At 40.5% G+C, this 101,813-nt stretch overlaps 5 protein-coding genes, 1 long non-coding RNA gene and 1 pseudogene across 7 annotated transcripts; 3 read left to right on the top strand and 4 right to left on the bottom strand.

Annotated features, from left to right (window-relative positions):
* The first annotated feature begins 2,952 nt into the window (after nt 1-2,952).
* LOC131998081 (protein HID1-like) lies at nt 2,953-6,560 on the top strand (annotated as a pseudogene).
* Nucleotides 6,561-10,863: 4,303 nt separating this feature from the next.
* On the top strand, nt 10,864-12,066 carry LOC131998190 (translation initiation factor IF-3). The gene is made up of 2 exons (XM_059370624.1): nt 10,864-11,233; nt 11,300-12,066. Exons 1-2 carry the CDS (start codon nt 10,923-10,925, stop codon nt 11,694-11,696), a joined length of 708 nt encoding a protein of 235 aa, XP_059226607.1. The 5' UTR covers nt 10,864-10,922; the 3' UTR covers nt 11,697-12,066.
* On the bottom strand, nt 12,009-42,644 carry LOC131997880 (uncharacterized). The gene is made up of 12 exons (XM_059369738.1): nt 42,488-42,644; nt 38,895-39,152; nt 38,160-38,325; nt 37,712-38,097; nt 36,683-37,651; nt 31,271-31,511; nt 16,670-17,055; nt 16,399-16,611; nt 16,077-16,331; nt 13,442-13,613; nt 12,979-13,385; nt 12,009-12,915 (listed from the first exon to the last, which is right to left on the bottom strand). The coding sequence occupies exons 1-12, from the start codon at nt 42,617-42,619 to the stop codon at nt 12,145-12,147; spliced, it is 4,356 nt and encodes a 1,451-aa protein (XP_059225721.1). The 5' UTR covers nt 42,620-42,644; the 3' UTR covers nt 12,009-12,144.
* LOC131998191 (uncharacterized) lies at nt 18,293-28,598 on the bottom strand. 2 transcript variants are annotated; one of them, XM_059370626.1, is made up of 4 exons: nt 28,222-28,598; nt 28,012-28,162; nt 18,735-18,811; nt 18,293-18,664 (listed from the first exon to the last, which is right to left on the bottom strand). In XM_059370626.1, the coding sequence occupies exons 1-3, from the start codon at nt 28,387-28,389 to the stop codon at nt 18,783-18,785; spliced, it is 348 nt and encodes a 115-aa protein (XP_059226609.1). In that variant the 5' UTR covers nt 28,390-28,598; the 3' UTR covers nt 18,293-18,664; nt 18,735-18,782. The 2 variants fall into 2 exon arrangements, with proteins under 2 accessions (XP_059226609.1, XP_059226608.1); XM_059370625.1 differs by lacking the exons at nt 18,293-18,664; nt 18,735-18,811 and having other exon boundaries at nt 27,890-28,162; nt 28,222-28,596.
* LOC131998193 (uncharacterized) lies at nt 29,451-30,384 on the bottom strand. The gene is made up of 2 exons (XR_009398644.1): nt 29,893-30,384; nt 29,451-29,822 (listed from the first exon to the last, which is right to left on the bottom strand). It is a non-coding gene; the product is annotated as an uncharacterized LOC131998193 (long non-coding RNA).
* An 8,546-nt stretch (nt 42,645-51,190) lies between the features above and the next one.
* LOC106081070 (spondin-1) lies at nt 51,191-63,064 on the bottom strand. Its single transcript, XM_013242782.2, is given in 7 exon segments — nt 51,191-52,416; nt 54,904-55,253; nt 55,320-55,491; nt 55,574-55,828; nt 55,890-56,482; nt 56,550-56,773; nt 62,938-63,064. Coding segments are annotated over 6 exon segments (2,640 nt in total). The 5' UTR covers nt 56,719-56,773; nt 62,938-63,064; the 3' UTR covers nt 51,191-51,315.
* A 7,502-nt stretch (nt 63,065-70,566) lies between these two features.
* Nucleotides 70,567-90,770, top strand: LOC131997879 (girdin-like). Its single transcript, XM_059369737.1, has 17 exons — nt 70,567-70,572; nt 70,930-70,977; nt 71,044-71,296; nt 75,374-75,664; nt 75,722-75,849; nt 75,921-76,031; nt 80,619-80,762; nt 80,829-80,956; nt 81,024-81,270; nt 81,399-81,542; nt 83,182-83,285; nt 83,353-83,620; nt 87,248-87,306; nt 87,380-87,443; nt 89,573-89,812; nt 89,922-90,094; nt 90,421-90,770. Exons 1-17 carry the CDS (start codon nt 70,567-70,569, stop codon nt 90,605-90,607), a joined length of 2,595 nt encoding a protein of 864 aa, XP_059225720.1. The 3' UTR covers nt 90,608-90,770.
* The last annotated feature ends 11,043 nt before the right edge of the window (nt 90,771-101,813 follow it).

Below are 101,813 nucleotides of genomic sequence, written 5' to 3'. Positions count from 1 at the left end.
AATGAAAACTTAGGTATAGTTTGCCTTAAGGTATCGACAAGCGCCTTAATGTTGACGTTGAAAATAAAAATTGGTGGGCACCATCTTGATGTTGTTTCACCGCTATCGTTGTTGTTGTTTTTAATGCCACTGCCACCCTGGGTGACTTGAGTTGATGAACTAGATGTCGAAGTAAAATCTACTTGAGAAAGGACACTTAAAATGCCGAATGGGTTGTCGTCCGTCTGTTTATGTTTCTTTAATCTTTCTCGAAGTTCATTGGCTTCCAAATCATTTGGACTCACTCCAATTTCTCCATGCTGCCTCTTGTTAGCGCTTGTTTGCGCGCTCATGTTGTTGGTATTTCCAGCTTTCGAATGATTTTGAGATGTTGAAATCTCCACCTCAGCGACACCACAATCCATGTCGTGGGGTATCGAGCCAGGCATCATATATGCAAAAACTGCAATTTAGATGCCTGTTAGTTATGTGTCTTCGTAAAATTTATGATTTATTAAATTTTTTCTGAGATAAACAAAAAATATACGTCTGTCTGATTTCAGGGTTGCCGTGTTTTTTTCCAAAATTAAAATTTTCTGATGACGTTTTCAGGCTGTCAGAATCTTTGAATGAGTGGCAACTCTCATACCATATGGTCAATGTTGCCGTTTCACTGAAAATGCAAGGGAAGTCGGTTTTGACTACTTTTATAACACGGAGTTAAAATATTTTTCTCAAAACCTAATACGGGTTTAAAATAGGTTTATTCCAATGATTTGATAGAACACAAAGATTTAATACGATACATATCCTGCACGTTGGCATCAATCCTTGCTCTGAAGGAAATGGGGCGGCTGCATATGCCGGATAGTAATTGAGACAGAACAACTCTGGTGGCGATCGTTCTCATTCACCCGGTAGCTATTCACCGCATCTGCTACCGCTTGATCTAGAGGTTCTCTCTTACAGTACTGAACCTCTCGCTCTAGATCATGGAGATCCCCAATGAGGGTTCTAAACGGTGGATGATGATTTGGATGGTCCCTGCGATAACAGCCCAGAAGATAATGCTTAGATAGCACGGGTAGGATTTTGTCTCCTGATGACGGTGATCCACATGAGGAGACGGCCAATCACAGTTCGAAGAGCGGCATTCTGGCAGATCTTAATATTATTACACTGCGTGTAATAATATAAGATCTGCCACACTGGCACTTGTTAACTTACCACTAACCGGCCAATTGCTTTGTATGTGGTCAACAAGGTTTTTTTTTGTCAGCATCCCGAGTGCTGCCGGCAAATGACTTGAGGACCTTGTTTATATTTCGGACTTCATCGCAGATTGCAGTAGCATGCAAGGAGAATTTGTAGGAGCTGTCAAATGTTATCCCAAGTATCTTGGGACACTTGATGGTCGGAATTGCTGCTCTATCTACCCTGAAATTAAACTCCCTTCCCACCCCATGCTTGTTTGTAGGGAACAATGTGGCTTGTAGCGAAACAAGCTGCAAGTTCATTGAGGTAAATGTTTAACCTATCGCCACAGTTACGTTGTGACTCAGGTCCTGTCATCCCTTCTTCCGGGGTTCGAGAGTGACTTAACAGTAGACCACAGCTTGCCTAAACGGTTTCAGCCATCAGAACACTGAAGTGACAGTTGGTGTACTCCCTGAAGCCGACCCAATCAGCCTTCTTCTGATTGATAAACGTACGGCGCTCGGAGGTTATGAAGTCGATGGTGAGTATTATAGGGTGGTCTGATCCCAAAGAAATTACTGTTTGCTTACGCAACTCAGGACATCAAGGACTGCAATGGAAACTTCTGGCGAGCTGCTGCATCTCCTCGTAATGCAAGTGGGGCATCCTCATTCACTGTTCAAGACGGGGATCCTACAATCTGCTTGGTTAGTTTTTCACACTTGAAAACTCATATTTTTCACGATTACGCGGAAACACTACAAAAATCGCAATGATAACATAATACTTTTATTAAAGTTGTTTCATAAGTTTTGGGGAATGTCCTGCTGAATGAAATCAACAAGATTTTTAGCTTAAAAATCTATTATCTAAAAAGGTGTTCACGAAAAAATTTCGCGAGAAGCGAACCTAGTACCAACCTTTAGAGGAATCTCCTAGAACCAGGCTATTACGGCCAGACAGTAGTCCACTAATGTCGGGCATTAACGTATTCTTTGAGCATGGCATCGTTTGGGTGACAAGCCATAGCGTAGTAGGAGAAATGAAAGTGCAGGGCAGGGTGGGGATGATGATGAAACGTTAGAGGGTTTCGTATGTCATTGCCTGGCTTTCGCGGGTAACAGACACCGGTACTAAGTTGAGTACACAATAACCTAACCTAATCTTTAAAAATTTTAGGTAAAATTTGTTTTCTTTGACAAAATGCAACATCGCACATTCACGCATTATTTTACCCCACACCATAGGAGCGGGTGTAGTAATTGCATCATTCCGTTTAAAACTCATCAATATATCGGCCCATGTGAAACAATCTTCCGATTTGACTTATTGAGCCTGTAGAGGGTTTGGAATTGCATATATTGGGTTGCCCAAAAAGTAATTGCGGATTTTTCATATAGTCGGCGTTGACAAATTTTTTCACAGCTTGTGACTCTGTAATTGCATTCTTTCTTCTGTCAGTTATCAGCTGTTACTTTTAGCTTGCTTTAGAAAAAAGTTTAAAAAAAGTATATTTGATTAAAGTTCATTCTAAGTTTTATTAAAAATGCATTTATTTTCTTTTAAAAAATCCGCAATTACTTTTTGGACAACCCAATAGAATGAACGGGATGAATAATTTTTGGTATTTAAATTTTTGATAAGGAAATTAAAACGTCCTCTTTGCCTTAATGCTCTTTCTTGCTCACTGTTGCCATACCAAACAATTTGCACTGTTGTCAAAATTTGCAATGACATATTGCAGCAATGTGGCAGCTTTGCTCAAAGCCCATTTGTCAGAGAGGAAAATTGACGTGAATTTTCAGTTCGTGGTCGTGTTGTGGTTTTCTTTTGCAAAAACTGTGAAAATATTGAAATTGGTGAATTCAATTGTGAAAAAATTTAAACATTTACTCGGTATACCGGTGGTGTTTGTGGTCTGGACCATTATCATTTAAAACAAGTGCTACGAACATCATCTAAATCTATGCAATATGGGCAACAGCGATTCTAAACTAAACTTTCGCAAGTCGATTGTGCAGCTGACGCAGAAAAATCAAAAGATCGATGCTGACGACCCATTTTGGGAGCAATTCTGGTGTGGCCATCAGACCTCTTTGGAAGATGTATTTGCTTTGGTGACTGCCTCGGAGATACGCAATATTCGCAACGATAATCCAGCTAATTTGGCCACTTTGTGTTATAAGGCTGTGGAAAAACTTGCGGAGGCGGTCGACAGCAGTTGTCGCACACAGGCCGAGCAGTCTTGTGTTTTGAATTGTGTGCGTTTGCTGATACGTGTTATGCCCTATATATTCGAGGATGATAAGTGGCGTCATTTCTTTTGGAGTAGTTTGCCTGCCCAGGAGCAGCGACATCAAAGGGACGAAGGACATGCTGAGCATGGACAGGTCATGGGTGAGAGTGAGCAGATAACAAATCAAAATCAGACTGTTCCATTGGCCCAGAGCCTGTGGCGGCCGTCACTTTACTGTGACGGCCGCCACAAGGCGACCGGGACCAGAGAAGGCAGAAGAATTGGCAAATATCGATAGTTGTGAATACATCTGGGAGGCCGGTGTGGGTTTTGCTCATTCCCCGCCCAAGAACACCAATATGGAGCGAAGACGTACGGAATTATTGAAACTATTGCTGACGTGTTTCTCAGAGCCCATGTATAGGGCACCCCAACCTGCAGACGAACCCAATAAATGGATTGCTTACTTTACCTCAGCCGATAATCGTCATGCACTGCCCCTTTTCACCTCCTTCTTGAATACAGTATGTGCTTATGATCCTGTGGGTTTCGGTGTACCCTATAACCATTTACTATTTACGGACACCACTGAGGCCTTGGTGGAAGCCTGTCTGCAAATCTTGATTGTTACGCTGGACCATGACATGATTGTGCAGCAGCAACACCAACTGGAGCTACAACGACATGGTAAAGCCGGCATGGGACCAGGTCCCTACGATGATGTGTGTGGTGATAATCTCTTCATCAACTACTTGTCGAGGGTACATCGCGATGAAGATTTCAATTTCATATTGAAGGGCATTACACGTTTGCTAAACAATCCCTTGGTGCAAAATTACTTGCCCAACTCAACCAAAGGTCTGCATTGTCATCAGGAATTGTTGATTTTATTTTGGAAGATTTGTGACTATAACAAAAAGTTTTTGTATTTCGTTTTAAAGAGCTCCGACGTTTTGGATATTCTCATACCCATACTCTATCATTTGAATTATTCGCGTGCCGATCAATCGAAGGTGGGCCTGATGCATATAGGTGTCTTCATATTGCTTTTGTTGTCAGGTTAGTAAACGCAGGCGGACATAACTATCCAATGTTGCTAATGTGGCTATTGTTTTGTCTTTTTCTTTCTAAGGCGAGCGTAATTTCGGTGTGCGCTTGAACAAACCCTACACAGCAACTGTGCCGATGGATATACCCGTGTTTACGGGCACCCACGCTGACCTCTTGATAACCGTATTCCATAAGATCATCGCTACCGGTCATCAACGTTTGCAGCCCTTATTCGACTGTTTGCTCACCATCTTGGTGAATGTTTCGCCCTACCTTAAGACTTTGTCCATGGTGGCTAGTGTGAAACTTTTGCATTTATTAGAGGCTTTTAGCACACCATGGTTCTTACTCTCAGCTCCGAGTAATCATCATTTGGTGTTTTTCTTGTTGGAGATTTTCAACAACATCATACAGTACCAATTTGATGGGAATTCCAATTTGGTGTACACCATAATACGCAAGCGACATGTATTTCATGCCATGGCAAATTTGCCCTCCGACATGGCGGGCATTGCCAAGTGCTTAAGTGGACGCAAGGTGGGAAAATTTAATTTACCCCCGGTACGACAAAAAAGGATAACAACAGAGGTGCAAAACTTCCAGAACAATCAATTGCCAGATTGTGAGGAGGAGGACGACGATGAAGATGATGTGGAGGAAGAGGGTAATGCTGTCAAGAATGGCCCAAACAGCCATAGCAGTGTGGAATCAGAAACGGAATCCCAACAACAAACGGGTGAGGAGCAAATGGAGGTTGCTTTTCCAGCGATGCCTGCAGAGCCGGGTACATTGAAAGCATCGCTGCCTGATACACCAGCTTTACATCAAATGACTGAAAGAGAGCAAGCCCATCCAGGCAATAACTCCGCTGACCAAACGCCGACAATTGATGGCACTTCGGATATTGTGGGTTTTGAAAAGGCCAGTGAAAAATCTCCCACAAAGTCTCCGACCAACAGTCCCAATGGCAATGTAGAACGAGATGAGAAATCAGTTAGCCGTCTTTCCGTAGCCCATCGCAGCAGTATTCGCATGGTCCACCAGCCATCGATGGAGGTGTGGACTCCCACCCCCGAATGGATTGTGTCTTGGCGTTCCAAACTACCTTTGCAAACAATTATGCGTCTGCTGCAGGTCTTAGTCCCCCAGGTGGAGAAAATATGCATTGACAAAGGGCTAACCGATGAGTCGGAAATATTAAAGTTCTTGCAACATGGTACACTGGTGGGTCTGCTGCCAGTGCCCCATCCCATTCTTATACGAAAGTACCAGGCCAATGCTGGCACAACGGCTTGGTTCCGCACATACATTTGGGGTGTCATCTATCTGCGAAATGTTGAACCAGCCATTTGGTACGACACCGAAGTAAAGCTATTCGAAATCCAAAGAGTCTAATAGGTGTAGGAAAACCACAAATCTCACTATAACTATTAAGGGCTTTAATTTAACTCCACTTTTCCCAGTCTTAGTAATACATACTATACACAACATGACAAAAACGCTCAAAAATCGACGTCTGCTTTTGTTTGGTTAATTTGATTACATATGACGACGTACATATTTACAACAGAAAGCAAAACACACAACACGCCCCAAACACAAAGAAAAATCAATAGCCCCTTATCGCTTATTTATTTTTTATCAAATGGCACTTGAAATAGAGGTAACCATTATGGGTCGTCTAATTGTTTTATGTGCCTCCCCAACATTGCTATCTTAACAATGAATTTACCTCGATGTATATATACTAGATACTCTTTAACAACAATCCTTTACCACAAATACCCAAAAACACACCACCAATCCATATACTAGATGATATGTGATGCTTATTTATGTTAGTGTATACTCCCATAACTTTAGCTTGTCGTTTTTTGTTTGTCCTAAATGTAAGTGCAATTTTTTGTTAGTTTCAATTTTTAAGAAAAAGAAAAAAACCAATCGCTAGAATTCCGTTAAAATCTACACAACAAGTATTTATAAAAAGAAACGAAAAGGAAATTATGATATACTATATACAGAGAAATACTTATATTCCATATTATTATTGTATCGTGTTACAAATAAATCAAAATACATATGTATCTCTTACACCAGATATTTATGATTTACAATTTTTTCTTATTTCAACTAGTGGCAGATTTATTTGAATTTAACAGCTTGTTTTTCTGGCCACTTCATCATGGCCAGCTGATGATGTGTCAACACAGGGTTGCCACTTGTCGCCATTACTTTAGGCACGAACAGTGTTGGGCAAAAGTGTGTTAACACTTGAAGTAAAATATGCAAATAGCAATAATAAAAAGAAATGCGATCAGAATATGCATTTTCAACAATAAATATTGGAAAGTAGATTATGTGATTAAGGACAATGAGAGCTCTAGCTTCACGGATGACTTCATGATGGAAACGGGAACGAAATTGCGGTTCTACTACGATACAATTGATATCGAGATGTGGAGAATGCTGAACTGTATTTTACGGGGTAAGCAGGCCAACCTAGGCAATATGGGTCACAAATGAAATTGATTAGCAGATTACGAATATGTAAACAAAGGTTCAAAATGTTGACCCTTCGGGGTCTTCAGAATATGGAACCCTCTTAAACCTATATAAAGGGTGATTTTTTTGAGGTTAGGATTTTCATGCATTAGTATTTGACAGATCACGTGGGATTTCAGACATGGTGTCAAAGAGAAAGATGCTCAGTATGCTTTGACATTTCATCATGAATAGACTTACTAACGAGCAACGCTTGCAAATCATTGAATTTTATTACCAAAATCAGTGTTCGGTTCGAAATGTGTTCATTCACCGTAACGTTGCGTCCAACAGCATCTTTGAAAAAATACGGTCCAATGATTCCACCAGCGTACAAACCACACCAAACAGTGCATTTTTCGGGATGCATGGGCAGTTCTTGAACGGCTTCTGGTTGCTCTTCACTCCAAATGCGGCAATTTTGCTTATTTACGTAGCCATTCAACCAGAAATGAGCCTCATCGCTGAACAAAATTTGTCAAAATTTGAACACATTTCGAACCGAACACTGATTTTGGTAATAAAATTCAATGATTTGCAAGCGTTGCTCGTTAGTAAGTCTATTCATGATGAAATGTCAAAGCATACTGAGCATCTTTCTCTTTGACACCATGTCTGAAATCCCACGTGATCTGTCAAATACTAATGCATGAAAATCCTAACCTCAAAAAAATCACCCTTTATATGGGTATCAAATTAAAGTTATGAACGACTAGATTAAGAATATGCAAGAAATTAAGCTCTAGAAGGGCTCTTAATTAAAACAAATAAAGGGTGATTTTTGCCGCATTTGGAGTGAAGAGCAACCAGAAGCCGTTCAAGAACTGCCCATGCATCCCGAAAAATGCACTGTTTGGTGTGGTTTGTACGCTGGTGGAATCATTGGACCGTATTTTTTCAAAGATGCTGTTGGACGCAACGTTACGGTGAATGAACACATTTCGAACCGAACACTGATTTTGGTAATAAAATTCAATGATTTGCAAGCGTTGCTCGTTAGTAAGTCTATTCATGATGAAATGTCAAAGCATACTGAGCATCTTTCTCTTTGACACCATGTCTGAAATCCCACGTGATCTGTCAAATACTAATGCATGAAAATCCTAACCTCAAAAAAATTACCCTTTATATATTTATAAAAAAAATTTAAAAAAAATCGCCTGATTTTTTTTAATTTTCGCCTACGGCACTTTCTTTCCACCAAAATTTTTTTTTTTACCAAATCTCGCTTTTTTAACAAAAAAAAAGAAAAATTAAAAAAAATCGAGCGATTGGTCCATACCCCCGTGGATTGGTACGGCCTTTGCAGAGAAGTCTGCTTGTATGACTTGGTCATGTTTAATGAACCTCTTGGTGGTCCCAAGACGAAAGTAAATTCGGCAAACGAAAATACCACAAAGGGAAGCGGGTATTTGGGTTTTTTGAAGTTTCGAGAGAGAAACCGGAAAATGTTTCATGTTCCCCATCGATAAATGGGATGCAGACACTCTCATCACAATTATCAAAAAATGTATCCTTCCAGTAACCACTATTATTAGTGATTGCTGGATACAAACATTTAATTTAAATCACTCGTTAACCTTCAAAGACCCAGAGACTGTAGCCCATAAAAAAATTCCATAGAGGGATCTTGGGCTCACGCCAAAAAATCTATCCCTGATGGAGGAAGGCGTACTGAATTTATGGGTGGTTATTTCCCAAAATTCGATTTTATGAAAAAGTGCAATGCCCAGAAATTGGATCCTTTTATAGAATTTTGGCGAAGTAGAGGAAGAAGAAGAAGAATCCGATGCAAGTGCGGATTCTAATGATTTGGAGGCCTCAAATTTGGAAAATATTAATCCCCAAAGTAATATTACGTAATATTAAGAATTGACAACTCAGCACAAAATATACAGTTCCGTGAGATAGAAGGGTACTCACTATAATAAAACTCCTGAAGGGGATTCAAATTTGACTATTACCTCCATGCGGTAGTTCCTGGGTAACGCCAACGATAACAATAAAAATTTCATAAATTTTACAAGGGTCAAAATTTTCAAGACCCCATAGGTCTTTCCCGGAAATTTTTTTTTCTTTTGGAAATTTTATTGCATATTCGTAATCTACTAATCAATATCTTTTATTTGATCCTTAGGTTGGACTAGTATTGGACGCCTATATTAGAAACTTTTTTAATCGATCTCTGGAATAGCTATCGACATCCTTACACAAAGGATCAATCGGCTTACAGTGTCCTTCATGATGTCCTTCATGGTTGGATACATATTAGGGAATTTTGGGAAAAATTACATTGTTTTGACACCCTTGTTGGACATAGAAAATGCTATTAATAAAGTGAGGTTGAATTTGATTCTTGACAGAAACAAAATTGGATATCGAATGCTCAGGAAACGGTCAAAACGGAACTGCACGCGTTCTACCCATGTCAAAAGATACATTTAGGGCATTAGGATAGAGACGGTGCAATGTATGTTTACATGTTTGGTTTGGCGAATTTATACCTATGAATGCTTGATCTGGAATCATGCTCTTGGTATCTGTGCCCTACAAAGAATGATCGAGGAGCAGAGCAAGGATTGATGCCAACATTCAGAAAGTTTAACTGCCCAGCCAGACCCACTCGTCTCAGATCCAGATCACTCTGGAGTCACCTCATCTTATTCGCAGAGTTCCTGGATCTGGTTATTCAACAGTATCCAGCAAGCGAAAAAATAGAACACAACACACTGCTAGAACAACAACAACAACCCTGGCATGGGATAACTGTGAGCACCACACAGGCTGGAACTTTAAGGTCCGATCTGTGTGGTGTTCATTGATGTTACGAGAAGCTTAGCTGCAAGCTGTCAAGCTGCAGAGAGCTTGACAATATGGCAAGTCGAGATATTGACGCCTTTAAATAACCAATGGCCATCATGTTCCTGCGGCGATCGGTCCTTTGGGCCGGAACGAGCTTGCTCATCTATGGGAGCTAGACGAGAACACCGTTTACACTGTTCATTATATCCGGATTTAAAACTCTTATCAGCTGATTTTATAAAGGGAAAATATATGATCGAACCATTAAATCCGAATTTAAAGAGCAGAGCAAACGAGGTTGAGGTTCGCCACCTGTACATATCGACATCTGGCCACAACAGAAGTTCTCTTGTTTGCGGGAGGTCTTCTCTCATGTTCGCTATTTACTTTGCCAGCAACATAGTTGTTTTCGCTTTCATCGTCATCAAAGCTTTGATATCAAACCTCATATACATTGACCATTAAAACCTGTTTTAATGGTTCAATCATCTGTTTTCCCTTAATAAATGTTGCTTACAGCATTGCCGTTTACACTGGATTTAAGGCTCTCGTTAGCTGATTTCTTAAAGGCAAAAGAGATGATCGAGCCATTAAATCCGGATTTAAAGAGAAGTGTTAACGAGGTTCTACTATCCAGCGCAAGTCAGATATTCCGGATAAATATCACTGCAAAGTTGTACTGGTACGTTATCGATAACATGTAATAACAGATAATAAGGATCGATTAATCGAGATTCATCCTAGATAGTATTGTACTAAACTAAAACCCGGCAAAGACAAGAAAACGAGAGCCTTAAATCCGTTTTTAATGGGCATTTTACCGGAGTTTTAAAAGATTCATTGCCTCAATAGATTTATTGCTAGGCTTTTTATTAAAAAATATAAATAGGCAGCGAAAATTATATATCGAATTTAATATTGAACTTTTAACAATATATTTTCTGTTTTGTCATTGGATTAACCGTTATCACATCCGTTGTCAGCGGCATGCCACTTTTTTATTAGGTTGCCCCATTTGGCCCATTGACATAATCAGCTGATTTTAAGAATTATGAACAAAAACACATACAAAACGTAGTTATAACATTTTAATTTCAACAAGTAAATATCATTGGCCATGGCCTTTTTACTAAAAAATTCTCTAAGATTCGCTGTAGCGAGTCATTTGCTAAGGTCACGAACAACAAATATTCAAAACTTGTCTTCAGCCTCTGCAGTGGTGTGGCAAAAGGCAAATGTGGGAGATAGCGAAACCGGCGGAAGCAATACTCAAAAGAAATCAAAGGCTTCAGTGAAAATTACCCTCATACAAAATCAAAATGTAACCGTTACTGCCTTGGAAGAGGCTCGTAATTTGGCCAAACGCCGTTCCATGCATTTGGTGCAAGTACAAAAGATGGACACTAAAACCCAAAGGCCAGTATATAAGTAAGTGATATATATATGTGTGTGAATGACCTTGGTAATTGACTAATCGACCTCATTTCCCTATAGATTGGTTTCCGCAGCCGAACATTTGCAAGAGGAATTATCCGATTTGAAAGCACACGATAAAGATGGCACATCACCTGATAAACCGGCTCAGAAAAAATCCGAAAAGACGCTTAATATTGGATCACGTATATCTGAGCATGATTTGGCCTCACGTCTTAAGAATATCTCAAAATGGCTAGACAAACGTCATGAGGTACGCATTCTAATACAGGGGACCGAGGGCGATATGGCAGGTTGTGAAAAAATTTATAAAGCCATCGAGGAATCTATTAAAACTCCAGAAACTATAGGAAAGATAGTACAAAAACGGGCCAAAGGTTCTGTTATAAAGTTCAACATTCTTCCAGTTAATAACAATGCCAGTGAGAAATCAGCAACGAATAACCCCAATCAATGACTTGCAGTGGTGGGCCATTGTGATACAGCTCTTATGAATAAGTTTATAGCTCGCAGCTACTCCTCGTCCTCCCGCTCCTACACTGGTGGTTGTCAACGTAGCTCAGATCAAAGTTTGCCTGTCCACAATAGCAGTAGTAAAAATAACCTAAAATTGGCCTTATTTACAGTGGCTATCATAACTCTCAAATATTATTTTTGGTGGTCTTATATGAAGACTCCTAGTTCATCAACACCCAATGCAAGCAATGAAAAAAAGGCTTCAAGCCAAGAAACTTAAATTATAAGGAAAAAGTCAAGCTTACTCCCCATGTATGTTAAAAATGTTTTGTATTTTTATTAAATAATAATCTTAAGTAATTAGCAAATAATTGATTGGAAAATCTTTTGCAGTGCCTGAGGATATATAAGTTTCTATAGGTTTGTTGAAAACAAAGAAAATCCTTTAACTAAACATAATAATCCCTAAATCCGCGATTGCGAAATATGGCCTGGCAATGCGGCGAGTTTTGTTGTTTGCGTCTCAAGAAGTGGGGGAAATTCCTCATAGGTCTGGCACATTGTTGTTCACACTTCTCCATAGAGGGATACTTGTTAGTATTGGGATCACATATATCGGAGGCATAGAGCATACATTCATCCGTGCAAAAGTTGTAGAACCAAAAATTGCCCACAGTGCGTTTATCGGAGCACTGGACCATCGACAAGGGCTGGTAACAATGTGTGGGTATATTTGTAGTAGCAGCATGGTTATCAAAGTCGATATAGCGTTGATACATTTTGGGATTGGCATTCTTGGGCTGTCGTTGTAGAACCTCTTGAGTGCCACGTCCCCTTGGGCTGTGGAAATTTCTGGCATTGTAGCGATTTTGATAGGGAGCAAAATAATCATCATAAGGCTGTTCTTGTCTTAGATTTTCGGCTTGAATGTCACCCACGCCGTTAAAGTTGAATTCATCTTCGTAGGGATTGTTAGGTCGCCCATATGGATTGCGGCCATATTGAGGTTCGCGTTCATTTACATCTGAATCTTCAAAAGTGGGAAAGTTGGCAAATTCACCATTGCCTTGGGCATTATCCTCTTCGCCTTCGTTGTCTTCGGCATTTTCATCATTGTCCTCGTCATTGTTTCCAAAATCACTAATCAGTTGAGGTCCATTTGATCTGCGGCATGAAATGTTGGATACAAAACATTTCTTGTATTCATACATATCCTCATCCTTGAAGGTAATTTCATTGATTAATACCCAAATCTACATTCATATAGCCCAGTAGATTCTTACCTGACAACCCCTTTGTACCCTTTCATCCAATATGAGTTTTCTGGTGCGAAATCCAGCTCCACATGTGGCATTACATGACGACCAAGCTGACCATTGACCCGTGCAATCGCCCATTGCTCTGCCACGTTTCATCATGGGCCTCAAAGATTTCAACAAACTATCCTGCTCTTCCCCCTCTTCTTCATCTGCTGTGTAGGGTGCATTTTCGGATCTGGAACATGGTCCTGTGCAGGTCTCCACCTGCCGCCTTTCAACAACATCATCGCAATTGTATATTTCAGCTACTTCGGGTTGCTTGAAGACTCTAAAACGCGACCTCACCCCTGCTCCACATTCGGCTGAACATTCAGTCCAAGCTGACCATGGGTGAGTATGACATTCGCGGGGAACCTCATCTCCATTGTTGGCTGAAAAATTGGCAAAATTATTGAACATTTTGGGAATCATGAACAGGGTGTCTTACAATCTTCATCAGTGCATTTCCTTTCGTATAAACGTTGACGTTTTATAGTGAGTATGGCCATGGGCTTCATAGGTGCTCCCGTAGGGTCATAGAATGGAGATCTGGGATCCGATGGATAATCCGAACGCATGCGGCGTATGACGTCGGGAGGCAATTGCGGTTGATCTGGAGACTGTGGAAAATAAAGAATTTCTGGAGTTAGATTAAATTGAATGAAAGAAAGTTCGAGGGCATGCAATAAGGGCTCTGCGAGAGGTGCGACGGCACTATACCGGATGGACTCCCAAGGCTTACAACTTGCGATACAGAAGACGAAGAAAAAACATCCCAGTGGAAGTAGATATGCGCATAGACAACATACTGGTGAAGAATAATCCCATGGAAGCCGGTTGTACATACCGGATTGACCAGATGGAGTTCTTCATCGACAATGGCTACCGCCTCAGTGTATAACACACTGCTACAACAACAACAAAAACTAGTGAAGACCAAGAGATTGGTCAAATATCTATGGTTCCGGACTGTATACAAAGCTGACTGAATCGGTCCGTAGCCTGATATAGATCCCATATAAACGAAACTCCCGTTTTTACTTCTTGAGCCCCCATAGGGCACAATTCTTATCCGATTCAGCTGAAATGCACAATGACTTCTACTAATGTCTCCAACATCCAAACCATGTATGGTCCGATTGGGTCCATAATTCGATATAGCTCCAATAGCATAGCAATTTACAATATAGCCATTGTCCTTTGTTTGCCGATAGAGAGATACCAGGCAAAGAACTTGACAAATGCAATCCATGGTGGAGGGTATAAAATATTCGGCCCGGTCGAACTTAGCACGCGTTTACTTGTTTTTTTTTTATCTATTTTAACTTAGGCTAGGTTAGGTTTAAGTGGCAGTCTGCCATTAGACTCACTTAGAATCTATTTTAACTTATTTTATTTTAAATTATTTTTTTATATTTTATTTAATTTTTAAAATTTATTTTATATATTTTTTTTTATTTTATTTTATACAAAACTAGCTTCGTTTTTTAATTTCAAATACCTTTCATTTGAGCCACATATTGGCATGGCCGAACAATTTTCACCCTTTAATATATGCCTTAAATATATGGTCCTACATTTGGATATCAAATTCGTATTCTACTCCTAGTCAGTAAAAAATTGCTGTTTGTGGGGTGTTTTGGGAAGGGGGTAGACCCCCAAAAAATTGGTCCCGAAAGTGGGCACAATTCATTCACTTAAACCCCTTATTAAAAAGGCCAAGAAATATGTCCAGTTTGGGGTATGGGCCCTACAAACAATGAGTATCGGGCTCCATTTTTCCATAGTAGGCAAACGGTTTGGGGGGTGTTTTGGGGGATGGGACGACCACTCAATGACTTGGCTTTGAAAATTTATATCAGATTCGTGTTCTATTTTAAAATACCTCTTATTTGAGCCTTATATTGCAAGGATCAGCAAATACTTCCTATTTGGGTGGTGTTATGGGGGTGGGGTGGCCCCATAGATACTTTTCCCAAACATTGATATCAGATTCGTGCTTTACTTCCAAAGACCTTTCATTTGAGCCCCATATTGTTATGGTCGCAAATTTGTCTTCTTTGGGAGATGATCTCGGGGATGGGCGGCCACTAGGTCCCATATCTGGACTTCAGATTCGTATTCTACACTTAAATACCTTTTATTCAAGCCCCATATTGCCATGGTCAGTTAATAAGTGAGGGGTGTTTTTGGAAAGGGGTGGACCCCCTGAAATTTTGTTCCAAATTTGGATATCAGATTCGTATTCTACTCGCAAATACCTTTCATTTCAGTCCCATATTGCCATGGTCGGTAAATATGTCCGATTTAGGGGTGTTTTGGTGGTTGGGGTGGTCCACCAAGCACTTGGTCCGACAATTGAATATCAGATACGTTTTCTAATCTTAAATACTTTTCATTTGAGTCCCATATTGTCATGATTGGTGGGGCGCCCCCCACTAGGTACCCCATCTGAAATTGGGATACCAAATTTTTGTTTGTAGTTTACTTAAATGGCACCACCCATCTCCGAGATCTAGCGTTTCTGAAAATTAGGGTAAGGGGGAGGGTCCGCTCCCCCTTCAGATATCAACAAATGTAGTACCCTATTTTCACCACAGGATCATTATGCACCATCAGTGAATATTTCCAGAAAATCTGTTTAGCCGTTTCAGAGTCTATAAGGAACACACAAACAAACAAACAAACACAAATTGAATTTTATACAACGTGCAACAGCGAATTGGGCTACCGAAAGTGGTCTAGATATAAATATACAAGTTGCCTACCGTGGATCCTGGCTCTTTGGGAGGAGAGAATGTTCCATTTACAGAAAGCGCAAAAAATCTGGGTGTTTGACAGGTAACTGAACTTCAAATCCAACATTTTGGATAGGGTAAGAAGGGAAACTTTTATCTAATACACCTGTAAGAGAGTCATTGGCAAAAGTTGGGGGTTTAGACCACTTGTCATGTATTGGGTATATACTGTAGTTGTCAGACCTATAATGCTATATGGTGTTGTGGATTGGTGGCGGGAATCGAACCCCTGCACTACCAACTCAACTACCGGGGCGCCCTATAAATTCCAAATTCTCAGCTTACCGTGTATGAAGGTCCCGCATCAGTGCCTATATCCCAGGGATACAGTTTGATTTCCTTCTCTTCTAGCCATGTACAATTTGATAGACACAATTCCAAGCCGGCCACTCCTACTATCCAATCTGGCGAAGGCATTATCTTAGAGGCCAGTGACAATTGATGACGCAGAGGATCCACCCGTATCCAAGCCAATGTGGGATTATTGAGATAGGGAAATGAAGGTCCTCTGGCTTTTAATATGGTGCGAACTTTTTTCTCCTACAAATTTAACAAAAATGTCAAATTTTTTCCAATTATTTTATGTTTGCTATGTGGGAAGACTTACCCTGAAATTTGTATTAAATTCGTGTTCGAGAGCTCGCGATGAACCATGCTGAGCAAATTCCTGCATAGCCGTAGAGGCCAATTCACCAGCATCCCAAAATCGATAATCCGAGGTGTGTGCAGCACCCAAAATGTCACTGAATCTGGTAAGCCATCCCTTGGCGGGAAAATCTTTGGGATGCAGATTGCGTGACCAGACTCCCTCAAAAGTAATCTGTGTTTAAGATTTAGCATTAGACTCTTATTTTTACTTCTTATGGGCCATGCCATACCTCATAGCGTGCCTCATCACAGGCACAACATTCCTTGCTCTCCTCATCTCTTTTCTGGCTCTCCAAATCGTCCACTGACTCTTTGCAAATACGCTTCGTTAGCGATCCATCGTCCATAAACCAAACATCACGATGTTGCACGACAGTGGCCCGTATGAGAACGCAGCCGAATTCCATATCGGTTGGTGCAGTCCAGGCCATATCTAAGCGAGTCTTGGGATTTGTGTTTGTTGTCTCGATCATGTTGCTGCAGTCGGTGCTGAAACGACTCTCCACGGGGTCGCTAACCTCTAGATGGCCCAAATCGCCAACGAAGTCGCCGTTATCGTTCTCCAGTGCCAATTTGGCACTTATGAAACGCCGGCCATTGTAAGCTTGCAAAGAAACTAAAGGAAAGTTCTATTTGCGTTAATTTCCAAGCACACAGAGTATGAATGAGCGAACGAGCCCATTCCTAGAAAATCAACAAACAAACAAAATGTTGTTTACGCTACGTACAGCGAGAATCAAAGAATCAAGAAACGTTTGTTGCAGGCCACAGTAGGGCGAACGGCAACAGCATGAAGGCAGAAGAAGGGGAGTCATGCCGATAAGGGGGGTGGGTGGCCTAATACCAAAGAGTGGGGTTTCTATGATACCGCCTTTGGTCTCCACTACACACGCCACCACCTTGTTGCCTTGGTGGAACAGACGATGATTGGCACCTTTTGTTTTTTTTTATATATTCATCCAATGGGATGGAAATTTTCGTCAGCGGTATGGGGTTTGTCGTGGTGGTGGCGTGTGAGGTTTTGCGGAAATGGCTTAGGTTGGCTGCACATGTCCAATGAATGGTTGACAGGGTTGGCCATAGTTAGTGTTCAACGTATGGTACGGCACATGCGTGTACTCAGGCGTAAGTCAGGGTTGGTACTAGGGTCATGGAAGCAGCGACATGTCGCTTCGGCATGTTACACGTTGTTCTGAATCAGGCCTTTAGAACCGAAATTTTCCAATGATAATCATCCGCATACCATTGGACGATACAACACGTATCGAAATCATGCGCTGACGAGTTCTTCTACACCGGGACAAATTACATTGCATTTGTATGTCATTTATATTCGCAGCGACATGTTTGCTCATGGAACCCAGGACTAATGATTTGATAGGTATTTTCCTACAACGCGTAGCGCATTTGGCGTTATTAATTTTCCATTACGTTTAATGGAAGTGGGTGTTTGACTTTAGATATGTATGGAATCCGTCAGAGATGACAATCTGTCCGATAAGTCGTTGGTCCGTTTATTTAAATGGGGAGGCATCAGAGTTGATTCCGAATGGGCATTCACAATAGTTAATACCGGCCCTGTCTTTGAGAAGAGGGCCGCAAAGGAAATTTGTTTATTTTGGAGAAAGAATGAAAATGCGGCATAAAGAAAGTTAGAGGAAAATGGTCGATCTTGGAAAATTGGCATTTGGCGGGAGGAAAATGGGCCTATATAAGCTGGCCAGGGTGAGAGAGAGAAGCCATTAACCAAGGAGACGTAATAGTGCGAACTTAGTTCTGTGAATTTAAGAAAAAAGTCGGTGTATTTAATTGAAATATATCTGTGTTGTCAGTGTCAGTAAAGGCAAATAGAATATTGAACATCATTAACAACTTTATTTTGATCGTGTTTTGCTGTAAATACATTTAAATGTGAGTGGCGATGTCATGTAAAATCTGAAGTAGACTGGTGATTTTTGTTATTTCTTCTGTGTAATAGAAATTGATTCCTGTAGTGGCGATAAGCACTGGCCAACCTACGCATAAGGGGGCCAGTGCGAAATTTTTATTGGTGGAAAAGTTCTCCAGTGAGCCCCAATTTTCCGAGCTCACTGTGCCTGATTGCTGGCGGCTGCGAAATTTCTCAGCTTGAGAGGGTTGTGCTGTGTAAGCTTCGAGCTGAAGAGGCCTGACCCAGGTGCTGCAGCCGTGTGATTTTGTCTGCGATCATCCATATATAAACAGCCCTGAAACAAGAAATAAAAGGCAATCTGTAATCAATGTGTTAACGGAATCAAGGTAAAAGCTGTGTCTTACCAATTTATGTCTGTGTCCTATATCTGTGAAGTCCCCATAAGCGAGATTTTAATATTGTCTGGCAGCCGTCCAAAAACCTAAAAGAGAGGTAACAAAAAAAAAAAAAAATAAAAAAATTCGATTAGTTTTCATCATAAAACAAACAAATAATTGATATCTAGTGTTAAATATGTATGGGAAATAGCGTAACGATAAAAAAAAAAGAAGTGTGAAGAGAATAATACTTGGATTTGCGTATAATAAGGCTTAAGGTAGCCAGGAGGATTACCAAATTCCCGGTCTTTTGGTTGTAATTTGATTCTGCAGCAAACTAAGGGCAGAAAAGGTCTTTTAAGAGAGCTCTTTTAGGAGATAGGTCAAGTTGTTAATTCGCGCCAATTGGGCAGCGTCTTAGGCCAAGGGATAAAGGTTATCGTTTTTGTCTCGCCTTATAATGAGTGAGCCGAAAAGTTTCTAATTAACCAGTATTGTTCTTTATTTTTTTTTGTGTTGAGTATTTAGTATTGTAAGTGAAAGTTAAACAAAAAAAAAAAAAAAAAAAAAGGAATATTAAATTTAAAATCTTTAATTTTCAAACCCATAAAAATCTTAATAAATTTTGATATGTCTTAGTTTATAGTAGAAAAAGTTATGTGTTGGTAAATTTATAAATTCGGGGGGGGCGGAGTAATGTGGTAAGTGTGTGATTTCGTAGGTGTGGTGTACGGGGTCCAACATAATCTAATGTGCCGGACTTTTTGGACCATGGTTGGGTGGGCTAGCGTGAGATCCTTCCACCAAGATCTCTGTGTTGATGTTTTCCCTTGTGTGTAATTATGAGTCAGTAAAGTTTGTGAATAAAACAGTGCCCCCTCATTTTCGATGTTTGTGTGCAGGGTTTGATTTGGCGGGTTGAGGCCCCTAGCCCTGATTGTCTCTCCACAGCTAACCGGCAGCCATTTCGAACGCCGACTAAGCGCACACATAACAGAGATGGCGCCCAAACTGAAAGTAAGAATGTACCTGATGCGCATTGTAAAATGGCGATTATTCTGACGCCTTTGAACACTGTGATAGCGGGTTAAGGGAATCTGTGCAATGAGATCGACGCACATAGCAATAGAATACTAAATAGATAAGAAATAGACCAAAAGGAAATAGTTTAGAATCTTTAACAGTCTGTGATTTTGTATTGCATCCAACCTTGCCTAAGGCAAGTGATTTTGAAGTGCAATATTTTGTTTCAATAGGTTAAAGAGAATATTTTCTCCAATTTTCAACTACGGGACGTGCAATAGCTCGTTGATTAGATACTTGACAACGATTGTATTGTACGCGTCCAGTTTTTTTTTGATGTATAGTTTTAGAGTCAATAGATTATTTATCAATATAGACAAAAGATAACTTCAAGTTAGGGAAAGTGCAATAACCGTTTCGTGGGACTTACACGAAAGTCAGTTGTATTGCGAGTACCGTAAGCCAGGAGCTTTTGTTTTGTTTCCCGTAGGAAAAAATAAATGTCATGGACAGTGAAGTTATGTTTGTGTTGGTTTTATGTCATCGTTAGCTTGTTATACAAATGTCTAGGAAAACATCGATGCACCTCAATAGAGGGCGCTGTAATTTATAACCGAATTCAGAAAATTAAACCACATAAGAAATCCACACTGCTTCTGAAAATACAATGCCCCCATATTTTAATGTTTTGATTGTCAAATAAAATTAAAATTGCTGTATCTTTTATTAACAAATGGTAGTTTATGTCTTATGTATTAGTAATTTAATTCATGTTCGTGATTAATTAATATTTGTTCTGTAAAACATTTTTGTGAATATTTATTAACTTTTAAGTAATAACAAATATTGGGAAAAAATTAACTCGTCAGTCTACGAGTTTCATTATTGATCGGTAATTGGAGTCATGAGCTATAACACACGCTCTAAGAAGAAATATAAGAGAGTGAGAAACGAATCATTCGACTTTAATAGGTCCATTTATAACACCAGAACAAGAAAGCAAAGGCGATTAGCCTTCGAAGACGAAATGGCAGAAGACAATACTAATATGAATGGGTTTCAGTTCATCAACCTAGCCAATTCCATAATAAGAAGGGAACCAGATAACGCGAATGTGGCGGGCCCGTCCACGAACAATAATGGAGCTCCATCCACAAGTAATAATGGAGGGTCTAATAATGACGCGGACGAAGGTTTTCCGCCAGGTGTTCGGGATTTGGTTCTAGATGAGACTGGGCGAATTCAGAGATCACTTGAGGAAAACGTCAAAGACGTGGTAAGAAATGAAATGGCAGATGTTCGCAAGATGATAGATTCTCTGACGAAAGGGCTGAACGAATTGTCCCAGGTTGTCCGCAAACAAGTATCGGCACCCTCGATACAGAATATACCCGTGTCCAATAACCAGACAACTCAGCAGGTTGGCATGGGAGTTCCAAATAATTCTAGGCGTTCTTCGTCGAATATCGATCCTTACCCGATTATACAGTTTGGGAACTCAAATCAAACATCCTCTTCAGACAATTGCCAAGCTTCGTATTCTATGATTAGAAATGAGCCACTCAGAATAAGAGTTGATAAATTGGGTCTCAATTTCAGCGGTGATCCCAGAGATCTTAGGGTGAATGATTTTATTTACAGATTGGAGCAGATGAGAACCCAGTATGACATACCATGGGCTGAAGTATTGAGAGATTTCTCATTTTTAGTTTCTGGGCAAGCCAGAGAATGGTATTGGCTCCATAGGCAGAATAACATGAATACCGATTGGGACGGTTTGAAACACGCGTTGCTTAGCCAATATCAAACACCCCAGTCGAAGTTCGACATATTAAGGGACTTGCTTGAGAGGAAACAGAGGCACAATGAGGCAGTAAATGTTTACTTTCACGAAATGGGACTATTGCGCTCGCGCTTAATGCAACCCATATACGAGTACGAGATGATTAAGATCTTGAAAAGTAACATCAGGGAGGATATCAAGCGTCATGTGTATCAAATGACGATATCCTCCGTGGAACAATTACGTATCGAATGCATTGAGGCCGAGCGAAATTTTCCACGACGAGAAAATAGACCCATGCCGGTGCCACAACGACCCTTAAGGCAGGTTAATGAGATTTGTGACCAGGGATTTGATCGGCCCGAAGGAGACACTCCCATTGAGTTAGAAGAGAATGTGTCGGCTCTTTGTTTCCCACAGCAGAAGACCCGTGTCACATGCTGGAACTGTCGGGAGGCAGGCCATTTATTCATGGATTGCCCAGCGGACTTTAGAAAATTATTTTGCTATAAGTGTGGAAAACCCGACACTGTGACTCCCAGATGCCCCGTTTGCCAACTGGGAAACCAGAGGAAGGGCGTGGGGAGTACAGGGGAACCACGTCCGCACGAGAACCCCAGAGAACAAAAGAATTAGATAATAAAGTCGTAGAGATTGTAAACAATAATGAAGATCGTAGAGTTAAGGATAGTATTAAGGTTAATTTACAAAATTTTACACCCGAAGAGAGGCATTATGTCCCACTGGAGCAGCGTACACAGAACTATGAGCGAGTAAGAGAAAGAATATTTAATTCTGAGACTCGAGCAGTACCCGAGAAGATTGCCAAATTACGGGAAAAGTCCAAAGAGTGGCGGCAACAAAGGAGATTCCTAATAGATTCAATAACTAAAGCTATGAAAGCCCCAAGTGATCCTAGAGTTTTCGCGGAAGTTTGTATTGAGGGAAAAATGGTTAAAGGTCTATTAGATACTGGTGCCACGGTTAGCATTTTGGGTAAAAACTGCAGGGAAATCGTCGAGGAACTAGATATTCCAATTATACCTCTCTCGAGCAGGGTTACCGCGGCTGGTGGAAAACACTACCGAGTTTTGGGGAAAATAAAAGTCTCAGTTAGATACCAAGAGAATACAAAAGAGATGCATTTGTGTCTATGCCCCGACTTGGAGCAAAATTTATACCTGGGTATTGATTTTTGGCGTCTGTTCCAATTAGCTCCCGATATAATGGGTATTTCGGAAATAAACATTGAGAAAATCACCGAAGAAATTACTAGCGCTGATGCGAAATATAAATTGAACCCTCATGAATTATCACCTGAACAATCCACCCGTTTAAATGAGGTTATAGAGGCGTTCAGTACGTACGAGAAGAATGGTTTAGGGTGCACAACGTTAGAAAAACACACCATCAAGTTGATTGAAGGCGCAGAGCCCGTCAAAGATCGCCACTACCCGATGTCTCCAGCAGTACAAGCGATAACTTACCAGGAGGTCGATAATATGCTTGCTCTAAACGTGATTGAAGAGAGCGAAAGCCCCTGGAGCAACCGAACCACCGTTGTACGAAAGCCCGGCAAAAACCGCTTTTGCCTTGATGCCCGAAAACTTAACAAGCTGACAGTAAAAGACGCGTACCCACTGCAAAATATAGATGGTATTTTAAGCCGTATTGACGCGACCCACTATATAAGCAGTGTGGACCTCAAATATGCCTTCTGGCAAATACAGCTCGATGAAGATAGCAAGCCATATACTGCCTTTACGGTCCCCGGTCGTCCATTGTACCAGTTCCGTGTGATGCCGTTTGGCTTGTGCAATGCCGCACAAAGATTATGCCGTCTGATGGACAAAGTCATTCCTCAGCGATTGAAAGGGAATGTCTTCGTGTACTTGGACGACTTGCTGATCATCTCAGGCAACTTCGACGAGCATCTGAGGCTCCTAAGAGAGGTAGCTGGATGTCTACAGAAAGCTGGGTTGACAATCGGCTTAAAAAAGTCACAGTTTTGTTTTCGGCAACTAAAATATTTGGGCTTCATAATAGGGGAAGGTGTTTTGCGAACCGATCCGGAGAAAATCGAGGCAATTCGAAAAATTAAAGTACCCAAAAGTGCCAGAGAGGTAAGAAGTTTCCTTGGTACAGCTGGCTGGTACCGAAGATTCATAAAGGACTTCGCAACCATCTCGGCCCCCCTAACAGATGTGCTAAAGAAATCTGTAAAGTTTACCATCAATGAGAAAGCCAAAGAGGCATTTGAAAATCTGAAAAAGGCTCTTACCTCTGCCCCGGTTTTGCGCCATGCCGATTTTGCAAACCAATTTTATATACAATGTGATGCTTCGGAGTATGGAATTGGTGCGGTACTGTTCCAATTGAACAGCCAAGGGGATGAACACCCGATTGCGTTTTATTCGCAAAAACTCAATCAGTGCCAAAAGAACTACAGTGTCACCGAAAAAGAATGCCTGGCAGCAGTTATGGCAATAAAAAAATTCCGGCCCTATGTTGAACTTATGGAGTTTACCGTAATCACGGATCATGCGAGTTTGCAGTGGCTAATGAACCTAAAAGACCTTAGTGGCCGTTTAGCTCGTTGGTCATTGCAACTCCAAGGGTACAATTTCAATATTGAACACCGTAAAGGTAAGGACAACATAGTGGCCGATATGCTTTCTCGTTTGCCAACCGCTGACGAGATAGAAATGGACCAGGTATTCGATTTCGAGAGGCTAGAGTTCGAGAGTGATGAATACAAGGCACTGAGAGAAGAGATTGAGAGGCACAAGGAACAGCTACCAGATCTACGCATCATCGACAACATGATTTTAAAAAAGGGGCATAGCTCAAATGATGATTTTTGTCAAGAATTTCAATGGAAATTATGGGTACCTGAATCACTTACCCAAAGATTAATCGAAGAAGCACATGACAAAACTACTTCCGCGCATGGTGGCATAGCCAAAACTCTTTATCGATTAAAGGAGAAATATTATTGGCCCCAGATGGCAAAACAAGTTCGCCAGTACGTCTCGAACTGCACTGTATGTAAAGAAACTAAATCTGTGAACGAACACACACTGCCTACAATCGGAAATGAAGTCATAACCGAACGCCCGTTTCAAAAACTCTACATTGATTTCCTAGGTAAATACCCAAGATCTAAAAGCGGCAACGCTTTCATATTTATCGTTGTAGATCATTTTAGTAAATTTACCTTTTTGAAAGCGATGCGGGAGGCGACGGCTTCCAATGTAGTAAAGTTTCTGGTAGAAGATATTTTCCGAAAGTTTGGTGTACCGGAGACAGTACACAGCGACAATGGGGCGCAATTCATTTCAAAGGCATTCAAGGATATGATCGACACATATGGAATAAACCATATGCAAACCGCTCCATATGCTCCTCAATCTAACGCGTCTGAACGCGTAAATCAATCGGTCCTCGCTGCCATAAGAGCGTACCTGGAAAAAGATCATCGGGAGTGGGATCTCTATCTAACAGAGATCGAATGTGCCCTAAGAACATCGGTGCATAGTGCTACTGGAGTAACTCCATTCTTCGCTTTGTTCGGGTTTAATATGTACACCCATGGCTCCGATTATAAACTGGCCAAAAAGTTGCTCTCAATGACTGATCATGAGATATCACAAACGAATCGAAAGGACAAAATGGAAATTATTCGCGAAAAGATAAAGGCAAATATGCATCAAGCCTATGAACAAAGTGCAAAAAGATACAATGCAAGAGCGCGAGTAATCAGCTTTACACCTGGCCAGGAAGTATACAAGAGAAACAATGTCCTGAGTGATTTTGGAAAAAACTTTAATGCGAAATTCGCTCGAAAGTTTATAAAATGTCGCATTGTCAAACCCATAGGAAACAACATGTATTCTCTTGAAGACTTAAATGGGAAACCCATTGGGGTATGCCATGTAAAAGATTTGAAAAGATAGAGTTCACGAGTAAACGAAATTAATTTCCCCCTTAACAACAGGTATACTCTCACACAAGATCGTGTCTTTCTTCCTAAAAACGGGTTTCCTAAATTTTTTTTTGGTGTTTAAGATCATACCTTATATGATGCCGAAAGTTACTACTTCAATTAGGGGTTGATTTCGCACCAGTCCAACTGGACAGGGACAGATAAATGATATATAGGTAGCCACTACAACGACGTTGGATCTCTCTAGATTCGGTAAGACGTCGTGGGACACTTCATTTATAGGTCAACTATAGATCACCATCCCACCTCAATTGTGTTGCCATTAGGCAAAGGTATATAGAACTTTCATGTCTGAGTCGAATTGTATATATTTTTTACGATTTTTCTTATTGGCTGATGCTTGAGAACGCTGATATTGAATGGAACTGGGGAAAATTTCCCAGTTTGATTTAATTTTTTTTGTTCATGCTATTTGATCTCATGGAACTCAATTATAGTTGCTCTGCCATGTCAACGGCGCATGCAACAGTTTTTTATGCCAATAACATTGTCGCAACAGGTTTCACGATATCATTTCAATAAAATTCTACCCCTTCAAACAACTTTTCCGATCCGATCAATTTTACCAATATTTATCAAGTTTACATATCATTTCTGGCTTGTGCCAGTCAAAAATTTCCCCGAGATTTTATTTTGGCTTAACGTAACGCATGCCACGTTCGCCAAAATACGGTAGTTAATCTGGATAACACAAAACCTATCAGTCAGTTTTATATGTAAGCCCGGTAATGGGAAAGTATTATTTTTTGAACAGTTGGAACTTTAGTATTTGGAATTCATGTGAACGAATGCTATACCTACATGCAAGTATTTACCACTCTGCTGTGATGCAACGTGGAGGAACATGATTTCTTTTATTTCCAACGATCCATCTAATATACATACTTTGTGGGGTGTCAGTATACCACCTTTGCCTTATTTCGTTAATACCGTTAATTGCACCAGATGCTGGCATTGTCGGACCGGGCAGACACACACACGATGTTACACACTTCTACGCAACTATAACTATGCGAGTTTTTTTTTTTACCTGCAGCCTGACGTCCAATTGTTGAAGTATTTGTACGGGCATCCTGATGACTAGGAATCATGACCAACGGATAGGACCTGGTTGCACATATACAGTTTTTGTCGTGTTCGTGGATATAATTCACGAGAAGCTACCCGTCGTTATACATTATGACGAACTTCGCAGCCACATCAATCAGATGGTCTATCACGGCGATAGGAAGGCTAGCCGGTACGTTCAAGGAGATTATTACCTGTGTTTTTCTTGTAATATCCAACGTCGGCAATGACCTAATTAAATAGACGAATGCAATTTCTCTCAATTGATGTCGGCCATGGCGTTTTGGCAGCCCCGCAGCAAGAAAATGTGAAAATAAATAAGTAAACAACGACACCAAATAGATAAACCAACGGTGCAGATGATCAGTTTAAGTCACATTTGCTTCCCTCTTCAATGCTTCTTCAAATCAAGTAATTGTTTTTTTTACACTAAAAGAGCTTGCCTACTAGATGTATATTTATATTTGTTGCCGTCCGTATAATGGAAATAGACACGTCTGGCGATGATCAATGGCCTGTGATTCCCTTTTTCTTCATTTATCACCCGCTAGTTTTTATTTTGTCTTTGTGTTAAAAATTTTCCACACTATCAACGATCTTCAAGATTATGCTGCGGTGTTGTTTTGGTTGCACATGCATAACCCGGGCTGGACGTGGATTTGTCTCCATTTGTTTTTTTTTACATCAGACACTGTTGATTTGTGGGGATTTTGACCATATTGAAGTCTGCAAACACCAACACATTTGTGACTGACAGACAAACAATTTGAACCAAAAAGGGAAAGAGACAAATAATTTCATTTTTAGTTTCACCGCGTATTTACTGATAAAACAGAGCAACTACAGAAAGTGGTGGCAAAAGATCCCATTTGTAGCGACTGGTATTAGCAATTGCCATTGAAAGTAGCTTCCGTAATGCAATTTTTTGTCAACTGGCAACGCGGTTGAACTAAGGGCGCTAGCCATAAATGTTCCATAAGATTTATATGGCAACAACAATATCAAACAAATTTCATATTATACCACCTTTGCTATTTTTTTATTCGATTATTGGTCTGTTTGGCCGAAGCAGTTCCACATACACACACTCGCACTTGCATGCGTTTATACATATCCTTTTTATGGCCAGCTGGGCATTTCATGACACTTCCTGCGCTTTAATATTATTATCCCCTAATGACGAGTCTTTAACATCACAAATATCCTACGAAAGCAGTGGATTCATTTGCATACTCCTGAATACATTCATGTCTGATTCGATTCGGAATGGTTTGGGATGGATAAGGAGAATAGACCACATGATATATTGCATGTTCGGGATATTATTATTTTGATATTTGCACGATTTACAAAGGGGTAAACACACATACACTTAGATGTACTACAGGACGTTTACATTACACCAAGGCCACATTGGCGGTTACCTGCGTCGTGGACAGCCATTCCTTTGAGGCAGCCGTGTGATGCGACAGGCTCGCATGGGCGATATGTGCCTGGATATATATGTACGGGGACATGATCAGGTGGACTACAAAGACACGGCGACGTCAAGGCATTTATACCTTTATTGCATACCTGTGAAGTAAGGAGAGACAATTACACTCTTATTCGTGATGAGGTATCAATATACTTACCTTTTTCCCTTCCTCCATATGCGGCGTAGAGCCCGGCATGAGACAAGTCAGGGTGTGGGAGTTCCCCACGTTGCTCGATGGATTGCCCTGCACGTCGATTTCGGCATCGATGCCTCGCCGGACTCGACGTTTTGTTGCAGGCCACAGTAGGGCGAACGGCAACAGCATGAAGGCAGAAGAAGGGGAGTCATGCCGATAAGGGGGGTGGGTGGCCTAATACCAAAGAGTGGGGTTTCTATGATACCGCCTTTGGTCTCCACTACACACGCCACCACCTTGTTGCCTTGGTGGAACAGACGATGATTGGCACCTTTTGTTTTTTTTTATATATTCATCCAATGGGATGGAAATTTTCGTCAGCGGTATGGGGTTTGTCGTGGTGGTGGCGTGTGAGGTTTTGCGGAAATGGCTTAGGTTGGCTGCACATGTCCAATGAATGGTTGACAGGGTTGGCCATAGTTAGTGTTCAACGTATGGTACGGCACATGCGTGTACTCAGGCGTAAGTCAGGGTTGGTACTAGGGTCATGGAAGCAGCGACATGTCGCTTCGGCATGTTACACGTTGTTCTGAATCAGGCCTTTAGAACCGAAATTTTCCAATGATAATCATCCGCATACCATTGGACGATACAACACGTATCGAAATCATGCGCTGACGAGTTCTTCTACACCGGGACAAATTACATTGCATTTGTATGTCATTTATATTCGCAGCGACATGTTTGCTCATGGAACCCAGGACTAATGATTTGATAGGTATTTTCCTACAACGCGTAGCGCATTTGGCGTTATTAATTTTCCATTACGTTTAATGGAAGTGGGTGTTTGACTTTAGATATGTATGGAATCCGTCAGAGATGACAATCTGTCCGATAAGTCGTTGGTCCGTTTATTTAAATGGGGAGGCATCAGAGTTGATTCCGAATGGGCATTCACAATAGTTAATACCGGCCCTGTCTTTGAGAAGAGGGCCGCAAAGGAAATTTGTTTATTTTGGAGAAAGAATGAAAATGCGGCATAAAGAAAGTTAGAGGAAAATGGTCGATCTTGGAAAATTGGCATTTGGCGGGAGGAAAATGGGCCTATATAAGCTGGCCAGGGTGAGAGAGAGAAGCCATTAACCAAGGAGACGTAATAGTGCGAACTTAGTTCTGTGAATTTAAGAAAAAAGTCGGTGTATTTAATTGAAATATATCTGTGTTGTCAGTGTCAGTAAAGGCAAATAGAATATTGAACATCATTAACAACTTTATTTTGATCGTGTTTTGCTGTAAATACATTTAAATGTGAGTGGCGATGTCATGTAAAATCTGAAGTAGACTGGTGATTTTTGTTATTTCTTCTGTGTAATAGAAATTGATTCCTGTAGTGGCGATAAGCACTGGCCAACCTACGCATAAGGGGGCCAGTGCGAAATTTTTATTGGTGGAAAAGTTCTCCAGTGAGCCCCAATTTTCCGAGCTCACTGTGCCTGATTGCTGGCGGCTGCGAAATTTCTCAGCTTGAGAGGGTTGTGCTGTGTAAGCTTCGAGCTGAAGAGGCCTGACCCAGGTGCTGCAGCCGTGTGATTTTGTCTGCGATCATCCATATATAAACAGCCCTGAAACAAGAAATAAAAGGCAATCTGTAATCAATGTGTTAACGGAATCAAGGTAAAAGCTGTGTCTTACCAATTTATGTCTGTGTCCTATATCTGTGAAGTCCCCATAAGCGAGATTTTAATATTGTCTGGCAGCCGTCCAAAAACCTAAAAGAGAGGTAACAAAAAAAAAAAAAAATAAAAAAATTCGATTAGTTTTCATCATAAAACAAACAAATAATTGATATCTAGTGTTAAATATGTATGGGAAATAGCGTAACGATAAAAAAAAAAGAAGTGTGAAGAGAATAATACTTGGATTTGCGTATAATAAGGCTTAAGGTAGCCAGGAGGATTACCAAATTCCCGGTCTTTTGGTTGTAATTTGATTCTGCAGCAAACTAAGGGCAGAAAAGGTCTTTTAAGAGAGCTCTTTTAGGAGATAGGTCAAGTTGTTAATTCGCGCCAATTGGGCAGCGTCTTAGGCCAAGGGATAAAGGTTATCGTTTTTGTCTCGCCTTATAATGAGTGAGCCGAAAAGTTTCTAATTAACCAGTATTGTTCTTTATTTTTTTTTGTGTTGAGTATTTAGTATTGTAAGTGAAAGTTAAACAAAAAAAAAAAAAAAAAAAAAGGAATATTAAATTTAAAATCTTTAATTTTCAAACCCATAAAAATCTTAATAAATTTTGATATGTCTTAGTTTATAGTAGAAAAAGTTATGTGTTGGTAAATTTATAAATTCGGGGGGGCGGAGTAATGTGGTAAGTGTGTGATTTCGTAGGTGTGGTGTACGGGGTCCAACATAATCTAATGTGCCGGACTTTTTGGACCATGGTTGGGTGGGCTAGCGTGAGATCCTTCCACCAAGATCTCTGTGTTGATGTTTTCCCTTGTGTGTAATTATGAGTCAGTAAAGTTTGTGAATAAAACAGTGCCCCCTCATTTTCGATGTTTGTGTGCAGGGTTTGATTTGGCGGGTTGAGGCCCCTAGCCCTGATTGTCTCTCCACAGCTAACCGGCAGCCATTTCGAACGCCGACTAAGCGCACACATAACACGTTATCGCGCTATGGCGCCGCAATAACAACCTTCGAAAAATTAAAAAGTTTTTAATTTTTTTTTTTTTTTTGAAATGGACGGACTCACATATAAACACTCAGGCCCCCAGCAACAACAAATGCGTATTAAAAACAAGCGGGACAAGCTCATACGCAGCAAAATGCCCTTTCAAATGAAATTCAAAATCCAAAGTTTAAGTTCAAGGTTAGTGGGTTAAGACCCTTGCCGACACACACTCACACACACCCATCCGCACTTTTCAAAACATTTCCACCGCACTCACTAATGCCGGCTGGACGTCAAAAACACCCCAACACTGCGGTGCCAGACATCAAGGCGTCATTTTCTCATATCGCTAATGCCTGACACTGACGCTGGCCTGGTATACACTGCCTCTTGCCTACTTACCATTATAGGTTTGACCCAAAAGATAGGTCTGGGCATTGCCCGTTATCGCTATGGCAAAATTATCGTCCACCGGTGCCTTGGGTGTCAAGGTATTCTTTGGATATCGGCTGCATTGTAACGACAAGACATTTCCTGGTACAGCCCCTAAGGCAATCCACAAGAAAAATATCGTCCACTTTTGCATGGCGATAGTGGTGATTGAGTGTTGAAGTTTTTCTAAGCGTTTTGTGTGTTCACAGTTCTAGAGTTTGTTTTATACTAAAGCCACGAAACTAACGAGATCTCGATTTAATATGTGGTTCTAGCTGGTTTTCTCTCGCCGCTCGACTTAATCAACAGCTGAAGAGAGTCTCTTGCTTTGGGAGAAATTGCAAACAAAACACTTTCCTTATCGCTTCCAAGACATTGGCAATTCAAGGTTATGAGGAAACCCCGAGGTAAATGGACTTCCGTAATACCCTACAAGAGAGAATGCATACCAAAGGATGTATAAAAGAAAAACAAGTAAAAAGGCTTTAAGTTCGTCCAGGCCGCACTTTGGATACCCACCATCTCGGGAATATATGTTAACTACCTTTCGTCATAATCCGGTGAAAAATGCATTTATGCCCCCATAGCAGCTTTATCGAAATATGGTACGATTTGGACCAAATTTCATTCGGTGATTGAGAGGTCTAATAAGTACAAGTCATTGTTCAATTTTGTAGCACAAAATATTGGTCTTTTTGGTAGCCATATCCAAAATATAGACCTATCTGAACCATATACGACACGGATGTCGAAAAGCCTAATATAAGACACTGTTCCAAATGTCGGCGAAATCGGATTATATATGCGCCTTTTATGGGCCCAAAATCTTAAATCGAGAGATCGGTCTATATGGTAGCTATATCCAAATCTGGGCCGATCTGGGCCAAATTACAGAAAGTTGACGAAGAGCTTAACACAACTCAATGTCCCAAATTTCGGCGACATCGGACAATAAATGCGCCTTGTAAGGGCCCAAAACCTTAAATCGAGAAATCGGTCTATATGGCAGCTATATCTAAATCTGGACCGATCGGAGCCAAATTGAAGAAGGATTTCGAAGGGACTAATATAACTCACTGTTCCAAATTTCGGCGAGATCGGATAATAAATGCGCCTTTTATGGTTCCAAAACTTTAAATCGAGGGATCGGTCTATATGACAGCTATGTCCAAATCTGGACCGATCTGGCTCAAATTGAAGAAGAATGTCGAAGGGCTTAACACATCTCATTGTCCCAAATTTCGGCGACATCGGACTTTAAATGCGCCTTTTAGGTGCTTAAGACCCCAAATCGGCTGATCGGTCTATATGGCAGCTATATCTAAATCTGGATCGATCTGGGCCAACTTGATAAAAGATGTCGAGTGGCCTAACATAACTCACTGTTCCAAATTTTGGCAAAATCGGATAATAAATGCGCTTTTTATGGGTCCAAGACCATAAATCGAGAGATCGGTCTATTTGGCAGCTATATCCGAATCTGGACCGATCGGAGCAAAATTAAAAAAAGTATATCGAAGGGCTTAACACAACTCCCCCTAACACAAGTCACGGTCCCAAATTTCAGCAAAATCTGATAATAAATGTGGTTTTTATAGGCCTAAGACCCTAAATCAGCGGATCGGTCTATATGGGGGCAATATGAAGATATATTCCGATAAAGACCATCTTCGAACTTAATCTGCTTATGGACAAAAAAAGAATATGTGCAAAGTTTTAGCTCAATATCTCTATTTTTAAGGACTGAAGCGTGATTTCAACTGAGATTTTTAAGTCTGATAAAGAATATATATACTTTATAGGGTCGGAAATGGATATTCCGATGAGTTGCAAACGGAATGACAAAATGAATATACCCCCATCGTATGGTGGTGGGTATAAAAAAAAACAGTAAGGAAAGGCAAAAGTCGGGTGGAGCCCACTATATAATACCCTACACCACCGAGAATCCGAACTTCTTTCAATATGTGGAACTTATGTTGAAATCTATTCAGGCTTTAATTTTGCATACCTATTGAAATATTGAATAGAACCTTGTAAGATTTTCTTACGAAAGGTCCTAAATTTTGGCTACTACAGCCTTAACGGGCCATATCGGATGAAAGATATATGTCGGGGCTATATCTAAATCTGGACCGGCTTTGATGAAATTTTGCAACGAATTGGGACGTTAAATAATGACTCGTACTAAATTTTGTAAAGATGGGGAAAACTGTGGCTTCTACAGCCTTGAAAGGCCATATTGAATGAATGATATATATGGAAGCAGTATCTAAATATGGACCGATTTTGTCGAAATTTTGTATAGGAAAAAAATTCTGTAGAAATTCCATTTTTATAGGAAATTCTGTCAAAATTTCATTTCTATACGAAATTTTATTAAAATTGCATTTCTCGGGTAGACTTTGTTTCATATCTAGGGGAAATTTGGTTGGAGTATCATTTTTATGGGAAACTAGCTGAACCAGGCACGCTCCGCTGCGCCTTCTTTAAGTCTCTGATATCTTTTTAGGGTCTGGACACTTCGCCCTGAATGTGGATATTGAATTCGTGCCATTATAGCCTACTTCCGCCTATGACGCTGAACGCCTGCGTTCGAATCCTGGCGAGTATATCTGACAAAATTTAATGCGGTGATGATCCCCTCTTAATGCTGGCGACGTTTGCGAGGTACCATGCCATGCATGGTCATGTAAAAAATTCTTACCAAAGAGAAAAATTATATAGCCTACTAGCTGAACCGGGCACGCTCCGCTGCGCCTTCTTTTATTTATATACGACTTAATTATCCTTTGAATAAAGACCTTCTATTAAATTATCCTTTGAATAAAGACATTTTAGTTAAATACCATGTTACGAAAATAGTATATGAATTCGCTAGGAGGGTTAAAGGTGTTAGATATACTCTTAAAAGTTTTTATTTCAGCCCGATATTGTCATCATGTCCGATTTAGGGGTGTTTTCGGGGATGAGGATGTCCCCTAGATACTTAGCCCTGGAAAATATATCAGCATCGTGCTCTTCTCTCAAATATCATTTAAACCCCATATTGCCATTGGTTTAAGGGGAGTTTATGGTGTCTCAAACACTTGTTGGGGGTGTTTTGGGAAAGGGGTATACCCCCGAAAATTGGTCCCGAAAGTGGGTATCAATTTCGTACTCTTCTCCCCAATACCTTTCATTTGAGCCCCACATTAACGTGGTAGGTAAATATGCCCGATTAAGGTCCCCCAAACACTTAGCCCTGAAGATATATCAGCATCGTGCTTTACTCTCAAATATATAAATTTTTCAAACCCCATATAGCCATTGGCTTGAAAATTGGATATCAAATTCGTTTTCCAATCTCAAATACCTTTCATTTAAACTCCTTCTTGCAAAACCAAACACTTGGACCCACATTTGGATATCAGATTCGTATTCGACACTCAAATACCTTTATTTAAACCCCGTATTGCCATGATCAGTAAATAAGTCCTGTTTGGGGGTTGTTTTGGGGAATAGGTGCACCCCCAGAAACTTGGTCCTACATTTGAATATCAGATTCCTATTCTACTCGGAAATGCCTTTCCTATGAGTCCCATATGGGCATGGTCGGTAAATATGTCTGATTTAGTGGTGTTTTGGGGATTGGGTTGGTCACCCTAACACTTGGTCCGACAATTGGATATCAGATACGTTTTCTAATCTTAAATACCTTTCATTTGAGTCCCATGTTGTCGTGTTTGGTGTATATAAATATTTGGTATGTTATGGGGGTGGGGTGTCCCCCCTAGGTACCCCATCCGAAATTTCGCTTAATTCGCACCTCCCATCTCGGAGATCTGGCGTTTCTGAAAATTAGGGTAAGGGAAAGGGTCCGTCCCCCCCTTCAGATATCAAAAAATGTAGTACCCTATTTTCACCACTGGATCATTATGCACCATCTGTGAAAATTTCAAGAAATTCGGTTCAGCCGTTTCTATAAGGAACAGACAAACAAACAAACTTACAAACAAACACAAATTGATTTTTATATATAAGATTGTGACAAAATTTTCTTTCTATAAGAAATTTTATTTCTCAGGGATATTTTGTCGAATTAATTTTTTTCATTTTATGGGTAGTTTTGTCAAAATTTAATTTTGTGGGAAATTTTGTACAAATATCATTGTGATGGGAAATTTTGCAAAAATTTAATTTCTCAGGAAAGTTTTAACGAAATTTCATATTAATGTGAAATTTTATTAAATTTTCTTCAAGTTTCATTTCTTTTGGTGGGAATTTTAGCCAAAAATTTAATTTTTAGGGAAATTTTGTCAAAATTTCATTTCTATGGGAAATTTTATCGGAAATTCATATTAATCGCAAATTTGGTCAAAATTAAATTTCTATAGGAATTTTTTACAAAATTTTATTTCTTGGGAAATTTTGTCAAAATTCATTTTCATTTCTATGGGAAATTTTGTCGGAAATTCATATTAATGAGAAACATTTTATATCTATGGGAAATTTTGGCAAAATGTCGTTTCTAGAGGAAATTTTGTCAAAATTTTATTTCTATAGCAAATTTTTCTAAAATTTTATTTCTACGGGAATTTTTTCATTGAATTAAAATTTAATTTTCATGGGATATTTAATCAAAATTTCATTTCAATGGGAATTTTTGTCGAAATATCAATCTATTGGGATTTTTTATAGTTTTATTTTAAATTTTACGGGAAATTTTATCAAAACTCCACTTATTTTAGAAATTTTGTCAAAATTTCATTTCAATGGGAAATTTTGTCGAAATTTCATCCAATGGGAAATTTTGTTAAAATTTATTTCTTTGGTGGGAAGCGTCGTCGAAATTTCAATCCAATGGGAAATTTTCATTTCTATAGGATATTTTTCAAAATTTAATTTCAATGGCAAATTTTGTCAAAATTTGCTATCTTTGGGAAATTTTGTGGAAATTTCTTTTTTGTGGGAAATTTTTTCCATAGTCCTATTTATACCGGAAATTTCGTCACACTCAATTATCTGAAAATTTAATCAAAATTTAATTTTATGGGATGTTTTTTCAAAATTTCATTTCTAAGGGGAATTTTGTCAATTCATTTAGAAATTAGAGTCAAAATTTCATTTCTATGGGAAATTTCGTCAAAAGTTCTAATCGATTTGTGGGAATTTGGCTTAAATCTTATTTTTTTGCAAATTTTGTCAAAATATTGTTTCTAGAGTAATTTTGTGTAGATTTTATTTTAATGGGAAATTTTTTTAAAATTTTATTCATATGGGAAATTTTGTCAAAATTTCATTTGTTTAGGAAAATTTGTCAAAATTTTATTTCTTTACTTTACTTTATTCGAAAAATAGTTTTCTGTGTAAAAAAAATTACTTCACCCATCTTTCTTAATATCTATTGTTTTGTTTTCCAAAACGCTTTTGGCTTGTCAAGCTCCCTCCAGCATCATAACTTCCCCTATTGCCGTAGGCTCCTGCATTGGCAAGGTCAGGTCTTACGCCATCATTAAATCCTTCGGGATTGTTGAAATCTGCTCCCCCCTGCTGATTTACTCCTTCACACTGCTCCTCGCATTCTTCTAGGCGTAAGAATTTATTTCGATTTTCATCGCAATTATCCGAGGTAAAAAGTTTACATTGCATATCCAAGGCATCATAGAACCAATAATTCTTAAGAAAGACCCTCGGTTTTGTGCAAGGTTCGTATGAGGGGGAAGGCCTTTCAAGGCAGAAACTTTTTTCGCCAGCCATATTCAAGGTATCATCTTCAATGGTTCTGATGTTAAAGGGATTTGAGTTTTCAAATGGGGAAAATTTATATGGCTCTGGGAAACCTCTGGGAGTAGTGCGACTGAAACCTCGCAAAGAGTTGCGTGGTGTAGGATTTTGTCTCAGACTGGGTTTGGTGGTATATCTATTTGGATTGCGTGTACTCTGCGGATTAATTTTCATTTTACGCTTGCCGGAATTTTCATTGTAGTTGGCTTCCAAATCTCCTGCTACAAATTGGCTCCCATCGCCGGGAGGTCCTCCCCTCAATCGTTCACTGCCATAAATATGAGTGGGACTCTCATAGATGTTTCTACCGAAATCGTCATAGCGAGCAGCTGTGGGTCTTGCTATTTGGGATCTCATGTCCGACTCATCAATGGATCCCATAAGGCCATCATAGTCTTCATCCTCAGTTCCAACATTGCCCGAGGGATTATAGCGATTTTGGTCCTCGTCATAGTCAGAGGACGTACCGCCATACATATTACGATCGTTTGTTCTTCTGCCATAGGGGGAACCTGGAATATTACCACCACAGTAGGTGCCTTCACAGGGTTCGGTGTGGGTCAGTTCATAGGGCAGACCAGCGCTCTAAATACAATAGCTGGTCAAAATTTAAAATTCTCTATATCTGCTGCCAAAAAAACCTACCTGACATTTCTCTCGGTTATAGGGATTCACATAGTTTCTGGTCTTTGTTTTAACACCTGCCCCACATCTATTGGAACATTCAGAAAATGCCGACCATTGGCTTAGCTCACATTCAGCACCGCCATAACGTGTGGTGGGTTGTGGTCCCAAAGACGGAACGAAAGACGGTACGAAAGGCGGAGCTATAGCAGCAACGGTATCAGAACAAGGGCCATTGCATTCTTGATTTTGCCTTAGAGGTTCTTGGCAATTCTTTTTCTTGGCCACCTCGGGATCTTTGTAATCTCTGAGGCGATATTGGGTTCCGGGGCCACATTTTACATTGCATTCACTCCACTCCGTCCAGGGATGAGTGTCACACTCTAGGGGTAACTCGTTTTGGGAATCTGCAAATCAAAAAGGTTTTAAAAATCATGAACGTCCCGTTTTTTTGTGGAATCCCAAATACCTTCATCAAAGCATCGGCCATAGGTGCGTTTTCTAGTTACACGCAAAGTTCCCAAAGGTTTCATGGGAGCACCCGTTTTGTCATAGAATGGCGAATGATCATCACTGGGAAATGAGGAGGTTATACGTCTCACAACATCCGGTGGTATTTGGGGTTGATCGGGAGACTTTGAGAGGGAGCGAAAAATAAAATATAAAAATTTTAATTCAAATAAAAAGCAACGGGACATTTTTGGTTTGACAGAGTTGGTCACATGCACTAATCCGAGTCACCCGAATAAGTGTCTTACTCACTTCAATAACAGTTTTTCCATCATGAAATCAGATGATTTTTAACATACAAACGAACGAAACTCCTTATTTGACGTGACACAGATTGAGAGTAAAGGCTGTTCTTACTCTAGAAGTACGCGAACAGACTTTTGAATCAAAATAATAGAAGGAAAACAGCCGATTTGGTTGAATCATGCGAACGACACCTGTACGTTCGAGTGAAACAGCCTTAGTGGATTTGGCTGTAAGCGAAGCATCATATGCCAACACAATGTAGCGGACGTTATCTACTTGTGCTTGGTTTACGTTCATTTTATTTGTTTACTTTAACTCTTAGATGTGACATTTCCAATAGGCATATTTGGGCAAAAAGGATGTTCATGGGTATTTTCCATTTTTTGATTTCGATAAGCTTTGCTACCTTTTATTGAGGGACTCTATGAGCTAGTGTTTCTCTACATACCATATATGACGCTCCCGAATCTGTTCCCACATCCCAGGGATATAAATTAAGGACTTTGCCTTCGATCCATCGACAGTTTTCCGTGCATAGCTCCATAGAAGCCACACCCAATATCCAATCGGGTGAGGGATTTATTTTCGAAACTAACGATATCATATGATGTTTGGGTCCAACACGCACCGTAGCTAATGTCTTGCCTTGGAAATTGGATCGGTATTTGATACCAGGAGCTTTGATGATAGTCCGAATGCTGCCACTCTGAAAGAAAAAAGTGAATTTGTGAGTGTAAAAAATAAGAAAAATCCAACATCTGTTTATTGACTTTTGGGAACCTTTACACTTTGTGGTTTACGAATTCTATTGGATCACATTTCTACACATATAGGTCAATGCTGGGTACCCTAAGACATGCACACACTCTTTCTAAGCTTATGGGCTTATGCTTTTGGGAAGGTACACAATAAAATCACTTTTACACTGATCATTGTGTGTTCTAATGGTTCAATCATCTGTTTTCCCTTTATAAAATCAGCTGGTGAGAGCCTTAAATCCGGTCTTAATGAGGAGTGTAAACGGGGTTTAATGTGGAATACATACACAGAAAAAATAAAAATCGGTTCCATCACAAAACTAATTGATCCAAATAATTTTTTAATTGAAGCTGCTTCAAACAGGAAAGTGATAATATCAATCACCGTTTTTAAAAAATAATTGAACATTTTTTCAATTAAAAAAATTCTATATTCAATTTATATAATGACTGAAATTTTCAATTAATTTTGTTTAATGATCCAATTAAAAAATGATAGAAACATTTAACATTTTCATTAAATTTTTAATTAATCCAATTTAAAAATGATTGCAAATTTTTGACAATTCCAATTTATTTTTATATTTGGTACACAGATGTTTACCTCCTGGAACATGAATTTGAGGTGCGTTGTTTGGGCAAAGATCCGTGGGCACCCGTATACAAAAAATATCCCCTATAAATTTGTTGCTGTTGTCTTAGCAGTGTGTTGTGCGCTGAGGAGGCAGCCTTTGACCGATGAAGGACTCCGTCGGGTTAATCCGGCACGTAGAACCAGTTGCCATGGTATTGTTATAGATTTGTCGAAATGTGGGACTTATGGGTTTTTGTAAACTTCTTCCCTATTGAATGCGTACATCTGGGATCTTCTTGACCAATCGTTGGATAGTGGCTACCAGCATCCCTACAGCAAGGGTCGGTCAGTTGATAGTGGCTCTCCAAGACATGGTGGGTTACTTAGAGGGGAACTTCGGGACTGGCGACATCATTTTGGCCACCTTCTTGGATATAGAAAGGGCTATTAATAACGTGGAGTTGGGATTTAAATATTTGTCGTTCTCTGGTTGAAATGGAAGTCCCCCTCTTCTAGTGAACTGGATTGATGTTAAGAAGAATTATCAGTGCATCACTGGTCAAGGGTTCTGTGGGGAAGATTGTGACCAGGGGGACGCCTCAGGGGGTGGGGTTTATTATCTCTTGTGGCTTTTGGTTATCATTGGGTCCTTCGGGGAGGAAAAAGTGAGAGTGGTTGGCTAAGTTGATGACGTCGATATTTAAAGTGGCGGTAGCTTTCTCTCTACTGTCACGGATATCCTTTAGGGCGTGCTGAAGAAGATGTCGAGATGGGCGAGGGCCAATGGACTTGGCATAAACACCGGTGTTGGTCGCGAGAAGGAGCAGATATGGTTAGTTCATGATGGAGTGAATAACGCCCAGGTATTTAGCCTCCGGCGAAAGCGGATTATTGACCAGAAATTGAACTGGAGAGGGAACGCTGAGGAGAGAATCAAACGGGAGCTGAATGCGCTCTACTCATATCGCAACTAGGTATTTAGGTATTTAGCCTCCGGCGAAAGCGGATTCTTGACCAGAAATTGAACTGGAGAGGGAACTTAAACGGGTGGGAAAGAGGGAAATTAAACGGGTGCTGAATGCGCTCTACTCATATCGCAACTCGGTGGGTAGGAGTCCTCAGACTCGGGTCGAATACGCTCCACTGGATGTGCACTGATGTGGTTCGGCCGATACTCATCTGTGGGTGCCTCGTGTGCCACTGGGATCTCGGGACAGCGTGCCTTCGCGGTATATTGGAAAAAGTGCAGGGTATTGCGGCGATGCTGAAATTGGGGGCGAAAAGGAGTGCGGTTTGTTCGGTGGGAGGCTGTTGGCGTGGGACGACTATGTGCCGGGTGCATCTTTCTTTGATAGCAACCTGGAGGTTGTCTTCCCGTGGAGGGAGCTTCAGTTTGGGGAAGTCCCGCCATTTTTGCGTCCAACCGATCTACACCTATTAGAAGAATTTGTGCAAAATTTCAAGCGGTTAGCTTTTCTCCTTCCAAGGTTAGCGTGTTTTCGAAGGACGGACGGACGAACAGACTGACGGACATGGCTAGATCGACATAAAATGTCATGATGATCAATAATATATATATACTTTATCGGGTATGCCGTATGTAGAATTGATGAAATTTACTGTGATTACAGACCACACGAGTTTAAAGTGAACTTAAACTGGCGTCCGGCTAGATGCTCTCTACAACTCCAGGCATACGATTTTTCAATAATACACTGAGCACACTAAGTTAAGAAGGACCTCAAAGTAGGCGGGAAGAAATACACGAAACGAATATATCGTCCTAGGATAGTTGGTGGTTGCCTAGTTGAATCCGAATGAAAATTATGCATTTTGGAGGACACTACACATGTTTTAGTGTAAACAGAACACAATGAACATATGACAGGCCATGCACGCATTTGCGAAAACGCCAATGGCAATGTCCAAAGATGGTTAGTGAAAGGTTGTCAAATTTGCAAGAAATCAAAACCTTGGAACTAGAATTTGCCGCCTACGATCGGAGAGGAAGTGGTGATGGAGAGGCCGTTCCAGAAATTATACACAGACTTGCTAGGAAATATTCTAGATCCAAAAAAGGGGAACGCATATATATTTATTGAATGAATAAATTCTCAACGGTGAGAGTATGGTCTAGGAAATCCGGGTTCGGTAGAACTCCAGAATTACAAGAGGATTAAGTGCCTGGAGGAATTCTAAGTATAAAAAAGATAGTTCAACCATTACCCAGTAGTGACATTAAAGGTGCTCGACCGTCTCCAACACCTCTTCGTGATCGGTTACCCTACAGATGCCTGCCTCTCCAATGCGTCCTGCGTGATGTGAAGGACCTGAAATTGCAATGACAAGCCAGGCCTCCTATCAGCAATCCGAAGTCATGCTTCCATGCGACGTCCTATACTCGGCCACATGGACTTCGCCGTCCTACAACCCACAGGATCAGATCACTCCTCATTCGCGCGGTCATCATAGAAACTCTTTTACAACAACTCCAGAACCTTATATTCAGGGGCGTAGAATAAAACAGATTGAAACAATATGTAAATGTGCCGAAATCATGAAATATGCTCTTCGAGGTTTCTGGTCAAACCTGTTGAGAGCGCAAGCAAACTGCCTACCGACTAGGAGGAAACCCACAAAGTCATGGGACGGCTTTAATCATATACCCATTTATTCAACCTAACCTAACCTTCATAAAATCGCACTCACCTCTGTATGATTTTTTATTTCCATTTCAAGCGATGAGCTGGAGCCATGTTCGGCCAACTCTCTTAAGCCCTGGCTGGCTGCAGAACCATAACTCCAGAATGTATAATCCACACTATGTGAGGCACCAATCATGGTGCCAAAACTGGTACGCCAAGCTTCGAAAGGGAAGTCTTTGGGATGGGTATTCCTGGTCCAGTTTCGTTCCAAAAAAATCTACAAAAAAAAACTTTGCATTAGAAGTTCACCTGTGCTATGAAACTCTTGTTGAACTTACCTCATATTTAGCTTCATCACAAGCACAGCATGGATCCACTGGTGGCAGTTGACTCTGTATCTCATCGACATGTTCGCGACACAACTTCTTCGTTAAATAGCCATCATCCATAAACCATACAGTTCGCTGCTGCAATACGGCTGCCTTGAAGAGCACACAATCACTGTCTCCATGATCGGGCGCCACCCAGGATACACTAATGCGATGCTTGAGATTTGTATTGCTACTCTCAATCATATTCTCACAAAGGTTACTGAATTTCGTCTCAGCCGAATTGATAATTTCAAATTTTCCCAATAACTCGCTGCGACTATTCATTTCTGGATTATCGGCTTCCACCAGCAAAGTGAAACTCATAAATTTCAATGTTTCCGGACAGGCAAGAGAGACTTGTAGGTGAAGAAGAGAAGTAGGAGACATGGTTTAATCAATAAAAATATTATGTTGGAAAGGATTGTTCTTTTAATAAAGTCTAATGGGAAAATAAGGTAAGGGGGCAAACTTTTCACATATCCCAGAGCGCGAATTCAAGTTTAAGTTCAATGATACTATTCTCCGCTTAAGTTTCATGTGTACAGTCAAGAACAGGAACCTTCATCTAGATTCAATAAAAATCGTGTGTGTCTCTTTCTCTCTCATACACAACTTATATGACTTCATTCCAAAAGATGTAGAAAGAACATTAAATAAAACAATTCTATTAAAAAGCTTACTATTATACACCCTTCCTGGATGATACGTGGATGGATTGCCATCAATTAAGATTTGATAATTCTCATCGACTGGTGAACGATCTCCATTAGTTGCTTGAGGTATACGATAGCAAGCCGTTGAACAATGATGCACCAAGGCCAGCAAACTCACAAAACCAAATATTAAACGAAAAGGACTCATTTTAAATCCATAAGAGTATAGAGGAAGTCCTTGAAGTCAGTGCAAACACTACTTTTTAACCGGATTGAGGAAGCTTTTTAAAGAATAATTTAACCGTTTGGTGTCTCGAGGGCAACTAAATTCATTATTGCCCATATTCAATAGTGTTTGGTTTGATGCTGGACGATACTCTGCTCCATTGATTTAATTAATTGAAAACTATGTCATCTTCATTTAAAACATCTCACTCATTCACTCTTAGACCACAATTTAATGCTCTCAGCATATTTGTTTAGTGTGTCTGCGACCAGCAGCCATCCATCCATAACCACATACTCGAGCTTAATTCTATTGTTTTGACACTTTTCAATTAATGAAGACAAATTGAATGACTTGCTTGGAGATTTGGATGGTGCTGGATTTCTTCTCGCAAGACACTGTGTGGGAAAGACATTTGAAATGAGTTTTCCTACATTGGAGGCACGCGCTACAATTGGAATTGTGTCGCAATTAATTTTGGTTTATGACTCTCTGGGGGGTGTTTGAGTAGAATTGTTCTTAGGTCCATGTAGAAACCAAATATGAGCTTTGAGTGAAGAGAGAGGTTGAATGAACCTCTGGGTGAGTAAACAATTTACTTGAAATCACATAAACAAATCATTTAAAATTAAAATGCATCCACATACAAAAGTTTATTGACTGATTTGCTGCCTAGACAATTGAAAATTAAGATGAAACCGTAAAGAGGAAACTGCTTTCGTTGGGATAGGCCATGTGGGAGTAGAAGGTCATGAGCTTCTGAAATGTTTCTTGCTTGCTGAAATATTTCTTGCTAAGTTCGGCCGGGCCGAATCTTATATACCCTCCACCATGGAACGCATTTGTCGAGTTTTTTTTTCCGGCATCTCTTCTTAGGCAAAAAAAGGATATAAGAAAAGATTGCTATTAGAGCGATATCAAGATATGGTCCGGTTTGGACCACAATTTAATTATATGTTGGAGACCTGTGTAAAATGTCAGCCAATTCGAATAAAAATTGCGCCCTTAATTGCGCACCATAATAAACACGTATGCTGATGGTCATGAGAGAATCCGTCGTACAAAATTTCAGGCAAATCGGATAATAATTGCGACCCCTAGAGGCTCAAGAAGTCAAGATCCCAGATCGGTTTATATGGCAGCTATATCAGGTTATGAACCGATATGAACCTTATTTGACACAGTTGTTGAAAGTAAGAATAAAATACGTCATGCAAAATTTCAGCCAAATCGGATACGAATTGCGCACTCTAGAGGCTCAAGAAGTCAAGACCCAAGATCGGTTTTTATGGCAGCTATATCAGGTTATGGACCGATTTGAGCCATAATTGGCACAGTTGTTGGATATCATAACAAAACACGTCGTGCAAAATTTCATTCCAATCGGATAAGAATTGCGCACACTAGAGGCTCAAGAAGTCAAGACCCAAGATCGGTTTATATGGCAGCTATATCAGGTTATGTACCGATTTGAACCATACTTAGCACAGTTGTTGGATATCATAACAAAACACGTCGTGCAAAATTTCATTCCAATCGGAAAAGAATTGCGCACTCTAGAGGCTCAAAAAGTCAAGACCCATGATCGGTTTATATGGCAGCTATATCAGGTTATGAACCGATTTGAACCATACTTGGTACAGTAGTTGGATATTATAACAAAACACGTCGTGCAAAATTTCATTTCAATCGGAATAGAATTGCGCACTCTAGAGGCTCAAGAAGTCAAGACCCAAGATCGGTTTATATGGCAGCTATATCAAAACATGGACCGATATGGCCCATTTACAATACCAACCGACCTACACTAATAAGAAGTATTTGTGCAAAATTTCAAGCGGCTAGCTTTACTCCTTCGGAAGTTAGCGTGCTTTCGACAGACAGACGGACGGACAGACGGACGGACATTGCTAGATCGACATAAAATGTCGCGACGATCAAGAATATATATACTTTATGGGGTCTCAGACGAATATTTCGAGTAGTTACAAACAGAATGACGAAATTAGTATACCCCCCATTCTATGGTGGAGGGTATTAAAAGAGAATCGAACGATGCTATTGAATGTTGCCAATTGCCTACTCATCCACCCACAGAGTTAATTTATAGATAATTGTTATTTGAGTAGTAATGCCTCCGTGAACTTCTCTATTTTATGCTGCACGCTGGTATTCATTGAAAGTGGACCCTTGGGTTCGAAACAAAGGGTAAAGCCATATTAGGACACATATAACGACTTCTAGCGGGATCCCATTAACTGAACCGAAACACCAGTAGATAACCGAACTATGACGATTTAAAAGCAGAAAAAACTTGAGTTGGCCAATTCACGGCTTCCACCTGGGATAGCTCCCGCAGAAAAAGGTATATCTATACACTTTCACACTGACACTATGTTGACTAGCAGCGCGACTCGGCAGTAGATCATATAAAATTTGAAGTTAATATAAGAAAATATAAGAAAAAGCCACAGAAAAGTGCGGGAGGATAGAGAAATATCAGCAGTCAAGCCTATAATGGAATCTCTGAGCCAGAGGAGCTCTAAGAGCATGTAGGAATCTTAAAGAAAAACTAGGAAATAAACGAGATGGTAGGATTGACCATTAAGGCACTAAAACAACACTTTCCCTTGAGAAATAGCACTGAAACAAGGGTTTGCCTAAAAAGACTTCTAAAATTACAATTACCCTCGGGAAAGTGTACAAACGGTACCATTTTCCCAGAGAAAGTGTACTAAAATTTACTATTTCCCTTGAGAAAGGGACCCCAAAAAGTAAACGGGTACTTTCAGTAGGGATCTACATTTTCCATTGGGAAATGGTAATAAAGCTTTATTTTCACTTAGGCAAGGGTAGCTTCATTCGGGAATTAGGTCTTACAACTTTATTTTTCCTTGGGAAAATGTACTTAAACATACTTTAAATATCTTTTTTCTTGGGAAAAAGTACTTAAAAGTACCCTTTCGCCCAAAAAGGTACTTAAATTACCCTTTCGCCAAAGAAAAGGTTCTTAAATTGCCCTTTCGCTCCGGAACGGGTGCTTAAACTGCTCTTTTGATCGGGAACGGATGCTTAATTCGTTCGGTAACGGGTGTTTAACTACCCTTTTGCTCATGAAATCTACTTAAACTACCCCCTCCTTTGGGAAAAAGGTCTAAAAGTACCCTTCCTTTTGGGAAAGGGTACTAAAAGTACTCTTCCTTTTGGGAAAAGGCACTAAAATTACCCTTCCTTTTAGGAAAGGGTACTAAAAGTACCCTTCCTTTTGGAAAGGGTACAAAAAGTAGCCTTTCTTTTGGGAAGAGTTACTAAAACTTCCCATCCTTTTGGGTACTAAAACTACTTCTTCCCTAGAGAAAGGGTAGTGAAATTTCCTTTTCTCAAGGGAAAGGGTACTAAAACTTACTTTTTTCAATAGAAAGGGTAATAAAAATTCTTTTTCTCATGTGAGAGGGTATTAAAACTACCCATTCCCAAGAGAAATGGTGCTAAAACTATCATTCCTTTTCGGAAAGGGTACAACAACTATCGTTCCTTTTAACAAAGGATACTAAAACTACCCTTCCTTTTATCAAAGAATACTAAAATTGCACTTCCATTTATCAAAGGATACTAAAACTGTCATCCTTTTATCAAAGGATATTAGATCTACCCTTCTATTTGGAAAGAATACTAAAACTACCCTTCCTTTTGGGAAGGATACTAAAACTTCCCTTCCTTTTGGGAAGGGTACTAAAACTACCCTTCCTTTTGGGAAAAGGTACTAAAGCTACATTTTCTTTTGGGAAAGGGTACTAAAACTACCTTAACTTTTTTGGGAAGGCGTACTAAAACTATCTTTCGTTTTGTGGAAACGGCGCTTAAACTACCCTTTCTCTTGGAGAAGGATACTAAAGCTGCGCTTTCTCTTGGGAAGAATACTGAAGCAGCGCTAACTCTTGGGAAAGAATACTCCAGCCACGCGTTTTCCTTGAGAAAGAGTTCTCTTATAAGAAATGGTACTAAAAGTGCACTTGCTTTTGAGAAAGGGTACTAAAACTGTCCTTCCTTTTGGAAAGGGGACTAAAATTACCCTTCCTTTTTGAAAACGGTACTAAAACTATCCTTATTTTTGGTAAACGGTACTAAAACTACCATTCCTTTTGGGAAAGGTTACTAAAACTACCCTTTCTTTTTGGCAAAGGTTACAGAAATTTCCCTACCTTTTGGAGAAAGGTACTAAAACTGTCCTTCCTTTTGGGAAAGGGTGCTAAAATTACCCTTCCTTTTGGAAATCGGTACTAAAACTACCATTCCTTTTGGTTAACGGCACTAAATCTAAACTTCCTTTTGAGAAAGGGTACTAAAACTACCCTTCCTTATTGAGAAAGAGTACTGAAACTTCCCTTACTTTTGGAGAACGGTACAAAAACTGCCCCTCCTTTTGGGAAAGTGTACTAATATAATCCTTTCTATTGGTGAACGGTACGAAAACTACCCTTTCTTTTGGGTAAGGATACTAAAACTACCCTTTCTTTTTGGGAAAGGGTACTGAAACTTTCCTTCCTTTTGGAGAACGGTACTAAAACTGTCCTTCCTTCTGGGAAAGGGTACTAAAATTACCCTTCCTTTTGGAGAAGGGTACACTAAATTACCCTTCCTTTTGGTAAACGGTACTAAAACTACCCTTCCTTTTGGGAGAGGGTACTAAAACTAACCTTCCTTTTGGGAGAGGGTACTAAAACTACCTTTCTTTTATGGGAAAGGGTACTGAAACATTCCTTTCTTTTGAAGAATGGATGCTTAAACTACACTTTTCCTTGAGAAAGGGTATTGAAGCTTCGTTTTTTTGGCAAAATATACTTAACCTACTCTTTCCCTTGGGAAAGGGTAAAAAAATACGATTTCCTGCTAAAAATGGTACAAACATTACGGTTTCTTTCTGGAAACGGTACTGTAAAATACTGTACTAAAAGTGCGATCTTTCATGGGAAATTGTACTAAAACTATGCCCTTTGTCAGGAAATGGAAAAATGTTATGCTTTCTTAGGGAAATGGTTCAAAAACTATGCTTTCTCCACGCTTTTGCTTGGGAAGCGGTGCTGGAACTACGCATATGCTTAGGAAAGGTTACTTAAACATAAATTGGCTTTCCTTTAGGAAAAGGTACTAAAACAATATTTTCATTTTGGAATGGCACTAAAACTACCCTTTCCTATTGAGAATGGGTAAAGGGTACTAACACTATATTTCCTTTCGGGAAAAGGTACAAAATTTGCTTTTCTGATAAGAAAGTGTACTAAAACTGCCTATTTTCAAGAGAAAAGGTACTAAAACTACCCTTTCCCAAGAGAAAGGGTACTAAAACTATAATTTTCTTTGGGAGAAGGGTACTTAAACTATCCTTTAATTTGGGAAAGAGTAGCGAATTCTAAAACTAGGGCTTGTCTTGGGAAAGGTTATAAGAGGGTAATAAAGGGTTCTTCGAGAAAGGGTACTAAAAAAACACAGCAAGTCATTCAGTGCTACCGAAAACGAAAAATTTCCCATGAACATTCCAATAGGGAACAGGGGCAAACTTCTCACAAATCAATGAGTGCTGTTCGATTCAAGTATAGTCGACACGTTTTACATGGCATAGTACTTCACAAATGTAGCCAGCATTAAGAGGGAATAATCCCCGCAGAACATTTTTTCTGATGTTCTCGCCAGGATTTGAACCCATACGTTCAGCATCATAGGCGGACATACTAAACTCTGCATTTCGTTGGACTCCACCTTTCACCTTAGCGCTACTGGTGAACTAAATTCACTGGTGTTATTATAAGGCAATATATTAAAGCTAATTGCTCCGATCGATATTCGACCGATATTTTAGACACATCATCTTCTTCGGAATTTCGGTCAGTTTGGTTCGGCTGGACGGTGTCATCCTGCGGCTGTCGAATGATGCGAGGTACGTATGCATAGTCCTCGAATCGAAATTGTCCTGGAAAAGGAACACCGAGGAAAGAAGCCTTAAGTCACTGTGCGTTTTTTGCTCCTGCTGTAAGTTGTTCGGTAGGAAGTGGGGGATAACCCCTAAGATGATTTATTGTATATATATGGCCATCGTGAGATCAGTAATGACCCATGGAACACTGGTATGGTGGAATACCGTAGAGAAGAGGACGTGTGCAAGGGAGTTCGAGAAGGTACCGAAACTGGCCTGCGTCTGGGTCTCAGTGGCACTGAAATCCGCACCGCAGGTAGGCCTGGAGGCGATGCTGGATATGCAGCCCATTGAGGCCTATATTCGTAACTGCGCTGTCAGGGTAGCTCTTAGGCTGAGGGAGTTCGGCATGCTGAAGGAGGATGGTTGCGCCCACAATTCGATTCTGGGTATTATGGATGCGGATGGTAGACTCCGACTTTCTGGCACCAGTGCCGACTGGAGTGAGGGCATTTGCAATTCGTTTTCCTGAGAGGGATTAATGGAGGACGAATGCTGTACTTGAGGAGGATGTGATCTCGATTTACACTGATGGCTTCAAGATGGAGTCAGGGACTGTCTTTCAGGCAGAGTTCTGTGCCATTGTAGTGGCCGTAAGGAAAATTTACCACCCTCAAAACTCAGAATCTATGTGGACTGTATGCGCAAGGCCTTGGTTTCGAGGATGGTATTGTCGAGATGCGTGGCGTTTAGTTTGGCGTTCCTGGATAGGTTCCGGGTCTATGATGTGACGCTGACATGGGTTCCTGGGTATGAGGGGATTGCGGGGGACTAGGCGGACTGGTCACCGATCTTGCCTACGTGCCATTTGTCGAGCTACTGAATACAGTAGAGGGAATGGCCAGAGCGGGGTCGGGGGCGAGATGGAACTCGGTGGATGGTTGCCGGACTGCAAAGGTGCTCTGGCCTGTCATCGACCGGAGGAGGACGAGAAAGTTGCTGGCGTTCGATAAGAGGTCGATGAGTACCTTGATAGGGGTTATAACCAGGCACTGTGCCACAGGACGCTAGGCGTCGCGCATGGGAATACTGCACAATGTTTTCTGTAGAAATTGCCTCGATGAGAATGAAGAGGATACTATTGAGCACTTGCTGTGTTTATGTCCGGGTCTGAGGGGACGTAGGCTCTCCTTTCTGGGTACCTCTGGTAGGTCTCCTGAGATTTGTTGAAGGAACAGGTTGGTTCCGACGGGCGTGCCATAAGCTCCGGCGTAGGTACATCCGTGCTTGCGTCGGGATGGCCGTCTCTTCACCCCCCGCTCGGGTTCTCCATTCCTGCTTTTTCTTTTATTCGTGTATAACCTCTAGTCTGAGGTCTTACATCTTCTTTCTCTTCCCTTTCTTTCTGGTGCCACAATGCGCCAGACTGGCCTCCGAGTGAACTCACCTTTGGTGGGCAACCAACTTAAACTAACCTAACCTTGGGTAGGCAGTCTTTTAAAAGGTAATATGGGATTAGATGCTCTCTAAGAACGGTTAGGCTATGGCTAAATTTAAGTTTTATTTTTCTTTCTTGAAAAGCGTATTTCCTGTAATAAATATTGAATTGTTATAGATTCGATTATTTTATTTTGCATTTCGCTGTATATAGATATCAATAAATAAAAATAATGTCATAATACAAAAATGAACTTTATGATTCATTCTCTTTCTAGCTTTCAGTATGCTCGACTATCCCTCGAATTCATCGTTGGCTTCCAGCAGACAGGGCATCATTTTGCATTTCTCCACAATTACACGATCCTTGCACTTATAGCTCATCTCGATGTTGAGTAGAGTGCGTGTGCGCTGACGATATGAACTATCGCCACAACTGGCTGTACACGGCGTCCACACTGACCATTCCGAGTAGCGGCATTCATCCTTTCCCTCGATCTGTGGCGGCTCGAGCTTCACATGATTCGCGGGGCGTCTGCGATCCTCATAGTTTTGGGGTACATAGCCACCCACTGAGTAGATGTCATCACAACGCTGATAACATTTCTCAATGCGCACCAAATGTTTGGGACAAGGTTTGCCACCATATTTCGGGGAACGCAAGACTTTGCGTGTTTTTATCTGAGCGCCCTCGCCACAGGTCACATTGCAGGCATGACTTACCCAATGGCTGACCATGCAATCGATGGGCTCCACATTTAGGCTTTCGCGCTGCAGTTCCATTTTCTTGCGGGGCAGGCGACAGGTCTCCTCGCATTGTTCTTTGGAATTGAATTTATTGCGATTCTTGTCACATTTATCAGCCCAAAAAATGGAACACTGATCACTCATGTGGTCATAGAACCAATAATTGACCACATCGCTATCACGGCAATGGCTGGGCTTTAGGTCTTCATAGCATAGCGGTGGCACAATGGCATCACAATTCAGGGTGTTGCAGCTAACCACCTCTCGGCGTTTAATGTGGCGGCAGGGATCGAGAGTCGAATCATGACCTGGTTTCTTGACACCATAGACTTGGTCTTTATTCCATACAACTCGCTGCCGCTCACTGGTACCCTTGTCGCCGCAGGGACCCAGGCAAGGAGAAAAATCCGACCAATGGGATACACCACATTCGGGAGGTATATAGTCGTCCAGTTGGTGACTAAAGCTTTCCAAATCGCGATAACGTACATTGTCGTCAATGTTGCCAAAAAGAGATCTACTGCCTTCGACTTCATTATCTTGGCCATCTTGATTGTCACTGTCAGCTCCTTGGCCATTGCCAATGTCTCCGCCACAGGCAGAGGCATGACATATCCGCTTCTCTTCCAATATCAGGCGAAGAATGGGCTGAAAGAAATTCCAAAAATTTTACGAAATTGATTTTTTTTCGGGCAGTTGACATATTTGTATACCCTCCACCATAGGCTGGGGCTATTCTAACTTCGCTATTCCGTTTGTAACACCTCGAAATATTGATCGTAGACCCCATAAAGTATATATATTCTTGATCATCTTCACATTTTAAGTCAATCTAGTCATGTCCGTGTGTCCGTCTATCTATAGAAAGCACGCTAAATTTCGAAGGAGTAAAGCTAGGCGCTTAAAATTTTGCACAAATACTTCCTATTACGGAGGCCACCGTTGCGCAGAGGTTAGCATGTCCGCCTATGACGCTGAACGCCTGGGTTCAAATTCTGGCGGTAGCAACAGAAAAAATGTTCAGCGGTGGGTTTCTCCTCCTAATTCTGGCAACATTTGTGATTTACTATGCCACGTAAAACTTCTCTCCAAAGAGGTGTCGCACTGCGGCCGGCCGTTCGGACTCGGTTATAAAAAGGAGGCCCCTTATCATTGAGTTTAGACTTGAATCGGGCAACACTCATTGCTATATGAGAAGTTGACCCCTGTGCCTTAGTGGAATGTTCATGGGCAATATTCGTATTTACTTTCTATTAGTGTCCATATCGGTCCATATTTAGATATAGCTCCCATATGAACCGATCCCTAGATTTTACTTCTTGAGTATTAGAGGACGATATTCTTATCCGATTTTGTTGATATTTAGTACAATAAGTTTTCCAATGACCTCCAACTTGAGTGCTAAGTATGTTTCAAATCGTCCCAAAAGCTGTTATAGCTCCCATATAAACCGACCTCCCAATTTGACTTCTTGAGCCTCTAGAGAGGGCAATTCTTATCAGATTTTGCTAAAATTTTGTACTATGACGTCTTCTATGACATTTAATGGATGTATGGTTCGAATCGGCCTTAAACCTGCTATAGCTCCCATATAAACCGATCTCCCGATTTTACTTCTTGAGCCTCTAGAGGGTGTAGTTCTTTACCGATTTAGCTGAAATTTTGCCCAGTGACATCTATGCTCTCGAATATTCGTGACAAATATGATTTGAATCGGTCCATAACCTGATATAGCTCCCATGCAAATCGATCTCCCATTTTATTTCTTAAGTCCCTCTAGGGAGCAATTCTTATCCTATTTGGTTGAAATTTTGCGCAATGGGATCTACTGTTGACTTCAACATCCAAACTAAGTATGGCCCGATAAAGTTTTTGATAAAAAGTACTGTACCACTATTTCTGATAGAACCGATTGGAACTACGATATCCCTGGTAACAGAAGTTACATAGACTTCTGTACGGATGGTTCCAAACTAAACGACCAGGTGGGCTTTGGGGTGTACTCTAAAGATCCAGAACTGGTCATATCGAAACAGTTACCCGACCACTTGGCATAAATATCTTCTAAGACAGTCAGGCAGCTATTAAATCCCTGGAGAACATATTTCTGAACACAAAAATCGCACTCGATTCTCGCAGATCTCTCAACGAGATGGCTGACCAGTTCAAAATTCGTCTATTCTGGGTGCCGGGCCACAGAGATATCCCAGGGAGTTGTAGAGCAAACGAGCTTGCAAGACTAGGAACTACCTTACATACTTGAATGTGGGTATGCCTCTAGCGACATGTAAGCTAAGATTTCTGGACCAGGCCCGAAGGATAACGAATGATAGATGGTCAAAAAGTGGGGGCTGTGAGCATTTCAAAACTATGTGGCCTAATCTAAACTTAAGGAGGTCCACTGCTTTGCTGTCATTAGCTAGAACATACGTCTCAGTCATTGTGTCCGTCATGACAGGTCACTGTCTCATCGGAAAACATGCTGACAGACGGAAGGTTGCCAGCGCCGACTTTTTCTGAAGCTGTGCGGACATCGAAGAAGAAGAGACTATAGAACACCTTCTGTATGTGTGTCCCGCACTAGCAGTCAGAAGGAGCTCCACTTTAGATTCTCATTTCTTAGAGAACCTGTCTGATTTAGCGGATGTGAACATTCGCAAGTTATTGGGCTTTTCAAAGCGATCTGGATGGTTCAACGGTAGGAACTGGAAGGCATCTTCCTTCTTCTGTTCTTGTGGTATCACAATGGACGAAAACGTCTGGGTGAGTCTGACGGCAGACTGCCACTTAAACCTAACCTAACCTAGAGAATGTGAACATTTGCAATTTATTGGGTTTTTAAAGCGATCTGGATGGTTCAACGGTAGGAACCAGAAGACATCTTCCTTCTTCTGTTCCTGTGGTATCACAATGGACCAAAACGTCTAAGTGAGTCTGATGCCAGACTGCCACTTAAACCTAACCTATGGCCCGAATAGGTTTATAACCCGACACAGCTCCAATAGCATAGCAATTCTAATCCATTATCTTCTGTTTGCCTATAAAGAGAACTTGACAAATGCAGTCCATGGTGGAGGGTTTATAAGATTCGGCCCGGCCGAACTTAGCACGCTTGTACTTATTCTATTTACAAACCTGACATTTTTTCTTGGCTCCCCTGGTCACATAACGTCTCTTTCTTGTCTCCAAGCCCTGGCCACAGGAAACCGAACATGAGGACCATTCACCCCAATCGGTTACAGCACACTCTGGCATATCGGGAGCTCCACCATAGACAGTGTCTTCAACTACCAAATTGTCGGTTTCACAGGCGCTTCCCATGCATGCTTGCTCCTGACGCAGACTGGTGCGACAACGCGCACGTTGGGCTGCTGCATGATTTTTGAACTCTCTGGTACGATACTGGGTACCAGGGCCACATTTTGCCGAACACTCATCCCAAGGTGACCAATGGTGAGTGGCACACTCCAAGGGTTCATTTTCAGCTGAAAGGAAAAATAGAGAAATTTTAGTATTTTTGCAGTTGTTTATACTGCAGATTGCCTGCTTACATTCGGTGTTATCACAAGTCTTCTCATATAATATGCGGCGATTTAGATAGACGGTAGCCAGTGGTTTCATAGGAGCCCCTGTGGCATCATAAAAGGGGGAGCGAGGATCATTGGGTGAATTCGATTTGATGCGACGCACAACATCGGGGGGTACTTGAGGTTGATCAGCGGACTACAAGAAAAAGCCGAAGAGAAGAAAGTGAGCAGTTAATAGAAATAAGGGAAGATAAACATAATTGGGATTTTTTTCTTACCATATAGGAAGGCCCCATATCCGTGCCCACATCCCAGGGATATAAATTGTAGATTTTAGTCTCCACCCAAGAACAATTGGACAAACACAACTCCAAACCCGAAACGCCAACAATCCAATCGGGCGAAGGATCAATGCGGGAAACAAATGAAATCACATGATGCTGGGAGTCCACACGGAAGACGGCATGAGTTTTGCCCGTAACATCGGGATAAGAAATGCCACGGGCTTTGATAATAGTGCGAATTTGGTCACTCTATAAACCATAACAAAAGGCTACAAAATCTATATTTTTAATATTTCTAGCTATTTGTTACCTTGTCCTAAAGTTCCGTTTCCAAAGTTTTGGTAGAGCCATGCTCGGCAATTTCTCTTACACCTTCGCTGGCCATCTCACCATATTGCCAAAAACGATAGTCCACAGTATGGGAGGCCCCTATGATATCACTAAACCTTGTACGCCAACTGTTGGCGGGAAAATCCTTGGGATGGGTATGCCTGGACCATTTACCCTCAAATGTCAACTCATATTTGGCCTCATCACAGGCACAACAAGGATCCACTATGGTAGGCTGACTGTCTATGTCATCGATTTCTTCCTCACACAATTTCTTAGTCAAGAAACCATCATCCATAAACCAAACATCACGATGTTGCAGTACAGTAGCACGCAAGAGAACACAACCCATGCCAGTGGCTGCAGGAGCCACCCATACCATATCAACACGATGTTTGACATTGGTGTTGGTATTCTCCACCAAATTGGCACAGCGTGGGCTAAAACGGGTCTCAGCCAAATCGATGATCTCAAAGGTTCCCACCACATCCATGGCATCCACACCGCCATTCTCGGATTCCACACCCAGCAGGAAGCTTATAAAGGTTTGATCATTGGAGGCTATTAAGGAAACTAGGAACAAAAGAGGTTTTTCTTAGTCTATATGGGGGTTAAGTTTGGTGGTTAAGTTTGTGCCTACCATTGTATTTTTGTCCCGGTATATAAGTCTGAGGATTGCCCACTATCGATATGGCATAACTTTCATCTGCTGGCGATTTGGCTGCTGTTGTGCCATATGGCACTCGATTGCAAGCCAACGCTATATTGAGAGTCGCTGATATGGAAATGGCCAAAGTCAGCCAATTCATATTTGCTTCGCGCGGTACTGGCCTACACAAAAGCCAAAACCAACTTGAAACCTAACTGAAAAATCATATGAATATCGTTAGTTGTTGAGTGCAGAGTGGGGTGGTGGGAAATGGGATGGGGAGGCTAAAATAATTTATTTTGGTTTGAAATTAATATTTGCCGCAATTGGCAAGCATGTGGCATTGGTGAGTGTCAATTTAATGGCAATTTTAGTGTAGGTAATTCAATATTTTCACCCAAAACAACCTTAACACAACAAAAAACCGGCAGAGGAACAAAACGGTGGCGTCGAAAATTAAATTTTTAAATGGAAACAGATGGAACCAAGAAAACCAAATTTTCAAAGATCTTGGAAATGGATGGAAACCTTCTATCTTTATAAGCAAGGGGACCACCACAACTCACTGTCCCAAATTTCGGCGACATCGGACAATAAATGAGCCTTTTATTGACCCAAAACCTTAAATCTAGAGATCGGTCTATATAGCAGCTATATTCAAATCTAGACTGATTTGAGCCAAATTAAAGAAGAATGTCGAAGGTCCTAACACAACTCCCTGTCCAGAATTTCGGCGACATCGGATAATAAATGAGCCTTTTATGGGCTTAAAACCTTAAATCGATAGATCGGTCTATATGGCAGCTGAACCAATCTGGTCCAAATTGAAGAAGGATGTCGAAGAGCCTAACACAACTCACTGACCCAAATTTTGGCAAAATTGGACATCTAGAGATCGGTCTATATAGCAGCTACAGCCAAATCTATATGGGGGCTATATGAAGTAATAGTCCGATATAGCCCATGTTCGGACTCAACCTGCTTTTGGACAAAAAAAAAAGAAAGAATCTGTGCAAAGTTTCAGCTCAATATCTCCATTTTTAAAGACTGTATCGTTTTTTCAACAGACAGACGGACAGATGGACGGATATGGCTAGATCGTTTTAGATTTTTACGACGATCAAGAATATATATTCTATATAGGGTCGGAAATGGATACATCGATGTGTTGCAAACGTAAGGACAAAATGAATAATCCCCCATCCTTTGGTGGTGGGTATAAAAATTCGAGGAGAATGGTGAGATAGCGTTGTCCAATTACGGTAACGTGACGATTGGCATAGTCGACGGCGCACAGTGCAGCTTTTAAGTACTCTAGAGCTCTAAAATTTCGCACAGGGGTATATTTGTAATATAGAAAAAAGTGGAGTATGGTCCAAATCGATCTATAACCTGGTATGGCTCCCATATAATACGATTTCCCGATTTAACTTCTTGAGCCTCGAGAGGTTGCAATTATTTCCCGATTTGTCTGAAATTTTGCAAAATGTCAACAGTTAAGAGTTTAAACAACTACCACAAGTATGATCCAAATCGATCTATAAGCTGATATAGTTCCCACATAAACCGAACTGCCGCTTTTATATCTTGAACCTCCAGAGGGAGCAAGAAGTATCCAATTTGGCTGAAATTTTGCACAATGACTTCTGCTATGACTCAAAAACCCCATCTCAAGTATAGGCCTAATCGGTATATAACCTGATATAGCTCCCATATAAACCAATCTCTTGATTTGAGTTCTTAAGCCTATAGAAGGCGTTTACTTTAACCTACGACTTTATTCCTGAATTGTATTTTCTGTTTTACTGATTTCTGGTGTTTAGGTTAAGTTTTGGGGTTTGGTGGATTCAGGAGACTATAGTTACATATTCCGACGAGCTTTTTTGTAGAATTTTTTGATATGGTAGAATCCCAGCTAACGTCTTCATAAGCCACGACCTGAACCACAATCCCTTGTCAGTCGGTTTTACGTACCGGATTGACCCGATGAATCCCTTTATCGGGAAGGGCTGCCTCCTTAGTGTACAATACACTGCTACAACAACAGCAACAATAATGACCTGAACCAAACGAATGTGAACAAACCGTTGTAGTGGCCCTTGACTTTTCAAAGGCATTTAATGCGGTCAGTTTCACCACACTCTTTAATGACATTATCTGATCTGATCTGATCTTCCGAACTTGACGAGAAGGTGGATTGTAAACTTGATGTGCGGTCGCCAGTCCTACATAGAGGGAATGTTCTCTTCCCGATGCTTTTTAACCTATACCTTACTAAGCTCTATTCTGGTGAAGGGGAATAGTATCGGTGAGTATGAATAAACATCGATCTCCAAGACCTTGCAGAAGTTTTCAGAAGTCACAACTTGTTAATCTCTCTCACGGAATTATTAGCCACTCTTTTCACCATCTAGACAAATAAGGTCTTAATAGGGCTTGAAGTTATAGCCGATGGAAAAAGAATTCCAACAGTAAATCAACCGAATATCCTAGGGGAGATCCTCGATAACCTCTTTTCGTCGTCAGGCCATGCTACTACAGTCTGCGATAAGGCTGGCAGCACTTGGGGTACGGAATAGTGAATAGTGTAGCGCCAATGTGAAGAAAGCAGGAGTGAGCAATACGCAGTGGAGAAATCTGGTCAGCCTAAAGATGACAGATATCGATCAAAAATCTTAACATTAAAGATCATAGTGAGCTTCTCTTCAATAAGAGTTTTCATTGTGGTATTCGAAGAAAAATGAAATTTTTTGAAGGGGGAAGTTATGCCCTTAATAACGAAAAAGAACATCAGCGAAATGTCCACACTTACAGGATCCTTTCCCCTCCATTAAATTTTCCATAACCAAATCGCAAGGTGGCTGCCCTATATCCTCCATAGAATCAAATCACATCACAAACTCTATTTTTGAGGTCTTGAATTGACGCAGGGCTGTTGGCGTTACCTTATCTTACACGTGGTTCCAAAGGAAGAAGTCGCATGGTGTTAAATTACAAGATCTCGGTGGCCAATTGTGATCGCCTCTTCCAGAGATGACACGGCTTGGAAACTTTTCCCGTAAAAGAGCAATGTTGCATGTATGGCACGTAGCGCCGTCTTGTTAAAAGTAAATTTAAACAGATTTTCTGAAAATTTTGCACAATCTCTCCAAATTTGACTTTTACTATGTGTACCGATTTTGGTCAAAATCGATTCATATTTAGGTCCAGATCAGGTCCCATATATATTTTCGTCCGATTTTGATTAATACTGCGATATTTTGGTGATTTGTAAGCCAAACTCACAAAAATTTGGCACAAAAGATTTTTTTATGATTCTGGAGATCACTGGTGAATTTCTTAGAAATCGGTTCAGATTAAGATATAGCTCCCTTTTATATGATTCGCCCGATTGTCACTTTTAGGCACATTTTGCAAGCACATACATCCGCTATCTTTTCAAAACTTTGCACAGCGATTTCTGCTATAGGGTATCAAAAAGGACGGCTTTGGCAGACTTTAGCCCAAACCATTTTTTTTCTATCAACCTACACGCAGGGGATGTCCCCTATGAGTGCAGTGCATTGCCAAGGAAATTAAGAATTGGAGGGGGGAAAAGGATGTAATGTTTATTGACATTTATCTTAAATCTCTGGAGGTCAAAGTGGGTGGGAAAAACTTTAGCCGGAAGTCGATTTCACATACGAACGGTTCGGGCGAAATAATAATTCTCTATATAATACATTGTGCGGTCAATCAATTACAAACGAGTGTGAGTTCCTGGAATGTCTAGTATCCCTGACAAACATCCTTACATCAGGAATAAAAAGACGAATATCAGACGAAAACACACGATAAAACTACCGATAGAACAGCGCCAAACAACCCACATTCTGACGATGTTCAAGGGTGTCAATAAAGTTGGATAGCCTACTGTCCCCAATCAATGCCATCGCTCTCCTCTGTACACGGTCCAGTAGCTCCACGAACGATCTTGAAGCTCCAGCCCATAAATGTGAGTTGTACTCCATTTACGGCCTTATGAAAGTGGTGTAGATGTAAAGAAGATCAGATGGAGTGAAGTTATTCTTACACCGTTTAAGGAAGCCTAAACATTGCTTCTTTCGACACTTCGAATACATGTTTAGTCCAACGGACATCACTTTGTATTTTCCATGCCCAGAACATCAAGAGCTTCTGATTGCTCAACATCTATACCGTTGATAGACAAAGATGATCGTAATGGGTCAGCGAATTGTTTGTGTGACAACAAGCAGCACTGAGTCTTCCGTGCATTAAAATCTACTCGATTCATTCGACCCCACTGAGAAATGGCCAGCAAATCCTGGCAGAGTGTATCATCCATAACCCGCCTATGGTCAAATGAGTACGAATGACAGAGATTACTGTCATCCATAAATGAGTAGATCGTATTCGATGTCTGACTCAATAGATCGTTGATGAAAATAAGAAAAAGAGAAGAACAAAGAACAGAGCCTGGGGTACACCTGCGGTCAATGAGAATCCTTTTATAACGACTCGAATAGCGAGATCTCTGCGAAAGCTCGAAAAAAATCGAACGAAGCCATTACCGACAAACTCTGATAGTAGTGCACCGTGCCAGACCCCATTAAATGCCTTGGAGATATCCAGAGCCACAACCTTACTCTCACCAAACTGGTGGATTGAGCGACTCCAACGTTTCGACAGAAGTGCCATGAGGTCGGCCGTAGAGCGATTTCTGCTGAACCCATACTGTTGGTAGCTAAGAAGGCAATTAGACCCTAAATACCTCGCAAGATGGTGATTAACCATGCTCTTCATGATCTTGGAGAGAGCGGAACATATCGCAATTGGCCGATAATTGGCAGGGTTGTTTGCCTTGCCCTTCTTGGGTATTGGCTGAACGTTCGCAACCTTCCAACGCACCGGGAAGACTCCCGTACGGTAGGCAAGCTTGAAAAGGTTGCGTAATGGACGAGCAAGCGTCGAAGAACACCTGCGCAAGACAAGTGTTGATATGCCATCCGGGCCCGGGAACTTATTTACGTCTAGATTCTCAAAAGGCCTTTTAACTCCAAGAGTTCGAAAAAATATCTGGGGCATGACGCCAGATACATTTTCGATTGATGGGAGTGGTTGATTGCTATCTGGCAGAGAAGAGTTCACTGCAAATATATCAGCCAACAGGTTAGCCTTATCAACTGGGTCAGTGAACGTTTGATCATCCTTAACAAGAGTTGGAATAGATGAAGAACTACCCTTTCCCTTACCCTGTTTTACGAACGACTTGGATATTGACTTCTTGAGCCTCTAGTGGTCGCAATTCTCGTCCGATTTGACTAAAATTTTGCACGTGGTGTTTTGTATCACTTCCAACAACTGTGCTAAGTATTCTCAAAATCGGCGCATAATCTGACTTCTTCAGCTTTTAGAGCGCGCAATTCTTATCCGATTTGGCTGTAATATTGTACGAGGTGTTTTGTTATGACTTTTAACAACTGTGCTGAGCATGGATCAAATCGGTTTATAACCTGGTATAGCTGCCATATATACCGATCTTGGATCTTGACTTCTTGAGCCGCTAGAGGGCGTAACCCTCATCCGATTTGGCTGAAATTTTGCATAAGAGTTTTTGTTATGTCTTTCAAGAACTGTGCTTAGCATGACGTAAATTGGTACATAACCTGATATAGCTGCCATATAAACCGATCATGGGTCTGGACTTCTTCAGTTTTTAGAGGGCGCAATTCATATCCGATTTGGCTGAAACTTTGCATGAGGTGTTTTGTTATAACTTCCAATAAGTTTGCTTAGTATGGTTCAAATCGGTTTGTAACCTGGTATAGCTGCCATATTAACCGATCTGGGATCTTGAATTCTTGAGCCTCTAGGGGGCGCAATTCTCATGGTGGAGGATATATAAGATTCGGCCCTGCCGAACTTAGCACGCTCTTAATTCTTTTAACTTTTTATTTGCACTTTTCAATATTTCATTGCATTCACATTCATTCACAATAGACAGATTTATGGTTAGCAAAAGAAATAGCGTCACTTTCCATAGTTGTTAAGGGCTTTTCCCTACACCTCTAACCAATAAAATACCTATATACAAAGGGCAATGATGCACAGGGGGGTTATCACTAACGATTGCGTTTCAATACTCAATTAGCAGTGTCACATTCATATGGATTCTGGAATTTCCTTTCAAAATTCTATAACAGCTATCGATTCAATTTAAGTAATTTTGTACTTTTAAGGCTTAGATTAAATAATCTTAATACGTTTCAATTGAATTAATTAATATGTAGATAGTTTTTTTTTTTTTTGATGTGTTGCGGGATCAAATCTCCTACACTAGAATTAACAGCACTAAACAAACTCACACAAGCACACTCACACTCGATGCCCACAGTGGATTACACCCAATTGTCAACGTTGGAGTGTCACGTTGTTTGTATGCCAAACAATTTTCGCTTTCGCCGCTTTCCGGTGTACGATGTTCAGTAGTTAACGGTCAACTGAAACTGCAATGCATTTCAAATGGCTCAGGCTTAAGTATGAGAGTATAATTTAGTTTAAGCTAAGCTCTTTGGAGAGATTGTCAGGCAAAATATCTCTATTCTAAACTAGAGAGAGAGAGAGAGAGAGAGAGAGCAAAAATGCCATAGTGCAATTACCCAATTGTTATTGTCTCTGTTGGCAGATGCAAATGCATCACATAATTGGTTCTGTCGGACAGCCTTGCTTGCTGGCTGCTTGCTCATCCGGTTGACATGGTGTAAGTTCCGGCATTTACTTTCGTTTTGGATTTTATTTACACTCTCATATTCATAACAACAGAACAGAAGTGACAGCTCACCGAAAGCTTGGTGTGGGCATTGATGAGTGAACACTGGAATTGTTTACATTGTGTAATAAAATTGAATTTTTCAATATTTGCATGAAAAATTGAGTGGATTACACTATTCAACAAAATGAAAAGGGGTGTATTTGTAATTTGTAATTTATTGACACCCGCACAACAAGAACGCGTGTTCTTATGATTATAGTACGGGAAATTAATCCTTTTAAAGTTACAATGTTAGACAAAGTATAAATAAATAAATGTAAAAAAAAGAAAAAAAAAATCAAATATAATAAGCTTGAAACTAACAAAATATAAATAGGATGTTAATTTGAGTAATAAATCAAAAATAAGAAAAATATTGGTATACAATTAGTTACCGCTCACAAGTCAAAATTAACACTTGACATATTTATTTTTAAAAAGACTTATCTAGAATCCCTAAAGTGATCTAGTAATTTACCTTTAAATGTTACAACGTTACTGATGGTTTGAAGGTCGTGCGGGAGAGAGTTCCAGAGCTGAACGGCGAATATAAATAGATGCCATTGAGAGACTAAGCTACGGTGTATCATTGGAATCAATTTGTTTCCTCGGTTCGACCTTGCAAATCTGATTCTCTCAAATAAATGAGATGGTGCCTGTGTATATATTATCCTATGTAAAAAGGTCAATGACCTCATGAGCAAAACATCACGAAATGATACACCATATAAGGATCTGGAGAAACGGAAAGTGGAGTCTTGTCGACGAAGACCATATACATAGCGTACCACACTGTTGAAGAAAGTATCGATCTTACGACTGCTTCGAGAATCACAGTTTGCAAATAGCTCACAACCGTAGAGTAGGCTAGGTATAATATATGACTTTGCCAAAAGTATTCTTACCCAAAGAGGAGTAAGTTGTTGAGTGGACCAAAGCGAGCGAAGCTTTGAATACCCTTGACCAACAGCAGCATTAATATGGTCTGTCCACGACAAGGTACTGTTGAAAGTCACCCCCAGGTTCTTTGCACGAGCCACGATCTCTAACCTCTCATTAGCAACAACAACAACAGGATCGCAAGTGAAACGTGAAACCCTTTTCTTAATAACCATGCACTTCGACTTGAGAGGATTAAGGCACAAGCCATTAGCATTTGCCCATTCATAAATTCTGGACAGGTCATGGTTCAGCATCCTGACATGGTCGTCTAAGCATTCCTTCGTGCTACTTATATAGACCTGCACATCATCAGCATACATGTGGGTCTTACAAAATGAGAGCTGGTCTGGCAGGTCGTTGCTATATAAAGAGAATAGAATAGGGCCCAAGATTGAACCCTGGGGCACTCCTCGAATAACAGGCAAGGGACTAGAAACTGATGACTTCGAAACCACGGATTGGGTACGATTGGAGAGATATGACATGATTAAACGAACAGACGAAGACGAGAAATGAAACAGGTTTTTTAATTTTGCTGCCAACATATCCTCCGAATTTTTCAGTGTTACTATTTCAAATTGGCTATAGGTCCCTTAATGACAGGGGGATTTGACGTGGTTCTTATCCAGCAACCATGGGTGCGTGGAGGAATGGTTCGTGGACTAAGAATTCCAGGATTTAAACTACTCAAGGGTACGGGGAATGGGAGACACAGAGCCTGCATTAGTGCAAAGAGTAGTCGAAATGTTTTTCTTCCTCCGTCGCTAAGCACTGAGGATTCAGTAGGAGCCAGCCTTGAAATAAATAAGTCTCATTACTGGCTGGCTTGCCTATATATATGGCACATGATTCAGAGATGCCGCTTTCAAACCTGATTGAAGCCGCTTCTACAGGGAGAAAGAGCCTCATGGTAGGAAGTGATGCTAATGCACATCACCAGGTATGGGGTGTCAACGAAAGGGGTGAGCTGCTTATTGAATGTATTATGAGTTGCAATCTGGCGATTTGTAATAAAGGTGATAAACCGACCTTTATTACCAGGAACAGGCAGGAGGTACTAGATATCACCTTTATATCGGAAGATATAAGCGCAAGAATATGCGACTGGGAAGTGTTGGATGACCACAGCTTCTCTGATCATTGTTATATTAGTATCAACCTTGGGGAAAATACTTCGGCTAAACAGAAGAAAGGGGGACTGGGATACATTTCGCCACAAATTCTGCACGATTATCCCTTCTAGACCGGAAAAGGAAGTGGAAACTGCGTAGGATATAGACATAATGGTCAAGCGGATCACGAAAGCACTGAATGACTTGCTTGTGTCAGCATGTCCTAGTGCAAACCCAAGGGGCAAACAGCGATCGCCATGGTGGACCCCAGAATTGGTTGGTCTAAGGAAGGGCTGCAGAAAAGTCCTCAACTGGACGAAACCACAAGAGCACCACAGGATTGGGTCATCTATAAGGCTGAGCTAAGAAAATATAAGGACGAGCTTAGAAAGGCTCAGAACAAATCTTGGGTAGAATTCTGCAGCTCCGTGGAGTATAGATCTGAGGCCTCTAAGCTAAGGAAGATTCTATCCTCGAGACCTATTACGGTGGGATATATTCATAAGTCAGAGAATGCATGGACAATGTCAAGTGAGTAAACACTAGAACTATTCGTTGATACACATTTTCCAGGAAATTCTCCAATGGATAATGTGGCGTCAGAAGAGGTATTCACTGGTATGCATTCGTCGGAGGTTATTGGGGAAACTGTGTCTGGGCCGAAAATCCTTTGGGCGATAAGAAGTTTCGATTCCTTTAAGCCGCCAGGCCCTGATGATGTATAACCGGTTGAATTATAAGCTTCGTCTGATAGACTGGTTCCTTGGCTTAGTGAGATATACTCTGCTTGTATCAGCATATCATATATATCTGTGGGATGAAGGGACACGAAGATCATTTTCATACCGAAAGCAGAAAAAACATACCACACGAAGGCGAAAGATTTTCGCACTATTAGGCTGTCATCCTTTATGCTGAAGACTCTTGAGAGGTTGATGGGAACATATCTTAGGACAAAGATCCCTGGAGATCGCTTGTCTCGGCAGCAGCATACATATAGTGAAGGCAAGTCCACTGAAACAGCCCTGCAAGAGCTAGTAGGCTACATAGAGGGTTCCCTCGCTGTCAAGGAATATACAATGGTAGCATTTCTTGGCATTGAAGGTGCTTTCAATAATGTAAAACCGACGTCAATCATGAAGGAGTTGGAGTTTCTAGGCATCAACTCTACCGTAAGAAAGTTGATAAATAAGTTACTTACTAAAAGATGCATTACGGCAGGCTTGGGATTTGTGGATCTAAAAAGATGGGTCAAGGAGGTGTACTGTCTCCTCTTCTTTGCCATTAAAAATATATTGTTGTTTCTGGAAGAAAAATGTGTAAAAGTGGTCGCGTATGGTGATGACGAGGCAAATGCAGTTAGGGGAAAGTTTCCCAGCACTCTTAGAGATATACTTCAGGATGCTCTATGTGCAACAGCGAAGTGGGATACCGAAAGTGGTCTAGGTGTTAATCCATTCAAGACAGAAGAAGTTCTTTTCAGCAGGAGATGCAAGTTGCCTACAGCTGTACCTGTCTCCTTGGGAGCAGAGAATGTTCCATTTAGTGAAAGCGCAAAATTCGGGTGTTTTGCTGGATAGGAAATTGAACTCAAATCCATCATTTTGGAAAGGACAAGAAAGGCAACTCTTGCCCTATACACCTGCAAGAGAGCCATTGGCAAAAGTTGGGGATTTAGACCACGCGTCATGCTTTAGGTGTATACTGCAGTTGTTAGACCTATAATGCTATATGGTGCTGTGGTCTGGTGGACGGCGCTTCAAAAGTCCTCCTACTATTCAATACACAACTGGATGGCTTGTTGGTGCCTCACAGCCGCACTGGGGACGACACCATCTGATGCACTGAATTTAATGCTACATCTATTGCCTCTGGACATTGTGGCTAGACAAATTGCAGCGACCACTGCCGTGAGGCTAAGGGAACTTTCTCTTTGGTCATGTGGCAGCTATGGATACTGTGTTATCGTTGATACAATGTCCGATGTTCCAGTCAGTGTGGATTACACCCTGCCTGAGACGCTTTTTGATAAAAATTACTGTACCACTATTCCTGATAGAACCGATACGAAATCCCTGATAATAGAAGTTACAAAGACTTTTATTCGAATGGTACCAAACTAGATGACCAGGCGGGCTTTGGGGTTTACTCTAAAGATCTAGAACTGGTCATATCGAAAAGGTTACCAGAAATCCAGGCAGGCATTAAATCCCTGGAGAACGTATTTCTAAACACAAAAACCGCCTTCCAGTGTCGCAGATCTCTCAAAGAGATGACTGAACAGTTCAATAATTCACCTGTTCTGGTTGCTGAACCACAGATATATCCCAGAGAATTGTAAGGCGGACGAGCTTGCGAGACTAGGAACTACCTTACACTTGGCAGGGAAACTGGAATCTGTGGGTATGTCTCTAGCGACATGTAAGCTAAGTTTTTAGGATCAGGCTCGAAGGGCAATTGATGATAGATGGTCACAAAGATGGGGCTGTGAGCATTCCAAAACTATGTGGTCTAATCTAGACTTGAAGAGGTCTACCGCTTTGTCTCAATCATGGATCGCACTTATCAATTTCTTTGGCCGATATCTCTTTAAGGACAAACAAAGTATAATGGATAAGAATTGTCATGTAATTTAAGCTATACCAAGTTATGAATTGGTGCCATACTTGGTTCTGCTGTTGGAGACCAAAGTGGAAATTGTTGTGCAATATTTCAGTCAAATCGGTTAAGAATTACGGCTTATAGTGACTCAAAAAATAAAATTGGGAGATTTGTTTATATGAGAGCTGTATCAGGTTATCGACCGAGAGAAATGTAGAGCAGAAGAGCTTGCGAGACTAGGATCTACGGTACACACTCCAAGACAACGGAATTCTGTGGGTATGCCTCTAGCGGCATCAGGCCCGAATAGCAACGAATGACAGATGGTCACAAATGGGGAATTGGGAACATTCCAAAATTATGTGGCCGAATCTAGACTTGTAGAGATCTGCCGCTTTGCTGTCGCTGGCTAGAACAGACCTCTCAGTCTTTGTGTCTGTCATGATAGGTCAGATCGGTAAACATGGTGACTAACGACTTCTGCAGAAACTGTGAGAACGTAAAACATTTGCTGTGTGTGTGTGTTCCGCACTGGTAATCAGGAATATTTCCACTTCAGGTTCTCATTTCTTTAAAAACTTGTCTGATTTAGCGGATGTGAACATTCGCAAGCTGTTGGGCTTTTTAGAGCGATCTGGATGGTTCGTCGTTAAGAACTAGAAGGCATCTTCCTACTTCTGTTGCTGTGGTATTACAATGGACGAAAACGTCCGAATTAGTCTGAGTGCAGACTGCCAACACTTTGTTTTTGATTTTTTTTGGTGTAGTAAAGTTTTGCTTTCAATTGACATTTCCCAGCATTGCCATAGCTGTCATATGGAAAACAGATACTTTTTTTTTAAATTATTTAATAATATTGTAGAAGATAGAGAAATTAGTTTTCCCCTGTTAACAACGCAAAGAAAGATTTGAGGAATAGTTTACTTAGTTCAATTATAAAACGATCCAAATTTAGTGCAAACTTAAGTATGGAACAAACGGTCAATGAGGATTTAGGTAACATAATACAGAAAAAAAGTAAATGTTCATGAATTTAATGGTTTTGATGTTCAAGGTACTGCGGTTGTCTCAGAGAGTGAAAGCCTAGAGCTGGCCAGCATTGGAGAAAGTTCGGAAGTTGCTATTAAATCCATATGTGCCAGTAAGGACCATTCGCTCAAGGCTACTGAGTCTAATACGAAGAAGACTGGCTCAAATATACCACAACGAAAAAATGTAAGTATGAAAAAAATTCAAAAAATGTTGGAAGGGAAGTTCTAAAAGCCAGCGAATTCAAAGCAAAATCTTTAGTTTTCCAGAGATATTTAGATCTGTAAAGAAGGTGGCAGGCGCATGTAGCAAATCCTATGCATACACGTTTTTTTGTGTGAACTCCTTGGGGTTATGATTTTTTGCCGCTGCTTACCCACATGAAATAAATGACGCAGTGTGTGTCTGCTGTGTTAGTTTGTTAGAAAAAGAGAGAGAGAGAGTGGGAGAAAGAGGGAGCGAGAGAGATAAAGTAAGGGAGAGAAAGGTAGAGAGAGAGATAAAGTAAGGGAGAGAAAGGTAGAGAGAGATTGGGAGAGAGTCTGAGGCAAAAATTTATAGAGCGTACCTCCGATTTCGCTGAAATTTTGGTAGATGTGGGTTGATCCCAGGAACAAGAATCTGAAGTCCTTTTTTTTGGGGCAAAGGCCGTGGAGCCACACAGGGGTGAAAAACTCCCGCTTTATGAGTGCTCTAATCTAGACAATATGCATATCAACTGTTTGGTGTGGTTTGCATGCCGGCTGAGTCAATGGGCCATACTTCTTCGTCGACAATGCCAATCGTCACGTTACCGTCAATGGACAAAGCTACCGCACCATGCTCACTGATTATTTTTGGCCTGAATGGGATGATATGGACCTGGTCGACATGTGGTTTCATCAGGATAGTGCCACAAGCCACATAACACACATTACAATCAATTTATTAAAGGGTACGTTGGATGAGCGTGTTATCTCACGAAATGGCCCAGTCGATTGGCCACCTCGTTCATGCGATTTGACGCCTTTAGACTATTTTCATTGGGGCTACGTCAAGTCAATGGTCTATGACCAAGTCGATGACGCACAGTAAGAGAAAATATTTGACAGCCCGAACAATTTTTCGAAATACCGAGGTGGCCAACTTTAGGGTCCTGTCAAAAGGAGCCCGGACAACCTATGGCCTTCAAATTTTGAAATCAGAATCGATTTGGAGTAAACTTCCCAGATGTTGTGTTAATCGTCGAGGAAAGCGTTGTGCAAAATGTTGACAAGCGCAATAAATGCGCTTGCTGTGACTTTAGAAGTTAAAATCGGGCGACACATATATATGAGAGCTATATCTAAATCTGAACCGATTTCCATAGAATCATAAGAAAGTCCTTCTCGCCAAATTTCGAGCGAATCGGTTAACAAATGATAATTTTATTGCATTATTACTGCAAATCGGACGAATATATATATGGAAGCTATATCCAAATCTGAACCGATTTTTTCCAATTTCAATGGGCTTCGTCTTTTGGCCGATAAACATGCCTGTACTAAATTTGAAAATGATCGGACGGAAACTGCGACCTGTACTTTGTACACAAATTAACATGGACAGACGGACAAATGGCCGGACAGACAGACGGACAGACAGACGGAGAGACAGACGGACAGACAGACAGACGGACACAGCAAATCGTATCAAAAAGTGAGTCGATCGGTGTACTTATCAATGGGCCTATCCTTCTCTTTCTTCTGGGAGTTACAAACAAATGCACTAAGTTATAATACCCTGTACCTCAGTAGTGGTGTATGGTATAATGATACATAGAAAATGTTTCTCTTGATTAGAAAAAATCCTAATGGTATTATTTAGAATTTTGAAAACACTTTTATTTTTCCCATAGATCCCTGTAACAAGTCCCGCCTCGAAAGCAACCGGAATTAAGAAAGTGGTAAGTTCAGAAGAAGCATTTTAAAGCAATCATTCTCTTATATCGCAAATTTCCTCTGCAACACAGTCTAATACCTTAAGCTTGAAAAAACCCAATACTTCCGACCAGACTTCGAAAGTATCTCCATCAAATACTTCGACACCGAGAAGTCCTAAACGTACTCGGAATTCAAACTCAACCAATCCGCCTGGGAAAAGGCCCCATGGATCAATGTCTCAATCAAATATGCTGCAACAAAAGGCAAATCCAACGAAACCACCTGCAGCCGGAAATAATCGAGCAGCGAGTGTGAATCCAGCGAATGCCAATTATCGAATGGGTAAGTTTTGGGACCAATTTTGCAAGAAAATCCCCCGAAATTTGGCACAGAAGTCAGGAGGAGCATAACAAAACTCGCTGTACCAAGAGAAATCGGGCAATAAATGCGTCTTTTAAAGGCCCAAGACCTGAGAATAGGGGTCGTTAAATATGGCAGTCATATTCAAATTTAGTCATTACCCGTAGGAATTTCGAGGGGCCTACTACATTTATATGTGCCAAACTTTAGCGATATCGGGTAAGAAATAAGGCTTTTATAGGCATAAAACCCAAAAATCGGCAGAGGGGTATATATGACAGCAATATCTTTATATGGTCTAATGTGAATCGTACTTGGTTCGAATATCGGAGGCCTAGTATAGGTTAGGTTGAAAGAGGAGGACGCCAAGATTAGTGCCTTAGCATCACGTGACCTATTGTAACTCCTTGTGAATTCTTCCTTTTGCGCCTGCGCCTCAAAAGCTCCATCCGCTTAGTCCAATTATAGTCCAATACTAGTCCAAAAAATAGTTGGATATCATCTCACGATAGCGCTCACCATTTACAGTTACGTTACGATTCGCATCATCTTTGAAGAAGTACGGTCCAATGATGCCCGCAGCCCATAAAACGCACCCAACTGTGACTTTTTATACCAACCACAATAGGATGGGGGTATACTAATCTAGTCATTCCGTTTGTAACACTTCGAAAAATTGATCAGAGACCCCATAAAGTATATACATTCTAGATCGACTCTACATTCTGATTCGATCCAGCCATGTCCGTCCGTCTGTCGAAATCACGATAGAGGTCAAACGCGTATAGCTAGCTGCTTGAAATTTTGCACAGATACTTAGTATTGATACTTAATATTGATTGGTCGTTGAGGATTGCAAATGGACAATATCGGTTCAAATTTAGATATCGCTCCCATAAAAACCTATCTCCCGATTTGACTTCTTGAGCCCCTGGATGCCGCAATTTTTGTCCGATGGTGTTTTGTTATGACTTCCAACAACTGTGCCAAGTACTGTTAAAATTGGTTAAGAACCTGATATAGCTCCCTTATAAACCGGTCTCCCAATTTGACTTATTGAGCCCTAGGAAGTCTCAATTTTCATCCGATTTAGTTGAAATTTTGCACATTGTATTCTGTTTTGAATCCCAACAACGGAGTCAAGTACGATCTAAATCGGTCTACAACCTGATATAGCTCCCATATAAACCGATCTCCCGATTTGACTTCCTAAACCCCTGGAAGCCGCAATTTTTGTCCGATTTGGCTGAAATTTAGCACATAGTGTTCCCAACAACTGTGCCAAGTACGATTCAAATTGGTCAAGAACATGATATAGCTCCCATATAAACCGATGTCCCAATTTTACTTCTTAAGCCCTTACAAGCCGAGATTTTTATCCGATTTGGCTGAAATTTTGCATATAGTGTTTTGTTATGACTCTTAACAACTGCGCCAAGTACGGTCCAATTTGGTCTATAACTAGGTATAGGTCCCATATTTTAGCAGAATCCATGGTGGTGGGTCCCCAAGATTCGGCCTGGCCGATGTTATTTCTCACTAGCATTATTCGTTTGAATTCTAAGTTTTCGTGCTTCGTCTATATATCCATTTGGTGGGTTTTTGGCGACTGTAAGAGCGCAAACAAAAATTTCGTACGAATCGCATCACCAATCTCCGAGATCTGGTGTTTTTAAAAACTAGGGTAATGAGAAGTGCTTTTAGACGAAGAATAGCATCTCAGACATTTTGACTCAAATATGGATATCAAATTCGTGTTGCATTCCCAAATCCCTTTAATTTGAGCCCCATATTGTCATGGTCGGTAAATATGAACCGTTTTGAGGGGGTCTTGGGGTTGAGGCGGCCAGAGTCACTTGCCCAGAAAATAGCTATCAAATTCATTCTTTACTCCCAAATACCGTTAGTTTGAGCTCCATATTGTCATAGCCGGAAATGAAGTTCAGTTTAGGGGGTGCTTTAGGGCGTACCCCTAAACACATGGCTCCAAAATTGGATATTAATTTCGTTTTCTACTCTCAATTACCTTTCATTTGAGTATCATATTGTCATAATGGATCAATTAACCTATTTGACGTATTTTTAAAAGGAAAAGCGCCCCCTTAACTTGAACGCAAATTTTAATGTCATATTCGTAATCTACTCCCAAATGTCTTTCATTTTAGTCCCATGTAGCCATGTTCATTTGTGGGTATTTGGGGATGGGGCGACCTCCTATTATTTGGACCTATGATGGTTACCCCCTATACTTCGATCTGATTTTCTATGCCAGATTCGTAATCTACTCCCGAATACCTTTCATTTAAGCCCCATATTGATATGAACGTCTAAGATGTTAGTTGGGGGGAGTTTTGTGATTGGGACGGCCCGATGGGTACTTAGACCCAAATTTTAATACCATATTCGTATTCTACTCTCCAACATCTTTTATTTGATACCCATATTGTGCCCATCGGTCGATTTTTGGTTTTGGGTGTCATTTTTGTGGAAAGGGGGAGAGTCCGCCCCCTTCCGATATTGAAATATTATTTAGCCTATATTTCCTTCCAGACCAACCTTTATAATATTTGAAAACTTCGAGAAAATCGTTTCAGTCGTTTTTGAGTCCATACAGAACAAACGAACAAACCGAGTCCCATATAGCCGTGATTGGCTAATGTGCCCATTTTGGGCGTTTTGTGGGGGTGTAGTAACCCCCTATACTTCGACTTAAATTTGTATGCCAGATTCGTTATCTACTCCCGCATACTTTTCATTTGATATCCATATTGTCCTTATCGGTTCACTTTTGGTTTTTGGGGGTGCTTTTGGGGCAACGGGGGAGGGTCCACCTCTTCCGATATCAACAAATTATAAAGCCTATTCATCCTTCCTGACCATATTCGTAATCTACTCCCGAATACCTTTCATTTGAGTCCAATATTTTCATGATCGTCAAATAAACCTATTTTAGAGGGTTTTAGAGCTGGGGCGGCCCCCCAGTTACTAAGACCCAATTTTTAGGATGCAATTCGTACTCTACTCCGGAATACCTTTCATTTGTCTCCACTATTGTCCCGATTGGTCCACTTTTATTTTTGGGTAGTTCTTTCTTTCAAAAAATTATATAGCCTATGCTTCCTTCCAGACCAAACTTCATAATCTGAGAGAATTTCGAGGTAATCGGTAATAAACAAGCCGACAAACAAACAAACACAAATTGACTTTTATACCCTTCACCATAGGATGGGGTATACTATTTAATTTCGTCATTCTGTTTGTAACTCCTCGAAATATTCGTCTAAGACCCCATAAAGTATCTATATTCTCGATCGTCATGACATTTTAAGTCTATCCATCTGTCTGTCGAAAGCTTAAGCGGCTTAAAATTTTGCAAAAATTCTCCTTATTAGTGTAGGTCGGGTTGGGATTGTAAATGGGTCCATGTTTAGATATAGCTACCATATAAACCGATCTTAGATCTTGATTCCTGAGCCACTAGAATGCACAATTCTTATCCGATTTGGCTGAAATTTGGCATGAGGTTTTTTATTATGACTTCCAACAGCTGTGCTGAGTATGGTTGAAATCGGTCCATAACCTGATATAGCTGTCATATGAACCTATCTGGGGTCTTGACTTCTTGAGCGTCTAGAGGGCACAATTCCCATCCGATTTGGCTGAAATTTTGCACGAAGTGTTCTGTTACGACTTCCAACAATTGTGCTAAGTATGGTTGTAATCGGTCCATAACCTGATATAGCTGCCATATGAACCGACTTTGAAACTTGACTTCTTGAGCCACTAGAGGGCGTAATTCTTATCCGATTTGGCTGAAATTTCGCATGATGTGTTTTGTTTATGACTTCTAAGAACTGACTGTGTATGGTTCAAATCGATCCTTAACCTGATATAGTTGCCATTTAAACCGATACGGGATTTTGACTTCTTGGGCCTCCAGAGTGAGTAGTTATTATCCGATTTGGCTGAAATTGTGTGCAACGGCTTCCACCGTGATTTTCTAAAAATACATTCTTTTACTTATCTAGCAGTTCTATTTTCCTCCTTATCACTTTTTAGCCACCACTACTATTCGCCCGAGTGTTACTGCAGCCAACAAAATCCCAGCAATCAAAACAAATTTGAAAAAAATGGTATCCACAGCAGGTGACAAAATTACCTTAGAGTCCTTGGAAGAACAATTAAAGGATCAACAAAACGAGTTTCTTAAAAAAATAGAAGCCCTGAAACACTCTTCCCATGCCGCTCAACTGGAAGGTAAAGAATATCAACTCATGGGCTTGGTATTCAATAATGAATGCGAGCCTATGCTAAAAGATATGAAAATAGGAAAATTAACTGAAAAACTTGGTAAGTTTGTCCAATATTGAGGTAAGAACATTCTTCACAAACATTTCTCACTGGTAGATGAAAATTCTGCTAATGCCTTGAAGGAGAAGTTAATTAAAAATATGAATGAAGGCTTTGCCAAACTCAAAGACAAACTAAATCGAGAAGGAGACTCGGGAGATGATTTGAAATTAAAGGAGATACAGGTGAGGCTGTGGATATTTACTTTAGAAATGTTTACTAATTTTATTTTATTTTTATCTTTAATTTGAAAAAGGACTCAAATGTAAAGGCAATATTGGATCTAGTCGATGCTATTAGCAATTCTTACAAGGATGAAACAATGCAGGAGGTGACAAATATGGAGAAACTTAAGAAGGAATTAGAGGTACGTTTTTAACCTCTGTATTGATAAAAAACTATCCATCCCACAATAAAGAGGTCAGAGTTAGAAGGAATATTTGGGCTTCCACTAATTTTATAATACACAGTTAGTTTAGATGCATTAGGCATTTTTTCCCAAGGAAAAGGATAGTTTTGGTACTCTTTCCCAAGGGAAAGCTTACTTTTAGTACTCTTTCCCAAGAGAAAGCTTACTTTTAGTACTCTTTTCCAAGGGAAAGGGTAGTTTTAGTACTCTTTGCCAAGGGAAAGTGTAGTTTTGGTACTCTTCCCCAAGGGAAAGGGTTAGGTTAGGTTTAAGTGGCAGACTCACTTAGATATTTTCGTCTATTGAGATACCACAGGAACAGGAGAAGGAAGATGCCTCCTAGTTCCTACCGTTGTACCATCCAGATCGCTTTAAAAAGCCTAATAATTTGCGAATGTTCACATCCGCTAAATCAGACAGGTTCTCAAAGAAATGAGAACCTAAAGTGGAACTCCTTCCGACTGCTAGTGCGGGACACACACACACACAGAAGGTGTTCTATAGTCTCTTCTTCTTCGATGTCCTCACAGCTTCTGCAAAAGTCGTTGTTGGCAACCTTCAATCTGTCAACATGTTTTCCGATTAGAAAGTAACATCTCATGGCAGACACAATGATTAAGACGTCTGTTCTAGCCAATAACAGCAAAGCGGTAGAACTCTTCAAGTCTAGATTAGGCCACAGTGTTGGAGTGCTCACAGCCCCCTCTTTGTGACCATCTATCATTCGTTGTCCTTCGGGCCTCATCCTGAAAACTTAGCTTACAGGCATACCCACAGATTCCAGTATCGCTGGAATGTGTAGGGTAGTTCCCAGTATCGCAAGCTCGTCCGCTTTACAATTCCCTGAGATATCTCCCGGCGCCCACAACAGGTGACCTCGTTGAGAGATCTGCGACAGTCGAGGGCGGGTTTTGTGTTCAGACATACGTTCTCCAGGGATTTAACGGCTGCCTGAGAAGATATTTGTGCCAATCGTCGTAATGACATTATATCGAAGCCATTCAACCACTTCCTTAATTGCAAGAATCTCCGCTTGATACACAATGCAGAGTAGTAAAACTACCCTTTCCCATGAGAAAGATTACTAAAACTACCCTTTCTCAAGATAAATAGTACTAAAGCTTCCAAGCGAAGGAGTACTAAAACTACCATTTCCCAAGGGAAAGAATACTAAAACTGCCCTTTCCCAAGGGAATGAGTGCTAATGCTAACCTTTCCCTAGGGAAGGGGTACTAAAACTACCCTTTCCCATGAGAAAGAGTTGTAAAATTACCTTTTTCCAAGAGAAAGAGTACTAAAACTACATTAGTCAAACTATCTTTTCCCAATGGAAAGAGTACTAAGCCCACACTTTTTCAAGGAAAATACTACTACAACTTCAGTTTCCTTATATAAGAGTTCTATGATTGAAGTTATCCTAGGGAAGAGTAATAAAACTATTGATTCCCATGGGAAGGAGTACTAAAACTACCCTTTCTCAGGAAAAGAGTACTAAAACTAGTGTTTCCGAAGGGAATGAATACATCCCAAGGGAAAGAGTACTAAAGCTACCCTTTTCCAAAGGAAGTGTACAACAACTACCCTTTTCAAGCCTTTTCCAAGAAAATAAGTATGACTATCCTTTTTCAAGGGAAAGAGTACTAAAACTAGCCTTTCTTACGGTTTCTCCAGGGGAAAGAGTACTAAAAACTGACCTCTCTTGAGGAAAAGTTTACAAAAACTATCCTTTACCAAGGAAAGTGTACTAAAACTACCCTTTCCCAAGTAAAGAGTACTAGATAGCATACTACTAAAACTAAGCTTTCTTAAGGAAAGGATATTAAACTAACCATTCCCACAGTACAAAAAATATACTTTTCTAGTGAAGTCCTAAGTAAGTTCTAGTGAACTTATCTTTAAATAGTCCTTCTCAAGAGAAGGGTAATAGAACTATTCTTTCCCTAGTGAAAGAAGGAAATCCTGCTCTTCCCCAAGGATTAAAATAAAATTTCGCCAAGGAAAACAATAATAAAACTTTCCTTTCTTAAGGAAAAGAGTACTAAAACAATCCTTTCCCTATAGAATAAGCACTTAACCTATAGAATAAGCACTTACCAAGGGATAGAGTATTAAAAAACTACGCTTTCCTAGCGGAAATTTTAAGGAACACTATTACCAAGAGAAAGAGTTGTGCGATAACCCATTTACAAGAAAGTGTTATTAGAACTTCTCTTCCCCAAGGAAAGGAGTACTAGAACTACCCTTTTCTAAGGAAAAGAGTATTAGAATGACCTTCTGCAATGAATACAATATTAAAACCACACGTTGCCAGGGATGAGTAGTTAAACTACCCATTCCCAGGGAAAGAGTACTTAAACTGCCTTTCCCAGGGAAAGAGTACTTAAACTGCCCTTTCCCAGGGAAAGAGTAGCAAAACTACCCTTTCCCAGGTTAAGAATACCTAAACTACTCTTTTCCAAGGAAAGAGTACTTAAACTACTCTATCCCAAAGTAACGAACTAATCCTAAACTTTCCGAAGGGAAAATGCTTTTAAACAAACCTTTCCCGAGGAAGAATACCTAAACTACCTTTTCTCAGGAAAATAGTTTTAAGCTTCCCTTTTCTTATGAAAGTAGTACTTAAAATAGCCTTTCTCAAGGAAAAGAGCACTACGCTCCCACTTTTCCAAGGGAAATATCATAAAATTTCAGTTTCCTTATATAAGAGTTCTATGACTGAAGTTTTCCTAGGGAAGAGTACTGTAACCACATTTTTCTTAGGGAAGAGTACTAAATCAAAACTTTCTTTAGGGAAGAGTATTTAAACTACCCTTTCCCAAGGAAAAGTGTGCTAAACCCACACTTTTCCTAGTGAAAATGTACTTAATCCACACTTTTCTTAGTGTGGTAAAAGTTGCCTAGGCAAATAGTACTAAAAATACAAAAATACCCGTGTAGTTCTCATTCAGGAACCGCCGAATACTTCTATCATATCAACGTTTTTGTCAGTTAGTGTGGTCAGAAGGCGGTTAGTGTGGTCAAAAGGCGGGTAACCAGAGTAACACCCCAAGGAGGGGTGTTCTCGCCGATTCTATGGAACCTCGTGATTAATGAAATCCTGATGAATCTCGGTGGGGACGGCACGAGGACTATCGCTTATGCGGACGACGTTGTGCTTCCGGTCCGAGGCAGATTTCTGTCGACGATCAGCGAGATCATGGAATGGTCGCTGAGGAGGTTGTCGCGATGGGCTTCCAGAAATGAGTTGAGGACCAACCCAGGGAAGAAGGAACTGGTGCTCTTCGCGTGTAGATATAAGATACGGAGTTCAGACTGCTACCCTGCGGATGTCGAAGGAGGCAAAGTACATAGGCATAGCTCTCGATTCGAAACTGTCATGGAAGAGGAACACCGAGAAAAGAAACCATAAGGCAATGTGCGCTTTTTAGTGCTGCAAGAGGATGTTCGGTAGGAAGTGGGGGTAACTCCCAAGACGATTTGTTGAATGTATACGGCCATCGTGAGACCAGTACTGGCCTATGGAGCACTGGTATGGTGGAATGCCGTAGAGACGAGGACGGATATCAATATCTATACATCCTACATCAGGCCGAGGATGGAATATAATTCTCATATATGGGCAGGAGCTCGTCGGAATGTGGGTAGCGTGGTATTGCTCTATCGTTATTATTATTTTTATTTTCATGGCGTGTGTTCCAGAGATTTTCATCTTCTTATCCCTGACTTGCCAGGAACTCACACCCGTTTGTAATTGATTGGCCAGTCGACCGAACCATACATTAGCGAGAGTATTCATTTTTCGCCCTACCCTTTTGTATGTGGAATCGACTTGCGGCTAATGTCTTTCCCACCGACATTGACGTTCAGAAATTTAAAACGAATATCAATAAACACTACTCCCTCTTTCCCCCTCCAACCCTTAACTTTCCTAATTGCCAACGCAATGCACTGCATATATAGGGGATATCCCCTGCATGTTGGTTATGTGAAAAAAAAGTTTAAAGTTAATGAAGATCTAACAAATGGTGCCAGAAACTGTGGGGGTATAAGTGGTTCCTATGTCTAAGGGAAACCAGGCAAATTTCTGAATACTTCTATTATACAATCCTAAATATCCATGACTTGACTCCGTGACTATATTATTGCGAGCGAGGAATAATGTATTTAACGAGGTAGATGGTTGCTACTACAGTAATTGAGACATGACTGTTAAGTAACTACAAATCTTCACGCTCGTTAGATCAGCACGAACTAGCGAACTAGCAGTGGTCTTATGATCCTAATGACATTCTATAGAGATAAAGGGATGTTTTTCTATTCAACTATCAGTTTAATGTCACTCTGTTCCGGTTTGATATATCTATATTTTCATTGAAAGCTTTGTATCGAAACACATTCTGGTGGTAAGTGTTTATATCTCCAGGGAGATAAATCTTACCTTCCATAGCTTTGGATGTGACATGGAGTTTCAAATCTTAACTTCGTCTTTACCAATACTACTCTGCATACCTAGTTATCTGACTTCTTTCTATTTCATTTTCTTAGGATTATAAAAATTCTCTTAAAATTATGCAAGAAAATTATTCAGAGCTTTGTGGAAAGCATGCAATTGAGTTACTGGCGCTAGAAAAGGATATACAATCGAAATGCCTTGCAACGTTTGAACAAAAGGAGCAATTAATAAATGAGGTATGGCAAGTTATTTATGTAAAAGCCCAGTTTTTGACTTAAAATTTTGATTGTTTGATTATTCAGCTTCAAAAGAAACTTGAAAAAAGCGAAAAGCAAATCGTTGATCTACAATCTCATTGGGAGTACCAGAAAAACGAAGATTTCTGTCAAAAGAAGAATTTGGAAGAAGAACTACAAAATGCACAGGAAAGGTAGTTCATATTCTTCTTTAGTTTTAAGTGTTTTATATAGTTATGCATCATATTTTTCAATTCATAGATTTAAAGAATTTCAACTAAAATTTAAAGCCATCGAAAACGATCTAAGCCTTCAACACAAGCAAGTGGAGCAGAAGAATAATATAATTGAGAAACTGCAGACAGAGTTAAAGGACTTACAGGCCATCATACATGAACAAACTTTGAAACCGGAGAATGATATTGAAATCTCACAGTTGAAGCAAACAATTGAAACCCTACAAGAGGAGAAGTCTTCTTTGGAAGAACAAAATAAACATTTGATTGAGGTATGATACATTGCTATGTCTATATGGTGTATTGATCCTGAGATGGATCAAACATCATTCGCATATTGAATTGTCAAACTAATATATCTAATATATTTATTAAATTTTCAATTTTTTGATGTTTGCAGGATTACAATAACTCCCTCACTGAGGCAAAAGAATATTGCAGAGAGTTATGCAGTAAGCATAAAGACGAGTTACTAGCAGTTAATGAAGTCATCAAATCAGAATCTCTTGCGGTTCTTGAACAAAAAGAGGAAGAAATCAAAGAAGTAAAGAATTCAGATTTTTATAACCTCCACCATAGGATGGGAGTATACTAATTTCGTCATTCTGTTTGTAACACCTCGAAATATGCGTCTGATCCTCATGGCATTTTAAGTCGATTTAGACATGTCCGTTCGTCTATCCGTCCGTCTGTCGATCGAAAGCAACTTTCGAAGGAGTACAGCTAGCCGCTTGGAATTTTGCACAAATATTTTTTTTTAGTGTTGGTCGGTTGGGATTATAAATGGGCCAAATCGGTCCATGTTTTGATGTAGCTGCCATATAAATCGATCTTGGATCTTGACTTATTGAGCCTCTAGAGGGCGCAATTCTCGTCCGATTTGACAGAAATTTTGCGCGTGATTTTTTAGTATCTCTTCCAACAACTGCGCTAAATATGGTTCAAATCGGGTTGGGATTGTAAATGGGCAAAATCGGTCCATGTTTTGATATAGCTGCCATATAAACCGATCTTGGGTCTTGACTTATTGAGCCAATAGAGACTTATTGAGCCAATTCTCATCCGATTTGGCTAAAATTGTGCATGAAGTGTTTTGTTATGATTTCCCATAGCTGCGGTAAGTATGGCGCAAATCGGTACATAACCTAATATAGCTGTCATATAAACCGATATGGGATCTTGACTTCTTGAGCCTCTACAGGGCGCAATTCTCATCCGATTTGGCAGAAATTTTGAACAACGTTTCTCTCATGACCTTCAATATACGTGTCTGAATCGATCAATTGTTTGATACAGCGCTAAATATGCTTCAAATCGGTCCATGTTCTGATATGGCTGTCATATAAACCGATCTTGGGTCTTGACTTATTGAGCCTCTAGAGGGCCCAATTCTCGTCCGATTTGACTGAAATTTTGCACGTCGTGTTTTAGTATCACTTCCAATAACTGCGCTAAATATGGTCCAAATCGGTCCATGTTTTGATATAGCTGTCATATAAACCGATTTTGGGTCTTGACTTCTTGAGCCTCTAGAGTGCGCAATTCTTACCCGATTTTGCTGAAAGTTTGTACGAAGTGTTTTGGTATTATTTCCAACAACTGTGTTAAGTATGATTCAAAGCGGTTCATAATCTGGTATAGCTGTCATATAAACCGATCTTGGATCTTGACTTATTGAGTCAATAGAGCGCGAAATTCTCATCCGATTTGGCTGAAATTTTGTATGAGGTGTTTTCTTATGACTTCCCATATCTGTGGTAAGTATGGCGCAAATCGGTATATAACCTTATATAGCTGCCATATAAACCGATCTGGGATCTTGACTTCTTGAGCCTCTAGAGGGCGCAATTCTCATCCGATTTGGCTGAAATTTTATATTTAGCTTCTTGAGTCCCTAAAAGGAGCAATTCTTATCCGAATGAACTGAAATATGACACAATGACTTCTACAATGTTCGGCATTCATTTAAGCTCCGAATCGGACTATAACGTGATATAGCTCCAATAGCATAACAATTTTTATTCAATATTCTTCGTTTGCCTAAAAGGAGATACTGCGCATAGAACTCGACAAATGCGATCCATGGTGGAGGCTATATAAGATTCGGCCCGGCCGCACTTAGCAGGCTCTCACTTGTTTTTTTTTTGTTATGACCTTTGAAAATCAATTTTCCCAAATTTTAGCTACAAAAGTTACTTAAAATCAATGAAGGAAAAATTGCAGAACTCCAATCAACTTTGGCTGAAAACGAGAATATAACCAACGAGCTTAAAAACAACAATGAAAAGTAAAATGTTCCATAATTTTTAAGTGTTTCTTAAACTAACTTAGGAAACTTTATTTGGCATACACAGATTTCAGAAACTTGAAGACAATTTTAAAGCCCTGGAGAAAGACCTAAGTCTTCGATCTCAAGAGGTCAACCAGAAGAATGGCATGATTCAAAAGTTGCAGAAGGAATTGAAGGTCTTACAAAGCAGCATGGAACAACAAACTTTGAAATATGAAAACGATAAAGAAACTCCCAAATTTTTAAAGAAAATCACCACAATGAATCAACAAATTCAAAAGTTAATGGAGGAAAATTCTGTGTTGGAGAAGAAGAATCAGGAATTGGTTGAGGTATGTATGGAACTGCTTTAGCATTAACTAACGAGGGCTATGCCACTCAAACAATGGATCGCTACATTGTTGGATTTATCCAAATCAGATGTTGTCTCTCCGTAAATTCAGAGGTTTCTCTCTAGGTTAGGTTGAAAAAAGGTCCAGATATCAATCCGCTATGCCATTATGGACACACACCTAAGCCACTAATCGGCTTGTTGTGCGCTCTAAAAACTAAAGAGTAACCTCGGAAAAGAAAATTTTTTTTAAAGATTCCATGCTACGTACAAAATCCTTAATTTTTTTCCATACCACTCCTCTAAGTTGGTTCATGTCTGGTATCGCGTTCTTACCTAAGTACCGGTGTCTGTTAGCCGCGGAAGCTGGGCAATGTCATAGGAAATGCTCCAACGTCTCATCATCTTCCCCGCATGCCCTACACATGCTATTACTTGCCGCACCGATTTTGCATAAGTGAGCGATTTTGCAGTCCTATGTGTCCCGTTATGACACCAAAAGCTGTACTGACCCCTTTCTTACTGCCTTTCAGTAAAAGCCTCGTCCTCTAACGCGTTTGTCGCGCATGACCTTAAATCGGACTTCATCAACCCGAAAGACTTCGGGTTACCCAAGTTTATTGATGGCAGTTCTCTGGCCTTAACTGCCAAATCGTCTGCCCTTTCATTCCCCCTTACTTCGTTATGGCCCGGCACCCAAACGATGGGGATCGTGCTATCTTCAGAGAAGGCGTTAATCTCCTTCTTACACTGCCCTTCCATTCGGGTTTCCTACCGTCGCCTCGATTATACCGCGATAGTATGAGCTGCTCACATCCTTAATCCATTCTCCCATCGCCTTAAGTCTCATAGCCGCAGTGGCTGCCTCACACTTAATCTGTATGCCAATCCGTCGGATGTCTAGAATAATCTTCACGAGCCCTAGTGGGCGTGGCCCTTATCGCTCCTCCTATGCCTAGACAAAATGTTCTCTGAACTTGTTGTATGGTCCTTATGTTGCAATGCTCCCATCCTTAATCCATTCTCCCATTACCTTGAGTTTCATAGCCGCAGTGGCTGCCTCACACTTAATCTGTATGTCAATGGGTCAGATATCTAGAATAGTCTCCAGTGCCCTAGTGGGCGTGCTCCTCATCGCTCCGCCTATGCCAAGACAACATGTTCTCTGAACTTGTTGTATGGTCCTTATGTTGCAATTTTTCTCCATAGCAGTCCACTAAACTACTGAGTATTGGTCTAATAACGCTCCTGTAGAGCCAGTGGATTATCCTCGGATTCAGGCCTTATTTTGAGCCTCAGCCCGCCTACATAGAGTCCAACTTATGTGCGCCTACTTAGTACGCTCCTGAATGTGACACTTGCAATTAAGTTTCCTATCCAAGATCACTCCTAAGTGTTTGACCTTGTCAGATATCGAAATCGTTTTGTTGAGAAAACGTGGCGCGTCAAATTGTCCCATCTTCGTCTTCCTCGTGTACATGCATATTTCAGTGTGTTAACATTGAGACTTCTGGGTCTAGCCCAGTCATATGCCATATGCAAGACCTTTTCGGCCCTTCTGCATGGCTTGTTCGGATCCTTACCCCTAAGAAATATTTTAATTTCGTCTGCATAGCAGTAATAAGACTTTCTAGGCTGGCTACTACTGAATCTTTACTGATTAGCGACGGAAGAGGAAAAACATTTAGAGCACTCTTTGCAAGAATACAGGCTCTATGTCTTCCATTTCCTATACCCTTGAGTAGTTATATCCAGAAATTCTTAGTCTACATACCATTCCTCGATTAACCCATGGTTCTTGGATAAGAACAAAGACAAATCCTCCTGCCGTCAGAAGGACCTTGAGTGCCCTCGAAGTGGCCTTACAAGGGTAAATATTAATTTGCAGCAACCGGACCATTGTCCATAGGCTTCACAGTGGACTGTGTTAGCTTCGTCTTCTGTGTCCACCAGGATTTCATCGTCACAAGATTCGTTCGATTTCGTCATGATGAGTTTCCTAAGGCATTCAGGGGCAGTTGCGAAAGCCGTAAAACCACTCTTCCTCAGGTGTGGACGTTTCCTCCTTAGATGCTTCACTAGCTGCTTCTGTCGAAGTACCTTTCGATTCCCGTCCTTCCCCACTGCCGAATACCTTGAGCACAATCAAACCGGATGGCCCGCCCACACAGAACTTTTTGGCTTCTGTTTCGACCCCCTTATTCAGTCTCATGCAACTCACCAGACTTAGCGATCTGGTCGATAGTTTCTCATGCAAGTATTCAAGAACAACTGTTGAGTCGTGACACAACTCTTTAGGACTTGTTGAGGTCTGTGAGACGGCCTGAGTTTAGTGCGAATACTGCATGCGTCCGTTCGCCATCTGCCTTATCCCATCTACCAATCTTCCAGTCGATAGTTCAAAGAATGGGATTAGGTTAGAATAGGTTAAAAAGTCGCTGCTTGTATCAGCAGATTGGAACAGACGTTTTCGCCCATTGTGATACCACAGGAAAGGAAGATTAAAAATGCCTTCTAGTTCGTGCCGTTGAACCATCCAGATCGGTTTATAAAGCCCAACAACTTGCGAATGTTTAAATCAGTTAAATAAGACAGGTTCTCAAAGAAATGAGAACCCAAAGTTGAACTCCTTCTGATTGCCAGTGTGGGACACACACACAGAAGGTGTTGTATAGTCTCCTCATCTTCGATATCGTCACAGCTTCTGCAAAAGTCGTTATTGGCTATCTTCAGTCTGTCAGCATATTTTCCGATTATATTGTAACTTGTCATGACGGACACAATGACTGGGACTTCTGTTCTAGCCAGTGACAGCAAAACGATACAACTTTTCAAGTCTAAATTAGGCCATAGATATTGGAATGCTCACAGTCCCTTCTTTGTGACCATCTATCATTCGTTATTCTTCGGGTCTGGTCCTGAAAACTTAGCTTACATGTCGTTTAAGGCTTATCCACAGATTCCAGTATCCCTGGAATATGTAGGGTAGATCCTAGTCTCGCAAGCTCGTCCGATTTACAATTCCCTGGGATATCTTTGTGGCCCGGCATCCAGAACAAGTGAATTTTGAACTGTTCAGCCATCTGCGACAGTCGAGGGCGGTTTTTGTGTTCAGAAATACGTTCTCCATACGATTTAATGGCTGCCTGGCCTGGTCTGAGAAGATATTTATGCCAATCGTCGTTATGACATATCTTAGCCATTCCACCACTTCCTTAATTGCTTGATACACACTGGGATTACCGTCCGTTAATCTTTCAAGGTGGAGGAGACTAACAGAGCGCAGGGGTTAGCGTGTCCGCTTATGACGCTGAACGCCTGGGTTCGAATCCTGGCGAAACTATCAGAACAAACAATTGTCAGCGGTGGTTTTCCCCTCTCTTGGGGAAGCGGAATCAATGTCGTTGTCCTTCAGTGTGCTTTGCTTAAAGTCAACCGTTTGTTGTGTTTTTGTCTTCATTCCCATCACACAAAAATTTACTTAAATCCGAAAGTTGTAATTGATGGCGAAATTGGCTAACTAAGTTGTGATGCAACTAAGGTTAATCCTTAAAATCCTTGTTCAAGTGACACACCCCTGATGGTTTTAAAAAAAGTGAAATATTTTTAATCGTTAAAATATTTTTAGGATATATCTAAAAACAAGGATTTAACACTCAAACTGGAAACTGCACAAAATCGCCTTAAGTAAGTACGAGTTTACTTTAAAATAAAACAACAGAAACATTTTATTTTTTTTTCTTGAATATTTCTTCCTAAGGGGCTTGCAGCAGGAGTTAAATGACATCAAAAAATTAAATGAATCCAAAGATAATAAAATTGAGGTAAGTGAATGCAAGAATATTTTATATTCGAACGTTGGGTTTCCAACACCATGCATTGGGAATAGAGTACAAATCTTGCATATGGGTTAGGTTAGGTTAAACGAGAGAAGAAGAAAAAAGTAGTTGAGAGTCCCAAATCAAATCTGGAAACGAGAAAAAGAAAGGGATGAATAGTAGGATACAAGGCGTTAAGTTCGGCCGGGCCGAACTTTGGATACCCACCACCTCGGGTATTTTGTCATAATCGGGTGAAAAATGCATAACTTATGCTCCTATAACAGATTTATCGAAATATGGCCCGATTTGGACCAAATTCGTCACGGATATTGAGAGGTCTAATAAGCATAAATCACTGTTCAATTTTATAGAACAAAATATTGGTCTTTTTGGTAGCCATATCCAAATATAGACCGGTCTGAACCATATACGATACGGATGTCAAAAAGCCTAACATAAGTCACTGTGTCAAATGTGCCTTTCATGGGGCCAAGACTTTAAATCGAGAGATTGGTCTATATGACAGCTATATCCAAATCTGGACTGATCTAGGCCAAATTGAAGAGGGATGTCGAAGGATCTAACACAACTCGCTGTCCCAAATTTCAGTAAAATCGGATAATAAATGTGGCTTTTATGAGCTTAAGACCCTAAATCGACCTATATGGAGGCTATATCAAGATATAGTCCGATATAGCCCATCTTAGAACTTAACCTGCTTATAAACAAAAAAAGGGGGTGTCTGTGAAAGTTTCAGCTCAATATCTCTATTTTTAAAGACTGTAGCGTGATTTCAACAGACAGGCGGACGGACATGGCTAGATCGTTTTAGATTTGTACGCTGATCAAGAATATATATAATTTATGGGGTCGAAAATGGATATTTCGACGTGTTGCAAACGAGGTGACAAAATGACTTTACCCCCATCCTTCGGTGGTGGGTATAAACATTAAATTGTTGCGCTTTGTGTGTTTGTCTGTTCCGTATAGACTCAAAAATGGCTGAACCGATTTTCATGAACATTTATTTAAGCCTCGGTGTAAATAGAGTACTCAATTTTTTTATATCCGAAGGGGGGCGGACCCTCCTCCATACCCCAATTTTTTAAAACGCCAGATTTCGGAGACGCGTGCACCGAAATTTTGTATGCCACCTTATGGCAACCCAAAAACACGAAATTGGTATAAAATGTTTGCGTCAAATAAACTGGGGGGACGCCCCATCCCATAACCCACCCGGACGGATATGTTACCGATTGAGACAACATGGGTATCAAATGAAAGGTATTTAAGAGTAGAGTGCGAACTTGGTATACTCCCCAAACCCAAAGCCCAAAAGCAGGACATGTGTATCGCAACAATAATGGACTGAAATAAATTGTCTTTTGGGTCTTAGGGATAGACACAGGAGGACCTACTGATCTGTAAAAATGTGGCATCACAAGTAGTAGCTTTGAAATATGATTTTGAATGTTGATAACCTTTGAATATTAATAGCCACCTTCAAAATGCTTCACATTATGCGGCTAAAAAAATCATGCTCTAGCACTATGCTGATATTATTTCAGGGTCCGCTCCTTAAACTCCCATCATACCGGCCATGTTTGCCTACTATGGCTCAAATGATAGGTATTTGAAAGTAGAAAAATAATTTCATATCCAATTTTGAGGCTATGTGTTTGGGAATCGTCTCACCCCATAATCCCCTCCTAAACCAATGACAATTGAGGCTCAAATAAAATGAATTTAAGAGAAGAGCACGATGATGATATTTTTTTTGGGCTAAGTGCGTGGGTGGTCGCTCCATCCTACATACCCCTCAAACTGTACTTATTTGTGGATTATGGCAAAAAGGGGCTCAATTCTGGTATCTGTTTTATGGCCAAGTGTTTCAGGGATGTCTTATCTCATAAACTCCACCTAAACCAGACATATATACCGACTATATCATTATGTAGCTTAAATGTGGTTTCTGGGAGTAGAGTATGAATCTGATATCCACTTTAGGGGCAAAGGGTGTGGCAACTCTAATCCACCACCACAACGATGAGAACGATGTGCCGTATAAACTACCTATTACAGGTCTTTCTTCCCTTCTCTCTCTCTTTGTTTATTTTTTTCCCATAACATAGCTAACAAAACTACGCCAATCAGAGAATGAAAAGGATCGCCATATAGCAAAACTCAATGCTCAGCTATCCAAATCCCTTGCCAAAATATATGAATTGGAGATGCAATTGCAGCGCAATCAACAGCTGCTGGAAGTTCGCAGCCAATTAATTGACTCGCTGCAAGAAAACGAGGCCAATCATCGCTTGCACATGGGCGAAAAGATAGTGGAAATGGGTGAGAAGAATAACACCATTGCCGAGGTATGTCTTTGTATTATGATTCTATGGATTTGAAATGGGTGTGTCATTGACGCTCTAGTCCTCGATTTCATTCAATCAGCTGACCCAAGAATTGTGTTCCTGTTCACAGGAGGTACATACTCTCAATGAGAAAATCTATGCCAAACAATTGGAGTTCACCGAGCAACAGCATATCATCAAATTGTTAGAGGAGAACAACAAACGTAGCCAAATCATGCGCATTAAGCAAGAGGAGAAAATGTCACGCATGACAGAGGATATTGCCCATTTGCAGAAGATCATGTAAGTTAGGCTTGAAAAGGAGAAAAGAAAAACAAATTTTACAAAAGATCTTTAAATTACAATACAGCAAAGTAATGAGAAACTTTATAAAAATGAATATTGGTTGCCCTACAACATATCTAAATGGAAACGGAAAACTTTAGTAACGCACCTATATATTTTATAAGAAAAGTAAGTTTTTTTGTATTTAACTTTCTTAAGGTGAATTCAATGGAAAGCTTTCTTTTCGAATGATTTGCTAAAGTTTTCCGTTAAATGTGGCCTTAAACTAAACCAAAAACATAAATTTCACCCCCCCTCTCTATCTTGCACTTGTTCATTTTCAGTGAAATTTATCAAGCCAACCTTTTGAATGCCAATACCAATTTAATTTTGAAACAACAGGCCCTTATGCCCCCTAACAATCGGATGGAGATGGAAACCTATGACATTAATGAGAACTTTTACCATTACACGGACCAACGTAAACGCAAACGTCAAATCGCTATAAATGTCAAAACATATGAAGCTTAAAACGCTGTCAAATTCTACAATTCTCCAGTCAAGTGTCATGATGTCAGCATATGAGCCTTCAAAATTGACAATGTTTGAATGTGTGTCAGTTTTCTTTGTAAAATAAAACTATTTGCATGTTGCCTTCATAAATTGTCTACAGAAAAAAGCGCTGATATGTGTATATTCATGGTATAAATTATTCTTCCGACAAGCCAATGCACAGTGGTATTGTAAGGGTCTGCGCACTAATGTGTGTGTGTGTGTGTGTGCGTGTTGGTGTAAATAGGTCTGTCTTTTTGTGGTTGGCGGCGCTTAAAAAGGCCACTGCCAGAAAAAGGGTTTTTGATTGCAGGCCCATAGGCTTGCCACGTTCTCAAAGCATGAAATCGAAAAACTATTGGGTTGCCCAAAAGTAATTGCGGATTTTTCATAAAGTCGGCGTTGACAAATTTTTTCACAGCTTGTGACTCTGTAAATGCGTTCTTTCTTTTGTCAGTTGTCAGCTGTTGCTTTTAGCTTGCTTTAGAAAAAAAGTATAAAAAAAGTATATTTGATTAAAGTTCATTCTAAGTTTTATTAAAAATGCATTTACTTTCTTTTAAAAAATCCGCAATTACTTTTTGGGCAACCCAATATATTACAAATCGGGATTCTCTAAAAACCCTAGACTAAGTCAAAACTTAGTTTTTATTTGAAAAAAAAAGTGAAAAGGCGCCCACCACTCACCTCAGGTATATATGTAAACTACCTTCCATCAAAATCCGGTGAAAAATTCATAATTTATGCCTCCATAGTAGCCATATCGACATATGGTCCGATTTCGATCAAATTCGACACGGATATTGAGTCGTCTAATAAGTACAAGTCATTGTTCAATTTTGTAGAACAAAATATTCGTCTTTTTTGGTAGCCATATCAAAATAAAAACCGATCTGAACCTTATACGACACGGATGTCGAAAAGTCACTGTGTTAAATTTCAGAGAAATCGGGGCCAAGACTTTAAATTGCGAGATCGGTCTATATGGCAGCTATATCCAAATCTGAACCGATCTGGGCTAAACTGAAGATCGATGTCGAAGGGCCCAGAACAACTCACTGTCCCAAATTTCGGCGACATCGGACAATAAATGCGCCTTTTATGGGTCCAAAATCCTAAAACGAGAGATCGGTCTATATGGCAGCTATATCCAAATCTGAAGCGATCTGGGACAAATTGAAGAAGGATGTCGAAGGACCTAACACAACTCACTGTCCCAAATTATGGCAAAATCGGACAATAAATGCACCTTTTATGGGCGCAAAACTTCAAATCGAGAGATCGATCTATATGGCAGCTATATCCAAATCTGAACCGATCTGGGTCAAATTGTAGAGGGATTTCGAGTGGTCTAATACAACTCGCTGTCTGAAATTTCAGCAAAATCGGATAATAAATGTGGCTTTTATGGGTCTAAGACCCTAAATCGGCAGATCGGACTATACTATAGCAATATCCAAATCTGAACCGATCTGAGCCAAATTGAAAAAGGATGTCAAAGGGCCTTACATAACTCACTGTCTTGAATTTCAGCAAAATCGGATAATAAATGTGGCTTTTATGGGCGCAAGACCTTAAATCAAGGTATCGGTGGATGTGGCTGCTATATCCAAATCTGGACCGATCTGGGCCAAATTAAAGAAAGATATCGAGTTGCCTAACACAACTCACTGTCTCAAGTTTCAGCAAAATCGGGCAATAAATGTGGCTTTTATGGGCTTAAGACCCTAAATCGGCGGATCGGACTATATGATAGCTATATCCAAATCTTGACCGATCTGGGCCAAATAAGAGAAGGATGTCGAAGGGCTTAACATAACTCACTGTCCCAAATTTCAGCAAAATCGGATGATAAATGTGGCTTTTATGGATCTAAGACCCAAAATCGGAGGATCGGTCTATATGGCAGCTATATCCAAATCTGAACCGACCTGGGCCAAATTGAAGAAGGATGTCGAAGGGTTTAACACAACTCCCTGTCTTAAATTTTTGCAAAATCGTACAATAAATACGCCTTTTATGGGCGTAAAACTTCAAATCGAGAGATCGGTCTTTATGGCAGCTATATTCAAATCTGGACCGATCTGGGGCAAATTGTAGAGGGAGGTCGAGTGGTCTAATATAACTCAATGTCTGAAATTTCAGCAAAATCGTATAATAAATGTGGCTTTTATGGGCGTAAAACTTCAAATCGAGAGATCGGTCTATATGGGGGCTATATCAAGACATAGTCCGATATAGCCCATCTTCGAACTTAACCTGCTTATGGACGAAAAAAGAATCTGTGCAAAGTTTCAGCTCAATATCTCTATTTTTAAAGACGTGATTTCAACAGAGAGACGGACAGACTGACGTGCATGGCTAGATCGTCTTAGATTTTTACGTTGATCCAGAATAGACATACTTTATAGGGTCGGAAATGGATAATTCGATGTGTTGCAAACGGAATTACAAAATGATTATATCTCCTTCCTTCGGTGGTATAATAAACAATAATCGTATAGCTAAACATATGTTAATTACCGCTGATGTTTTTAGTAGAGTTCACATTAAACGATTGCTCTGAATTATAGCAGTTTATAATTATACCCTCCACAATAGGAAGGGGGATACTAAGCCAGTCATTCCATTTGTAACATCTCGAAATATTGATCTGTGACCCTATAGGATATATATATTCTGGATCGTCTCGACATTCTGAGTTTATCTAGTCATATCCGTCTGTCGAATTACGATAGTGGTTGAAAGCTTAAAGATACTTCTTATTGATACAAATGGGCCTTATCGGTTCAGATTTGGATATATTCCCTATATAAACTGATCCCCGGATTTGACTTCTTGAGCCAATAGAAGCCTCTATTCTCATCCAATTGGGCTGAAATTTGGAACAAAGACTTGAGTTATGACTTCCAACCTCTATGTCAAGTATGATCCGAATCGGTCTATAAACAGATACAGCCCCCATATAAACCGATCCCCGAATTTGTTTTCTTGAGCCATTAGAAGCCACATTTTCCAACCTTTTCGGCTGAAATTTGTTATAACATAACAACATGCAAGCTAAGTATGATTTGAATGGGTCTATAAACAGATATAGCCCTCATTTAAAGCGATCAAAGGATTTGCTTTCTGGAGCCCTTAGAAGCCTAAATTTTCACCTGGTGAATGAATTATAACTTCCAACATCCATGTTAAGTATTATCCTAATTGGTCTGTAAATAGATATAGCCACCATATAAACCGATCACCAGATTTGACTTCTTAGGCCCCTCAATTTTCATCCGATTTAGCTGAAATTTGGAACAAAGACTTAAGTTATGACTTCCAATATCTATTTCAAGTATTGTCCGAATCAGTCTATAAACAGATATAGCCCTCATATAAAACCGATCGCGGATTTGACTTCTTCAGCTCTTAGATGACTAAATGTTCACCTGATTTGGCTAAAATTTGGTCCAAAAACCTATCTTTAGACTTACAACATTAGTGCCAAATAAGTGTACATTTTTAGCAGAATTCATGGTGGGTATCGAAGATTCCGTCCAACCGAAATTAGCACGCTCTTATTTGCTTTTAATTCACTTGTTTATTTACTTTTCGTTTTGTTTTCAACTTTAGCAATGTTCAACCTTTGACAATTTTTCTTTCGATATTTACATAAATTCACTCTAGTGCCATAGTAAAGGTAAGTGGTTTAAAGATTTTACTGTTTTATAAAATTCACTTTTAGCAAATATCTCGGTTTTATGTAGGTAAACATATTGCTTTTAAGTAGGTACATATGACGGTTTTAACTAGGCAAGTATTTTAGGGTTATAAATTTTCTTCCATAGGCTTAAGTATTACAAGGTAAGTTTTAATGTCAATTTTTGGTACAAACAAGATGCAATATACAGTTAAGGCAAAAAGTCTACATATACCCCATGATTTCGGTCGAATTTCAATCGGTCGATCGAAATTTTGCACAGATGCATAATGTTGATGAAGGTCGTTGAGGATTACAAATGGGCTATATCGGTTTAGATATAGCTCTTGTATAAACCAATCTCCTCGGCTTGTTGTACGCTCTAAAAACTATAAATTAACCTCTAAAAAAAATGTAAGTGAGTAATTCCATGCTACTTTCAAAATCCTTAATTGTTTTCGATACCACTCCCCTAAGTTGGTTCATGTCCGGTATTGTGCTTCTACCTAAGTACCGGTATCTGGTAGACGCGAAAGCCGGGTAATGGCAAAAGAAATACTCCAAAGTCTCACCATCTTCTCCGCATGCGCTACAAATGTAATCACTTGCCACGCCGATTTTACACAGGTGAGCTCATAGTCCTGTGTCCCGTTATGATAGCAATAGCTATACTGACCACCTTCTGGCTTCCTTTCAGTAATAGCCTTGTCTTCTCACGATTTGGATGCCCCCATAGGATTTTCGCCGTCCTACCGACAGTTTCGTATTCCACAATGTTGTATTCGCATTCGTAGCCCACTCTCATAACTCGGACTGCATCGACCCGAAAGGCTTCGGGATAACCAAGATTATTGAAGGCAGTCCTTTGGCCTTCACCTCCAAGTCGTCTGCTCTTTCATTTCCGCTTACTCCGTTATGGAGTAAGCGGATGTGAAATTTGCCATCCTCGGAGAAGACGTTAATCTCCTTCTTACACTGCAAGACTGTTCGTGACCTAACCGTCCTGGTTGTTATTGCCCTTATGGCAATTTTACTGTCGGCAAAGATGTTCACACTCGACGTCCTCGCGTTAGTACCACACCACTTCACGCATTCCGTGAACGCACGGATCTCCGCCTGCAGGACGGTATAATGGTCAGACAGTCTAAAACAGATCTCAGTCCCTGGGTTCTGAATGTAGACCCCCAGGCCCACTCTGTCCTCTAGCTTTGATCCATCCGTGTAACATGATCTCCCAGATGGCAATACTAGGGTTCCGTCAATGCAAGGCTGTGCTGTGCTCCTATATAAACCGATCTTCCAACAATTGTGCTAAGTACGGCCGAAATCGGTCTATAACCTGAAAGAATTCTCATATAAACCAATCTCCCAATTTGACTTCTTGAGCCCCTACAAGCCGCAATTTTTATCTGATTTGGCTGAAATTGAGCATGCAGTGTTAATAATGACTTTCAACAACTGTGCCAAAAGCGGTCCAAATCGGTGTATAACCCGACATAGCTCCCATATAAACCGATCTCCCAATTTAACGTCTTGAGTCCTTACAAGCCGCAGTTTTTATCCGATTTGGCTGATAGTTTGCAAGCGGTGTTCTGTCATGCCTTCCAAATACAGTTCAAATTAGTCTATAGAGAAAGGCTATTGAGGAATTACAATTGGCAATATTGGGCCCAGGCGTATACTTATCATCCTCATTCAACCTAACCTTCAAACCTGCAAGCCCTTCTTTGTTTACGGCTTAAGCATGTGACACCGTCTTGTTGAAACCACATGTCGTGCAAGTTAAGTTGGACATCATCTCAAGATAGCGCTCACCATTTACAGTTATGGTACGATACGCACGACCACTGCCGCGAGGTTAAGGGAGCTTTGGGATGTACTCTAAAGGTCCAGAATTGGTCATATAGAAAAGGTTACCCGACCACTGCAGTGTGTTTCATGCGGAGATCCTTGCAATTAAGGAAGTGGTGGAACGGCTAAGATATAATGTCATTACGACGATTGGCATAAATATCTTCTCAGACAGCCAGGCAGCCGCTAAATCATTGGAGAACGTATTTCTGAACACAAAAACTGCCCTCGACTGTCGAAGATCTCTCAACGAGATGGCTGAACAGTTCAAAATTCACCTGTTCCGGGTGCCGGTCCACAGAGATATCCCTGGGAACTGTAAAGCGTTCGAGCTTGCGAGACTAGGAACTACCCTACACATTCCAGGGATACTGAAATCTGTGGGTATGCCTATAGCGACATGTAAGCTAAGTTTTCAAGACCAGGCCCGATGGACAACGAATGATACATGGTTACAAAGAGGGGGCTGTGAGCATTCCAAAACTATGTGACCTAATCTATACTTAAAGAGGTCTACTGCTTTGCTGTCATTGGCTAGAACAGACGTCTCAGTCATTGTGTCCGCCATGACAGGTCACAGTTTGATCGGAAAACATGCTGACAGACTGAAGGTTGCCGCAACTACTTTTCCTATAGCTGTGAGGACATAGAAGTAGTAGAGACTATAGAACACCTTCTGTATGTGTGTCCCGCACTATCAGTCAGAAGGAGTTCCACTTTAGGTTCTCATTTCTTTGAGAACCTGTCTGATTTAGCGGATGCGAACATTCGCAAGTTATTGGGCTTTTTAAAGCGATTTGGATGGTTCAACGGTAAAAACTAGAAGGCATCTTCCTTCTTTTGTACCTGTGATGTCACAAAGGTCGAAAACGTCTAAGTGAGTCTGATGGCAGACTGCCACTTAAACCTAACCTAACCTACGATTCGCATCATATTTGAAGAAGTACGGTCCAATGATGCCACCAGCCCATAAACCACACCAGACTGTGACTTTTTCTAGATGCATTGGTAGCTCTTGCAATGCTTCTGCCTGATCTTAACTCCAAAATCGACAATTAAGGTTATTTACGTACACATTGAGCTAAAAATAAGCTTCGTCCAAAAAATGGAAGAAGCGCACGATGAACTTTCTTAACAGAGCACGCATTGTGATAATAAAATTCAATAATTTGCAATCATTGTTCGTTTTTACGACGATTCATGGTTAAATTATAATCTAAACTGAAGATGTTTGAGAGTGAAACCAGTGAATCAAAACTCGAAACGTGCGTTAGCTGTTTAAAGTTGAGTTGCCAAAAAAATAATAGCTAAAAAATCACCCTTTAGAACGATCTTGCCAATTTAGGGTCTTAAGCCCATAAAAGCAGTAGCTGATATATAAAACAGTGAGTTGATGTGGGCCTTCCGTCATTAGACCCGAATATACTCCAGATCGGATCATATTTAGATATAGCTGCCATATATAAAGATCTGCCGACTTAGGGTGTCAAACCTCTAAAAGCCTCTATTAATACCCTATTTCGCTGACATTTAGAACAGTGAATTGGACTATGTTTCCCGTTGTTTGAACCGGAAATAGTTCACATCACACCATATGTCGATTTATTTGCCATATAGACCGATCTGCCGACATTGGGTCTAAAATCCGTAAAACGCGCATTTATTATACGATTTAGCTGATATTTGAAACAGTGAGTTGTTTTTAGCCTTCCGTCATCTGACCTGGATATTGTCCAGATCGGAGCATATTTAAATATAATTGCCATATATAACTTTCTTCCATAAAAACAGATGTACTGTCCGATATCGCTGAAACTGTGACTTGTATAAGAGATCTCGGCACTTGAATCAAATATGATGCAGACCAGCTTAAATGGATATAACTATGGATATGGTAGTGGAGTTGTAATAAAATAAGATGATGAATATATCAATGGTGGTGGGTATTCAAAGTTCGGCACGGCCGAACTTGATATTTGTTATACCCTCCACCACAAGATAGGGGGTATACTAATTTCGTCATTCTGATTGTAACTACTCGAAATATTCGTCTGAGACCCCATAAAGTATATATATTCTTGATCGTCGTGAAATTTTATGTCGATCTAGCCATGTCCGTCCGTCTGTCCATCCGTCCGTCCGTCCGTCTGTCTGTCTGTCGAAAGCACGCTAACTTCCGAAGGAGTAAAGCTAGCCGCTTGAAATTTTGCACAAATACTTCTTATTAGTGTAGGTCGGTTGGTATTGTAAATGGGCCATATCGGTCCATGTTTTGATATAGCTGCTATATAAACCGATCTTGGGTCTTGATTTCTTGAGCCTCTAGAGTGCAATTCTTATCCGATTGGGATGAAATTTTGCACGGCGTGTTTTCTTAGGATATCCAACAACTGTGCCAAGTATGGTTCAAATCGGTCCATAACCTGATATAGCTGCCATATAAACCGATCTGGGGACTTGACTTCTTGAGCTTCCAGAGAGCGCAATTCTTATCCGATTGGAATGAAATTTTGCACGACGTGTTTTGTTATGATATCCACCAACTGTGCCAAGTATGGTTCAAATCGGTCCATAACCTGATATAGCTGTCATATAAACCGATCTTGGGTCTTGACTTCTTGAGCTTCTAGAGGGCGCAATTCTTATCCAATTTAAATGAGTTTTGGCACGTAGTATTTTGTTATGATATCCAACAACAGTGCCAAATATGGTTCAAATCGGTTCATTACCTGATATAGCTGTCATATAAACAGATCTGAGGACTTGACTTCTTGAGCCTCTAGAGGTCGCAATTATTATCCGATTTGCCTGAAATTTTGCACGACAGATTCTCTCATGACCATTAATATACGTGTTTATTATGGTCAGAATCGGTCTATAGCCAGATACAGCTCCCATATAAATCGATCTCTCTATTTTACTTCTTGAGCCCACAAAGAGCGCAATTCTTATTCGAATTGGCTGACATTTTACACAGGTCTCCAACATAAATATAATTTAATTGTGGTTCAAACCAGACCATATCTTAATATCGCTCTAATAGCAGAGCAAATCTTTTCTTATATCCTTTTTTTTGCCTAAGAAGAGATGCCGGGAAAAGAACTCGACAAATGCGATCCATGGTGAAGGGTATATAAGATTCGGCCCGGCCGAACTTAGCACGCTTTTACTTGTTTTTGCTCTCATTTTTAACTATCCAGACTTGACTGTATTCTATTGTAAGGCGACCTTAATATTTGCGGTGTGTTTCATCGTACGGTCAATCACAGATTTCAAATGCACCGAAAAGGGCACATTGGCCTCGCAAATTCATATAACGTAGTACACGAAATTACAGCAATTTAGCAAATATGCGTATCTTACGGACATTAGGTTGGTATAGTTGCGAACGAACAAAGAAAGCGATAAGAAATCAATTCTTTCCTTGACCTCATCTAATTCTGTATCCAATGAAATTAAGGCATTACTATATTTTTTTTATATATTTTTAAAAATTATTTTATTCTACATACTAGATGCTTTCTTTAGGACCGACCACCCAATGTTTCATTCATTCATTAAACTTTGAGTCTTTGCATTCTATTTTACTATGCATGGACGCATCGTTTAATCAATTAATGGCTCAATGCGCATAAATAGTTGACGGATAAATATGCTGTACGACTATTCATTGTCTACTTCAATTCAAACTCAATGTACTCGTCTATGATTTATGATTTTGTAGGTTGATAAATAATACAAATGAAATTGATTAGATTTAATCAATGTTCCAGACATAGAAATCACCAAGGGTATGATTGACTAGAAGTTGTTTGGGGGAATGTGATGGGTAAATATTTTGACTTTATTATGGTTACTTTTACGAGTCTCGGCCATATTGTATAGAAAAAACGTTTAAATTCTACCGGGCCGAAACTTGGGAACCCAACCCCATGCATTCTGCTAAAAATGAACAGAAAGGAAATTAGTTGAAGGGCATATGTGTACTATAAATATCAAATTTCTGCTAAATCAGACAAAATGGAAATTTCTATGGGGCGTAGACGACTAATCAGAAAATCGGTTTATATGGTAGCTGTGCTAGGTTATACACCGATTTAGACCATACATAGCACTGATGTTCGACCCCATAACAAAATACTTTCAGCCAAATCGGACAACAATTGCGGTTATCAGGACCTCAAGATATCAAATTGGGAGGTCGTTTTATAGGGGAGCTTTATCAGGTTAGGATAGGTTAGATTGAAAAGAGGGTGCAGATATTAATCCGCCCCATGCCACTATAGACATACACCTAAGCCAGTAATCGGTTTGTTGTGCGCTCTAAAAACTATAAAGTAACCTCTAAAAATAAAATTTTAAGTTAGGAATTCTGTGCTACTTACATAATATTTAATTGTTTTCAATACCACTTCCCTAAGTTGGTTCATGTCTGGTATTGTGTCTCCACCTAAGTGCCGGTATCTGTTAGACGCGAAAGCCGGACAATGACAAAGGAAATGCTTCAACATCACATCATCTTCCCCGCATGCCCTACACATGCTATCACTTGCAGCACCGATTTTACATAAGTGAGCTCGTTGCCCTATGTGTCCCGTTATGATTCCAATAGCTATACTGACCTCCTTCTTGCTTCCTTTCAGTAATAACTTCGTCTTCTCAAGATCTGGATCCCCCATAGGATTTTCGCCTTCCTACCAACCGTTTCGCAGTTCCACAATGTTGCATGCGCACTCGTCGCCCACTCCCTTAACTCGGACTGCGCCAGAGGACTGGCCTTCACCGCCAAATCGTCTGTCCTTTCATTTCCCCTTACGCCGTTATTGCCCGGCACCCAAACGATGTGGATTTTGCCATTCTCAGAGAAGGCATTAATCTCTTTCTTATACTGCAAGACTGTTCGTTACCTTACCGTCCTGGGTGTTGTTGCCCTTATGGCCATTTTACTGTCGGTAAAGATGTTCATACACGACGTCCTCGCGTTAACACCACGCATTCCGTGATCGCTCGGATCTCCGCCTGCAGGACCGTATTATGGTCAGGCAGTCTAAAAGAGATCTCAGTCCCTGGGTTCTCAATGTAGACCCCCCGGTCTACTCTGTCCTCTAGCTTCGATCCATCTATGTAACATGATCTTCCAGATGTCAATACTAGGGTTCCGTCAATCCAAGACTGTGCCGATGGCATCAATGTCTCGCACTCGATTTCAAGGCTCACCTCAGGTATCCGAAAACTCTTCCCTTCCTTACAGGTTTCCTATCGTCCGCGATGGTATGAGCTGCTCCCACCTTCAATCCATTCTCCCCACGCCTTAAGTCTCACAGCCGTAGTGGCTGCCTCACACTTAACCTGTATGCCAATGGGTCGGATATCTAGAATAGTTTCCAGTGCCTTAGTGGGCGTGATCTTCATCGCTCCGCCTATGCCAAGACAACATGTTCTCTGAACCTGTTGTATGGTCCTTATGTTGCACTTTATCTCCATGGCGGTCCACCAAACTACTGAGGCGTATGTAAGTATTGGTCTAACCACGCTTCTGTAGAGCCAGTGGACTATCCTCGGACTCAGGCCCAATTACGAGCCTACGGGCCGTCTTCATAGTGCCCAAAATCTGTGAGCCTTCTTAGTATGGTCCTGAATGTGACACTT

The sequence above is a fragment of the Stomoxys calcitrans genome, chromosome 5 (assembly GCF_963082655.1).
Source record: "Stomoxys calcitrans chromosome 5, idStoCalc2.1, whole genome shotgun sequence".
In the NCBI taxonomy this organism is placed as follows: domain Eukaryota; kingdom Metazoa; phylum Arthropoda; class Insecta; order Diptera; family Muscidae; genus Stomoxys; species Stomoxys calcitrans.
The sequence above is the reverse complement of the archived record's forward strand: the minus strand, read 5'-3'. Positions and strand labels throughout refer to the sequence as shown.

Bases quoted from the DNA above. Each gene is read 5' to 3' on its own strand.
- LOC131998190 (XM_059370624.1), top strand. From the start codon at position 10,923: ATGGCCTTTTTACTAAAAAATTCTCTAAGATTCGCTGTAGCGAGTCAT. The intron at 11,234-11,299 runs GTAAGTGATATA...ATTTCCCTATAG, and splicing joins ACCCAAAGGCCAGTATATAA to ATTGGTTTCCGCAGCCGAAC.
- LOC131998191 (XM_059370625.1), bottom strand. From the start codon at position 28,389: ATGCTGTTGCCGTTCGCCCTACTGTGGCCTGCAACAAAACGTCGAGTC. The intron at 28,163-28,221 runs GTAAGTATATTG...CTTACTTCACAG, and splicing joins ATATGGAGGAAGGGAAAAAG to GTATGCAATAAAGGTATAAA.
- LOC131997880 (XM_059369738.1), bottom strand. From the start codon at position 42,619: ATGATTGGTGCCTCACATAGTGTGGATTATACATTCTGGAGTTATGGT. The intron at 39,153-42,487 runs GTGAGTGCGATT...TTTTTCTTTCAG, and splicing joins AAATAAAAAATCATACAGAG to AGTGGCAGCATTCGGACTAT. The intron at 31,512-36,682 runs TATTAAGAAAGA...AACAAACTCTAG, and splicing joins TTGGAAAACAAAACAATAGA to AACTGTGAACACACAAAACG.
- LOC131997879 (XM_059369737.1), top strand. The intron at 76,032-80,618 runs GTACGTTTTTAA...TCATTTTCTTAG, and splicing joins AACTTAAGAAGGAATTAGAG to GATTATAAAAATTCTCTTAA. The intron at 81,271-81,398 runs GTATGATACATT...TGATGTTTGCAG, and splicing joins AAAATAAACATTTGATTGAG to GATTACAATAACTCCCTCAC.